Source organism: Cupressus sempervirens, chromosome 3 (assembly GCF_028749045.1).
Source record: "Cupressus sempervirens isolate cs-2001-9-10 chromosome 3, ASM2874904v1, whole genome shotgun sequence".
NCBI lineage: Eukaryota > Viridiplantae > Streptophyta > Pinopsida > Cupressales > Cupressaceae > Cupressus > Cupressus sempervirens.
The window spans coordinates 146504946-146649124 of record NC_143120.1 but is presented as its reverse complement, the minus strand read 5'-3'; the positions used below and the strand labels follow the sequence as shown (position 1 = coordinate 146649124).

Here is a 144179-nt window from a genome sequence, read left to right as displayed (position 1 = left end):
TTTGGTATGGGGTGGCCGTGGATGATGGACACTCTTTGTGGCTAGAACAAAGATGTTAATAGGGTTTGCCTACCCATATAGAGCCAATGGCACTAATGACTTAATGCCAAGATTAGTGATTTCAAAGTTACGCTATAATACACCTATGAACTGAGGCGCACTACAAGTTTTGGTGTCGAGCAAGATCACTATGCCAAATCCAAATGGAATATGATCTCTCAAAAATGAGATAGGTTATTTTAGGCCTCACCATGACTATATTTTAGCATTCAATATTTCATCAATAGCCCTCATGAGCTCTGAGTTATGACCCTCAAAAGATCGGCCTTAACACACACTTAGAGCACCTTGGGGACTCTTCGGTACGAGGTGGTTGTGGATAATGGAGGCTCTTCATGACCAAAACAAGTGTTTCACTAGGGTTCACCTACTCATCTAGAGCTAATGGCACTGATGAATTGGCCAAGATTAGTGATTTAAAAGTTATGCTATGATGTACCTATGAATTGAGGCACACTGAGAGTTTTGGCATTGAGTGAGATTGTTGTACCGAATCTAAATGGATTGTGATCTCTAAAAAATTATATAGGTTATTTTAGGCCTCACCATGACCATCTTGTAGCATTTAATATTTCATTGATAGCCCCCACGAGCTTCGAGTTAGAACCTCAGAAGATCGACCTTGACACACACTTAGAGCACCTTGGAGACTCTTCGGTATGGGGTGGCCACAGACAATGGAGGCTCTACATGGATAGAAAAAGGGTGTCATTAGGGTTCACCTACCCATACAAAGCTAATGGAATTGACAATTTGATACCAAGATTAGCGGTTTAAAAGTTACATTGTGATGCACCTATGAATTGAGGCACATTGCAAGTTTTTGCATTAAGCAAGATCACTATGCCGAATCCAAATGGAATGTGATATCTCAAAAATGAGATAGGTTATTTTAGGCCTCACCATGACCATCTTGTAGCATTTTATGTTTCATCAATTCCCCCATGAGCTTTGAGTTAAGATCCTTGAAAGATTGACCCTGACATGCACTTAGAGCACCTTGGAGACTCTTTGGTACAAGGTGGCAGATGCTCTTTGCAACCGAAACAAGGGTGTCACTAGGGTTAGTATTAAGTAAAAACATTTTTTTTACCTCTCTCAAGTTTGTGGCATTGGGCATAATGCAAGTTTGGTGTTAGAATTTATTAAAATCATCATTTTATAGGTCCCTCCACATAAATTGCATTAAGTAAAATCATCTCTGTTTCTTACATTAAATCAACAAGTTTATATTTACAATATCTCAAGTGTTTCATCATTATTACATCAATACACAACTACCAAAAATCATAGTTTCAAAAATAGAATAGATTTTTCTTCATTCAATTCTTTATTTAGTTTTTTATCTTCATGCATGGCTACTCTTCATGATGTATATACATTCAAATATCATAAAAAATATTAGTAACTTATTGTATTAAACAAGATAATCATTGGTTCACCAATTCATTATCAACAGAATAACATAAGAAGTAAATATAACTAGTCGAGTGTTCTAGTAGGGTCCTCTCTCTATTTTAGGGTCTTCAGTAGGGCTTCCTGATCAACATTAGTAATAGTAAAAATCTCTTTTACTTTTGGTCTTCCTTGATGCTTCAACAACTTTACATTTATTTCTATGATAAGATGTGAATATATGAGAATTATTTTGTTCTTCTAATAGTCTTTGAATGCAAGAATTCCATTCCTTCTAAGCATGTATGTCTATAGCCATGTTCCAGTGACAACCGCTAAACCATTAGGATATGTGAATCCATCATCATATTTGATCAGCAGTGCAAGCTTTTTTTTTTTCTCTTACACAATGTGCTAACTAATAATTTAATTTCTCATCATTCCCCTATGGTGCAACCAATGCAAAGACATGCTCTGGCTGAAGAAGGTCTGATAGATGGTTATGCTCAAGTGAACTTTCCAAATCATCATTTCTAATAGTGGTTATGATAAAAAATGGAGTAAGATAATGTGGAGCCCATGTTTCCACCCACTCACTCAAATCACAATGATCCCAATCACACTAAAAACAACTAGTACAAAAGCAAGTTAGCTATCATGTCCAAATGGTCCATGTATTAGAATTAGAGCTTCAGAATGAATGCATTTTTTATGAGTCTTTCACTATAGCATAATTTGATCTATCACCTATGGACCCTTCCTTAACCAACCAAAAGAACCTGCATACTATTGAATCAAGAGTCTTCCTCTATGATAATATTGAGCTACACCAATCAATCTCTACTCTTAAAATGTTCAATTTCTCCTTAACTAGAGCTCTCTTCACACATGCCCTTGATGCATCATGTTCCCCTTTCCCATGGTCAGACTAAAAAAAACTCCAAATATGAGGCACCCCCTCTCTATGTGCATCCTACATAACCAATAAAATATGTGAGCATTCTTAAATTGACCTATACAATTATCTAACCAAATGATATGTCTATCCATCGCAATTGCATGCTCCTATAAGAAATCAAAATAATTCTTGAAATAGTGTTGCACAAACTCATGAGAGTGAGATCTATCATCACTCATACAAAAATAGTACTCTCTAATAAGCTTCTGATTATCTTCTACACTATTAGGGGCATGTCTATATTTTATGATGACAAAAATAGCAATATAAATGGAGTTTTAATATTGATATTGTGTCTCTTTCTGAGGCTGCAATGTGTAGTTCTTAGCAAAGTCAACAACTAATATGATAGTGCCAATGGGAAAAGTCTTCTTACACATTCTAAATTATTGATCCAAGTACTGAGACTTGTGACTGTATTATATACTTGCAGAAAATATTTTTCTTGAAATATATAATAAAACTAGCCACACTAGTTTTCTTTACAACTAATTCACATCTAGAGCCCTCACCCCAACTCTCCAATGTGTATTTCACCATTTCATATATCATTTTTTTACTATCATCTTCCCAAGATCTTGTTTACACTTTTCATGGAAACATGTGTCAAACTGGATAAGCCACCACATTCTAAACACTTCTCATTTAAGCAAGCATTTCTATAAAAGAAATAACCATCAACTCTATGGCATAAAAATTGATTTAGAAAGTCTCCTGATGATTTTGGAAGACCACTAGCATCACAACTCTCTGATGCAAAGTAGAATGGATGGAGGATAATAGTTCATGGTAAATAGAAAATTTGACATGATATTTGCAACAACATGTATTTCAAATTTTAAGTGGTACGCAATAAAATGACTTCAAAAATTCAAAAGCCCTTTATGATATATGAAATCTTGGATGACTCTCTCTAAAATTTTTGAACAACATAGTTTGACTTACTTCCAAATAATGTTTAAGATGTGGTGTGTAGTCTCTAATGCCAATTCTCAACTTTAACATATCTTTAGCATTGGGTGATACTCTTGAGCTAGAGTGTCAAAATTATGTAATTTCTTTATTCACATCATCAAATAGCTTCTTATCAAAATGTGGAAATCTTCCACCAAAATCCCATGTTTCATTTTGAAGAGGGTCATCAATTCTTTCGTCTACTAGGTGCTCTTCTCAAAGTAGTACAATTTAGGTTGAATTCAATATAGGTTTGTCTCATATATCTACCATTTCTCAAATGATGACTTACCAAAGAGGTTGTGATAACTCTTTCAGTAGCTCTCTTATCCTTCTTCCTACTATTTTTCCCAATGCTATTAAGAGAATTGAAAAGATTCTTCACAATAATGCCATTTATTTCTATTTTTTTATTGACATGCATCTTGAATTTGGAAAGCATAGGTCTCATCTTTTGCATCTTTAATAAATGCATAAAAAATTGGCATTACTCCTCCAATGTCTTGTTGTTAAAAAATATCTTATATAGTCTTGAAGCCCATAACCGAATGGTTCTTTTTAATTTTTTTCCTTCCAAATTGGTAATAACCAATTCATCAATTTCAATTATCCATTTTGGTGTTCTAGAACCTTCATGTCAATTATAATTAAGAGATATGTAAAATTCCAATGCATTGTCATTTTTGACATGGTCAATCATGCAATTTACATTATGAACTAGTAGCATTTCATTCTCCAAATTTTCATTCTCTAAGTCTTCAATCTCGTCTTTATCATTATCAATTGGTACATTTTCATTCCCCAACTGTACATATTCATTATTTGATTCTATGATTTCATCTTCGATCAATACATCATCAACTTGACTCACATTTAACATACCTTGTCTCTTCCTTGGGTAATTTAGCTTGTCCATTTCCCTATATGTTGCAATGTCTTCATCCAATACCTTCCTTTTGCATTTAGCCTTTTGATGAATACTACTCCCCATTCATAAAACAATATCAAACACTTAATCATATATTATAGAAACTATTTCAATCGTATGGGCCTCAAAAAATTAGTTTTCTACAAATCCATGAAAATGGCCCACAAAAAATGTGATTGCCAGGTCTATAATAATAAGGAATATGTTGGAAAAAGCATGCTAGTTTTATAGGTAATCGATCTCATATCGAGTATCCAATTTCAAATCGGATACCTGATATGAGATCAGGTATTTGAAATGGATGCCAAAATTTTTAAAGGAGGTGAACCAATTTTGGACGGATGTGAACAAATATGATTATTATAAATTATATTATTATGATTTTGTCTATTATTATTAAATATAATATACTAATATATATTATTAATGTTATTATTACTATTATGACCTATAAATATAATATATTAATATGTATATATATATATATACATATATATATATATATATATATATATGTATACATATATACATACATATATATATGTATATATGTATATATGTATATATATATATATATATGTATATATATATATATATATATATATATATATATGATTATTATTTTATATTATTGTGATTTTACTATTATTATTAAATATAACAAAATAATATATGTTATTATTATTATTATGATTTTTACTATAATTATTAACTATAATATAGTAATATATATATTATTGTTACTATTAGTATTATGACCTATAAATATAATATATTAATATATATGATTATTATATTATATTTTTATATTTTTAATATTATTATTAGATATAATATTGTTAGAGTAAATAATTAATAATTATTTATTTATTCTATTTACTTAAGCTTACTTAGGTAAATGCATTTCATTTATTAGTTGTAGTCTAGGAGTTAGTTATAAGTTGTTGACAATACAGGAGTTTGTTCTCTCCTAAGTCATACTTATCCTCTCACTTTGTTCAAGGACTTTCCACCTCATGTGGATGTATGCTTAGTTGTCACACTTATCTCCTAGTGTCTTCTAGCTTGTTTTAGGAGATTCCTTGAGCTCTTTATATTCGAGCTCCCTCATTGTAACAACAACTAACATCTCATTCTTGCATATTGTAAATACATATTTTCTTGTGTTTGCATATTTTCTCTCTCCTGTTCATTTAGATTTTTTCCCTTGCCCTATGCTCTTCCTTCCTTGGCTTCCCTTTGAAAAATTTTTGCATGCAGGTGATCTTGGGCATCTTGAAAGTTGGATTTCATCAACTCCAACATTGTATCAGAGCCTTCCTACTGCTGCTCCATTGAAAAATTTTTGAAGCCATGATTTGAAGTCACAAACCCTAGTTTGTTTGTGCATTTTTCTTCAAATCAGGGGGACAAAAAATTTTTGGAGCACATTGGGCCCAAATGGACACTGCCATTGGATCCAAAAGGCCATTTTCAGCCAAGATCCATATAGAATTCATCGATTTTGGAGATAGGGCTCTGGGAGGCAATTTTTTTTTTGTTTGAGGGGCTTTCTATATGGTGGTATGGACACACAGTAGTTTTTTAAAAAAAAATTAAAATTACAACTGTGCCATCGTGGCACTGCCTAGCGGCCACCATGGGGCCACCAGCCTGCCTCCTGTGCTCCGCCATAGATAGCAACCCCGCCTCCTGTATTTAGTCCCTCGCGGTGCCACCCTATATCTCAGCTTCATCAGTGAGCTCTGCCTCCTCCACTAAATCACTTTCAGTGTCGCGCTTTGTTCTGGCTCTCTGATAGCAGTCTTTGTTAGTGGTTTTAATCGGCACACCACCTCCACCTAGAGCTCTACCCATCCAGTGAGCAGTGCCAACATGACATTTCTGCACAATTAGCTAACTGACCCAGCCACCTACTCAGTGGCCACATCATCATTTTGTAGCCAGTTTATGACTGACATGTGGTAGGTCTACCACCTAGCACTTTGCCACATGGCCCCTGCCACATCACCCGCTTGCCACGTGGCATCCTTTTTCCTATGATGGTCATTTAGCCGTCAATTTTAAGCTCATTATTTTTTGATGTCAGCATGACATTAGCCCTACATCATCATCCCTGTTGCACCTCTCCAAGGTCAGTTTTGGACCTACTTGCAGTTTTTTGGCCATAACTTGAGCATACGGAGGTATTTTTCTGATCCAAAAGAAGCACTGAAAAGCTAGTTTTGAGATGAAAATATTGGTGTAGGTATTTTTAAGTTTTGATGTATTTTTATAGCCCATTTTTTAGTTGAAGTTTGAAGTTGTGTTTTTGACTCTGGCAAGCTTATCTTTTGAATCCCATGTCAGGTTTTTGAAAACATTATACTTTTGGAAAGCTAATTCTGTCATCTTTTCAGAAATGTAGTCTTTTCCCTTAGTTTTTGACCAATGCTCTTTCTATCATTATTTTGGCATTTTTGGTTCATGGTGGATATTTTGGGTGTTTTAGGTCTGAGGATCATTTTCGTACCATGGTTTTTTTTTTTTTTGGGTTGTACTATGTTTTGTTGCAGCTTGTTTTTAGTTGTAATCAGTGTAGCTATCATTTTGAAGCACTTTTATGTATCACACTAAGATAAAGTGCCACTCTTGCATTCTGGGGGTCATGAGTGTTGTTTTGAGACAATTGTTCTTGCACTATTTTCATAAAGCAACATGGAGGGATAGTAGTTGCCATGTTTGTGTTGTCTTCCTTTGTCAAGTGAGTGTCCCTTTCACGACATTAGCCCATGCAGAGTCAGTTTGACTGTGCCTTTATGGGTGTTTGTACCTCTTCATCTTTCTCATTATTCTTGGTTTGTCTACAGGAGACTTTGGTCCACCTTCTCAGTTGCATGTCATCTCACCCCATCTACATTAAGGGGGGGTTATGATGTTGTTCTAATGCATCCTTGGTTCGATGGTTTGGTAGTGTGAACTATGTATTTAGTGGTTGATCCTATATACAAGGTGATTGTAGTGGCTGGCTACCTATGCATTTTGGTGAGATGGATCATCTACCATATAGACACACTCAGTTCATGCCTTCTTCTTCCATGGAGGTTCTTCAAACTAGTAGTTTCTTCTTGATGGTAGAGTTTTTTGCGACTTCTTCTTGCTTCAGTGATGCTCTTCATGATCACTCCTTGTTCTTGTTTTAGGGGACATTCCCCTAGTTGGAAACTTTTTCAGTTCTTCACTAGGTTCTTACCTCTTTTGGGGGGAGGGTTTTTCCCATGTGGTTTTCTCTCTTTCCCCATTTATAGAGGTTGCATCTCTTTGCATTGTTCATGGGTACCTAGCATGGCCTTGTTGTCGAGACCCATTCTGAATTTCTTAGTTTTGTGAGCTTAAGGCATTTCCCTATATTGCACTTAAGGGGGAGTGTCAGAGTAAATAATTAATTAATAAATATTTATTCTATTTACTTAAGCTTACTTAGGTAAATGCATTTCATTTATTAGTTGTAGCCTAGGAGTTAGTTATAAGATGTTGACAATACAAGAGTTTGTTCTCTCCTAAGTCATACTTATCCTCTCACTTTGTTCAAGGACTTTCCACCTGATGTGGATGTATGCTTATTGTCACACTTATCTCGTAGCATCTTCTAGCTTTTTCTAGGACATTCCTTGAGCTCTTTATATTCAAGCTCCCTCATTATAACAATAACTAACATCTCATTCTTGCATATTGTAAATACATATTTTCTTGTGTTTGCATATTTTCTCTCTCATGTCCATTTTGGATTTTTTTCTTGCTCTATGCTCTTCCTTCCTTGGCTTCCCTTTGACAAATTTTTGCATGCAGGTGATCTTGGGCATCTTCGGAGTTGGATTTTATCAACTCTAAAAAAATAGTAATTTCATGACAACATATGTCCCTAGGGGCCCTAGGACCCCTAGGGAATGATTTGGTTGGTTTTGATACATCAAAAGGGGTCATAGGTTAATCCATGAGCCCTAGGGACTGATTTGGTTGCTTCCAATGCATCAACAGGAGTCATAGGTTAACTTATGGTCCCTTTCCATGCATTTAATGAAAACATATGTCCCTAGGGGCCCTGAGACCCCTGGGGACCAATTTGGTTAGTTCTAATGCATCAAAAAGGGGTCACAAGTTAACCTATGACCCCTTTCAATGCATTTCATGACAACATATGTCCTTAGGGGCCTTAGGGCCCCCAGGGACCCTTTTGTTTGGTTAAAATGTGTCAAAAGGGGTCATAGGTTAACCTATGACCCCTTTTGATGCATTTCATGACAACATATGTCCCTAGCAGCCCTAGGGTCCCGTAGGAACTAATTTGGTTGGTTCAAATGCATCAAAAGGGGTAATAGGATAACCTATGACCCCTTTCGATGCATTTCATGACAACATATGTCCCTAGGGGACTTGGGGATCCATTTGGTTGGTTCAAATGTGTCAAAATCTTTCCACGCATTTCATGACAACATATGTCCCTAGGGGCCCTAGGACCCGTAGGGATTGATTTGGTTGGTTTTAATGCATTGAAAGGGATCATAGGTTAACTTATGACCCCTTTTGACACATTTCATGACAACATATGTCCCTAGGGTCACTAGGACCCATAGGGACCAATTTGGTTGATTCCAATGCATTGAAAGGTGTCATAGGTTAATCTATGACCCCTTTCAACCCCATTTGGTTGGTTCACATGACACGAAAGGGGTTTTAAGGCATTTCATGACAACATATGTCCCTAGGGTCCCTAGGACCCGTAGGGACCAATTTGGTTGATTCCAATGCATTGAAAGGGGTCATAGGTTAATCTATGACCCCTTTCAACCCCATTTGGTTGGTTCAAATGACACAAAAGGGGTCATAGGTTAACCAACGACTCCTTTCAACACATTTCAAAACAACATATGTCCCTAGGTGCCTTAGGGCCCCTAAAGATCAATTTGGTTGGTTCTAATGCATCGAAAGAGGTCATAGGTTAACCTATGACCCCTTTCAATGCATTTCACTACAACATATGTCCCTAAGGGTCCTATGACCCCTAGGGACCAATTTGGTTGGTACCAATGCATCAAAAGGGAATGCATTTCATGACCCTTTCATGGCATTTCATGACAAGATATGTCTCTAGGGGACCTAAAACCCCTAGTGAATGGTTTGGTATGTTCGAATGTGTCTAAAGGAGTCATAGGTTAACCTATGACCCCTTTTGATGCATTTCATGGAGACATATGTCCCTAGGGGACCTCGAACCCCAAAGGATAGATTTGGTTAGTTCTAATGCATCAAAAGTGGTCATAGGTTCAATGCATTTCATGACAACATATATCCCTAAGAGCCCTAGGGTCCCTAGGGTCCAATTTGGTTGGTTACAATGTATTGAAAGGGGTCATAGGTCAATAGATTTCATGACAACATATGTTCCTAGGGGTCCTAGGACCCTTAGGGACTGATTTGGTTGGTTACAATATGTTGAAAGGGGTCATAGGTTAAACTATGACACCTTTCAACACATTTCATCACAACATATGTCTTTAGGGGCCCTAGGGCCCATAGGGACCAGTTTTGGTTGGTTTCAATGCATCAAAAGGGGTCATAGGTTAACTTAGTACCCCTTTCAATGTATTTCATGACAACATATGTCCCTAGGGGCCCTAGGACCCCTAGGGACCGATTTGGTTGGTTTTATTGCATCCACAGGGATCATAGCTTAACTTATGAACCATTTCAATGCATTTTATGATAAAATATGTCCCTAGGGTCCCTAGGGCCCTTAGGAACCCATTTTGTTGGTTTCAATGTGTCGAAAGGGGTCATAGGTTAACCTATGACTCTTTATGATGTATTTCATGACAACATATGTCCCTAGGCACCATGGGGCCCCTAGAGACCCATTTGGTTGGTTCAAGTGTGTCAAAAGGGGTCATAGCTTAACTTATGACCTCTTTTGACAATTTTTATGATGACATATGTTGCTAGGTGCCCTAAGGACCCTAGGGACCCTTTTGGATGGTTTAAATGTGTTGAAAGGGGTCATAGGTTAGCCTATGACCCCTTTTGACACATTTGATAACAACATATGTCCCTAGGGGCCTTAAAAACCCTAAAGACCAATTTTCTTGGTTACAATGCATCAAAAGGGGTCACAGGTTAACCTATGACCCATATTGATGCATTTCATGACAACATATGTCCATAGGTTCCCTAGGGTTGGTTCAAATGCATCGAAAGAACCTATGACCATTTTCAATGCATTTCATGACAACATATGTCCCTAGCGGCCCTAGGATCCCTAGGTGGGGCTCATTTGGTTGCTTCTAATGCATCAAAAGAGGTCATAGGTTATCCTATGACCACTTTCGATGCATTTCATGATAACATGGACCCATTTGGTTGTTGAAATAAATCAAAAGGGGTCATAGGTTAACCTATTACCCATTTCAATGCATTTCATTACAACATATGTCCCTAAGGGGCCTAGGACCCCTAAGGACTCATTTGGTTGGTTGCAATTCATTGAAAGGTGATGCATTTCATGACAACATATGTCCCTATGGGCAAAAGGTCCCCTAGGAACCTATTTGATTGGTTCAAATGATTTGAAAAGGGTCATAGGTTAATCTATGACCCCTTTCGATGCATTTCATGACAACATATGTCCCTAGCGGTCCTAGGGCCTATAGGGACCAGTTTGGTTGGTTCAAATGTGTTGAAAGGGGTCATAGGTTCCCTTTGATGCATTACCCATCTAGTTGGTTCAAATGTATTAAAAGGGGAAATAGGTTAACCTATGACCAATTTCAACTCATTTCAGGACAACCTCTATCCCTAGGGGCCCTAGGGCCCCTAGGGACCAATTTGGTTTGTTCTAATGCATTGAAAGGGCTCATAGGTTAATCTATGACCCCTTTCAATACATTTATTGACAACATATGTCTTTAGGGGCTCTAAGGTCCTTAGGGACCCATTTTATTGGTTCCAATACATTGAAAGGGTTCATAGGTTAACCTCTAACCCTTTTTGATGCATTTCATGACAACATATGTCTCTAGAGGCCCTATGGCCCCTAGGACCGATTTGGTTGTTTCAAATGACTTGAAAGGGGTCATAAGTTAAATGACCTCATTTAATGCATTTCAAGACAACATATGTCCCTAGGGGCCCTCGAGAACTATTTGGTTGATTCTAATGCATCGAAAAGGTTCATAGGTTAACCTACAACCCTTTTTGATACATTTCATGACAACATATGTCCTTAGGGGGCCCTAGGATCCCTATGGACTGATTGGGTTGGTTCCAATGCATCAAAAGGGAGCATAGGTTAACCTATGACCCCTTTCAATGCATTTTATGACAACATATGTCGCTAAGGGCCCTAGGCCCCTAGGGACCAATTTGGTTGGTTCCAATGTATTTCATGACAACATATGTTCCTAGGGGCCCTAGGACCCCTAGGGACCAATTTGGTTGGTTCAAATGTGTCGAAAGGGGTCATAGGTTATGTATTTCATGACAACATATGTCCCTAGTGGCCCTAGAACTATTAGGGACCCATTTGGTTGGTTCCAATGCATCAAAAAGTGTCATTGGTTAACCTATGACCCCTTTTGACACATTTCATGACAACATATGTCCCTAGAGGCCCTATGGCCCCTAGAGGCATATTTGGTTGGTTTCAATGCATCGAAACCTATGACCCCTTTTGATGCATTTCATGACAATATTATATTTAGTAAAAATAGCATAATACTATATATTTTAATATAATAATAATATATTACTAGACTATATAACAATAATAATCATATATATTACTATATTATATTTAATAATAATAACCATATATTTTACTATATATAATAATAATAATCATATAATATTAGTATACTATATTTAGTTATAATAATAATTATATATAATTTCTATATTATATTTAATAATATTCATAAATATTACTATATCTAAAAATAATAACAATATAATATTACTATATATAATCATTATCATATGTAATAATAATAATAAAGCCCACACTTCCCAAATTTTCGTTTTCCTCTAATATGGGTTATTTCCCTCTAAAATTTCCAATATGGGTGGTTTCCCTCCCAAATTTCATAATTGAAAAATTCAAAGTTTTTGGATACCCAATTTCAAATCAGATACTTTATATGAAATCAGATACCCAATTAGGCTTGGTATTTACCAAACCTCTTTGGTCAACTCAAAAAATGTGTTTGAGAAAGGTTTCAGTGACATTCAAACTTCGAGTAGCAATTTGACAATGTTATTTTCATTGAAATTCAATGAAACAAAAAAGGTTTTTTGTAACACTCTCAAGATTCCATCAATATAATTGCTGTCAAATTCTGAGTTCAATACGTATTTATTAGTTAATTTTTAATGAAGATGATTGTAAAGTGTTGATTGACATACTAATTAAAAAATAGCTATAACTTTCAAACAGTATAATGTTTTTGAAATCCAAAAGTTGCCTCACATTCTATGCTTCACCTTGTATAAGGAAAAATAAATAAAATTAATTTGGTAAAGTTTTTAATTAGTTAAGGTGGTCATACATGAGAGTTTTTAATTCTAGAAAAGTTATAGTAGAAAATTCATATTTAATTATTTATTTAGAATAAAAATATCCAAAACATGCATCACATCCAAGCATGAGTCTAATTTTTATATCTATAATTATATTAAAAATTATTATCATTTGATTTTGATTAAGATGGTCAGACATACACCTACTTTTTATTTTTGCTCTAAAATTTTTGTAGTATTGCATTAAAAATAATCTTTTGACCAATCAATTTTTTTTCTCCGGATAAGGCCTAGTAGTTGACATAACCACTTTAAAATTATGTGTCAAGTTGACATAACCCTAATTTGCTAACTTTTCACTGCCATTTAGGGCCATAGTTTGGTTGATCATGATCCTGCACATACCCTCCTACAAAAGTACATACAAATGTTTGAATTTGTCTACTCATAAAATCATAGAAAGTGCACATGTGAGAGTTGACGAGTTTACAAAAAAGAGTGAAGAACAAAGCAACAAAGAGCTTGAGGATTACAAAATATTTATTTACTATGAACCTAATACCTTGCCAAATCTATCTAGAAGAAAGGAGGATTCACCTCCCAACTCCCCAAAATCTCCAATTGTCATGGTCTAAAGGACCCAAGTCAGAGGCTATCGAGCTAGTATGAACCAAGTCTAATAGACTTGGGTCACAGACATTGGGACATTAGCTTGATATTGAAGTTCATGAAGAAATTAGTGAAACCCATTCCAAATCCAAACAACATTTGTTAGTAAAATATGTCAGAATGCATCATGCATCCAATCAAATCATTGGAGACAAATCAAATGGAACAATGACAAGAAGAAAAATGAAATTTACATGCTTACTTGCTGAATTTAAACCTAAAAATGTTAAAGATGTATTGAATAATGGAATTTGGATTGAAGTAATGAATGAAGAAATAGAAAAATTTGAGAAGAACAAAACTTGGACTCTTGTTCCTATACCCAAGGATAAAAATGTAATTGGCACAATGTGGGTATTTAGAAAGAAGTTGAATAAAGATGGAAAAGTTTCTAGAAACAAAAAAAGGTTAGTATGTAAATGCTATTCTCAAGAAGAAGGTATTGATTATGGTGAATTTTTTTTTCCTAATGCAAGATTAGATGGTGTTAGAACTTTACTATCATATGCATCTCATAGAGGATTTGAAGTTTATCAAATGGATGTAAAATCTACATTCTTGAATGGAATTCTCGATGAGGAAATCTACATTGAACAGCCTAAAGGTTTTGGAGACCCTAGAAAAAAGGACATGGTCTAGAAATTACAAAAGGCATTATATGGTCTCAAGAAAGCTCCCAGAGCTCAGTATGAAAGACTTCATAACTATTTGGTATAGATTGGTTTTCAAAGAACAAATGATATTAGTAGTCTGTAGATCAAAAATGGACTAGATAAAAAGATTGTGTCAGCAGAAATGTTTGTTGATGATACTTTATTCATAGGAAATGTTGACTTGTGCAAGGCATTTTTAGATGAAATGAGTAAAGAATTTGAGATATCTATGTTTGGTGAGATATAATTCTTTGTCGGATTATAGATTCAATAGAGGAAAGATGGTATCTACATTACTCAATCTAAATATATCAAGGAGATACTAAAGAAATTTGGAATGGAATATTCAAGACCAACTAGAACCCCTATGTCTACTCGATATAAGCTTTCCAAAAATGACGATTCCAAAGACATAGATTGGACCATGTATAGATCAATGATTGGGAAATTATAGTATGTTGTACACACAAGGCCTGATATTGTGGCAAGATTCTCAGTAAATCTCAAATAAAATCACATGATGGTAGTTAGAAGAATCATGGGATATCTAAAAGGTATTGAAGAATATTGTTTATGGACAAAATAGGAGGCAATTTGGATTTAAAAAAATTCATAGATGCTGACTTGACAAGAAGTATTAATGATAGAAAAAGCACTAGTGGTGGATTATTCTTTCTTAGTAAAATAAAAGTCTCTTGGACAAGCAAGAAACAAAATTGTATCTCTCAATCCACAACATAGGCAGAATATGTGGCAGCAATAGTCAATTATTCTAATATTGTTTTCATTCAAACAACTAAGTCTAGGTATGAAGATAGAGATCAAGGATCTAGTCGTTATATACTGTGATAATACCAGTGCAATCAATATATCAAAGAATCTAATGATGCTTACCAAAACAAAGCACATCGCTATAAAACATCATTTCTTGCGAGAATTGGTACAAGATAAAGAAGTCAGATTAGAATATGTAAATACAAAAGAACAAATTGTAGACATATTCACAAATCCATTACCTAAGGATGAATTTATGTATCTAAGAGTAAGCTAGGGGTCATTCCCCTATCTATAGCTCACTAAATGAAGTTTAGTGATGCATTAACTAGAGCATGTTGAAGATCAATAAGTTGGTGTAGTATTGACAAGGGCATATTGAAAATGAATTTGTACTTGAATTACATTGATATTAACCAACTATTATCTTTGGCATGAGTTTTCAAAGAGGAAGAAGTTTTCTATCATACCTCTTAGAAAGAGTTGTCAAAGAGGGAGAATGAACTTAGTAGAAGTTCCAGCAGATAGAAGTTTTCTTACAAAGGGAGAAAGTGAAGGCAAAGTGAGTTCACACTAATAGAGGGAGTTCTCATTAATGAGAATTATAATGAAAATAAGGAATTGTACCTTACTTTGTTCTTGATCTAAAATTTCATTATGTTATGATATGTAATGTTGTGTTGCCATCAATGCCAAAGAGGTAGATTTTTCAAATAGTTGATTAATTGTGTATTGTTTTTGATGTTACACAAAATGTCATATCATTTTCAATTAGTATATACTGAGCTCACTCAGGCATTGAAGATAGTTTTATGTTGGTACCAAGCATTCCATAGTTGGCTTAGTTTAGAAGGTGCTATCTACTAAGTTCACTCAGGTGCCAAAGGAAAGTTTGTGGAAGATGAGTGTTAATCGAGCTCACTAGGTTAATGAAGGAAATGTTGGATGGAACTAGTGCTAACTGAGCTCACTTAGTTACCAAAGCAACTATGTGAATATGTCATGTTGACCAAGTTCACTTGGTGAACATGGGAAAATAGTTTTTGAGTTAATGTCTACCAAGCAGGGTCAGGTAATGAAGGATTTTCTTGTTTTGGCTTATTGAATTCAACTAATTTATCTTTTGGTTCTAGCCAATTGAGAAGATGAATACTAATTATTCTAAGTTTTATTTTAGATGACTTGACAATATGAAATATATAAATATAAGGTCAAGTTTAGAATTAGAAGTGTGTGAATGCATGGAAGATAATTGAAGATTTAATGATGCTAAGAGGAAGCGAATCAGAAGGATAAGTAGACTATCCTTGAGAAGCTAAATATATATATTCAATCAAAAAGGATCAATCATATACGCTAGAATTGAGATTTTTAATCAGAAAATTCAGTTGCATACAAATCATTTCATGTCATTGTTACTCTCTAATCATTTTAGTAGTGGTTTAAATCTATTAACAAAGTTAGCTTAACAACTATTTGTAAATCCTCTAATAAGGTGGCATTTCTATTGAAGTGTCTAAAGACCTCTAACAAGGCCACTCCTAATAGGGTGATTAAATCCTCTAATAGGGTCACACCTAATATTTTATTTTTTAACCTTTAACATGGTTGTCTTCGAAAATGGCTCACTTTAGAAGAGTCAAAATTAGTAACTAGTTGCAATTCGTGGTTTTTCCCAAATTGGGTTTCCACATTAAATCGTGATGTCAAATGTGTTCATACTATTTATTTTATATGTTTGCAACTAAGATAAATTAATAAGTAATCACATATAACATCTTAAGATCTTCATGATAAGTATTTGCTAAGCATATTTAATATTTACTGAGCATTAGTAGAATTCAGTTTTTAGAGATTATTTTGTATTGACATCTAAGGGATCTAGGATTTATTTTTCTAGTAACTAATTCAACCTTTTCCTCTTAGTTACTCCTCTTATATTTCCAATAGTTGGTATTAGAGCTCTTGATGTTTGTAGAGATGGTTTCAAGGACCTAAGATAAAGATCAGTTGCCTTACAGAAGATTGATTCCCAAGTTGAGTAGAGACAACTTTGAGGCATGACAAGGACTTATGAGATTACATCAAGCAACTATCAATGATTTACATTGTAAGTATCTTGATACCAAATACAAGACTCCTATAACATTATTAGTTGAAGATATTTCTAAAAAGAACAATCATAACATCATAATGATTGATATTGCATCTGCTCTTAGTTATATTGAATTTGATGAAGTAAAAGACTACAGAATAGCTCATGCAATGTGGATCAAACTAAAAGACATTTATAAAGGAGATGAGAATGTAAGAAGAGTTAAAGTAGAAAGTCTCAAAGGTCAATTTGATTAGATGAAAATAAGAGAAGATAAAAAAAATTGCAAAATATGTGGAAATAATCAAAGCAAGTGTGAGTGTAGTCAAAGCATCTAGAGGAGAAATTGATGACAAAATAGTTAATGCAATCATATTTCCACAATCCATAGTAGTTATCACTTAGTTTTTGGATTAGATTGTGTAACGATTTTTGCCATCAACATTTTGGTAGATCCCATATATATATATAATTACTTGTTATACTTATCATTTTTTAATATTCACTTATATATACATTTTATATATAGGTTTATATTGTATATTAATTTTAGTTATATGTAATTGTTTTAGATATATACATCTGTATGACACATATATGCCTATATTACATATATATAATGATTACTTATATATATGAAATATAGACACACACACACACATATGTAATATGTATATTACATATACATAGATAAATATATATCATATATGTGTATTTTTTGTATTGCATATTAATTTCTTATATATAGTAAAATTTTATTATAATATATATATATATATATATGTAACATGTCTAGCACACATATATAGATTATATATCATAAATATGTACATATTAGATGTGTGTGTGTGTGTGTGTGTGTGTGTGTGTGTGTGTGTGTGTTTGTGTAATATTCTATAGTTTTATATGTTATATTTATATACTTATAATATATATAGGTTATTTATATTCTTTTTCACCTTTTTAATCTATTTGCTTACTTCAGCAAGATCTAGATTGGTTCTTGGTTTTTTGTTTTTTCTCTCCTTTTTAGCCTTACCTTCACCTTTTTACTTGCTTTGTGAGTTGTGTTTTGGTTTAGTCACTCACCCCAATTGTTTCTATTTTATTTTTATTTTTATTTTTAGGTTTTTATTGTTTCTCTTGCCTTGGGTTCATGCAATCCCTTCCCCCTGGTCTCCTTTATATGGTGAGTCTTTGCTAAATCTATAACTTACACTATTTTACATCTCTTGCTCTTTCATCCTAATGATGGATCACATAGTGTGATTTGAAATCTTGATGACAAAAATCATTACACAATCTAATCCAAAAACTAAGTAATAACTGAAAAAATAGTTGTAAGAAAGGTACTCAAAACCCTTTTTCCTATTTCTACAATTAGATTATATGCTATACAAGAGATGAGATATGGTCCAAATAGAAATATAACTTTGGATGCTCTAGTTGGAAGATTAACAACTTTTTAGTTGGATAACTATAATAACTATGTTCCTAGTTTCAAAGGTATTGATTCTACATTTGAAGCCAAACTCTCACTCTAGAAAAAGAACAAGATATCAAAGACCAATCAATCAAGAAGTCAAGAAGAAAAAGGAGAAATTTTTGACAGTGATCTTGAAGTTGTTGAAGCCATACTTGCAAGGGAATATTCCAAATCAAGAGGAAAGTAAAAGGGTAAGATTCCTCTAATCTATTTTTCTTGTGAAGAAATTGGTCACATTGCTGCTAGGTGCCCAAATAGAGAAAACAAGGATGAGAAGAAAAGTAATAAGTACAAATGCAAGAAGGAATTCAAATAAAAATAATAAGTACAAAATCAAGAAGGAATTCATGAACTACAAGGACTACAAGGACAACGATAAGAAATCTTGTTTTATGGCTAAAGATTCTGATAATGTTCAGTGAAGATGAAATGGTATATATTGCTATAAAAGATGAATCTGATGATGGAGATATGATGGTACTTATCTTTCATGTTGGCAAAAATGATACTTGGATTATTTATAGTGGTTGCTCACATCATATGATTGGAGATAAAACAAAATTTGAGCGTATGGAATATTATGATGGTGGTAGTGTGAGATTTGGAAATTATGAACCTTGTTGCATAAAAGGAAAAGGATGTATTTCATTAACCAATGAACTTATACATGGTAATTATTATTAGGTTGAAGGACTAAAACATAATCCACTAGGTGTGGTATAGTTGAACAACATTGGAATCAAGGTAGAATCTATGAATGGGAAGGCCAAACTATTGGATGGAAAGGAAAATTTGGTTGGATCTGGAAAACAAACAAAAGGTAACCTATTTTATTTTGATCTTAGTAAAAGTTCATATTTTATTGCTCAAGTAGAAGAAAGTTGGTTGTAGAATAAAAGATTATTTCATGTAATTTTTTTTAATCTGGTTAAGATAAACAAACATAGAAGAGTATGAAGTATTCCTAGCTTGAGGAAACTTGATATTGGTCTATGCAAAATTTGGGTAAGATGGGAAAGACTAGTTTCAAAAGTAAGAACTATCATTCTGGAGAAGTATTAGAGATTGTGTATAAAGAATTATGTGGACCTATTGGAGTAGAGAGTTATAGAAGAGAAGAACTTTTCATTCTTTGTTGATGATTATTCTAGAATGATGAGTGTAATGTGTCTAAAAGAAAAATTAGAAGCTTTTCAAAAATTCAAGTGGTATTTGGCAAAAGTAGAAAAAAAAACTTGAAATAAGTTGAAATGTTCAAGATCAGAGAGAGGTGGTGAATTCATATCCAATGAATTAAATGAATTTTGCATTGGAGAAGGAATCAAAATTCAAGTATTAGCCCTTGATACATCTTAGCAGAATGGTATAGCTAAAAGAAGAAATAGATCCATCATGGATTGTGTAATAACAATTATGATAGAAAAGAATGTTGCATTCAAATAATGGTATCAACACTACACTATATACATTGAACAAAGTTTAGCTAAATAATGGCTCAAATGAAACCCCTTATGAACTATGGTATGGCTACAAATCTAATGTAAGTTATTTGAATGTATTTAGCAGCAAATGTTATATCTAGAAAAAATCTAGAAAAGAAAAATTTGATGTCAAAGGTGATGATGGCATGTTCTTAGGATACTCATGTAGAAGTAAAGCATACAAATGTTTGAATTTTTCTACTTGTAAAATCATAGAAAATGCACATGTGAGAATTGATGAGTTCACAAAAAAGAGTGAAGAAGAAAGCAACAAAGAGCTAAAGGATTATAAAAGATTTTTTACTATAAACTTGATACCCTACCAAATTTATCTAGAAGAAAGGAGGATTAACCTCTTGAGTCCCCAAAATCTCCAATAATTACCAAGTTGTAGACAGTGCAACCCAAGTCATAGGTTGAAGTACTTGAGTCAGAGGCTACCGAGCTAGTACAAACCAAGTCTGATGGACCCGAGTCATATACAATGGGCCCTAAGCTTGATATTGAAGTTTGTGAAGAAATCAATGAAACTCATTGCAAATGTAAAGAAAATGTGTTAGCAAAATATGTTAGAAGGCATCATGCACCTAATCAGATCATTGGAGACAAGTCATATGGAATAATGAAAAGAAGCAAATTGAAAGGTGCATGCTTACTTGCTTAATTTGAACCTAGAAATGTTAATGATGCATTGAATAATGAAAGTTGGATTGAATAAATGAATGAAGAAATAGAACAGATAGAGAAAAAAAAACTTGGACTCTTGTTCCTAGACCCAGGGATAAAAATGTAATTGGTACAATGTGGTTATTTAGAAACAAGTTGAATGAAGATGGAAAAGTTTCTAGAAACAAAGCAAGGTTAGCATGTAAAGGATATCCTCAAGAAGAAGGTATTCATTATGGTGAAATTTTTTCTCCTATTACAATATTAGAAGGTGTTAGAACTTTATGAGCTAATGCATCTCATTGAGTATTTAAATTTTATCAAATAGATGTAAAATCTGCATTCTTGAATGGAATTCTTGGTGAGGAAGTCTACATTGAACAGCCTAAATGTTTTGTAGATCCTACTAAAAAGGACATGGTTTGCAGATTACATAAGGCATTATATGGTGTCAAGCAAGCTCCCAGAGCTTGGTATGAAAGACCTCATAATTATTTGGTACAGAGTCACTTTCAAAGAACAAATGATAATGGTATTCTGTATATCAAAGATGGACTAGACAAAAAGAGTGTGATGGTAGAAATATTCATTGATAATACTTTATTCACTAGAAATGTTGACTTGTGGAAGGCATTTTTACAAGAAATGAGTAAAGAATTTGAGATGTCTATGTTTGGTGAGATAAAATTCTTTGTTGGATTGGAGATTCAATAGAAGAAGGATGGTATTTGCATTACTCAATCTAAATATATCAAAGAGATTCTATAGAAATTTGGAATAGAAGATTCAAGACTAGTTGGAACCCCTATGTTTAGTGGATATAAAATTTCCAAAAATGATGATTCCAAAGAGGTAGATTAGACCACATATAGATAAATGATTGTAAAATTTTAGTATGTAGTACACACAAGGTCTGATATTGCATTAGTAGTTGGTATGGTGCCAAGATTCTTAGCAAATCCCAAAGAAAATCACATGATGGCAGGTAAAAGAATCATGAGATGTCTAAAAGGTAATAAAGAATATGGTTTATGGTACAAAATAGTAGGTAATTTATATTTAAAAATATTCACAAATGCTAGGTGGGTAGGAAGTATTGATGATAGAAAAATCACTAGTGGTGAAGCATTCTTTCTTGGTAAAAGACTAGTGTCTTGGACAAGCAAGTAACATAATTGTATCTCTCAGTCCACAGCAAAGACAAAATATGTGCCAATAGTAGTTAATTTTTCTAATATTGTTTGTTTCAAAAAATTGAGGGTAGGTATGGGGACAGAGATCAATGATCCAATAGTTATATATTGTGATAACACTAGTGCAATCAATATATCAAAGAATCCAATGATGCATACCAAAAAAAAGTACATTGCTATATCATTTCTTTAGAGAATTTGTACAAGATAAAGAAGTCAGATTAGAATATGTAAATGCAAAAGAAAAAAATGCAAATTCACCAAGCCACTACCTAAGGATGCATTTCTGTATCTAAGAGGTGAGCTAGGGGTTATTCCCCTATCTAAAGCTCAATTAATTAATTTTAGTGATGCATAAACTAGAGCATGTTGAAGATCAATTAATTGTTGGAGTATTGATAAGGGAATATTGCAATGAATCAATACTTGAGGTACATTGATATTAACTAATTATTGTCTTTGGCATGAGATTTTTTGAGCAAAGTTGCTAAAGAGAGTGGAAGTCAAGGTGACCAAATTTCTCATGCCATAAGTTGTTTGGATTGGAGTGAGTTAACATGGTATTAGCAGGTCCATTTGCAGTAACTTCAGTCAGCCAAGGCCGCTACATACTCACATTTGTTGATGACTTTTATAGATTTACTTGGGTCTTCTTCCTTCATCATAAGAATGAATTAGTTCACAAGCTTCAAGAATTTAAGACTCATGTTGAACACAAGTCAAGGAAAGCCATCAAAGTATTAATAGTGGACAATGAGAACAGATATGTTGACAGAAGACTTAAGAACTTTTACAGAATTGAGGGGATTGATCTATAGAACTCACCAGCATTTAGTCCACACAAGATAGATGTTACAACAATGAGGATTAGGACTCTCAAGACCATGGCAAGTTGCATGATAAAGGCCAAGTCTCTCGATCCTACACTTGAAGTTGAAGCCATTAGTAGTACTAATCACATACTTAACAGATCTCCTCATCCAACCTTAGATGGCAAGACTCCTTTTGAGGCATGGTGCAGCAGAAAATTAGTTGTGAGTCACCTTAGAGTCTTCGGTTGTCTAGCATGGGCAAACCTTTCTTCCAGGAGTTGCAAGGCACCGACACCTAGGCCTTGTACCTTTATCTGTTATGAAGACAATGTGAAGGATTACAGACTTATGGATCCAGAGACTCATAAGATTTTTGTGGAGAAGGATGTTCACTTTGAGGAAAGTTCTCCCAGCTTGTCCTCTACTCCTCTCCACACTTCATACATAGTGGAAACTGATAGTGACACCAAGGATAGTGCTTCAACAGGTTCAGACACGTGGAGTTCTATCGACAGTTCCAGTGAGAGGTCACATCAATCTAGTCCATGTGCTTATATTGCCATAGTGAAATGTCCATCACATCTTGTTACATCTTGTCTTCTAGCTCCAGCTTTAGTTGACTTGGGAGACAGACTTGAGGACTTACATCTTCTCATTGATGATGATTCTTCTATAGTTGTTGTGAGGGCTCACTCTGACCCTCATGTCCATTCTCTACATGATCAATCTTTTGAGGTTGGTGTGGTTGTAGATCCTTATGAAAAACAATTAGTGGATGTCTCTTTGTCAGTAGAGGAGACAGATGGTTCGGTGGAATAGGTTTAGTAGACATCCTTTCCAAATCTGCATTCATTCTTTTCAGCACAGTTGGAAGGGGTGAACTTTAGTATCAGTATAGGGATACTTGAGTAGGTTTTAGGGCCAGCACACATCTTTAGGATAGTAGCCTTTCCATTGTTTCTTCCTAAGGGGAGGAACACCATTCTACATTCTTGGACTAGCTTCTTCATTGGAGCAGCTTTCACTTGCTAGTATTCTTCTTTTGGGGGGGGAGCCTATTTAGTCTCTCTTCCTTCTCTTATTCTCTTTTGTATATACTGGATGTATGTCATAATGGGGGGGAATTGATTACTCCATCCATTGATGCATCCTCTTTCATCTCTCTTTTTGGGGGAGGGTTTTTCCCTTGAGGTTTTCCCTCTTTCCCCACTTTATGGGAGATTGCATTTCATTATGTACATGGGTACCTTACATGGCCTAGTAGTCAAGACTCATTATTCATCTTCATCCTAGTTCGTAAGCTTAAGCACATTCCCCTAACTTGCACTTAAGGGGGGGTGTTGGTGTAAATGTGTACTTTACTATTTACACTTACTTAAGTTTACTTAGGTTAATGCATTATTTAATTATATTGCATTATTTTATTATTTTTTATTTGTGAGACACTTAGGAGTTTGTACACCTTGTGAGTTGTCATGTTGACAACATAGGAGTACACAACTCTATTTGAGCATATGGTGTCTACAACACTATTTTGCGTGTCCCCCCTTGTAGACTTATCCTCTCATCACCACACTTACTTTTGTGCTTAATGGAGGATAATCCATATCTGGTGGACATGTGTTTGGTTGTATGACACTTCATGGTGCTAACTTCTATGCATTCCAGAAGCTCTCTTGAGGCCTTTATATTTAGGCACTCCTAGTGTACTCATGTACCAAGTTATTGAAAATAATAAAATAATGCACTAACTTAAGTTAACTTAAGTAAAGTGTAAATAGTAAATACCTATTTACACCAACACCTCCCCTTAAGTGCAACTTAGGGGAATGCACTTAAGCTCACAAATGCATAATGGGTCTCAGCTACTAGGCCATGATAGGTACTCATGTACAAAAGAAATGCTAAAATGATGCAATGCAACCTCTCATAAAGCGGAGAAAGAGGGAAAACCTCAAGGGAAAAACCCTCCTCCAAAGAAAGAGATAAGTACAATAGAGAAAGAGAGAGAGAGAAGAAGACCTCATAAGAGAAAAAAATCCCTCCCAAAAGAAGAAGAAGAGAGAAGTCAAGGGACTCCCCTTTCTGCAACATCCCGCACCCCCAAGAGATCTCATAAATAATTATACTTGATCTCGGTAAAGGGTTTGGTGAAAATATTAGTGACCTGCTCTACTATAGGATAGTACTGAAGTGCAATGATCTGCTCACATATAAGCTCTCTGATATAGTGCATGTGAACCTCAATGTGCTTTGTCCACTGATGTTGAATAGGATGCTTAGAGATTTCAATGGCACTTTGATTGTCAGAATGAAGAACTGTTGGCTTAGGTAGATTGAATCCAAACTCATCCAGGATATGCTGTAACCAAAGAGCCTCTATAGCTACATTGATAACCCCTTGATACTTAGCCTCTGTGGAAGAAAGAACAATATTGTTTTGCTTCTTACTTTGCCAACAACTAGGGTTGGAACCAAGGTGAAATGTGTACCCTGAAGTAGACTTCCAAGAATCTAAGTTTACTGCATAGTCCGAATTTGTGTATCCAATCAACTGAAGCCCTGTACCTACTACATAATGAATCCCATGTGTATGTGTACCCTTGATATAGTGCAAAATGCATTTGGCAGCCTTCCAATGAAGCTCATGAGGTTATTGCATAAAGCATGAAACCATACCAACTGCAAAGGCAGTATCAGGGCATGTGTGTGTCAAGTAGATAAGGCTCCCAACTAACTATCTATATAATGTCACATCAACAAGTGGAGTTGTGCACTTAGCCTCTAGCTTGACACCTGATAGGAAGGGAGTAGGAGTAAGTTTATAGTCACTCATGTGAAACCGTGAAAGCAAGTCAAGAGCATACTTGGGCTGTGAAAGTGAAATCCTAGCTTAAGACTGTATGATCTCAATGCCAAGGAAGTAATGTAGCAGACCCAAGTCTGTCATGGCAAATCTATCTTGAAGAGAGGTCTTGAAACTAGCTATGATGGATGTAGTGCTCCCTATAATGATCAAGTCATCGACATAAAGCACTAAGATCAAGTGAGAGTCATCTTGTTGAAGAATGTAAACATTCGAATCAGAATGACATCTTGTGAAACTTGTTGAGAGGAGAAATGAATCCATTTTGGAATACCAAGCCTGAGGAGCCTGCTTTAAACCATAAATAGACTTCTTTAATCTACAAACCATAGTAGAATCCTGTATGAACCCCTGTGGCTGCTCCATATAAATTTCCTCATTAAGGTCACGATTCAAAAATGTGCTCTTAAGATGCATCTGGTGTACAACCCATCCTTGAGCTACAACAATTGCTAGTGTTAGGCAAATGGAGTTTATTTTGACAACTGGTGCAAAAGTCTCTGTATAGTCAATACCTGGAACTTGCGAGAAACCTTTAGCAATGAGTCTAGCCTTATGTTTATCAATACTTCCATCTGCTGTAAATTTGGTTTGATAGATCCACTTGCATTGAATCACTTTTCTTCCCTTAGGAAGGGGAACTAAGTCCCATGTGTTCTTTTTCATCAAAGAATTGTATTCTTCCTCCATAGTTGTATCCCATTGTAGAATCCCTGATGCTTCCTTAAAAGACAGTGGATCTGAAGCAATGGCTATGTATGCATGTGGAAATGACTTGTTCTGTGACCTTGTTCTTCTAGTATCAAAAGGATATCCCACCAATGAACCTGATGCATCAAGGGTCTATTGTACCCAATGAGGTTTAGTGGAAGAAGATGAAGGAATGTCCTCAACTATTTGTTGACCCTGCGAGGGTGGTGTCCTACGAGTTAAGGTTAGAGGAATTTCATCTTCTGAGTCACTTTCATCACTATGATCACTATCCACATAGGAGGAAGAAGGAGGAGTTGAAGAAGCCAAACTTGGGCATGTCTCTTCAAAGTGAAAACTCCTCTCATAGAAGATTTCATGAGTCTCTGGATCCATTAATTTATATGCCTTGAGATGATCAGGATATCCAACAAATATGCATGGTTTGCTTTGTGGTTCTAATGCCTTTCGCTTTTGTGGAGGTATCCTAGCCCATGCTGGAGAACCAAAAACTTTGAAGTGCTTAACACTTGGTTTCCTTCCACACCATGCCTCAAAAGGTGTTATTCCATCTAAGGCCTTATGTAGACTTTGGTTTTGAATGTAGTTGGCACAGCACATGGCTTCAGCCCAAAACACTTGATCGAGAGACTTGTGTTGAAGCATGCAAGTAGTCATTTCTTTAAGTGTTCTATTCTTTCTTTCAGCTACACCATTTTTCTATGTCGCGTATGCAACTGAATGTTGAAGATCTATCCCCTCATGTGTACAATAGTCTATAAGTTTGGAATTGACATATTCTTTGCCATTATCTGTCCTTAGTATCTTGATGGCTTTCCCAAATTTCTTTTCAACTTGAGATTTGAATGTGATAAAGTTGTCAAAGACTTCACTCTTATGACCAAGAAAAAAGACCCAAGTGTACCTTGAAAAATCATCAATAAATGTGAGAACATAGCGGGCCTTACCAAAAGAAGGTATTGGAAAGGGGCCAACTACATCACTATGTACCAATTCTAGAATAGTAGTTGCTTTCCAAGACTTCCCCTTGTCATATTTTTCTTTCGGATGTTTACCTGCTTCACAACCTGGACATACTCCCTCTGAAAATTGGACTTGAGGTAGACCAATGAACATTTCCTTGCTGCTTAATTACTGAAGGTAGTGATAATTAAGGTGTCCAAATCTATCATGTCATAGTTTACTTTGAGTGCTTGAATGAGTCAACAAGGCAAGAGACGTGGACTTAGGCACTATATGTGAGAAAGAATAAAGTCTTGTCTCATGGTTTGCCTTTCCAATCACCACCATTGAATCATCTTTGAGATTTTTTATCACTACTATGTCGGGGAGGAACTCTACTTTATTGCCACATCCATAGTGAGTGATTTGATAGATGGAGAGATGGTGCTAAGGCTAGGAATATGAAGTACATCCTTGAAGATGTCATTCTCTAACTCAACATTCCCTTTACCTTCTACTTTAATTTGAGTATCATTTCCCACATAGATGTAAGGTACATTTGAAGTTTTTAAAGAGGAAAAGTGCTTCCTTGAAGCCCCCATGTGATGAGATGCTCCAAAATCTAGAACCCATTCTTTCGGATTGTTTGTACTTGCAACTAATGCTTGGCCCTTGCCCTTTGAAGTGGATGAAGAACCTTTGTCTTTGTATGCATTAGGAACATCAATTTTGTGTTTCCTCATAATGTTTACCAATTCATCAATTTTCTTATCTTTGCACTCATGTTCTTCGTGTCCATTCTTCTTACAATAGGAACATGTTTTCTTCTCCTTCTTGTTAGAATTGTTCCCCTTTTTATTGTTCTTTGAAGAAGATTTTCCTTGTTGTGAAGAAAAATTTTGAGTAGAAGAAGATTGACTTGTGGAAGATTGTTGTTTTGAGGAGGACTGTTGTGTGTCATCTAGTTGCTTGGCCTTCCAATGCTTCTGCTTCTTGTTTGAGTTTTTGCCACTTGAATTACCTTGATTTGCTACAAAGGCTTTATTTTTGGAATATTTGAGAATTCCCATACCCACTAGATTGTCATGTTCAAGGATCAACATTTCTGAGAATTTCTCAAATGAAGGCTTAATATAGGCACTACCCATTGTTAATTTGTGTGTATTAAAGCTAGAAACAAAATGAGCATATTTAGATGGAAGATGAGTCATGATGTGTTTGATCATCTTTCCATCTTTAATGGGTTCTCCACAATCATTTAGCTGTGCCCTATACATTTCTACTTGGGTAAGATAGTCTTTAATTGTGTCAAAATTTCTAGGATCCAACTTGAGAAGTTTATCCTCTATTGTATAAGCCATGTCTTCATCTACTATCCCATATAAAGCTTCTAGTTTAGCCCAAACCTCTATTGGATCTGTAAGCTTCCTGATGTGAAAATTGACAGGATCAAAGATATTTTTCAACAAGGTTCCTAGGGCCATCTCTTGTTTGGATTCCCAATCTTCTTTACGAGCTTCATCAACATTAGCAGGAGGTTTCTTGGCTACACCCCTGACATAACGCCATAAACCTTTTTCTACCAATGGCTCTTTAATATTTTCTTTCCAAGTAGAATAATTATGTGGAGTTAACTTTGAAAAAGAACCCATGATGCAAGAACTCAAGATAAAGGAGACACAGTACACACACCCCCTTTTCACTCAATCAATTAATCCCTCCCAAATAAATGATTTTTGCACTTTATATATAGTGCGATTACAATGGGCCACTTGCCAAAATGGACAAAGTGGGCTTTCTGATTTGACTGATTACAACCTCTGTATAGAGTACAAATCTGGACTATTATAATATAGCTCAAAATTACAGCAATTGTGAAGCATTACAATGCAAAACAAGACCTATTTTTGGAAGTGATACTTTTGTCCAAATAAGAATACAATCTAACTACAGATCTAAAAACTAGATGAAAAAATATACACTTTCAAAAAAAATAAAACCTGAAAAGGAGTCCAGATGAGCCCGTACGATGCGTTTGAAGTTGCAAAAAGTAGGATTAGACAAGTATAGTCATGAAAAACTGTGATTTCTAACCAATCCGAGCACCAAAACCAGAAACAAACTGCACCACTAAAAAATTCAAGAAATTTTACCCAAAATTAAAAAAATTTGCACCTGATTTGGAGTCCATATGACCAAGTTATGGTTGTTTGAAATCGAGCTCCAAAATCAAAATTGCAAATGAAGAGGGGTCTTCAGAGGAAAACACTGTGTTAAATTTGACATCCAAATGGCCATTGTAGCAGTTCAAAAATGCCCTGGAATGATGGTTAGATGACTGCCAATTTTATGCTTAGGAAATTGTGATGTCAGCGAAAACTCAGCTTCTGATGATGTCACCGCTGACATGGTAGTACAAAATTTTATGAAAATTTGATGTGGCTGACAACTGGAAACTTACATCAGCATTGATCTGGCTCCACGTGACAGGAGTTTGAGCTAGTGTATTGCTGACTGTGCAGGCTACGTGGTGCTGACTGTGTCAGTCGTGGTAGACAGCAGGTCGACGTTGAGGAATCAGTGATCATTGTGTGGCATGATCTCTCTATGATGCATGCCACTATGCTTAGGAGGGTAGGAGTTTTTATCACCATTGAAGTCCCAATGTTCGTTGCCAGGATCGGCAGTAGTGATGCTAAGTTGTGTATTTTCAATGCCAGAGAAGGATGAAAGTCCGCTGGTGTTCTCAAAATTTGTTCCACATTAGTGGGGGAGTAATGCCAGCTGGTGTATAAATATAATAACCCGCGATAATTTTCACAAACACAAGCATCATCGAAACCTGGGAAATGGAATGAGGCAGCCAGTGTGTCCATAGAGCTAACCAGTATTAGGTAGTTCGTGCCTAGAAATAAGATGGTTTGTGGGTTTAATTAGCTCACACTGGAAATAATATAAACCCTGCTAAATATAATAACAATTTCCTCCACCAAAATAATAGAGGGCCAAACTGGGGTGTCACTGCCTGGTTTGGCAAAATAATTTTCGCTGCTGGACTATATATAAAAAAAATTTTGAAAATGAAATTCAAAAAATGCCCAAAAATTACAAAGATGAAATTAATGCAGATTTGAACAAGAATTAATCAGATCAAATAAAAAATCATACCCAATTGCAAATTAGTGCCTTTGAGTGCCAGTTTGCAAAAAAAAATTTCCTTGCGATCAACTTTCACCTAACATAGGTGAATTTATAGTCAATCTTCACCAAATCTTAACTCTAGATGCAATGGCAAGGTTCGCTTCAGCTCTAGACGCTCCCAATTTTAGATGATGCTCCGAATCTAAATCGGGTCCCTTAAAGAGATGAAGCAACAAGGTCTCCAAAGGCTATGTGATGAGTATCTCCCTTAGCTCTAATACCATGTAAGAATCTGTGTTAGGGCAGAATTTCCCCAAGACCAAGGAACTCAAAACACAAGCACAAATTAGACCAGAGTATGATTAGAATAATTGTATAGTATTCAATTCTATGTACAAGTACACTAGGAGTGCCTCAATATAAAGGCCTTTGAGATGCATCTAGAATGCCTTGGAATCAACACGAAGTCCAACAACTAGGTACATGTCTACTAGATATGGGTTATCCTCCATTATGCATGAAAGTAAGTGCGATGATGAGAGGATAAGCCTAAAAAGGTGAAATAGGCACATCAGTGTTGTAGACAGCATGTGCTAAATTAGGAGTGTGAAAAATTGTGTTGTCTACATGACAACTCAGTGAATGATGCAAACTCCTATGGTGTAGATAGCATGTGCATAATTAGAGTTGTGTACTTCTATGTTGTCTACATGACAATTGTAGAAGATGCACAAACTCCTAATTGTCTCATAAACAGAAATAATAAAATAATGCAAAATAATAAAATAATGCACTAACCTAAGTTAACTTAAGTAAAGTGTAAATAGTAAATACCTATTTACACCAACAATGTCAAAGAGAGAAATTTTTTTTCATATCTCTTAAAAAGACTTGTCAAAGAGGGAGAATGAATTTGGTAGAAGTTCTAGAAAACATAAGTTTTCTTCTAGAGGGAGAAACCAAAGGTAGAAAGAGTTCATACTAATAAAGGGAGTTCTCATGGATGAGAGTCAAAATGAAACTAAGGAAATGTTCCTTACTTTATTCTTGATCCAAAGTTTCACTGTGTTATGACATGTTGTGTTGCCATCAATGTCAAAGAGGGAGATTTTTGAAACAATTAATTAATTGTGTATCATCTTTGATGTTACAAAAAATGTCATATCATTTTCATTCAGTATATACTGAGCTCACTTGGGCATTAAAGACAATTTTCTATGGATACCGAGTGTTCCAAAGTTGGTTTAGTTTAGAAGGTAATATCTACTTATTTCACTCAGGTACCAAAGAAAACTCTGTGGAAGATGAGTGTTAACTGAGCTCACTCGGTTGATGAAAGAAATTTTTTATGGAACCAATGTTAATTGAGCTCACTTGGTTACCAAATGAACTATGAGACTATACAATGTTGACTGAGTTCACTTGCTTAACATGGGAAAATTGTTTTTGAGTTAGTGTGTATTGAGAAGGTTTGACTAATGAAGGATTTTCTTGTTTTGGCATATTGAGTTTAATTGATTTATATGTTGGTTCTATCCAACTGAGAAGATGCATATTAACTATTCTAAGTTGTATTTTAGTCAACTTGACAATATGAAAGATGTAAATATAAGGTCAAGTTGAGGATTAGAAGTGTGTGAACCCATCGAAGATAATTGAAGATTTAATGATGCTAAGAGGAAGCAAATTAGAAGGATAAGAAGAATATCCTTGAGAAGCTAAAAAGATATATTCAATAAATAAGAATCAATCATATAAGTTGGAATTGAGATCTATAATTAGTAAATTCTATTGCATCCAAATTAGGCCATGTTATTGTTACTCTCTAACCATTCTAGCAGTGATCTAAGTCTCTTAACAGAGCTAGCTTAATAGCTATTTGTAACTCCTCTAACAAGGTGACATTTCTATTGACGTGTCTAAAGACCTCTAACAAGGCCACTCCTAACAAGGTGATTAAATCCTTTAATAGGGTCACACCTAATAGTATGTTTTCTAACCTTGAATAGGGTTGGCTCCTAATAGGGCTCACTTCAGAAGAGTGCAAATATGTAAGTATTTGCAATTGGTGGTTTTTCCTAAATTGGGCTTCCATGTTAAATCTTGTTGTTGAATGTGTTCATGTTATTTCTTTTATATGTTTTCAACTAAGATAAAGTAATAAGCAATCACATATAACATCTTGAGTTTTTCATGATAAGTATTTGCCAAGAAAATTCAATATTAACTTAGTTTCAATATTTTAGTGTGTTTATCAAACATCAGCAAAAATTAATTTTTAGAGATTATTTTATACTAACATCTAAGGGATCTAAGATTTATTTTTGTAGTAAATGATTCACCCCCCCACCCCGCCACAGTTACTCCTCTTATATTTCCAATAGTTTACTAATAGGAATTATAGTTTTTTTTTTAATATTTGGCTACAAGGAATCTAATCCAAATTTATTAATTTCTTTGAGGTTGAAGAGAAATGAACTTGCAATCCCATGTCATATATATTAATTATAATCGTGCCATTTGAAGCCCTTATAGAAGGGATTCTAATGATTTCTTTAGGCCCTAATTTTATCTTAGATAAGGATAATTCAATTAAATCCAAATTAGGTTTATATAATTAAAAATAAATAAGATGGATTTTTTTCCTAATACAACACTTTTATAAAAAAAAATTGTCAAGGGCATTAAGGCTCCTTAGTTATCTAGAAGCTTCATTGACCTTCAACCATAGAATCTAATTTTATTAATTAAAGAAATGACATTCTCCCTCTATTATTGCTAATTTTTGCATAATCTAAATAATCCAATTGTCCTTCAATTTGGTCTATAGCTGTTAGGTCTTTTTGATTAGCTAAATTGATCAAATATTCCATAGAATAGTTTTTTCCTCTTAATAAAATCATTTATTTTACTTGAAATTTATTTTGTCAATGGAAGGGAAAGAGATGAAAACTAGGGCCAAAGGCACGCCTAATAATCAACCAACCTTCTTGAGTTAACACAATATAAAAAACTGACAAAAGGACAACACCAAAAAGGAGAGAGACCCAAAAACCTTTCATTGATTCATCAATTTTTACATGCCTAGCTATGAGGCCTTCTAAGTTACAACAAATACAAAGATTAAAATGCATAGGAAAATAACCTCCACGATGTAAGTTTTGTCATCTATTTTCTAGATTTTACATCCCACTCTTATTCCTCCTAAACTAACTTCTAAACCTAAACTAAGACCCTTTATTTATACTTGCCAGAATGGCTTACAAATGATTCTAGATCATTATATTGATAAGGACAACCACATAATGGTCTATATGCATCCCAATTATTTATCCAATACATTAAATCATGGCCCCAAATTTAATACACAAGTCAGCTCACAAATGAGAACCAAACAGACAACTTGGTGAAAGACATCACAAACAACAACAATAACAAAGGTCACTAATGAAATCGATGAATAGAAAACATAAACACTTGGTCAAAGAATAACCTGAGCCAATCAAAAAATAAAGGTGGAATAACATATATTGATCCATTCAACAATGAAATCACTAAGCAAGTCCACAAGTATAAGTGAGCACATTTCTATCATGCAGGATAGCGATGCAACCCAAGATGCTCATGCATTAGTCAACTGAGGTTGAAAAGAAATAATTCTCCTGAATTATGAGTGGGTCACAACCTAAGTTGAATCCAACTCATATTGAGAAATCAATGTAACACATTAAATTAATCTATCCTTCTACTTTACCAAATACTCAAAGTAATCATTTCCCCTTGTACTCTTATTGACTCTTTTATCCAAAATATACTCTATCTCATTAGTATAGATCTTAGGATAATCACTCAGTACTATAAGCACATTATCAAATTCCTTATACTTGTAAAAGATGAGTAAAATTGAATATAGGAGATATATCCATGTCATTATGTAACTCAACTTCATAAGAATTACCACTATCAAACTTCCTTAAGATTATATAATGACCAAATTTCATCATCTTTAACTTACTATTTGTGCCAAAAGGAAATATACCCTTCTCTAGATGAACCATTACCTTGTGACCAACTTTAAAACTCATATTTCTCCTTGAGTTATCTACAACCTCCTTGAAATTTTGATTACTCTGTTCTAACTTATGTTTCAATTTCTTATGCCAAGACTTCATGAATTTGGAAAATTTTATCACCTATAGCAGTTTTCTTTTGTTCTCAAACAATATCCCTCAAGTCTGACATAGCTCTAGGCTACCTTTCTAGTACTTATGTTCATAGAATCATTATATGGAAAATATTCATGTGCAAACACTTAATCTTAGTTACTTAGTTTATCCACAACTACACATCTCCACAAAGTACCCAAGCTTCTGTGCACAACCTCTATTTGTCTATCACTTTGCAGATAAAATGTAGAACTAAATATCAACTCAATATCCAACTTTTTGTCCAAAGTCTTCCAAAAATTAAAAAAAAAACTTATTGTCTCTATCATAAATAATACTCCTTATTCATCCACACAATCTAATAACCTCTTCAAAGAAAATCTTAGTAAAATGCTTTGTGTCAAATGTCTTCTTACATGGTATGAAATGTGTCATCTTAGAAAATATATCAACAACAATAAAGACAAAATTGTTTCCTCTTGTAGTCCTTGGGAAGCTAAGGACAAAACCCATATCGATGTCACTCCAATGTTTCTTAGGTACTAAATTAGGTGTATATAATCTAGTATTTTGACTTACTCCTTTTTCAAATTGATAGATTCTACAACTCATTATAGACTTCTTAACATCCTTATACAACTAAGGCCAATAGTACTTCTCCTTAAGAAAGCTCAAAGTCTTATCCACACCAAAATTTCCAGACAATCCACCAGTATGATTCTCCTTGGGACTCTCATAGATCCTCTTATTATACACAACTAAACTCTTTTAAGCAACATGTTTATCCCTAAGTCATATTGTCTATTAGTGTTAGATGCTAAGTCATTAAAAAGGCAAGATTATTAGGTCTTTACTATGAAAAAGTCATCCTATATAGGTCGAGCTAACTATTGAAGAATTCTAAATATTCCAAGTCATGAGATAAGAATTAATTATTGTTGAGTGAGCTAATGGTCTTTGCATGCTCCAGTGATAATAGTTGATGCTGAGTGAGAAAAATGCTTAATTATTTAGTGCATATCAAGCATAGTTCAGGTTGAGGGACAACATAATGAAATAGTTTATGTGGTGCATCGTGTTGTCTATTAGTGTCCAAAGACTTAGTCATTTACTAGGAAAGGATAAATAGTCATCACTTTGAATGATTCATCTAGTAAAGGTCAAGCATAACAAAGGACTTGTTTATTTTGCATTACATGCTAACCAAGGTAGTGATGGTTGCTCAACACCCTAGTTAAGACTGACCATAAATGCAAGCCAAGTTATTTTAGTGGAGACTAAGTAAATTGGGAAGATAGTATTTGCTGAGTAAACAAAGAAAATATGTATATAGAAGTCAAGTGCCAATATGAATGACAAAGATGATAGAGTGTTAGCATATTCAAATGTTGAGAAGTTTAGCTTTATCATATGAGTTCGTAATTGTACAAAAAAAATTGTAAACCATTATGGCCAACTTCGATATGGGATTAAATATTTGTAGAGACAAATTATGCATCATCACATAAGAGAATGATCACAAGGTATACAAACCAACCAATCAAAAAAATAGTAATAAATGGAAAAAGATGATGAATTGAAAACCATTGAATGAGATCTAGAACTTTCAAAAAAATCTATTAAAGGTGGATTATAACCCTAGAATAAAAATTGCTCAGAATTAAGCCGGCATATTATTTTAAATTATATATTTTAAGTAATTATGGTCTCTTATCAATTGTAAGGATTCTTCCATTTTTAATTTTCCATTCAATTTTCTAATGAGAATGTAGACGGAGTGACCTTTAAACTTCCATGAAGATCTATAAAGAGAACCAAGTTGAATTCAAGATAAGATTGATATGGACATACATCTTGTTTGCTGAGATTGCAAATTTGTACCAAATATTGTATATGGAGTTTATGGGCATACATCTCAACCATAGGATTTCTCACTTCCTATGGAGTTCATGAGCATAAATCTCATTTATAGGATAGGGCAACTTTTATGAACTTAGACATATAGATCATCCACAAGTTTGTCCAAAAATTGATCTGAATCTTAGATATACATCTCACTTATGAAATTCTCCATTATTGTAATAATTTTTAGTATTATGAATGAAGAGAAGTTTCTATATGGTTTATTATGTGTTTAGAATACCACTATTTCTTTCTTTTGGTATTGTCATCTAAATTGACAAAATGATTCAGATTAGTGGTATCAGAGCCAGGTTTAGGTTCCTCTTCTAGCTATAGTTTTCAAAATTGGTTTCCTCCTCCATCTCATAGGCTTCTTTGCATATGGCTATAACCAATTTCTAAAGTATTGTTGTCAATTCCAATTGCTATTGAACTCTTAGATTTGAAGATTTTTTTGCAACTTCCATAAGACAATACATCCACTAGTCCAATATTCCTATGAGAGAAAATGTGCCTCCAAGAACAACACAAAGATGTGTAATATGAGTGGAACCATGTTTGTCCTCCTTGGTGGTTATAGTCATTGGAGAAAGATCATGTAAAATCTATACAACTAGAAAGGACCTTTCATACTCCTTTGTTGGAACATAGTACTCTATCATATAAAATTGATTGGTTGTTAAAACTTCCCAAGATAGATAATTGTATTCGGTAGGTACAACCTTCACATAATATTTAAAATTCTCACTGGTATCTTGAAGAATGTGGGCAATTCCATCTAGAGGATTGTGTATTCCAGGGTATTTTTGACTAAAAGAAAGATAATGAGCAATGTGATTGACATTAATATGTGTGTCATCCCCAAATATCTACTAAGCAATCATAATATTCAAGCCATGCACTGAAATATAGAAGTTTCAAGCAACCCTCTGAACATTCAAAATACCAAAAGCCTAACATCCTTCACTACTAACTAGTGGATGCTTGACATATTTTACCATTTTCTTAAGATCATTTCCAAATCTATGTAAGTGTTAACTATCCTTGTGATGATCAATTACACCACTGTGATCATGGGACGTATGCTCTTTTTCTACAAGATCAAATATGTATTCATATCCAACTAGGAAGGAGAAAGAGCCCTCCTACAGACTTAAGTGTGTTGTTCTTGGGGTGTGGCAATGAGCATTGGATCACTGTAATGGATCCTCCTAAGGAGTTTTTCCAAGCTCCCAAGGATGGATAGATATAGCATTATATTAAATGTATGGCTACTATGTTTGGAAGTGAAGAGGATTCTATAAAGGCTATGTATAGTATTTGTTTTGATCGATTTTATGGATTTGGATGTCAAGTCTCAAAGGATGTAGCAAAACAACTTAGGGACACACTTGGACTCTGGCATTGATAAATAAAAAAGGTATGGTACTATTGTTGTTGGAAATCAAAGAGGAGGATGAGAATCTCACCAATTTTGATATCTCATATTACTTCAAGCTAAAATATGGAAACTATGGAGAAGTGAGCGAGGAAGAACTTGTGTTATGTTGTCACAAATGGTGGAGCTACCCAAAAGTAGAGGCTTAGTAAATCTTATTTAGAAGTACATGATAGTGAGGATCAAGCATTTTTGTGCTTAATGCTATTTGACTTAGAGGATATGAACTTGTGGATTTTGTTTTTAGAGATGGAGGGAAGGCAATATCAATTTTTGGAACAAAGTATAATGACACAAAATTTTAGAAGGCAATTTGTGGAATTAAAAATAATGTGCTTACATACTATAACATGATTGTATACATTTTGAAAGGTATATGGAAAGGAAAAATTGATATAATGCATAAAAATCACTTTCAAGCAGGTTGGTAGAATCATTATGGAATGCACATCATTTCAAAGGTGATAAGAAAATGGGGCCCATTCCCTCATAAGAGCAAATGAATGATAAAAATTAAACTAACACATTATTTTAAATTATATATTTTAATTAATTATGGTCTCTTATCAATTGTAATGACTTATCAAATTTTATTTGTCCATTCAATTTCTAATGAGAATGTAGATGGAGTGGCTTTTAAACTTCCATGAAGATCTATAAAAAGGACCAAGATGAATTTGAGATAAGAATGATATGGACATAATCTTGTTTGCTAAGATTGCCAATTTGTACCAGATCTTGTATATGGAGTTTGTGGACATATATCTCAACTACTAGATTTCCCACCTCCTATGGAGTTCATGGGCACACATATCATTTAAGGGATAGGCCAACTTTTATGAACTTGGACATACAACTCATCAACGAGCTTTTTTCATAAATTGATTTGAATCTCAGGTATACATCTCACTTACGAGATTCTCCATAATTGTACATAATTTTGAGTTTTATGAATGAATATAAGTTTTTGTATGGCTTATTATTTGTTTACAATAACACTATTTCTTTCTTTTTGTATTTTCCTCTAAATTTACAAAATGATTCAGATCAAATATGTGTGTGTGTGTGCATGTGAAACTTATAGAGGAGAATGTGTGTGTAAACAAATGCACAAGTGAAAGAATAAAACAAGGAAACAATAGAGAAAGAAAAGTTAAGTATGGAATCATTTAGATAAGGGAAATCAAAGTAGTAAAGGAATAAAAGGAGATATTATATTGAGAGATAAGATCATACATTGTATAGAGGAGATCCAAAATTATTTTGTAGAGAAAACTGAGGATTGGATACTAAATCAATTCTAAATTAGGGAAAATCTCTTAACCAAGTGATCCTAATAGATCTATGTAAATATACTAATAGAGTCCTTACTTAATTGTAAGTGTGAAATCCTTTAATAGGGTAGGACTTAATACTCTCAAAGGATTTTATAGAGAAAACCCCTCACAGGGTAAATCATATATCATTATCAAACATTGTAAGCCTAACATGTTAACTTTATTGTTGTAATAGTGAAGATTTGTAGATTTCATTCCCACCCCAGTTTTACCTTCACATTGAAGTGTATTTGGGTTCCTAAATCATTTGTGTTATGAAAATTTCTTGGATGTGAAATGTTTCATTTACTATATAGCATTGCAATTTTAATGTTAGATTTAAGATATGAGATGAATTAAGTGTGAATTTGGTAATTTGGTTTTATGAGTCAAACTTGAAGATCTTGATTCCCTCCCCACCCCACCCGCCCACTTCTTAGTATCTTATCTCTCAATAATCCTCCCAAACTATTGGTATTAGAGCCTAGTTATCTTGAAAAAGTATAACAACTTAAGAGAAGCAGATCATGGAGATGGAGGAATAAATATTGGGAAACAATCATTGAGAACTAGATGATTGAAATCCATATCATATTGCAACAACTTGAAGGTGAAAAAGAAGAGTTATAAAAAGAGATAGAAATTCAGAAAAATGATACTCAATAAAAGGATGTAGATACATAAGGACTAGTTGATAATGGAGAGACTAGTGTTAAAAGTGAAGTAGTAACATAACTAGTTGAAAAGAATGGTTCCCTAAGAAAAGAGGTAAAAGAACTCAAGATAGAACAGTAAACTCAAGTAGTATTACTATGTGAAGTAATAGAACAAAAGAAGAAAGATGGAGAAGACAAAATTATGGTTGAAAAAGACAAAAGATAGATGGTAATCATAATACTTGAAGAGAGATCTTTTGAAGTAGAAAAGCTTACAAACAATTAGTTGGACATAATAAATCAATTGGTAGATTCTACTCAGGAAGAAAACATAAAATACATGGAGATCATAAACCTAAGGTCATAAAATGAGCAACTAAGAAATGAGTTAAGGCATGAAAAGGGCCTAATCAAAAGAAAGAACAAACCAAGTGAAGTTATCAAACACTTTGAAGAATTGATGAGATCACCTAGAAAAAATACCTTTGGATTGGGATACAAAAAACACTTTTCATCTATTGAAAAAGGAGAATCATTACAAAGAGGAGAAAAAAAGAATGCTAAATCCAAAGGAAAATGTACATTTCATCATTGCGGTAAACTTAAACACACAACAAACATTTGCAAACACAAGAGTGGTATGAAAACTTCTAAACGTAAGTCTATTAGTAATTGTTCTAAATGCAAGAAGATAGGACATCAAGCACATGAATTCAAATAAAAGAAAAATGATTCCTTCACTACATTTCAAGGAACTACTATAATAATAAAAAATATGGACATAGAGATCATGAGTGTAGATTAAAGATAAAATCAAATTAGACACTTTAGAAACACACACAAGCACCGTGAAAAGACAATTATTACAATTAGAATTAAAATAGATGGTATAGTTGTCACTATTGTGGAGAATATGGTCACATCCTAGAAAATTTCATCAAGACACATTTTAGAGGAAATTAAAAGAACTAGTTCAATGGAGAAATAGTATGTTTTAGTTGTCTCAAAGCTATACATATCAATAAAAATTGTAGAATGATAGCACAAACACAAAATAATGGAAAATAAAAAGTTAAAGGAAAGAATAAATGGATAGAGATAATGAGAGCTAGAAGCAATGGAGAAAGAAAAGCCAAGATCACCCAATATAATAGATCAGGTGATCACACCACATCCAAATAAATAAAGAAGGTATGTAGGAATTTAATATTTAATGATATATTTTACATTATTTCCTAACATAAGATGTGCTAAAATTTCATATCTACATAAAAAAAGATGCATCAAGGACAAATCCATATATCATTTTCAAATTTCAGTATACATTTTTATTTGCCAATAAATTTTAGAACTCCCAAGTGATTCAAATGAAATCAAGGTGATTCCAACAATGAATAAAGAAAATCAAACTAGAGCATTGAAAAATTTGTTCACATTAGTAAGTGTTAGTTTTTTGGTGCTGAGTAAATTGTTTTTTGAAGATATCATAGAATAGTTTATCTTTTAAAAACCCTAATCAAAATGGCATCATCAAGTAGTGAAATTTTGAAGGACAACAATGCTCATATTGTGAGGGATGACCAGTGTTCTCCCCAAAACTTTAGGGGTAGTATAATTGTTGAGAATATTGATGATGCTATTGGTTCCCTATTGTCAATTCCACCCAAAGTTTTATCTATTTAGGATGCAAGATCATGTTACCTATGCAAGGTAGGAGATATTGGAGACTTTGAAATAAAAGTAGATTATGAGAAGTTGTGTGACAATGGGGTCTTGAAAGATGAGAAAAAAGTAGTTAATGAGAAAATGACTTACCTGTGTCGTAGGGTTCCCTAAGGTTTTCAAGGTTGAATGGATAATGGTCATGACCAGTCACATCCAAAACATGAAGGTATGGTTTGAATTTGGACCTATCAAGATAAAAAAGGCTATAATACATTAAGTAATTAGTTACCCTACCTTGGATAGACCCAAAAGCATAAGGAGTGCAACAAATAATAAAATTGAAAATTTGACCAAAGAAAAGCGGAATAGTAGACAAATGTCAATTAATGGGATAGAAGATCTTGTAATTGAATTTTTCATTCATGTGATTGCACACAAGTTTTTCCAATCTAGCCAATTGAACAACATTCCATGGATTACATTAGATTTGAAGATTGTCAATAAGGATCATACTCATGACCTTGTCGAGCTACAATTGCAACAACTATTACAAAGCCTAGAGGTAATTAGGAAAGAAAAGAATATATCATGTAAGTTAAAATCTTTGCTACTAGATTCATATTTCTCTATGCACATAATTTATTTCCTATAATTGGAATAGTATCATGGGATAGGAACCAACTTGTTATTGAGTAATTAAATGAGTTGAATTATATCTTGGGAGACAATTTTGAAGCTATAATGGATAACTATTTTGAAGAGTTCAAAAATAAAATAAAAAATAGAATGAGAACACCTAAGTCAATTATTGAAGAGTATTATGATGAAGTATGTATTGTACTAGACATAGGTTTTGTATATGTTTAGGCAGTGATACTAAAAACTACATGGTTAAGGCTGTTGCCTTATGAAGTTAATCTTAATGAGATAACAACATTAGTAACTACACTTTTGATCATGGATGTTGATGCAAATGCCAAGAAATTTGGCACATATGAAACAATAATGGAAAAGTTAAATGTAGAATCCAACACTCCTAAGGCCAAGAAGAAAATAAAATGAAAGATTGGTGAGGAAAAGAAGAATCAAGAAGGGGAAGGACTAGGACAACCTGTTGTAGATGAGGAAGGAAAAGGAAAAGAATTGGCTATTTTTGAGCCGAAGGCAAAAAGAAGAGAAAGGTAATAATTGTTGATCCTAAGGTTAAATCTGATCTTAGTACAAATGTGAAGAAATTTGTCACACCTCAAAAGCCAAAAGTGAAAATCTTAATAAGATCAAAGACATTTTAGCCCACATTTGTAAAGACTGAAGGAAACCCATCAAAGAAAAGACTAGCCATCTCACCAAAAAAATGTACACAAGAGAGGCTAAGGATAAAATTGATCATTACACAGGAGGAGGAAGATGACAAAGAGATCGAGTTGGATAAACCAAGAAAATTACAAATTATAAAGAGATTCCCTGTAATGACTATAGATCAGGTATGTGAGAAAATTAGAGAATGAGGAAATTTTGCAAGTTTTAAAGATATTAATTATGATTCTTTGAGTAATGACGATCAAGTTAAGCTTGAATAATCTATGATCACTATGATGATTAACTTTAGACATACACCCTTGGAATTGGGAGATGGATTCCTAACATCTTTGTACAAATAGATAGATACCAAATGAAAGTGGGCACTATCTAGAGAGAAGCAAACAATAGATATTACATTGGCACAAGCTATGCCAAATTTGGGGAAGACACATATGTCTATAGCCCTTAAATATTCAGTAAAGAAGTTTATGCCAAGAGATAGGGCACACAAAATTTTGAAGAATAAATCTCATGAAGTTGAGTAGGATAGCATCAAGGTAGGGAAAGAGGTATATGGAGTGATTACTCCAATAGTAGAAGCCAAAGAAGGAAAAGATGAATTGAATTTGAGCATGCATATAATGAAGAGGTTACTAAATTAATAGAAGAGATTAAGAAACTAGTACATAAATATGAACAAAAGGAGGTTGTTACTATCAAAGAAATATTTGAAAAACCTTCATAGAACCTAAATGTTCTCACTAAGGAAGACACGAAAAGTTTCATGATAGACACAAATCAACCTTGTGCAAATCTAGTTTTATTACAAGTGGTCGATTATCCAAAGATTGAGACTAAAAAGACTAATACCACAAAAGTTGCATCAATATACAAGTGCCAAGAAATAGGGCAAGGAAAAAATTTTGTTTACATAATTAAATTGTATTCTTATCCTTCAAGAAGAAGAGAGGAAAGGAGAGGATGATAGAAAAATAGGTAACACCAAAGGAGAAAGAGGCTTCCCTAGCTCTTGTACAGTTTTTGAGTGAAAAGCCTGTAATATGATTGGAGAGGTCACTTGAATAGAAGGTGATACCTACTCAGGAGAGGTAGCAACAAGCAATGAGATGAAGTGAGAAGGTGAAATAATTGTAACTTTTACTACTTAGTGAGACAACCCCTAGATCTCAGATATTGACTCAAATAGATGATTTTGATGATGAGTTAGTAAGTCTAGATGAGGTAATCACTTTACCCATGTATGAATTGATAATGTGACACTTGAACAGATGTAGGAATCACAAACCTTTTTGAGCCATAAGGAAAAATAAGAACAACTAAGGATAGAGAAAAAGAAGAAACATGTACTACACACTATAGGAGACATTTTTTTGGATGTATTTGGCATAACTAACTTAGATGGTCAATATTCAATTTTGGATCAATTAGTAAATATAGTCAATTAAATTCAGGTAGAGGATATAAAGACTAATGATAAGCTAATGTTAGTAGTTTGAAAGAAGGTTTGAACATAATGTATTGGTGAAAATATCTCAAGAACTTGTACATAAACAAGAAAAGATTTCCAAATTATTTTTTAAGTTAGAGTTTTTTTTAAGACCATTCATTCATTTTATATGAAGTTGAGTGATTCCAAGGTTTTTATACTTGAAAATCAATGTTCCATTGATTTATTGAACTTATATATGGAGCAAGTGCTAGTTCATTGGGAAATAATGCCAGTTTAAGGAACTAGTTAGCATAGGTTAACCAAGCTCATGGTTAGGGATAGTGAAAACAAAAATAAGTTGATCTTAATTTAATTTCAATTACTACCCCATTTGGAAATAATCTGTAAAGAAGTATCTATTGTAGAGGATATTTTGAAGAAAGATACACATTTTGCACATATTGAAGGTTTTATTGATCTAGTTTTCGAGCCAAAAATATAGTTTCAAGTTTTGGAGAAGATAAAGGAATAGTGGAATAAAGGCTATGTAGACATTCTGGCAAGCCATAAACACTTTTTGACAAGCATCACCTAACCCTAGAAGTCCCAAGCCATCCAAAAAAAATAAAAATGGGGAAAATGAGAAGAAAGGGGAAACATAAATGGGAATAAAAGTAGAAGTCAAAGACATCAGATATTACATATTTAGACAATAATCTTTGGGGGAGTACTTTTGAGTGCAATGATTATGCATGAAAAAGTGCTTTTTCCAATAATGGAAAACGGGGATATTATTGAACTCTAAGCCTATGTTGTTTATTAATCTCCAAACACTTAGTCATTTACTTGGCAAGGAGGAATGATCATTACTATGAAAAAGTTATCTAATAAAGGACAAGCATAACAAAGGACTCGTTTATTTTTCATTATGTTTCAAATAAGATAGTGATTATAGAGCACCCTAATTGACTTTGAGCATATATGCATGCTGAGTTATTTTGATGGAGAACGAGTACATTTGGACGACAATATTTACCAAGTAAATAGAGAACATATATATATATATATATATATATATATATATATATATATATATATATATATATATATATATATATATATATATATATATATATATATATATATATATATATATATATATATATATATATATATATATATATATATATAAGATGGATTCTAACCCTAGATTCAACATATTTGTGAACAAATGCACAAGTGAAAGAAGTGAACAAGGAAAAAATATAGAAAGAAGGGTTAAATTTAGAATTAGTTCAGAGAAGGGGAATCAAAGAAGTGAAGGATTAAAAGGAGATATCATATTGAGATATCATATTAGACATTATAGTAAGGAGATCTAGAATTGAGTTGCAAACAAAACTAAGGATCAAGTACTGGATCAATTTTGGATCAAGAAAAATCTCTTAACCAACTAATCCTAACATGTCTATGTAAACCTCCTAATAGTATCCTTACTTAATTTTAAGTGTGAAATCCTTTAATAGGGTAGAACTTAACAATCTTAAATCTTTTAATAGTGATGATGCCTCACAAGGTAGAACATATATTATGATCAAACATTATAACCCTAACAAGTTAAATTTATTGTTGCAATAGTAAAGATTTGTGGGTTTCATCCCCACCCCAATTTTACCTTCACATCAAAGTGTTTAGGGGTTACCAAACCAATTCAGTTATGAATCTTTCATGGATCTAATGTTTTTTTATTTACTATTTAGCATTATAGTTCTAATGTTAGATCTAAGATATGAGATGAATTAGGTGTGAATTCAGTAATATGGTTGAGGTAAAGTTTAAGATTGCAATTTACCACCCCTTAATATCATGTTACCCAATAATCCTCGAAAAAAAAATATAATATGTGTTTTAGGGTTTAAATCTCTTAACATAGTATCTTTAATAGGCTTATATAAATATTCTAACAGAGTACTCACTTCATTTTGATGTAAAAATGCTTTAAGAAATGTAGAACCTAGCAGTTCTTTTAATCTTTTATAGAGCATACACTTCACAAGGAAGATCATCAAAAGTGATCAAATTAGTGCAGCCTTAACTTGTGACAGGTAAAATAAGGGCTTCAAATTGATGAGCAATTTTGGGGTTTCATCTAACCTAGAAATAACTTGAGTGTTAAATTTGGGACTCATAAGCTTTTAAAGAATATTGAGGTTGTTTCACAAGGGATGAATATAGTGGTTTGATACTTGATGAATGCTTCCTATTGAAATTCCTAAACCTCTGATACAAATGGAAAAAATCTTTCGTAAAATGAAACCACACTTTTCATAGGAAAGGAAATCACACTACTTGAAATGAAATGAAATAACACTTGCATGAAATTAAATCACACTTTGCATAGGAAAGGAAATCACACTATTTGAAATGAAATGAAATCACACTAGAACCTTTATCTTTGTTGATTAAAATTATAATGCTATAATACCCAAACCATAAGATTCTAACTACAAAATCAAATTACTCATTCAAAATATTGATATTGAGAACCAATATGATTTTATTCCAGAATTAGGAGGATTTAGATTTCTACAGGGAGTAATATTATGACAAGAAGTTCTTATAATTGTTTAATGAATTAGAAATAATACAAAGTCCTAATTGTAGTAGGAAGTTCTATAGAAATGTTTAATAGAAAGACCATGTGTAAATAGGAAACCTCAACCATAGAAATCACAAGAAGTTCAGAGAGTTCACAAAAAAAAGATGGTTGCTGAGATAATAAAAGATCTTAGAATCTAAAATTTAAGATTTGCAATGATTATGTATTCAGTCTGAATGCAACTCCTCAATTCCTCCTTATCTAAAAAATAGCACAGATCACACTAATTTACTATGAACAAAATAAACCATAATCAAATCACACAAAACAAAATTATAAAAGAACAATCTCATTGAGCTTTCCCAAGAAAGGGCTCTACCTCTAGTCTACTGGTGAGAGGAAAATTGACACATCACTGTGACCATGCTTCCCAAACCAAATGAGGTAATCATGTGCACATAATTTTAACAAAGTTTTCTTTTAATTCAAAATCACATATACTTATACATACATATCTATATCATCATTTTGTCTTCCATAGATCAATTCATCTCTATAAAATGTTTAGAGATGCTAATAATAAATATACATCAAAATTATAATCATAGGTAGCTAATGAAACAATAAAGTTTATTTTGGCTACAAGCCATTAATCTAAAACAATATGTTATTTTAAAAACAAGTCTTTGGCCTTAACTCTCATATGCCTTTTAAACCATTGAAAACTTAGAATAGTTAACAAAAATGTGTAGTAAATGCCAAGAGTCGATCACTAGGCCTTTCCTCTTGATGGTTCCACTCCTTATCCTCCACGTTCAGTTCTTGTAGCATCACATATATCCAAATTGCTATCAATTTCTATATGTTGGTAGACTTTTCAGTAATTACTTTCTATCTTACATTTTATCAATATACTTTAATCTCTACTAATTGTTTGCATAAATTAGAGCAGGATGACACAAAGTTGGATGAAAATATGAATAAAAAATATATGCAAAGACATGCAAATGTGCACCCATAAACATGGACAACTTTATTGCTGCAATAGTAAATATTTTGTGGGTGTCATCCCCACCATAGTTTTACCTTCACCTTGGAGGGTTTCTAAATTACCAAATATGTGTGTTAATGTGTTATGTGCTTATGATTTTGCATTTCATAAACTTAGAAGGTAGATATGGTATTATGTTGATGTGAATGGTTACATTGATATGAGATAAATGTTTAATTGAGATTTTATGTGGTGATATCAAATATGTTTCATGTTTGAAATAAGAAAAGTTTTATAGATCTTGATTCACCCCTCCCCCCCACCTCATCTCAATATCACATTTTCCCTATTAGATTTCTAACAATTGGTATCAAAGCAATATACTCTTGGTGGAAGTCTAACCACTTGGGAGTTAGAGATATTGAATATGAAAGCCTACAAAATGGGAAATATCATTAAGAACTAGAAGATTGATGTTCACCTTACATATGAAAAATTCAAGGCCACAAAAGATACATGAAGGAAATCCTTGAAAAGAAGGAAAGAAATGAAAATTCAACAATTTGACACCCAATACAAAGAAGAGACTATTGAAGAATTATTTGATGAAGGAAATTATAGGGAATCAAATGCAAAAATAGTAGATCTATTTGATAGAAACAATACCTTGAATGAGGAAGTAAGACTATGTGAGGTAATTGAACTAAAGAAAAAAAATGAGGAAGATAAAGAAAATCTAAAGATTGAGAAAGAAATAGATGATGAAGATAGGAGATAGTCAGTTACAAGACTTGATGAAAGATCATAGAAGTACATAAGTGAACCCATTATTAGTTTGATATTCTCAATCAATTGCTAAGTGAAAATCATGAGATTGCAAGGAAATAATTAGATATTGCAAATCAAAAATCTAAGAATGATAGATTGGTGAATGAGTGGCAAGTTGAAAAGGATTTTTTGAGAGGTTGAATAAAACTAATTTAAGGCTATGATAGTTTTGAATGAACAAATGAATGCACCAAGGAGACCTCATGGCACCTCTAGAATAGGCTATGTTGAATTCCTATCAGGTGTCAAACAAGGAGAATCATCAAAGAAAGGATAATAAAGGAATGTAGTTACAAAGCCAAAGAAAAAGAAACCTAAATGTTACCACTATGGAAAACTAGGTCATACAAAAAAAATTTGTAGGAGCCAAATTGGTGAGTCAAAAATTAGACCTAAACTTAATAGATATTTATTCACTCTATAATAAACAAGCTCATCAAGCATATGGGTTTATATCAAAAGTCAATAAGGAACTAGCAACATTGAGCTTTGAAGGTTACTATTATACATGTCAAAAGTATGGTCATAATTCACAAGATTGAAGATCTAAGGCCAAGAATAGTTGGACACCTAAAATTCAAGGTAATATCATAAATTGGGATTACAGTACTTGGGTTAAATGTCAATATTGTGAAAAGTATGGACACATTGTAGAAAATTGTGCTCCAATACACTTTGGAGGTAGATCTAGTAACTGGAGGAACTTTGGTCCCATATGTTTCAATTGTCAAAAGATTGGTTATCTAAGGAAGGATTATATGAACTAAGTGCCAGTAAAAATTTTGAGGTAAACAATGGAAAGGAAATGGTCAATGCTGAAGAAGTAAGGAGTGAAATAAATAAAACAAAGGGAAATAAGTTAGATGAATGCTATACTAAAAATAGATAAGTTAGGATCACCAAATCTAATAGATTAGGTAATTCCCCCACCTCAAACTAAACAACAAGGTATGTATGGAACTATGTTTCAAATTGATATATATCATACATTAGTTCCTACTACTACATGAATTTAAGTCCAAATTAGTATGATTGAAGAAGTATAAGGATAGATGTTAATGTTTGAGTGAAGATGAATTGTTGTACCAAGTTGAAAATTTGGTAGAAGATCGAGTGCTAGTATTGTCTATCAGTATGAACTGAGCCATGATATTTATTGAGTGAAGTTAAAGGATGTGTGTTTGTTGAGTTTCCTTGATTAAGTAGAGATAGTTGTTATACACTCGACATACACCTCATAAATCATAATGATCATTTAATGGAGACTCAATTTGATAGTAAGGATATGTTTAGTGGATTTTGAAGTTTATTTCAACTCACTAGGCTTTTAAATTTACATAGTGAAGAATTCTTGCAATTTATAGAGCAATTTGTGTGAATTTTTGAAGATATTCTAATGTGTGTCATCAACTTGATTGGTAAGTTCTACAAGGTTGTTATTTGAGCCAAGTAGTGTAGTTGTTTGAGACTGAAACCCTAAATTGTGAAGATGGAATCATCTACATTTACTAGTGAGAAGAAAGAGGTATTGAGAGATAACAATACACATATTGTTCATAATGTTGCACACCCTCTACCAATGTTTAGAGCCTATCTAGTTATTGTGTTGATAGGAGATTCATTAAGAGTGTTGTCTATAATTCCACCTAGAGTGATCATGGTACATGATATCATATCATGTTATATGTGAAAAATTGAATAGATATGTGGTTTCAAGCTAAGAAATACCTATGATAAGTTGTCTAATAGTGGGAGATTGAGAGATGAGAACACAGTCATGATTGAGAAATGGTTAACTCTTTCCCTAGAATTTATAAATGTATTCAAATTTGAATGGATAAAGATTGTGTTGAGACAAATACATGACATGAAATTATGGTTTGAGAATGGACTAGTCAAGATGACAAAGTCTATTATTCATCTCATGAATGGATACCCTATTTTGGATAGAGTGAAGACCATTTGATGTAAAGAAAGGAATGTGATTGAAAACCTCAGGAAGGAAAAATAGAATGGCTGAGGTATGTCAATCAATACTATAGAGGATCTTGTGTTCAAGCTTATAGTTTGGGTTATTGCTCACAAGTTTTATCAGTTGAGCTGACTAAACAATGTGTCATGTGTAGTTGTTGATATGAGCTAAACATTGATCGAGAAGGACTATAATTTTGATTTGGCTAAGTTGGAATTGATCCAACTAGAATAGAACATAGGATCAATAAGGAAGGAAAATAATACATCTTGTGATTTTAGTTGTCTTATTATACAAATATTGTTTTATGTATAGAACTTGTTTCCTAATATTGGAGATGTAGTTTGGGATAAGAAGAGACTAGTCATTGAGAAAAAAAAAAGAGTACATCAATCAAATAAGTAAAAATTTTGAAACCATAATGGATGGTTATTTTGAGGACTTCAAACAAAAGATGAAGAGAAGATTTATAATACCTGATTCAATCATGGACAAATACCATGATCACATGTTTTTTCTTGTTGATACAGATTATACATATGTTTAGGCTATAATACCTAGAGTGGCATGATTAAGAACTCTACATTATGAGGTAAATATTGATGAAATATCAACTAACATCATGATACTATTAGCTAAAGAGATTGATAAGATTATTTGACCCTTCAGAACAAATAAGATAGCTAAAATATTTTAAAAAAATTGCAAACTAAGGTCCCCAAGATGGACAAGAAAATAAAGATGATGATCCAAGATTTGGAAGGGAAACATGGAGACACAGTACTGTAGATAACTAAAGGTAAAGGAGAAGGTTTCAACAATGATGAAGGTGATGAAGGAAAAAGGAAAGAACTAGTTGTTTCCAATCCTAAGGAAATCAACATAAAAGATTTTTTTTTTGTTGAGCCTAAGCTAAAGAAAAGCTTGAAGAAAATGGTAGTCAAGCACACAACCACACCACAAGGGGTCACAAGGAAAATTCATAGTAAGTCTAATTGATACATCTACTTTTACTATTGATACCAGTGTTCAAGTGCTAGGAGAGGCAAAATATGTTTTTATTCTTGTGTAGAAGAGAGGGCCATAAAATGGAGGAAGACATGAGAAAAATGTTTCTAGCAAGGGTACCCAAGTAGAGTATAAGGAGAAAGAGAACCAAAATTCTCAAGTAGAGAAATCTACTAGTGAAAGTGACAAGCCAAATTTCTTAGGACCTTAGATTGAGGGTGAAATGGAGACACTAGTGAATTCGAGTTCAACTTATGAACTCACATTGACCAAGGTGCATAAACAAGATGTCAAAGGAACATATGAAAATTTTTAGAGAGTGAGTATGGAGCTCCAAATTTAAACCTTGCAAGTATTTGTGTTGAGATCTAGCATTCCAAGTAAAATGACTAAGAGGATGAAAGCCCAATCTCTTATTTTATTTCAAGCTAAGCATGTTATGCTTGAAGAATACATTGTTATACCAGATTAGGAGAAGTCAAGTTTGACTAAGGAGGAAATGAAAATTTTGAGTGAATTATTTTAATGAAAAGAAAAATAAGTCAAGCTAAAGAGTGAGTTCCAGTAGAAGAAACCACAAAAATAGGTTTTATATGATATAAAAGATATTTCTTAATTTTTTTTATAGGTAGTTTGGATGAGATTTTTTTGGAGTTGTTGAGGAGTTGATTAAAATTATAGAGAACAAAAAATGACCATAATGTGGATTCCAATGAAAAAATAATGCAATGGTCAGAGAAGTTTGAAAGTAGAGTGATGGAAAAGGTAGCAACAAATATAGTTGTAAGATAGGTCAAGCCGTCTAAACTTGTGACCAATTTGGAACAAGTTTAAAACAATGTAAATATAATGTTTAGAAAATTGCATGATAGATCAACTTACACATAAGATCCTAGAGAGAGGATAGATATGCTAGAAACTATCTGAAGTATAGTACAAGTACACTATCCATAGATGCAAGTTCTAGTGATTCCCATTTATCTAAGGTTGATTTTAAAGAGGCAAGGCTTATGAAGTTGAAAACTGAATATAGAAGGATTAGAGGAAAAATAATCTCTATAAAAGCCATGATGACACCTCACCTTGAGTTTGTGCATTTTCATTTTAAGAATGCAAAGGAATTAGTCCATGTTGATCCAAATTTGTCATAGATTGATATTCTAGTGGATCTTGCAATAAAATTGGAGCGTTATTGAATCCATACAAACTAATTGGGATAATAATTTGAGTAGTATTTTCCAAATTCAAAAACCTTTTTGGATATGTTTGGTTTGACATCCCAACCCTAGTAGACATAATTGACACAAATGAGGGGGAAATGAGAAGAGATAAAGAGAATATGATGGTAGAAAAGGAGGATAGATTGGGGATTTGCAATTTTTGAAACTTTGAAGTCTTGAACATGTATATACCAAGTGCAAAGTGAGACAATATAGGGTAGATTGAGCTAAGGTATGGAATTGTATTTTATTTTTATAATGTTTTTTTTTAATTCATGAAAAAGTATATTTTCCACTAATATCAAAGGGGATATTGTTAATCCTAAGTCATTTTGTCTATTAGTGTCAAACACATAGTCATTCACAAGTCATGAATATTTAGTCTTTACTATGAGTGAGTTATCCTATATAGGCCAAGATAACTATTAATACTTGTAAATATTTTCAGTCATGGGAAAAGCAATAGTTACTTCTAAGCAAACTAATGGTCACTCAATACTCTAGTGATTTTTGAGCTTGTTAGGGATAATAGTATAAATCGAGTGACAAAGAGCCCAAGTTATTTAGTCCATGTTGAACATAGTTCAGGCCATGGGACAACATGAAAAATAATTTATGTGAAGTGCTAGTGTGATATGTAGAAGTTGATGAAAGCCAACATCATAGCTCGCCAAGATCACCTACATGCAAATAACTTATCGAAGGGAAACCAAAGAAGGAAGAGGTGGACCTTGGAAAAACACTAAATGAACTAAGAGAGAAGATTACAAACAATGAAAATGTATTGCTATACAATATGCCTTGAAAATGAGTTATGAATTGAGAAATACAATGAGAGAGCCTAAATATAAAGGCCTTAAGAAAACTTGTAGAACAAGCTGGAAAGTGCTAAAAGATAAGGTTGATAACTAAGCATGCATCCACAAAAGGTGGAATATCCTCAATCAAGGTGAGAGGATAAGTATGACTAGATGGGAACAAACTCCCATGTTGTCAATAATTCATCAACTAAAACTATTAAATAAATGCATTAACCTATGTAAACTTAAGTAAAAGAATAAATAATTAATAAATAATTATTTACTCTAACAACCCCCCTTAAGTGCAACTTAGGGGAATGCACTTAAGCTCACAAAAGCTAAGATGACATGTAGAATGGATCTTGACAACAAGACCATGTTAGGTACCCATGTATAATGTAAATAAATGCAACCTCTAAAAATGGGGAAAGAGAGAAAAGCTCATGGAAAAACCCTCCCCCCAAAAGAGGTAAGAAAACCTAGTGAAGGACTGAAGAAGCCTTCAACTAGAGGAATTTCTCGTAAAACAGGGATAAAAAGTGATCATGAAGAACATCACTGAAGCATGAAGAAGTCACAAATTCTATCATAAAAAAGAAACTACTGATCTAAAAAACCTCCATGGAAGAAGAAGGCATGAACTAAGTGTGTCTATATGGTAGATGATCCGTCTCACTGAAATGCATAGGTAGCCAGCCACTGCAATCACATAGTATATAGGATCAAATATTGAATACATAGCTCACACTATCAAACCATCAAACCAAGGAAGCATTGGAGCAATAGAATAATGCCCCCTTAATGCAAATAGGGTGAGATCATAGGCAACTAAGAAATTGGACCAAAATCCTCTGCATAAAGAACCAAGAATAATGCGAGAGTTGAAGAGGTACAAAAACCTATAAAGACATAGTCACCAAGCCTACATGGGGAAAAAAGGTAGAGGGCACAAAAGTGGCAAACAACTATCCCCCCATGGTGCTTTATAAAATAGTGTGAGTACAACTATCTCAAAAAAATGTTCATAAACCTAAAATGCAAGAGAGGCACTTTATCTTAGTCTATTTTCATAAAGATGCTTACAAATGATAGCTACAATGATCAAAAAGGGAAAAAAGCTAATACAAAGCCCAAAACAAAAGATCCCATTCCATGAAAATGATCCTCGAACTTGGAACACCCAAGATATCCACCATAGAGCAAAAATACCAAAAAAAATGATAGAAAGAGCATGGGGTAGAATCTGAAAGAAATGATAACATTTCTAAAAAGATGATAAAATTAGCTTTCCAAAAATATAACATTTTCAAAAAATAGAGATGGGATGCAAAAGATATGCTTATCAGAGTGGAAAATAGAACTTCAAACTTTGACTGCAAAAATGAGCCATAAAACTACATCAAAACTACAAAATACCTATACCAATGTCTCTGTCTCATAACTAATTTTTTGGTGCTTCTTTTGGATTGAAAAAATACCTCAACATGCTCATGTTATGGCCAAAAAATTGTGACTAGGTCAAAAAAGGACTTGGAGTACTTGCAGGGTTGCTAATGCAAGCTGACATCATGCTCATGTCAGTAATTCATGCCATTAACAATAATTCATGCCATTAATATTGATGGTCTATTGGCTGTTGCAACAAATATGAGGCCATGTGGCATGCTACATGGTAGTGCCACATGGATGCCACATGGCAAGATGTTGATGTGTTTGAGTGATGTGGCAGGGGCCATGTAGTAGATGCTAACGTGGCACCCATACCATGTGGTACCCAAAAAATACCACGTAAGTAGGAGCTATGGTTGGGAAGAGTGGAGTGAAGGAATCCTAGTAGAGGTGGTGTTGTCTAGGCAATGTGTTTGGTGTAGGTAGTGGAGACTATGGGCACCACCGGGAGGGTCGTGGGTCGGCCGAGCAGCAGTGGTTGCAGAGTCGTGACTATGCAGCAGTTGCCTTGTGGGTGCACTATAGGTATCTGCAACATCTAAGTTGAGTTTGGGTGGCATAGTGGTGGTACTGAGGTGGTGCAAAAGTGGCTGCTTGGTGCTGTAATTTTTTTAAGTAAAAAATGCAATTAATTCATCTGTACAGGTCTATACAACACCCAAACTAAAAACATTTTGCCTCCTAGAGCTCTTGTCACCAAAATGGACAAATTTTATATGGATCCTAAATGTAATGGGCCTTTTAAACTCAATGCTAGCATCCATCTAGGTGCAAAGTGCTCCAAAAAAATGCTCTTCCCCTCGATTGAAGAAAAATGCACAAACAAACAAAAATCCTTCAACCAAGAAGTAGTAGGAGACTCTAATACCATGTAGAAGTTGATGAAAGCCAACTTCACAGCTCACCAAGATCACTTGCATGAAAATAACCTATTGATGGGAAACTAAAGAACTAAGAGGTAGAGCTTGGAAAAACACTAAACTTATTGAGAGAGAAGATTGCAAACAATGAAAATGTATTGCTATACAATATGCCTAGAAAATGAGTTATGAGTTGAGAAATACAATGAGAGAGCCCAAATATAAAGTCCTCAAGAAAGCTTGTAGAATAAGCTAGAAAGTGCTAGAAGATAAGGTTGACAACTAAGCATACATCCAAAAAAGGTGGAATATCCTCGATCAAGGTGAGAGGATAAGTATGACTAGATCAGAACAAACTCCCGTGTTGTCAAAAACTCATCAACTAAAACTATTAAATAAATGTATTAACCTAAGTAAACTTAAGCAAAAGAATAAATAATTATTTACTTTAACATGATATATGTGTTTAAAGGAAGATCACTAATCCCTAGGTAAGGTAATCCACCAATCAAAAAAATGTAAGGACTAAGTAGAAAAAGGATTTATTCTAGATTGTTGATTTGGACCTAAAAGGTTCACCGAAACATCTATTTAAGTAAGGCCTATTATCTAGTTCATAGTGCATGATTTTATGGGTGCATATTTGTGAAGATTTTGATTTCATGTAGAGTTTTGGAGGTGAATGAGAGTCTAGAGACTGAGCAGTGCAGTGAAGTATTTTGAGTAGAGACATCTATGAGATATATCATAGTAAGTTGATATTTTATTGCATAGAAGAGATATGTTACCAAGCATTGAAGTTCTAACCAAAGGATCAAGTACTAAAAATTCTAATAATTTTTTATGGTTTAAATATCTTAACATAGTAGCTTTAATAGACTTATCTAAATCTCCTAATAGAGTACACAATTCATTGTGATGTAAAAATCTTATAACCAAGCTAGAACCTAGAAGTTGTTTTAGCCTTTAATAGGGTAGGCAATTCACATGGTACATCATCAGAAGTGATCAAATAATTTTAGTCTTAATAGAAACAATTTTATTATTGTAGTAGTGAATATTTTCTAGGTGTCATCCCCACCACAGTTTTATCTTCACCTTGGAGGGTTTCTGCATTACCAAATATGTGTGTTAATGTGTTGTGTGTTTATGCTTTTACATTCATTTAGTTAGAAGGTAGATATGATATTATTTTGATGTGAGTGGTTATATTGATATGAGATGAATGTTCAATTGATATTTTATATGTGGTTATACAAAATATGTTTCATGTTTGAAATAAGAAAAATTTATAGATCCCAATTCACCTCCCCCTCTTAGTATCACACTTTTCCTATTAGATACCCAAAATAACATACCTTATTGAATGAAATAATCTTAATACCTACTCAATTTATATAATAGATTTGATTCTATGAACTCTCTCTTGGGCTCAAAAAAATAAGGATTGGTATCATTAAAATCCTTCATCTCATAAAAACCAAGAATGCCAACCTTCACCTTAGTCAACAAGATCTTCTTCTGATCAATGCATTTTCAACTCAATTAGATGCTCCACTCATATGCTTGATCACAAATTTAAATTTACACAAGTACTCAACCCACTTTATATGTCTCTGGTTCAACTTATGTTGACTTCTCCACTATTGTAAAGCCTTATGATCAGTGTACAAGAAAAAATTCTTAGGGAGAAAATAATCTCTCCACTTCTTGCAATCTTGAAAAATAGCATAAAACTTTTGATCATACAAAAACTAATTTATTTTTGCATTATTCAAATTCTCACTAATGAAAGAAACAGGTTTATCATTCTGACTCAACATAGCTCCAATTGCATTACCACTTGCATCACATTCAAATACTTTATTAAAATCAAAAAAATCTAACATGGGTAATTGAGAAACCATTTGTTTCAAAGTCTCAAAATTCTTATCAGCTCCATCTATCTATTGGAAATGATTGAAATGATCATAAGATAAGTTGTTGGAAAAATATATGGAACTAGTAAAGAATGTCCTCAATCATTGTTTTGTCATTGATGTCAAACTTGCTACTTGCAAGAATGACAATTGCTTTAGTGATCCAAATACTATCAATTAGTTGATTGTCAAGGTGGAGGGAATCAATAAGATGTAACTAGAACACCTAGAGAAAGGTTGAAGTTATGATGTTGTAATGAAGTACAAGGATCAGCTAAGCCATTGATGAAAAAGTGTATTTGATGACATACTATAAGATAGAAAGAATGGGCATGCTGAAACATATCAAAGATTTAAGGTTTTAGCTAAGTCTTTTCTAAAGCTCAACTAAGTTCATTAGAGAGAAGGAGCTGAGCAAGCTAGTAAGAGCTGAGAAAATTCCTAGTTAATGCCGAGTAAACTTCAGATACTGAGTAAACTTTAGATGTTGAGTAGACTTCAAATGTCGAGTGACATAGAGTTTATCAAGTGCCAAGCAGAACCAAGTGCCGAGCAGGTATAGGTGCCAAGTAACATAGAGGTGCCGAGCACCAGTAATTCAATAATGCCAAGTTGTTGCATTATTTTGGAAATTGAAGATTCACCAGATCTAAGCCGACAAGGTTGTTATCTAAAAATTTGTGAATTAAAAGGAAGATAAGAATGATGAGTTGGTGGCACAGAACACCATGTAGAATGTATTTTTAGGATACAACTGGTGATGTTTCTAGAAGAGAACAAGATATGAGGTAGATACATTGTATCCTACCTAATCCATTTTGAAACCCTAAAATTGAAGAGGGAGAATTAAGTGGCAAAGGAAAATCAGACTTCTATTTAAGAAGACATAAGTTAATGAAAAAAATGAGGAGAGAGAGAGGTGGTCAAGCATAAAAGCATGAAGTGCTGAAGAATGTGCTAAGGAGAAGAAAGCATAGGAACTCTGTTTGGATAGATGACCACAAGGATGATTGCATTGGTAGAATGAGTAAGAAGACTCAAGGAGATGAAGCTTGAGAGGGAGACAAGAAGTCAGAGCTGGAGTGATTGAAGCCAAGCATAAGGATTGAACTGAAAGTGTGATCTGAAATCTGCAAAGTATGTTGTAAGTTATATCAGATCAAAAGACCATTATCGTTACTTTCTAGCAATTGTAACAGTAATTTTAAATCCTATGGACTTAGGTTGGTTTAATAGCCATAAGATAAATCCTTTAACAGGGTGACATTCCAAGTGAATGTTCTAAAGACCTTTAACCAAGCCCATTCCTAACAGTTTGGTGAAATCCTCTAACAAGGTCACATTTAACAGTGTGTTGTAAGCCTTTAATAGGGTAGGCTTTTAACAGGGCATCACTTCAGAAGAGTGAGAATCAAGTAGCATGTTACTGGTGGTTTTTCTCAAATTGGGTTTCCACGTAAATCATTGTGTCATGTGTTGATTTTGAATGTTTTATCTTTGCATATTGATTTACTGTAATTTGCTTATATGATTGATTTAAGTTTAGATGGATGAAAAGTGTATGGATTCATTAAAAGTAGTAAAAAGGTATTAATGGGGCATTTGGACCTTGAATAACTGATTCACCCCCCCTCTCAGTTATTCTAAAGAATTCTAACAATTGGTATCAGAGCCTGACTGCTGATTTAGTTTAAAATGGACTACAAGCAGGAAAGATCAAAATGCCAAAGAGAGAAGTTCCCAAGCTCAACAAAGACAACTTTGTTGCATGGCAAAGCTTGATGAAGCTACATCTTGGATCCATAGGAGATTATACCCAAAATTTAATTATCACTAAACATGTAGATCCAACAGGTGCTCCTACTGTAGAAGACATGAAAAATAAGCAAGAACACAATCAGACAATGCTGGAAATTTCCTTTGCACTCACCTATGCTGAATTTGATGATATCAAAGGATGTGACACTGAATTCAAAATGTGGAAAGCCCTATCAAACATCTATGGAGGAGATTAGAATGTACAAAGAGCAAAAAGAGAAAGTCTCAGAGGAAAGTTTGATGACATGAAAATGGAAGAAAATGAGAATGTTGCTCAGTATGGTGCAAGAATAAAGGAAGTGGTAAGTGCAATAAGATGCTTGAATGGTCAATTGGATGAAGATATTGTTAATAGTAAGTTCTTAAGAACCTTGCTCCCTATCTAGGCTATTAGAGTATCAGCAATATAAGAGCTAAGATGTATACTAGGAAATAATCTAAGTTTTGAAGGTATAATAGGTAGACTCACTGCATTTGAGTTATCTAAATTTGACAACTACAAACTTGAAAATGTTGAATTTTCTTTTAAGGCCAAGTTATCATTGAAAGATGCCAAACAGGTGAAATCAAAGAAAGAAAGAAAAATGAAGTATGTATCTAGTGATAGTAGCACTGATGAGGAAGATGTGAAACAATTGGAAGCATTGCTCGCTAGAAGATTTCATAGGGGCAAAGGAAAATTCAAAGGTAAGATGCCTATCATTTGTTTCAATTGAAATGAAGTAGGTCATATTGCTGCAAGGTGTCCACAGAAAAAGGATTCCAAGGAAGGCAACAAATACAAGAACAAAAGAGATGATGACAAGAGAGATTACAAAGAAAAAGGTAAGAAGTGTTATATTGTTGAAGAAAATTCTGATGACAATGATGATGAATTTGTTTATGTAGCCATGAAGGACCAATCTAATGAAGAAGAGACCACAGCACTGGTAACATGTATAAACAAGAATGACAAATGGATCATAGACAGTGGATGCTCACATCACATGACAGGAGACAAAAGTAAGTTTGTTAACTTTACTCAGTATGATGGAAATAGTGTTAATTTGGCAATGATGCTCCATGTCAAATCAAAGGAAAAGGTTCCATTAAGCTCACAGAACAAATTTCATTTGACAATGCATACTATGTTGAAGGATTATACTATAATTTACTGAGTGTCTCACAATTAGGCAATATAGGTTGCAAAGTGGAATTTGGAAGGAAAACTACAAAAATCTATGATACTGATGGTAAACTGATAGGAAAAGAAGATCAAACAAAGAGTATTTTTTTTTACCTTGATATGGATGATGTTTCTTGTTTATTTGCAAAATTTGATGATGAATGGTTATGGCATAGAAGATTATGTCATGTCAACTTTGACAATCTAGTCAACATTAGTAAAATGAAAAAAGTCAGAGGTTTACCAAAATTGAAGAACCTTATAATATCATGCGCAAACAATGTCAACTAGGAAAGATGACAAAGTCAAGTTTCAAAAGCAAAAACTATACATCTAAAGAGATACTTGAGTTAGTTCACACTGACTTATGTGGTCCAATGGAAATACAAAGCTATAGAGGAGATAAATACATAATGCTATTTGTTGATGACTATTCCAGGATGATTACTATTATGTTCTTAAAACAAAAATTTAATGCTTTTCAAATGTTTAAGTGGTATGTGGCTAGAGTTAAAAAAGAAATTGGAAAAAACTTGAAATGCCTAAGATTAAATAGAGGTGGTGAATTTACATCAAATGAATTTGAGATATTCTGTAATGACAAAAGAATCAAAAGAAAAATGTCAGCTCCTAAAACTCCCCCACAGAATGAAATTGCTGAAAGAAGAAATAGATCTATGATTGACTATGCCAGAACATTAATGATGGAAAAGACTGTTGCTCTAAAATACTGGAGAGAAGCTGTAAGTATAGTTGTTCATACACTGAACTGAGTACAAGTCAAGAAAGGTACAAATACAACACCTTTTGAATTATGGTATGGTTACTCACCGAATGTAAAACATTTCAAAGTGTTTGGTTGCAAATGTTTTATCCTTAAAGATGTTAGAAATGGAAAATTTGATGCAAAAAGTGATGAAGGTATATTTCTTGGTTACTCCACTAGAAGTAAGGCATATAAATGTTTGAATATTAACACTAACAAAATTGTGGAAAGTGCAAATGTAAATTTTGATGAGCACACAGAAGTCCAAGCTGAAATACCAAAGAAAATTGAAGAGTACAAAACCTTTGTGTATTCTTATGAAGGAATGACTATTGATGAGGATGATGTTAATCAAATTGAAAATCAACAAGTATCAGTGTCAGCCGAGTCTCAACCAGTGAATGTTGAGTTGCATTCAGAAGCTGAGTTGTAGAATGAAGAAAATGCACAATCTAATTTTAAAAATAGTACACATGATGAAGAACAACTTTACAACAAAGTACATAGTGATCCTGAATCCAAAAGATCAAAAATGGAAACAAGGATAGAGCCAAGATTATCCAAATATGTAAAAAGACATCACCCTGCTGAACAAATAATTGGTGACAAAGATGCAAGACCAATGACAAGGAATAGACTAAGACATGAATCATGTCTAATCAACAAATCTGAACCCAAGACAGTATATGGTGCATTAAAAGATGATGACTAGTATAAAGCTATGGAAGAAGAAATTGATCAAATAAGAAAAAACAAAACCTAGAGTTTGGTTCCCAGACCAACTAACAAGAATGTGATTGGCACCAAATGGGTATTCAGAAACAAACTAGATGAGAATGGTGAGATTACCAGAAACAAAGCTAGACTAGTATGTAAGGGTTATGCTCAAGAAGAAGGAATAGACTATGGAAAAACATTCACTCTTGTTGCTAGAATGGAAGGAGTAAGAACTTTACTTGCATACACTGCCTACAAAGATTTTAAAGTCTATCAGATGGATGTAAAATCTTCTTTTTTAAATGGTATACTAGAAGAAGAAGTTTACATTCAACAACTAGAAGGATTTGTTGATGAAAACAATAGGGATATGGTGTGTAAGTTACATAAAGCACTCTATGGTTTGAAACAAGCACCTAGAGCATGGTATGAGAGACTTCACAAGTATCTAGTGCAAATTGTATTTGAAAGAACTGATGATAACAACAACATGTACATCAAAGAAAAAGAAGGTAACGACATTATTGTATTTGAAATCTTTTTGGATGACATAGTGTTTGGTGGTAAGGAAGTACTTTGCAAAGGCTTTGCTGACAAAATGAAACATGAATTTGAGATGTCTATGTTTGAAGAAATCAAATTTTTTGTTGGATTGCAAGTACATCAACTCAAACATGGGATATTTATTACACAATCAAAATACATCAAAGAAATTCTTAAAAGTGTTTGGATTGGAGGAATCCAAACTAGTCAGCACACCAATGGCAACAAGAAATAAGCTATCCAAAAATGATGAGTCAGCTAAAGTCAATCAAACAATGTACAGATCTATGATTGGAAAACTACAATATGTTGTACATTGTAGACCAGACATAGCATTAGCAGTTGGAATAGTGGCTAGGTTCTCTGCTAATCCTAAAGAAAATCATCTCATAGTAGTAAAAATAATAATGAGATATCTCAAAGGAACTGATGACTTTGGTTTATACTACAAAAAGAATGGAAAATTTGAGCTCAATGCATATATAGATGCAAACTACGGAGGAAACATTGATGATAGAAAAAGCACAAGTGGAGGTGCATTATTTATAGGCAAAAGGCTAGTCACCTGGACTAGAAAGAAACAAACATGTACATCCCAGTCCACTGCAGAGTCAGAATATGTGGCAGCTACAGTCAATTGCACAAACATTGTATGGGTCACACATCTATTGAATGGAATGAAAGAAGAAGAAACAAAACTTGTGATATTGTATTGTGATAATACAAGTGCTATAAACATATCCAAAAATCCGATGATGCATGCAAAAACCAAGCATATTGCAATCAAGTATCATTATGTCAGAGAATTGGTAGAAGACAAACAAGTAAAGTTGGAATACATTCACACAAAGGAACAAACTGCAGATATCTTCACCAAACCATTGCCCAAGGATGCCTATGAATATCTTAGAGGAAAGTTGGGGGTAATACCCCTAACTCAAGTAGTTTAAGGAAACAAGGAAGTTTCCCTACATCAACAGGAATAAATCATTGAAATATTAACAGGTTGATGCAAAGGATGACATCAGGAGTAGAAACTCCAAATCAGTCACAAGCATGGTGACTGAGGGAGAAAAACAACAAGAAACCAAAGCTTATATTTTGCATGATAAAGATGCTACATATTTGGCATTTATGTCAAAGAGGGAGAAATATGTAGAAATTTGATCAATACAAAGAAAGAGGGAGAATATATATGAAAGAGGGAGATATATGAGATCAGTAGTAAAAATGCAGCAAGACAATGTATACAATCTTGGGGGTAACTAAGTTGATTAATTGATCAGTTTGGTTTGCCATCAATGCCAAAGAGGGAGATTGTTGAAAATGATTGAAATGATCATAAGATAAGTTGTTGGAAAAATATATGGAACTAGTAAAGAATGTCCTCAATCATTGTTTTGTCATTGATGTCAAACTTGCTACTTGCAGGAATGACAATTGCTTTAGTGATCCAAATACTATCAATTAGTTGATTGTCAAGGTGGAGGCAATCAAGAAGATGTAACTAGAACACCTAGAGAAAGGTTGAAGTTATGATGTTGTAATGAAGTACAAGGATCAGCTAAGCCATTGATGAAAAAGTGTATTTGATGACATACTATAAGATACAAAGAATGGGCACACTAAAACATATCAAATATTTAAGGTTTTAGCTAAGTCTTTTGTAAAGCTCAACTAATTTCATTAGAGAGAAGGAGCCGAGAAAGCTAGTAAGAGATGAGAAAATTCCTAGTTAATGCCGAGTAAACTTCAGATGCCAAGTGACATAGAGTTTATCAAGTACCGAGCAGAACCAAGTGCCGAGAAAGTCCAGATGCTGAGTGACATAGAGTTTATCAAGTGCCGAGCAGAACCAAGTGCCGAGCAGGTCCAAGTGCCAAGCAGGTCCAAGTGCCGAGTAACACAAAGGTGTCGAGCACCAGTAATTCAATAATGCCGAGTTGCTGCATTATTTTGGAAATCAAAGATTCGCCAAATCTAAGCTGACAAGGTTGTTATCTAGAAATTTGTGAATTAAAAGAAAGATAAGAATGATGAGTTGGTGGCATAGAACACCATGTAGAACATTTTGTTAGGATACAACTGGCAAAGTTTCTAGAAGAGAACAAGATTTGGGGTAGATACATTGTATCCTACCTAATCCTTTTTGAAACCCTAAAATTGAATAGGGAGAATTGAGTGGCAAAGGAAAATTAGACTTCTATTTAAGAAGACATAAGTTAATGAAAAAAATGAGGAGAGAGAGAGGTGATCAAGCATAAAAGCATGAAGTGCTAAAGAATGTGCTAAGGAGAACAAAGCACAAGAACTCTGTTTGGATAGATGACCACAAGGATGATTGCATTGGTAGAATGAAGAAGAAGACTCAAGGAGACAAAGCTTGAGAGGGAGACAAGATGTCAGAGCTGGAGTGATTGAAGCCAAGCATAAGGATTGAACTGAAAGTGTGATCTAAAATTTGCAAAGTATGTTTTAAGTTATATCAGATCAAAAGACCATTATCGTTACTTTCTAGCAATTGTAACAGTAAGTTTAAATCCTATGGACTTAGTCTGGTTTAATAGTCATAAGATAAATCCTTTAATAGGGTGACATTCCAAGTGAATTTTCTAAAGACCTTTAACCAGGCCCATTCCTAACAATTTGGTGAAATCCTCTAACAAGGTCACATTTAACAGTGTGTTGTAAGCCTTTAACAGGGCATCACTTCAGAAGAGTGAGAATCAAGTAGCATGTTACTGGTGGTTTTTCCCAAATTGGATTTCCAAGTAAATCATTGTGTCATGTGTTGATCTTGAATGTTTTATCTTTGCATATGGATTTACTGTAATTTGCTTATATGATTGATTTAAGTTTGGATGGATGAAAAGTGTATGGATTCATTAAAAGTAGTAAAAAGGTATTAATGGGGCATTTGGACCTTGAATAACTGATTCACCCCCCTCTCAGTTATTCTAAAGAAATATAACACTATCAACTTAAAAAATATTTTTTATCTCCTTGCATTTTTTCACTCATACCATTACAAACAAAATTGAAATTCTTAATGAAATTTCTATAGAAACTAGCTAAACCATGAAACGATCTTACCTACTTCATTGCAATTGAGACATATGATGGGAAGTTTACCCTTGAATTTACCTTTACCACTATGAAATCTACTGGCCAGTAGTGCTTCTAACTGGTCCACATCTTCCTCATGTGTGCTGCTATCACTAGATGCATGTTTTCCTTTTCTTCTTCTTTTTCTTGATGTGTCCTCCTCAATATTTTTTATTGTCATTTTGGCCTTGAAAGTAGATTCAAGGTTCTTAAGTTTGTAGTTGTCAAAATTGGATAGCTCAAATGCAGTTAGTCTTCCAACTATTCCTTCAAAAGTTAGTGTGTTTCCTTGTACACACCTTTGCTCTTGAATGGCTGAAACTCTTATAGCATAGATAGGAAGCAGAGTTCTCAAGTTTTTTTGATGGATGTTTCTTCTTCTAGTTGACCACCTAGACTCCTTATTGCACTCACCATTTCTTTTATTCTTGCAGAATAATGAGTAGCATTCTCACCTTCCTCCATCTTTATGTCATCAAACTTTCCTCTTAGACTTTCTCTTTTTCTCTTTGGATATTCTGATCTCCTCCATAGATTTTTTATAGAGTTTTTTTCATCTTGAATGCAGTGTCATGGTCTTTGACATCATCATATTTAGCATAGCTAAGTGCAAAGGCAATCTCCAACATTGCTTGATTATGTTCCTTTTTTTTTTTTAAGTCATCTGTAGTAAGGGGTCTTCTTGGAGTTACATGCTCTATTCCAATGGAAGTTTGTACATAGTCACCTATTGATCGAAGGTGCAATTTCATAAAACTCTACAATGCAGAAAAATTTTCTTTGTTAAGCTTGGGAACTTCTCTCTTAGACATCTTGATCTTCCTGCTTCTAGTACCTTGAAACTAAATTAGCAGACTGCTCTGATACCAATTGTTAGAATTTCTTTAGAATAATTGAGAAGGGGTCGGGGGGTGTGAATTAGTTACTCAAGGTCTAGATGTCCTATTCAAACTTTTCTCTTGATAGAGTGAACTAATCCAAGCATTCATTCTTCCAAACTTTATCTTGTCAAATTAGCAAGTTACTATAAATTAGCATGCAAGTAGGACACACAAGAAATCAACACATAACACAGTGATTTATGTGGAAACCCAATTTGGGAAAAACCATCGGTAACATGCTACTCAATTCTCACCCTTCTAAAGTGATTCCCTATTAAAGACTTACAACACACACTATTAAATGTGACCTTGTTAGAGGATTTAACTACCTTGTTACAAGTGGGCCTGGTAAAAGGACTTTAAAAAATTCACTTGGAATGCCACCCTATTAAAGGATTTGCAAATGGCTATTAGGCCAACCTAAGTCCATAGGATTTTCAGATCTAATACAATTGCTAGAGAGTATTAAAAAATCTTGAGCTGATTTCAACATACAACTTATCTTGCAAATTTCATATCACTTCTTAGCTCATATCCTTGTTTGGCCTTCTATCTCAACAACTCTTAACTGCTTGTCTTTTCTTTCAAGCTTTGTCTTTTTGAGTCTTTGTACTCAATGTACTAATGCAATCATCTCTTCATGGCCACTCTTATGAGAAGAGCCTCTGTGCTCTTCCTTCTCCTAGATGTGTCCTTATTGACACCCTTTCAATCATTTCATAGATTTTTGGCACTTCTGTAGCAATAGGATCAGCAACACTCTGCTTCTTGATCTATGACTTCTTAAATAGAAGTCTTGGAGTTCCTTTTCTAGCTTGATTCTTCCATTTTTTAATTTCAATTCGCATGGATTAGGTAGGATACATTGTATCTAGTCCATATTCTATTTCCTCTAAAAACTTCTTAAATAATTCATTAGAATTCACCCAAAAAATGGTTCACATAAGATTCTATGCCAACAACTCATCATCCTTATCTTCCAACTTATTCACAAAATTCAATGCAACCACTATGTCAGCTTAGATTTTGAAAATCTTCATCATTTGAAATAATACAAAATCTCGACACTATTGAAATACTGGTGCTCGGTACATACTGTGTTACTCGGCATTAGCTATGTTCTTCCTGATGCTTGGCACTTGAAGATTACTCAGTACATACTAAAAATTTTCTGATGCTTGGCAGCTAATCTTTACTCGGCACTTGAGGATCACTAGGCATCAACTAAGAATTTTGTTACTTGGCTTCAACTAACTTTCTCGACACATATTGATGACCAAAGTTAAAGCTTTATAGTCAACCTTGTTACAACTTCTTCCTCCAATTTATCTAAGTGTGACCAACCTCTATATCTTTGAGTTTTTCATCAATACATTACTTGACCATTGTCTTGACTGATTCTTGCATTTCATTACAATATCATAACTCAACCTTTCCTTTAGGTGCTCTTATTACATCTTGTTGATCAAATCCTTGTCATCAATCAACTAAGTGATAGTTTATGAATCTTGTAAGCGAATATCATCCCTACATATAACAGGTTTGACATCAATGGCAAAAAAATGATTGAAAATAATCTTTTACAAAAATCTCCCTCTTTGATCTTCAACAACAATGAGCTTTTCAATAATATTTCCAACATTTCCAGTGACAATAACCTAAGAAAAAAAAATTTTGAGTGAGAGAGATTCGATCTTACACTAAAATTTTCATTAGAGGGTATTCAATATCTTCATTTTCTACTAGGGTTTTGAGAGGTGAAGTAGACATCACAAAGAATTTTTGGAAGAAGTTGAAAATGGAAACCACAATGTAGCACCTACAGGTAGCACCGATGAGCTAAAATGCTTGTAGAGCTTTCAAAGTCTTAGGATATTATTGTTTTTGATTGCACGACAATAGTTATTGTCATCACTGATGTGATTCTTTAAAAATGCATAAATTTTTTGTCTAAAGGTTTTCATCCTACCATTATGTTAGAGGCCTTTCACAAGGCCTCTAAGAAGATTGTCAAGGTTTTACCTACCATGGTTATTCCTATCAAATTGACTCAACCATGACTATTTGGTGAAAAGTACAAGCATTTCTTTGAACAATAAGGTTGTTAGCTAGTATTCTACCTTATTGGCCCCGCTTGTTATTGATGTCATCTTGAATGTCATTGACCCTACAAACTTGACATTGTGGATTTGAGGGATATCACATTTTTGTAAAATATGGGTGGGATTGTTGATGATATAGAGATGGTTAAGGCTTTGGTGTTTGATGATAAGGAAAGCCATATAGCTGGAGCCCCCACTAGGATTGAGAATGCAAATATTGGCATAATACAATTCTAGATTTCACCTCCCAAGATGGAAATTGAGAAAAAAGTTATGGTATTTGATTATACAATTATGTATAAGGATTTTGGAGGAGAGGAATTATATTTTGGGTATGATAAAGAATACCAAATCCATTGGATGCAATGTGTTATTGATCTAGAAGAATATTCTAAAAGATGTTGTCATTGATCTTTCGTTACATTAGCTATCCAAGGCAAAGATTTTGGTGCTCAAAGATGTGGAAAGGGGTTAAATTGAGTTCATTACCAAGACACTAAATTTTTTAGCCATTGCTAATATTGAACACTTTAGGGAGGAGAAGATGGTCCATGCTAATTTAGTTGAAGAAGTTTTGACTAGTGATATTGACATGGAATGGGTTGTTTGAAACTTATATGCATTTTTTAGAAAATCCCATATCCCCAGTCAATCACACAATCTTTCACAAAAAATGGATGTATTTAATAATTTAAATTAATTATTTTGACAACATTGTTGGTCTTTATTTACTAAATTTATTCTTATCATGTGTATTATCTACACTTTTCATTATGTATTATCTTTTAAACAAAATAATAAATCATTCATTGCCAAACCATTGTGGAGCTCAAGGTGACAACAATTTGAAAAATGTAAATTGATAATTTCTTCACAAAAATAGAATCCAATGTCATATAAATGCACTAACCATGAGATCAATTTGGCACCACTTGCCACAAATGCATTACAAAATATTCAATGCAACTTGTCCTAGCTCTTTATTTTATTCCTATGTAGAACTTTATAGAAATTTATTCACATAACATGATAGAGAAATGAAGAAAAAAATTTGAAGTAAATAGTGCATGTCAATCTCTCCCTATTATTTATCTAAAATTTATTGAATTCCATAATAATGAGATGGAAAAAATTTGTCATATAAATAGAATAATGATAACTCTGCATAAATGTAGTTAATTTCACAAACCATTAAATAAAAGATATTCCCATTAACTCAAAAGTCAAGTTTAAGTAAAGAGTAGAAAATGATGAATTATTTGCACTTTCATATATCTTATCTATCCTTTAAAAAAGAAAGATATAATAGGAGTAGTACTTGGCTATTCACAAGATATAACAAACATATGCTACTACGTAAAAATATTAGAAAAAATAAGACAACTATAAAGACAAGGAATGACAAAAAAAGGATTAAGCACACAAGAATTCTTTTGAATAAGAGAATAAATAATTGTCATCCATTACAATTAGTATGATGTTGACTCCTTCACTATGAATAGATACAAGTGAAAAGAACTAAGGGATTATAATAAATTTGAACATGTATGTGACTAAGCATAAAACATAGCACCTATCAAGTTGGAAATATAAGATGAACTAAATTGAAGATAGTAATGGTATATGCTAAGAAGGAATTTAAAATTGGTATGAAAAAGGACTCTAAGGGAGCCATGCAAGAAAGAGTATTGATGTAGGAGCATCTAGAGGTATAAGGGCAATCTTGTGTCAACCAAAAAAAATGTACTTAGACTTAGTTTCTGTTTCATGTGTTTTCATTTCTGGATACCCATTTGGATCAAATAAAGGTTCCAACTCTCATAGTTCCACTATCAGTGTTCTAGGATAGAGTATTTGAACACCTTGGGATACATGTAAATGTTGGAAAAATAGAAGTATGCAATTGAGCCATCATTTTGGTGAACTAGAAGGTGTAAATTGGTCAGAAGATTGTAATTGTAATCTAGAGCATTCCAGAAAAAGAATCAGGTTGAAAGGCCCCATGGTTTGAAAGTTATTGCAATTTTTTGGTTTTTGGAGACCTCCTAAGAACACTTCAAAGTCAGGTTAGGGGCATTAAATGACCTCGAATAGGGCCAAAAACTGCGGGACAAGAAAAGCTCCTCCATAGGGCTATAGAGCACTTTGAGAGATTTTTGAAAATGTAAACGGTTCATCAATTGGAGCTACAGTTCAAAAGTTATGCCTCTTGGAAGTTCGGTTACCATTTCTGAATTCTTCTAATTTTGTGCCAACTTCTAATGCAACTTCTAGAGCCTTCTATTTGGTCGGTGGATGGCAACTAGCACTTTCTAGAATGTATTCCTAATCCTTAACCCTTTAGGGTCTATTTAAGAACATTTTTGGCATTGTAAAAGGCAGTTCGGAGTGGAGTTTGAGAGGAGGTACTAAAAGGAGAAATCATCTCTAGACTTATACTATTGTAAGCCCTTAGGGCATGTTTTGAAGTCTATTTTCTCTATACTAAATGTAATAGCATAATTACACAATTAATACAATTTTCCCTTTCCTATTGTGTCCATTCTGTGCTTGGGTCATGTCTCCATCAAGTATCCAAGTCAGCATGTGAATGATAATTTGAGAGAGCATTTTGTACTCTAGTCAACACATCAACATCATAGTTGTTATGTCTCCAAGATAGCTAAAGACAAATATAAAAACAAATAAACTATACATACTAATAGGGTACACAAAAGATCTATTGTTGGAGCAATATTAGAATCAACTATAATGAAGTTATAATGGGATAAGGAATATATAAACAAAAGCAACAATAAAAATCTAGATCAACTATGTCAGCAATAAGTCACAATAAGCATATATAATCAATTAAAATGTATTGGATATACAATCCCTTCTCATCATCACCCTCAAAATAGGATAGAGAGGAATTGTCAAGATCTTAACTGTATTTAGAGGAAGAACAGTAAAGAAAAGGAAGAAAGTTATAATGCACCTTAGAAAACAAAAGGGAAACAATCAGTTATATACAAAGAATTGTGTAATGTGTGAAATGGAGTTGCTACTATTGTTAACAAATTGTAATGTCAAAGAACATGAGGTTGTTGAGATTAGATTGGGAAACTAGTTGTTAAATTTGGTCAAAGTTTAGAATTGTTGACCTCAATATGATTAAATGGTTCTCATTATCAGATGCCACACACATTTATATAATAAATTATTAGAGATTATTTTATTGTTTTTAGTAGATGGGTGGATAAATATAAATAAATAAATAACTATGACTTACCATTAAATGTGACAATATTTTTCTTTTATTAATGCCAACAACCAACAAAATGAAATATCTGTTGATCTCAGGTTGGTTTTGACAAGTGAGTGTCAACACACTTAAGAAATTTACTAAGTTCATATTGAGCTAGTAGCATATGCTAAGTATAATATGTATAGATGCTGAGTTGCAATGACTGCCAAGCAAATAGTAAGTGCCGAGAAAATAGATAGAGTCGAGCAAGTTCAAGTGCCAAGTGAATGATAGATGCCGAGCAAGTTCATGTGTCGAGTAAATAATAGATGCTGAGCAAGTTTGAGTATTGAGCTAGAAAGAATTATAGTATTTGTCAAGCATTAGTATGATCAAGTGTTGAGTAACACAGAATTAGCCTAGTTTTTTGTGATGGCACAAACAATTTTGTAAACCATTTTTGAGCTGACATATCGATAGGTCTCAAAGCTTTGAAGATAAGATCGAATCTATTTGGATTCCCTATGCAATCTACATGCAACTTATTAGGAAAATGGAGGGAATTGAGTTGGAAAATTGGATGAATCTCAATCATATATTCATACCTAACCCTAACTCACCAAAGTCTTTTTAAAGAGAGACAAAGCCCCATAATTATGTATATGTGAGAAAGAATGCATGTGAGGAGGTGATGCTAGCAAAAATTTGAAGGAAGTGAAAGGGATGAATTGATTAGGTTGAAGGTGACTTAGAAGAAGGATTGAATTGTAGAATCAGTTAGCAGAATAGAAGATCAACATTGTAGCAATTTCATATTAGATCAGAGAGGATCGAGATGAACTAAATTGGGATCTAAAATCAGCAATACTAGATTGTAAGCGTATTAGATCAAACATTCCACTATACTTTCTAACAACTATATTAGTAGGATGAAATCCTTGTATCAAGGTTGATTTAATAGTCATAAAGAAATCCTTTAATAGGGTGAAATTCCAAGTGAATGTTCTAAAGTCCTTTAGCTAGGCACACTTCTAATAGGGGGTTAAAATTGTTTAATAGGGTAGGATCTAACAATCCTTTGTAAGCCTTTAATAGGGCAAGCCTTTTATAGGGTAGATCATAAGAATGGTCAAATCATGTAACCTTAACATGTGAAATTTATTGTTGTAGTAGTGAAAAATTGAGGGTGTCATCTCCACCACAATTTTACCTTCTCTTTGGAGGGTTTTTGGGTAATCATATCTGGTGTCAAGTGTTTATGTGGATGCATTTATTTTACATGTTATTTCAATATGTTTATGCATGCATTGTTTTAAAGTTGAAAGTTTAATAGGTTAGAGTTTAGTACTTCTGATTTACCTCCCCCTCTTAGAAGTATAAATTTCCTATTTGTATTTCCAACAATTGGTATCAAAGCTAAGTTCTCATCAATAGAAGATTTACAGCTTGGAGAAAAGATCTTGAGATGGACGTTTACAAGTAGGAAAAAACCATTTAGAATCAAGAGATTGAGATACATCTCTTATTACAAAAACTAAATGAAGCTAGAGATTCCTTAAGAAGTTCGCTAAAGAGAAGGAAAGAGATTTCTATATCAGAGAATGACACCAAAAAAAAAGAGATTGACACCACAAAGTTATTTGCTGATGGTAACTCCTTTGAATTTGATGCAAAAATTTTAGATCTCATGGACAAGAATAGAGCACAAGATGAGGAAATCAGAAATCTCAAGTTGGAGCAAGAATCACAAGCAATACTACTATGTGAGGTGACTGCGCAAAAGAAGAAAGCTATAGAAGACAAGGCCATGACTGAAGAGGATAAGAGAATTTTGTCAAATAGATTGGAAAAAAAGTTAGCAGAGCTATCTAGGATCTCAAACATGCAATTAGACACCCTAAGCCAAATGATGAATGCACATCATGAGTTAAATGTCAAGGACATTGAGATAACTACATTAAAGTTTCAAAATGAATAATTGCAGAATGACTTGAAAAGAGAGAAGGAGTTTGTTAAAAGCTTCAAAAAGCCAAATGAAGCCATCAAGTACTTTGAGAAACTACTAAAATCCCCTAGATCTAGTAAAGACACATCAAGATTGGGCTACACATGCACTAAAGAAGGAGAAACATCCAAAGCTGCAGAGGAAAGAAATAATAAAGGTAAGAACTCTAAACCTACTTGTCATCATTGTAGAAAGAAAGGAAACATAACTAACATTTGGAGGAACAAGAATGCTAGTTAGAATGCCAAGCCAAAGAGCATGACACATTGTTACAAGTGCAACAAACAAGGTTATCAAGCACATGAATGAAGAACCAAAACTATGCATGCACCAAGATTTGAATGACATTGCTATAATTGTCTAAAGTTTGGACACAAAGCCTTTGAATGTAGACCCAAGCCTACATGGTCATCAAACAAGGGAAGAAACCATGAAAATTCCTATAATTGGGATTACAATACAAGATATAGCTATCATTATTGTCAAGAGTATGGACACATCCCTTTGAATTTCATAAGAACACATTTTAGTGGAAGTTAAAATAAGTGGTTGAGTCAAAATACATGCTTTAGTTGTTTGAAGACTGGTCATATTAGCAAGTGTTTTCCAACAAGGAAAAAGGCACCTAACTCAAAGTCAAATAAGAGAAAAGGCAAGGTATATGTGGAGCACATTAGAGGAGAGATGAATAAGACATGCAAGAAAAAATATGGATGCATCACATCAAATGAAGGGATCACTTCACTTGACGGGTTGAGTGGTCACACTTCATCAAACTAAGCAAAAAGGAGGTATGTGGGACTAATATTTAAATGTTTCATTATACATCAGTTCCAAGATAGGTTAGTGTTGAAAAGGATAAAATAGCATGAATAAAGATGCAAGTTAAAAAGGAAAAGCCAAGGAAAAACTTTAATATTTTCATCTTACTATCAGTGTGAAAAGTTCACTTCAATTGCCGAGTAGAATTCCAATGTGTGCCAAGTTGTTAGCCAAAGCTAGTTGAAGTTGAGTTAGTAGTGTTTACCAAGTAAAAGGAAATTCCTATTGAAGTTGAGTAAGGGTAATTTTAATGGATGTTGAGTAATGGAAAATCAATGTAAGTTGAGTAAACCAAAAATTCTGTGGAAGTTGAGTTTACAGTTGTATATGCACCATGCATTAAATGCTACATTTTGAAATGGTATAAGGAAAATTTATGCTCATTTTTCATCATTAAAAACATAGAGCAAGAGAAATCAAAGTGAAGAAGTGATTGGTGACCAAAGATTGAAGAATTTAATAGATTTCAATAGAGATCAAGCATTGTTTCATTGATTTAAAAGGTATTCCTCATTAGCCAAGTTATGCAGTTACAAAGTTTAATATATTTTGAAACCCTAGCTTGCAAAATGGCCTCTAGCTCTAGAAATCCTAATGATAAAGAACCTTTTGAGGTTTAGTTGGTTAGTAATGAGGTCAATCGACTAGATTTTAGGCATGTTCCTAAAGTTGCATATAAGAATGACCCGACAGGGGCATTGTCAATCATTCCACCTATGGTTGTAATGATCTAAGGCATAATGAAATGCTATAATTACAAAGTTGGAGCAATAGGAGACATGAAAATTTGATAGGCATATTACAAACTATGCGAGAATGGAGTGTTGAAGGAAGAATTCCAAATCATTGAGAGGAAGGGCTTAACCTATGCCCTAGATTTCCCTACCATCTTTAAGACTGAATGGATATGAATTGTGTTAAGCAAAATCTATGATGGATTTTTATGGTTAGAATAAGGACCCATCAAGTTGTTAAAAAGGATTGTGCATAGGGTTATAGGATTTCCAACCCTAGAATGGCCCAAAAGTCTAAGGAGTTATTCTAACGAAGCCATTGAGAGGAATACAGTGGCAAAGTGGAACAAAAGGGGCATGACCATAGATACCATCAAAGATCCAGTTCTAGAATTTTTTGTAAGGGTCATATCACACAAATTCTATCAGTCAAGCTAACTAAATAGTGTACCATGCATTGTAGTTGATTTAGGGTACAAATTTGTGAAGAAAGATCATACTTATGATCTAGAAAAGGCACAACTACAACAAATCAATGAGAATTTATGAGAAATAAGGAGATCAAAAAGTACTCAATGTAAATTTGGTTCCATATAGATATGTATATTTTTTTATGTTCAAAATGCATTTCCCTTTTATGTTCAAAATGCATTTCCCTCTTTTGTTAAGGTAGGTTGGAAGACCAATAGGTCTGTGGCAATACAAATTAATGAGTGCATAGAGCAGATGGGAGACAATTTTAAGTCTCTAATGACTAGTTATTTTGATGATTTCAAGAAAACCATGAAACAAAGATTGAGAATCCTAGTTTTCCTGGTGGAGAAGTATTATAATGACATTTTTTTCCTAGTAGATATTGACTACATATTTATCTACATCGTAGTACCTAGAGTAAGATGGTTAAGGCCTTTGGGGTATGAGATTAACATAGATGAAGAATTTGTAGCTATCACTACATTACTTGCAGAGGACATTCATAAGTCAACAAAGATCTTTGGAAACTATGATGTTCTGAAATCAAAGGTAGAAATGTAGTTGAAAACTGCCTCAACTCTAAAGAAGAAGGATAAATTGGTCAAGAAGATGAAAGAAAAATTTAGTGAAGGATCAAAAGTTGATAATGAAGATGATGATGAAGAACAAGAACAAGAACAAGAACAAGTTCAAGAACCTCTTGCCCTAACACAAGGAATGGGTGAAGATGAAGAAGAAGGTGTAGAGGAGGAACAAGCAAAGGAAGCACCAATAGTACAAGAGCCAAATAAGAGAAAGGCTTAGAAATAGCCTGCAACTTATCTCAAGGGCAAAAGTATTGCTAAACCAAGCCCTACCAAGCCTACTACTCCAACCACAAGAGAAACTACAAGGGCCACAACCCAAAAGGAAAAAAGAGCAAACAAAAGAGAAGAAGAAGTCTATTGAGGAAATAGGTTCAGTGTAGTAGAAGATAAGAAGAAAATATGTTGCACAACCTAAATTTGATGATGAGAGGACTGAGTCAGATGACAACAGCCAGTTCAGAGTGGTAAGTCATCCACCCATGTCCAATATTGATAACATTTGTGATAGTATTAGGGATAATGTAGACTTAATTAGTTTAAAATGCATTGAATTCAATAAATTAAGTAGAGAAGAAAAAAATAAGGTGGAAGAATTAGTGTATACCATGATGGAAAAATTCAAGAATACTCCACTTTATTTGACACTACTATGTCTAAGGATGTATATTCCATAGTTGAGAATAAATGGCATTTTGCCTAAACATGGAAAAGGAAATAAGGGAATCCACATTGGCATAAGTGATGCTAGAATTATCAAAAGGCTAAATAAAAAAAGAAAACAAGAAACATGGAAACAAGTTTGCATCAAAATATAGAGCCTTCAACATTCCTCAAAATAAGATTGAAGATGTTGTCAAGAAGTCTACTCAAATGTCAAAATTGATATATGGGCTAACTACTATTAAGGAAGGAGAGGAAGATCCCTTTGAGTGAAGAAATAATGAAGAAGAGGAAGAGAATGACAAAGAAGGATAAGTTGAGAAAGAAAAGGAAAGCAACACAGTGGAGGAGGGAACACAAAAAGGAGATGATATGGCAACTGTTGAGGATCAACAAATAGATCAGAGTGTGCAAGAGACACAATTGTAACCACTAAGTCCTCCACATGAAAAAAAAACACCTATAGAGACAATCAAAGTAAAGGATGTTCCCAACAACTTAGTTTAGAACATCAACCCACTCACTGTAGAGGATCTAAAGAAGATCCTTGACCAATCAACTTTAAAGGAAAAGTTGTGTGACAATCTAGTATTGGTCAATATAGATGAGTTTCAAAAAGCACTAGCTAACCTAACTAGGGGCAAGGTGGCTACACAAGAAGCATCCTCTTCCATCCCTACATCTACTAGTAGACAACCTCAAGAGCAAGCATCAAAAGAAACATTAGCTAAGATTGATACCACAGTCAAGGTTGTCATGACTGAGCGACATAATAAGATTGTAGAGGAGCCAACAAAGGAACAACCAAGATAGATAGAGGTATCTATTCCTGCTACACAGGCACAAGGTGCACCACAAATAATAGTAATTGATCAAGGATGATCACAAGAGGAGAAGGAAATTCCAAAGGAAAAGGAGCACGAAGCGATTCAAACATTGGTAAATTTACCAACTACTAGAACTCCTACAAATTTCCTTTAGAAGTCAATCACTAAAGCAATGCCACTCCAAATTTTAGCACCAAGCTCGAGCTCCATGAAGGTTGCAAGGGTACTTCACTATAAAGACCCAACATTGGATGAATAAATTTTCATACCTAAGTATGATTACGCAACCATGAACATTGAACAAATCAATGAGGTGCATGAGGCATTAGAAAAGAAAAAGAACCAAGAGATACTGAAGAAAGAGTGTAAAAAAGGCAACTATTACATGAGATAAAAGATATCTTTCTAGATGCATTCAACTTGCAAACACTTGATGCAACCAAACCCATATTGGAACAATTGTTAGAAATTTTTGAGCAGGTGATCAATAAAGACTAGGAAACTAATGCAAAACTCATGGAATGGTCTGGAAGAAAATTTCAAGGAAAGGTAAATGAGAAAATATCTAGTTGCATAGCACTATCAAAATTGGAATTCACTACTAAGATAGAAAAAGTGAAGAAGGTACTTGAGAATATATTCTCATTGTACACTAAATTGTGTGACCCTGCACTTTTCGTACAAGAAATGAGCAACAACATTATGAGTCTAGAGAGAAACTTGAAAGTATCTACTATGCAGTTACCAAAAAACCCAGGTCAAAGTGAAAAGCACTTTCATTTCATGCTTTACACATAGAAGGAACTAGTTGTATTGAGAGAAAAAGAGGATAATACAACAAGCAAGATAGTTCAAATTCAAGCCTCCTTGACCCCACACATGGAAATTCCACAGAAAGAACTAGCCTATGCTGAGATAGTACTCAAGAAAGATCCTAATCTTTCAACACTTAATGGCTTAGTTCACCGTGTAGTTGAGACAACCATCCAAATCAAATCACTAGATGTTGCCATAGACAACTGGGATGTTGCTCTCAAAATTGTAATGAAATTAAATAAGAACTTCTTGGATAAACACACACTTAGTGTATAAACCTTTTGACATCAGTCTCAAAAAGGGGGAGAAATATTATTTTAAGGGGAAGAAATATCTATTGAAGGGGAGACATGTGAAAGGGGAGACATGTTAAAGGGGGAGTTACAAAGAAAGGGGGAGAGAAAATAGTAGGAAACGGGGCATAATAGAACACATTAGATAAAGAGTATTAGAATTCCAAATGAAGATAAAGAGTATCGACAGAGGCAAATCAATCTATTCAAAGAGATTTTGGATACAGAAAAGACACATTAACTCAGGGGGAGTTATAAAATTTTGAGGTATATAGTTCTTTACAAAATTTTGAACAATTTTGAAGTTTTGTATATATGCCAAATTGGATGTACATTATACTCGAGGAGATTATTTTCATCATGTATAGTTAAGTGTTTTTTCCACTTGTGTCAAAGAAGGACATTGTTGATCTCAGATTGTTTTTGACAATTGAGTGTCAACAGACTTAAGAAATTTACTAAGTTCATACTAAGTTAGTAACATATGCCGAGCCTAATATGTATAGATGCCGAGTTGCAATGAGTGTCGAGCAAATAGAAAGTGCTGAGAAAATAGACAAAGCCAAGGAAGTTCAAGTGGCAAGTGAACACTAGATGTCAAGCAAGTTCAAGTGCTAAGTGAAAAATAGATGCCAAGAAAGTTTGAGTGCTAAGCCAGACAGAATTATAGTGTGTGCCAAGCATCAGTATTATCAAGTGTTGAGTAACACAGAATTGGCCTACTTATTTTTGATGGCACAAACAACTATGTAAACTATTTTAAAGCTGACATATGGATAGATCTTGGATCTTTGAAGATAAGATCAAATCTATTTAGATTCCCTATACGATCTACATGCAATCAAATAGAAAAATGGATGGAATTGAGTGGGAAAATTGGATAATCTCAATCGTAGATTCATACCTAACCCTAAGCAACCAAAGTCTTTTTAAATAGAGTCAAAGCCCCAAAATTATATATGTGTGAGAGAGAATGCATGTGAGGAGGTGATGCTAGCAAACATTTGAAAGAAGTGAAAGGGGTAAATTGTTCAGGTTGAAGGTGACCTAGAAGAAGGACGAAATTGTAGAATTAGTTAGCAGAATAGAGGATCAAGGTTGCAACAATTTCATATCAGATCAGAGAGGATTGAGATGAACTGAATTGGGATCTAAAATTATGAATACCAAATTGTCAGTGTATCAGATTAAACATTCTACTATACTTTCTAACAACTATATTAGAAGGATAAAATCCTTGTATCAAGGGTAATTTAATAGTCATAGTGAAATCCTTTAACAGGTTGACATTCCAAGTGAATGTTCTAAAGTCCTTTAGCTAGGCACACTTCTAATAGGGTGTAAAATCTTTTAACAAGGTAGTATCTAACAATCCTTTGTAAGCCTTTAATAGGGTAGGCCTTTCATAGGGAAGATCATGAGAATGGTCAAATCATGTAACCTTAATAGGTGAACTTTATTAATATAGTAGTGAAGAATTGTGGGTGTCATCCCCACCCCAATTTTACCTTATCATTGGAGGGTTTCTGGGTAATCATATCTAGTGTCAAGTGTTTATGTGGATGCATTTACTTTACATGTTATTTCAATATGTTTATGCATGCATTGTTTTAAATTTGAATGTTTGATTAGTTAGAGTTTAGTACTTCTTATTCACCCCTCCTCTCAAAAGTATACATTTCCCATTTGCATTTCCAACAATATTTGCACTATAGTTTCCCAAAATTCAAGAAATATTTAGGAAAAAATCAATAACATGTGAAATAAGGTATTTAAACATGCCTCAATCAATTACAATTTAACTTTGGATCACCTACATGATTAGTTTGGAATTTTTTCTCACCAAAAATCATAAAATATAAGAACAATTGTGTCAAAAAAAATGTTAAAAGATGATTATTGTGAACAATCATTTTTTTAGTTCTTTTGGCACAATCATTCTTAAAAAAAATTCCCTCAATCTCCAACTGGTCAATATGTGTTATAAAAAATTATTCTTTGACTATGAGTGAGGAAAAAGAGAAATATCAAACTTGAAAAAGATGTACATAAATGCAATTAATTTTTAAACTTTAGTTTTATAAATTTATAAAGAGAATCATATAATTATAAAAAAGTATTGTGGTTTTTACTATTTGAAAATTATAGTTACAAGTGATAAATGTATATACCTTTGAATCAGAGAACACAAATAATGGAAATGGAGTATTTTTGAAGATGCAAGCTCAATTACCCCCCCATGTGGATGGCATTATTAAGTAGAGAATAGTTACAAACATCCATGTATGCATGCATATATACATACATACATACATCGTTAAGTGCTACCTAACTATGTCCAAGTTTTCTATGCACTGGAGGCATACTCCACCTACAAGGTTACCTACATACTTGTATACACAGGATCAAGACCATTGAACTACCCCTATTCTAACAAATACGTAGTTATGCTTTCTAATTTTGTTGATGTAATTGTATTTCTATAACCACTAGTGAGCATTACTCACCTAATAGAACTCTTCGCCATCATATACCCACTTGGGAGAATCATATAGTTTTCTATAATTGCAATCCTATAATACCCTAGTGTACCTTTGTGTTCTATTTTGCATTTAATGTAAGGTTAATCAATATATGTCCTAACTTATATAGTTATGTTTAAAAGCATGTGATAATAATCAATTGATCAAAATACCCTAGTCAAGTTAATGCTAGCTAGGAACAACTCATTTTTTTGTTTTTTGTACCTAATTTGATGATAGTTCTAGAGGAATTTTTAATCAACCTAGCTAATTAGCAACTACACCAATTGAACTAGGTTATGGATTGTCAAGATTAGCATATGATGAGTGAGTTTTATTATTTTATTATTTGAATTCTAGAATATGTATGCAACTCAAACAATTTTTCTATTGTACTAATATGTAATAAGAAACTTAAAAAAGACCTCTTTGTATATATAAAGACTACAAGTTTTAGATTTTTTCATATGTTGCATTATACATTTTCTTTTCAATTTATTAAGTTATAAGAGTGTTTCAAGGTTGGGAAGCACTTCATAATCCTTTGCATGATTTAGAGGTAATATCATTGTAGTAGTGAGAATAACTTCAGTGAAGAGTTAAGTGTAAGGAGTTATTGTTGGAATTCTTTAGAATAATTGTGGGGGAGGGGTGTGAATTAGTTATCCAAACTCTAGATGTATAAATAAAAATTTTCATAGATTAATGAATCCATAAAGCATTTATCATTATGCACACATACATGCAATCACTTAAAAACTTGTAAGTTACTGTCAAATCAATTTGCAGAAATGTAAACATGAAACATAATAGATTCAAAAATACACTTTACAAAATGATTTATGTGGAAACCCAATTTGGAAAAAACCACTAGTAACATGCTACTCTTTTTCACTCTTCTGAAGTGATGTCCTATGAAAGGCCAACCCTGTTAAAGGTTACAATACACACTGCTAAATGTGATCTTGTTAAAGGATTTCAATCACCATGTTAGGAGTGAGCCTTTTTAGAGGACTTTAGACCATTCACTTGGAATGTCACCTAGTTAAAGAATTTAACAAATGATTGTTAGGTCAACCTTAATCCAAAGGATTTACCCTAGAATGATACAATTATTAGAGAGTGACAATAAGCCTTTATCTAATAACAACTTACAACTCCATTTGTAGATTATAGATCTCTATTTCAGTCCTCCATTTTGCTTACTGTTCACACATTTCAATCCTAATAACTTGTTCACCCTTCAAGCATTTATACCCTTAAGCCTTATTTCTTAACATGACAATGCAAACTCTTAACTTAGGTCACTTGATGAAGCAATTTCATTTCACTCCTTGTCTCCCTTACGTTCTCACACATGAAAACCCTTGCTTCTGACCACCCATCCCTATAAATAGGAAATTAAGATCTTTTGTTGTTCATTCTCCATTGTCCAATTTAGGGTTAGGATAGATTAGGTAGGATTCAATGAATCTACCCCTAATTCCATATCACTTCTAGAATCTTTTCTTTCAATCCTCTTTGATTTCACCTGAAAATGGTATACCATGAATTCTGTGCCACTACCTCATCAATCTTATCTTCCACATAGTTCACATAATCCAAGAAAATAAACTTATTAGCTCAAATCCATTGAATTTGTGATCTTTCTAATAATGCTAACATTTGGCATTAACTTCTTCTAATGCTTGACAAATACAATGTTGCTTGATAGCCACTAAAAAATTATGCAGCATGAACTAAAGTTTAATAGTGCTTGACATCAACTAAGATTTACGTGGCATCCATTGTTTTGCTCGGCTTGCACTAAAATGATCTTTTACTCAGCCCTAACTAATTTTTTGCTCAGCTTGCATTGACTTTTCTTGGCACCTACTCTCCATTCGGTCAACCTTGGCAGATAAACTTAGTTTAACTTGTTCTTCAAAACTTTCTTATTGTAGTCAACCTTTGCAACCTTAAGAAGATTATTAATGCACTATGATATCATTGTCTTAGCTAATTCTTGTACTCCTTTGTATAGCATAACTCAACTTTTCCTCTAGGTGCTTTTGTTACATATTTTTGATCAAATCCTCTTCATCCATCAAACAAGTGATAGTACTTAAATCATATAAGAAATTGTCTTACCAAAAAAAAGTGAGCTTGACATCAGTCAAATAATAATGATTAAAACACATTTATAATACTTGGATCAATCTATTTTCAATAGTCTCCCTGTAGTGCCTGCCCCTAGGACGCATTTTTGCTATCATGGTCAGACTATGTTAGACTACTTTTATGTTGATGGTTAGCAGCATTGTTTTGAGACTATTAGATATGTGCTATGGATTCAGTTGATATGTGATGAGATTACTTGGACTTTATATTTCATGTATGCATGATGATCATTACATTGCTTTCAGTTATTGATGATGATTAGTTAGATGGTTTATTATCATATGTGTTTTCTTATGGATACTTACCCCATACTTGCATATGTATTGTGTGCGTGTTTGTTCTTATGTATGGCGTGTCTGATGTGGTTAAGGAAGGGAGTCATAGTCACCTGCTAGTCAGGATCTACACGATGCACCACTTCTTGTCATTGCCTGTTTAGTTTAGTATATATTGTGCTTGTACATGCATGGTTTTTATGCAGGTTGCAGGTACCAGGTATCGACTTCCCTAAATTGCCAGGATGAGCGTACCCTATCACATTATCTCAATGATAAGAGAGGGGAGATAATTCTCAAGTCCAAATCCCAACCCTTTAAGCCATTTGTTCTAATTGAAAAATTAGGACAAGTATCTAAGTTGAGTACCCTCTGAATATGTTGGATAACGTAATTCATGATATAAACCCTTGGTTTGATTTTATATGTATTTTGGCTATGATGGGTTTCATATTTTTACCTTGTGAGTCTTTGGTGTATTTTCTATTAACTAAGCCTAATTAAAAGATTTAATTAATGGTTTAATTTAATAGAAAATTAATATGGTATTTTAATATTTATTTAATTTAATTTAATTAATTAAATTAAATAATTAAATTTGAAGATAAAAGTTATAAGTTTAAATTTTGAATGTGACAATATTTATTTTAATAATAATATATTTCGAGTTCATTTTTAAATAAATGACTAAATAATAATATTATTAAAGCTAATAAATATTTTAGAAATTAAGTTTTGAAAATGAAATTTAAAAGTAAAAAATATATTAAAATTATTAAAAGATTCTAGATTTCATGTGATTAAAATATAAATATATTTACTTTTAAATAAGTGGAATTATTAAAGTCAGTGCATGAGATTTAATAAATAAATAAATAAAATTGGAAAGAGTAAATTAAATATTATATTAATTATTGTGCATTATTTTAATATTTGATCACATAGGAGTTTGTAAATTCTTGAGAGTTGTCATGTAGACAACATGGGAGTTTGCACTCTAAGTATGCACTAGTTGTCTACACTTAGGAGTTAGCATTTTATTTGAGCACATGGTGTCTAAAACCTTATGACTCATCTAAAAGGTTGGAGAAGACTTATGCTTGGTTGTCATGCTTATCTTCTAGTTGTTTCTAGAGACATTCTAGATGCATCTTAGAGGCCTTTAAATAGAGGCTCTCCTAGTGTGTTTGATCAAGCTTAAATGGAAGCTTCAAAGCTTACATGCATTTGAGAAGCTCATATGTTTCTACATGCTCATATGTTTCAATATGCTCATATGCTTCGTCTAGCACTTCTAATCATGTGGAAATTTCGGTTGGCTTAGATCTTGGAGGAATTGCGTATGAGAAGAAGGAAGGGACTTTCTATGGACTTCTGAGGCATGAAAAATTAGCATCAGTGTCTAGGTGCACTCGTGATAATCACATATTCTATTTGCACTATTTCTCTTTCTGTCTTCATCGTGTCTGTTATATGTGTCTGAAACTTCTCTATGATTAAATTTGTAATTTGAAATTGGAATCTAAATATGTATTTATTTGGTTGCAAAAGAAATCAATACAAAACTCATTAGAAAACCCTAGCTTCAATTCAAGAAAGAAATTAGATGTGAATCAGGTTTGGGTTCGAATTTATATTGTGAAATTAGATAGACAAGATTTGAAATTAAAATAGAAATTTTAAGTTGAAAATTTGAATGGTTAGATGTAATATTTCTATCAAATTATATTTTTAGATGCGTACAAACAAACCTATTAGATGGATGAATGGGTAAATTTAGAGAACAATTACCTTTTAGGAGAAATTCTTAATTCATCACAAACTGCCCTGTCGCTGCCCATTGGATAGACCTGAACTTAGTCATTTATAACTTTTTATCATGATCGAATTTATTTGATCACTCCAGTCAGAAGTGGCACAACTTGGCCCTCTCCAACATATTTCAATTTCAGCTCAATCCAATGGTTCATTAGAAAGATATGGCCCTCGTACTGGGACTATTTTATTCAAGGATAGATATTTCTCCATTTTCCATAACCAAGAGTTATTTATGCTTAAACTTCACAAAAATAATATATCAAAGCATGGAATGAATAAAAGATATTATTGCAATCTTCGCTTAGTAGAATCTTATTTTTATGCATTACTTTTATATGATTTAATAACTAATCTAATTTAATTAAGATTAGTTAATAGTAGAAGAAGTATAATTAATCTATTTATCAACCAACATAGGAGGTATTTAGTTGAGATATTAATATTGGGGATTTATTATAATTTTTTATTATTAAAGTAATAATTTGAACATTGATGGAATGATACATAGTGGACTCTTAATGAACGAAACTATTATTAGCTGATAATCATGTAGTTATTGACATAGCTACTAGTTAATTTAATCGTAGAATTAATTAGATTTAATAGATAATAGATTTTTAATTGTTTTATCAAGGGAATATTAGTATTCATTGAAAGAATGATGAATGTGGTCATTATAGATTTATTAATAAGATTCCCAATATAGCTTGTTATTAAATATGAACAAGTTATTATTATTGAACTATGAATATGAATATTTGTGTACTAGATTATAGTTGGCTTTTAACTTACAAAATTATAGTTAGTTGTTAGTCAACTGATATTAATGGAATGTTGCCATGGATATGTAATTATTAATTAAATTAATTATATTTAATTAGATTTAATTAATAATTAAGTTATGGAATAAAGTTTTTAATTGATATGTTAATATCGATCCTTCTAGCAAAGTTGTAAATTATCTACATCAAAGTTGATAAGTCTTACTCTAATGACTTGAATTATGACCTTAGATGTTTTAATGGTGAAACTTAGTAATATTGAATTGAAAACTATTAGAATGATAAAAGTCAAGGAATTGTGTATCTAGGTTAATTGATTGATTTAATTGATCATTTTAATAAAATTATAATCTTCTTATTGGAAGATTGATAATTGGCTCTCTTATAATGTAATGAATAATGATCCCTGATCTATGTTGAAAAGAGAAGTAACATTAAGAAGAGTTAATAAATTAGAATATGGATCATAGTTAAATAAAGAGAACAAGATGATTAAGGGTCAATGATGATCAGATTAATGAATAAAGTATTTACCCTTAAGTTATTCTTAGAATATTATTTTCAAATAATGGAAGGATAATACTATCGGAGAAACAAACGGGTTGACTTGTAGGTCAAATGATGAAACTTAGACACTTGAAGTATATTGGTAAATAGAAACTGGAAACCCCTACACTTAACTCATCTATGTGATATTAGTAAACCAAAACATGTGTTTGCATTGTGTATTCTATATGCTTCTTGTTTTGGGTTTTGGGTTGACTAGTGTTGACCAGTCCTAGGTTGTGACCAGAGGCTCAGGGGTTATGAGATGTGATAGCATGTTGATCTTATTTGGTCTTGATCTTTATAAACCCAACCATGGTTATGTGATGGAATGCTCTATGAGATGTTTGTAATTACTGATTGTTATAGTTGAGATTCTTATGAATGAGACACTTGAGCTAATCATTTTTGAGTCATCGATTAGTTATCCTTGGATTATTTTTTAGTCACCATGATGGGACTGAAGTGTTGATTTATTTCTTGATGATGTCATGTTGTGACATGTTTGACTCAACCATTTTGGAGTCTTTGATTAGTATGATTTTGAGATATTCGTGGTTGCTTGTTGAGAACCAATGGATATTGTAATTTATTTTGAGATATATTTTGGTTATTAAGAACCAATGGATACTTATGATTATCAATGACACCTTCAGTTGCCAATAGAGAGCTGTTGTGGTCACTATTTTCTATGGATGCTTTTCAGATGCTCATGGAGATTTGGTGATTCTTATTGTGGATATTTGATACTTCTATTGTGGATATTTGATGATTCTTTTTATGGATTATCTTTTGGATTTTCTTTCCAGCCACTTGTATAGGACTGGGGTGATTTTATGATTCCATGAGCTTAGGGTAGGTAATCTACTTGTAGTGTCGGGAAGTGGCTTGCAATGGGGGTCGGGGCCCTAAGTGGTTGCCAGGGTAACTCATTGTAAGTTTGGTTAATAAGTGATAACATTTACACACTAAATGGGGATTAAATGAACCTAAAAAGATAATTGTTTTGGTTCTTGCCCATGCCTTGAGTGCTTGTACAAACTAGGATGGAAGTAGAGAGAACACATGGTTGCGACCTTGCATTCCATAGTATGCCTCGTCAATATGAGAGAATACTAGTGGCCACATGAGATCAGTATGGACCCATGGAGTTTAGCTAACTGCTAGGGTAACTTGTACGTGATAAATGTGATGACACTTTCTCGCTTGCAGAGTAGGTTTCCTACATATCTTTGTGTGCCTCTAGGAAGTAGATATCAATTTTGTGTGATGGAACCTTTGAGTTAGTATACTTTTAGGATTCCTAGACTTAAAGAGATTTATGCTATGTTTTTTGGATAGTCTGTATGGGACTTGAGATTATCTCCTCAGCACGGTGGGAGTCAACCACTTAGGTTCCACGTGGTCGGGTGGTAGTGTATTTCCACTCTTATCATTTGAGATCCGTCAAAGACACCATGGATGGAGCATTCTTGGTTGGTATTTATCTTCATTCTGTTCCTGGATCATTATGATAGATGATATACCCTATGATGGATGTGTTTACTAGAATGTTGCTTATATTGATGATTTGCATATGTTAGTTGATGTTATCTTTACTTTGTATGTTAGTAGGATATTTTAGGAGTGACATTCCTACTATGATAATACCAATGATCTCTTTGGTGCTTTGGAATGTTATACATGGAGGGATGGCTAGGATCCACGATGGTCTAATGATGCTATTTACAATTGGGAGGAACCATGCACTTAGTTATTTATGTTTTTGATTTATGGTTATCTTTTATGATGGATGTTTATATCTTTATGATGATGATGTATCATGTATTGTTTATGGTTTCATTTACTTTAATTGCATCATGGATTAATATTGGATGATGATGTACTTTATTTACATGGATGTTTATTCTTTCAAGCTTTTCATACCTTGTAACATGTACAGTGGATGATTGAGCAATCTAAAATGTAATTACAAAAAGGACACTTGCATATTGTTTAAGAACATTGGATGTATCCTTGTTATTTCATAAGGATGTGATGTTAGATAGATAGTTAATTTAGATGTGATACAACGTTAAGGGATCTTTAAAGAATGTAATCTGTTATGTTATGTTATGTTTACTTTTAGTTGGATGTTACTATTTCTTTCGTTACTATGTATAAGTTGTGAATGGTTTATATTTTATGTTTTAAAGAAAATAAAATTGTTTGGTAAACTTAGTGAAATTCTTTGGATCCCTTGGCGGGGCATTACACTCCTTGTTTCAATAGTTACTACCCTAAACATTGAAGAAACATTCAATCGAATGTCAAAGAAGTTATTTAAACATTCCTCAACAAGTTATGATTTAATTTTAGATCACCTACCTGGTTAGTTTGGAATTTTGTTCTCACCAAAATAATAAAATGTAAAAACAACTATGCCAAAAAGAATGTAAACAAATGATTGTCATGCACAATCATTTTTCAGCTCTTTTGGCACAATCATTCTTACAATTTTTTGGCTCAATCTCCAACTGGTCAATATGTGTTTTGAAAAATTATTCTTGGACAAGATGTACATAAATTCCATTAATTTTTTAACTTCAATTTTATAAAATTACAAAGAGAACCATAGAATTATAAGAAACTATTATGGTTTGTACTATTTGAAAATTATAGTTACAAGTGATAAAGTTATATACATATATGCATACATATATACATACATACATATATATATATATACATACATATACATACATACATACATATAAGTTGTAAAAATTGACAAAAAGTTTTCATGCAATAAATATTGTTGCTAAGCAACTTTTTTTTGCAAGTTTTTAAGGTCAATAGTAAGAATTTTTTTTTCATCAAACAAATAAGAATGAATATGCAAGGTCAAGAGATATATCCTATAAATGAATTTTCTTAAACCTAGGAAAGGGTTGGAGTTGATATGTATGGATATCTCATGTGCATCACTATCAACTTGAGTATGAACTTGGTTTTAGTCATAAATTCATTAAATTATTTTTTTCTACATCATCTACTATTGTGTTCATAAATGGCATGTCTTCTAATTTCTTCAAAGCTTCATGTAGTATCAAAAAAGGGAACACCATTTCTCCTATATATTTTTTATATCATGGTGGAACCTTTGGGTAGATGTATTGAAAGATTTTTTCAAGATGGAAAGATTTAAGGTCTCTAACATTTTTCTAATTTTTCTCCTCATTCCTAGAAGAAATTTTTTCATGACACTATTGTGATGCAAATGGATTTTGTCAAAGAGGAAAAAAATTAAGATTTCTCTTTCTTCCTATACTTAATTCTATGGACCAACTTATCAATTCGACCAAAAGTTCCCTTTTCTTTATCAATAATCCATAAGAGAGACAAAAAGAATATATAAAATCCTTGATGGTAAGATTGATTTTTTTTCCTTTTTACTATCTTGGTCTCTCATTAGGGATCAAGCCTTTTAATTCTTTCTAGAATTCCTTTATTGACAAAATTAATAGTAAGTTCACAGGTTAGAAGGGAGCCCTCTTAAGTCAAGCTAGGAAAATCCAACTTTTGAAGTATATTCACCAAAATATGCATGTGTATGCATTAAGCCTTTTCTCTATTCTTGCTAAGTATGCTAATATAACTAAAAAATTTAGGGGAAGTTTCTGAGGATGGACATAGAGGAGAAGGTTCATTTTTATTCATGTCTTTAGGAAATGCCTACAAACTAAATAAAAAGGGATGTATTGAAATCAAAACCATTAGAATGATTAATATATTTCTTTTCTCTAAAAAAATTTAGAGAATAATTGAATAGGAAAAAGAATGGAACTCTCTAATTAAGAAAAAGTATGTCTTTGCAGCTCCTAAACTTGAGGATTACCTCTATTTAGATATTTGGATTAATGGTTACCAATTCTAGAATAGTATCCATAAAGATAAGAACATGTTAAGAAAGGGAAAAGATGTAATCCTTGTAATGGAAGGAGGATTGGGCCTAGGGATGACAGTTGGATTATGGATAATCTAATTTTTGAAGATCTTATCTTCTTCCAGCATGCAGAAAAATGAAAGAATTTACTAGGGATTAAAGTTAGAAACTACTAGAGAAGAAATGAATGAATTATAATTAAGGATGTGAATCTTTCTATTCCTCCTATTAACTAAAATCCAAATTCCTATTTTACTAGACCGATTCTTAGTGATAATATGTTCTATAATCACAATTTTAATGGAAGGTTGCTCAAGTATCAATTAAAGTTGGTCAAAGGCCCTGAGGGATATTAAAATATCATGCAAGGTCACAAATGAATTAAACATGTAAATTTTGAGCATTTTGGACCTATATATGGTGTCAAATAGGCATGAGTTAGAAAAAGAGGCAAAATGTCAAAAATGTGTAAAAAATGTAAAGTCAGAAAAATGTTGCTATCATTATTTTTTGCAAAATGATAGTTTGTAGAAAATGGAAGGTCAACCATATTGGATTAACTCTTTGATGATTAAAGGCTATTTAAGAAGAATGAGAAGTGTCTTGCATCAAACAAGATGATTGACATATTTTACAAATTGATCTAGTAGATCTTACTTTAGGAGTTGTTTAAAGTAATCAAAGAGATGGAGCTACAAATCAATCACAAGCTAGGTGAGTGAGAGAGAAATTGAAACTATTCATATCTCCATATTAAGATGAAAATTATTTAGCATTGTTGTCAAAGAGGGAGAAATCCTAAAGGGAGAAAAGTAGAAATAAAGGGAGAAAAATAAAACAATCCAGAAAGGGCAAAAGAAGATACAAAAGAAACATTGAATACCTAGTCAGAGGGAGATAATGTTGAAGAAGATATTAGAAGAGATCTAGAGGGAGTCATCAGGATGATTTGATTAATTGTCTATTTATCATAATAGATTTTTGTAACCTATACAGAATACAAACGTTACTAATAGATGGAGAGATTTCAATACAAGGAATTATTTTCATTTTGGTATTTTGTTGCTTCTACTAGTTTATTTTATTTTTTTCCATCAATGCCAAAGAGGGAGATTGTTGAAAATAGATTGATATAAGTATGAATATGTATTTCAATCATTGTTTTGTCATTAATGTCAAATTTGCTACTTTCTGGTAAGACAATTACTTAGATGATTTGAGTACTATCATTTGTTTGATTGATGAAGAGGAATTGATTAAACAAGGTAGCATTAGCACCTAAAGGAAAGCTTGAGTAGGTGCCAAGAAAAGTTAGTGTAAGCTGAGTAGAAAAATAGTTGGAGCCAAGAAAAGTCAAATTATAGTGTATTCCAAGTGATATAGTGTAATCTGAGTAATGTTTAGTTGATGCCAAGCCCTAATAAACTTTAGTTTGTGACAAGTTTTTTGATAGTGGATGTCAAGAAATACAATACATGCCAAGCATGAGAAGCAAGTTAATGTCAAGGTGTCATCATTATGGGAATGATCATGATTTTAGTGAATCTAAGCTAACAAGTTTGATTACTTGGATTTTGTGAATCATGTGGAAGATAAGCTTGATGAGCTAGTGGTATAGAATTCAAGATGAATCATTTTTAGGTGAATTTAAAGAGGATTGGAAGAGAAGTTTCTAGAATGGAATAAAATGAAAAGATGGGTAGATTCATTGAAAAATGCCAAATCCAACCTAATTCTAAAATTGATGATGGAGGATGAATGAAAAAAGATCCTAATTTATATTTATAGAGATAGTTGGTCAAAAGAAAAGGTTGTCATGTGTAAGAACCTAAGGAAGACAAGGATTCTAGGGTATTTCTTCATTCAGTGACCTAAGAGAAGAGACTACTATTAGCAATAAAATCAAGAGGGCTTAAGGTTATGGATGATTAAAGGGTGAAAATGCTTTCGAGTAAAAGCACAAACCTATGTCACCTTTTATAAAGAAACATGATATCAAAATGTGACAGTTCAACATTAATGACAAAAAAAAAATGGTATTTGCATTTAAAATATGAAGATGATGTAAACTGATGAAATGTGTAGAATTGTATGAATTTTATGCCTATAATTTTAATTATTTTTTTGACTAAGAATTTATTCATTTTATTTTATTTTGAAGTCCCTTTTTTAACTGTAAAAAATATAGGATGTAGTTCCCGTCAAACAAGTATGTGCAAATCATCTTTTTTTGTTATAAATTGAAAATATTTTATAGATGACATGTATAGCTAGTGCACAAAAAAAGAAATAATTATTTTTGATGTATATTTTCTTTGTTATCAGTACTCAAGTTCGACCTTGTAAGAATCCAATAGTTTTTTCCTCTGGTCAAAACTTCCCTATCAAATCTATACCTTCTTGAAAAAAATTACATATTCGTGAAGAGGATTCTCTCCTCTAGTGATAAACATTTTACTTTTATTTTTTTGATATGATTTACTATTTTTTTTTCATTTTTTGAGAGAGCATCTTCTCAAATGTTGAAATATCGACTTATAATATTTTTAGATTATAACATATTATAACTAATCAAAACACTCAAAAATTTATATAATGATGATATTGAATCTGAAATCTATAAAAGGGTATTTTTAGTTTTTTTTTTAATTGAGTTTTGATAGAGAAATGAGATTTGACCAAAACAGGTTTTTGTATCACAAACGGTGACATAGATCTATGCTTCTACCCTTTCAGAGCTTAAGTGTGTAAAATCCAAGTAGAATGGAGGACTAAAAATAGAGATTTGTAATCTATAAGCATGTTGCAAGTTGTTATCAGATCAAGCCTTATTGTTTCTTTCTAATTATTTTACCAATCTAGGATACATCCTTTGAATAGAGGTTGACCTAATAGTCATTTGTAAATACTTTAACTAGGTGACATTCCAAGTGAATGATCTAGAGTCCTCTAACAAGGATCAATCCTAACAGGGTGATTGAAATCCTCTAACCATGTCACATTTAATAGTGTGAATTGTAACCTTTAATAGGGTTGGCCTTTCACAGGGCATCACTTTAGAAGAATGAGAATTGGTAGCATATTACTGGTGGTATTTTCCAAATTGGGTTTCCACATTAAATTATTGTGTCAAATGTGTTATTTTTTATTAAGAAAAATAGATTTTACAGGGTTCTTGAAACTTGAGAGTTTTTACATAATATTTGAAATATTAATTTTAAATAAAGTCCAGACCCTATGCATCTACCTATAAAAAGCCATAACAAAAGATAGTCTTGCGGCCAATAAACAAAAGCCAAATACTCTAAACTTAAGAAAGGACAAAGCAAAAAAAAGACCTCTAGCAATTATTTCTCAATATCTGGATCCTGCAATTTTTTTGCTTCCTCGTTGGCACTCTGGATCTATACATGTTGTACAGGTTGTTTGATCCTAATTCTAGAGATGTCTTATTTTGGTGAGATGTTTAATTTGATGAGCATTATCCTTAGATGAAGCCACCATCACCAACTTCTCCCTCACTAGCCAGTACTTCCTCTACTCCTCCAGAGGATTATGCATCCTCTAAGGAATATCTTGAAATTGATCCCCCTTCACCACCTCCACATGTTTCTTTGTGAGTGCCCAAGTGGGCTCATGATAATGTTGATGCAACAGGACCTATGGTAGGTAATCCAAAAAATTATCATTGCACTCATTCTCATACTTCTAGTATTGGCCTCCTATGTCATACCATTTTAGATGACCCACAAAGTTTTTCATAGGCAATAGGACACTTAAAGTGGGATAGGGCTATGGATGAGGAGTACTCTTTTTTGATGAAGAACTAGCCATGGTTCTATTGATAGGTGCAAGGCATGTCTTGTTGCAAAGGACATTTCAAAGGTTGATGGTATTGATTACTCTAAAACCTTTTCTCCTATTGCCAATATGAATTCTATTTGCCTTGTACTCTCTCTTGAAACTTCACATGGATGGACAATTTTACAAATACAAATAAAGAGTGTCTTTTTGCATGGAGACCTTCATGAGGAGATCTATATGGAGTAGCCTCATAGTTTTTTACAAGATTCTTCATTGGTATGTAGAATTTCAAGGTCTTTATACGTTCTCAAATAGGCCCCTTGGGCTTGGTATGAGAAGATAGATTCCTTCTTGCTTGCTTCACAAATTCACTCAATGTCATTCTGATCCTACAGTTTACATTTAGTGTCATGGAGTTGACTTATTGATACTTGTTATTTATGTAGATGATCTCATCAATACAAGTAGCTCACCCTCCATGATACGATGTGTTCATCAAGCCTTGAGAGAGAAATTTGAGATGATAGACCTTGGGCTTTTGCACTATTTTTTGGGTCTATAGGTTGTTTAATCTTCAGATGGGATAGTCATACTCTAGCAGAAGTATGGTCTTGATATGCTTCAAAGAATTAATATGCTTGATTTCAAGCCTACTCCCACACCTCTTCAATTGGGTCTTGTTTTAATTACCACTTGCACTACTTTTATAGTGGATTCCACTTTATATAGATAGCTTGTGGGTAGTTTGTTGTACCTGACACACACATGTCTTGATATTTCCTTTGTAGTTGGACTTGTCTCTCAATTCTCACATAATCCATATGAGAGTCATTAGAAATATTCCAAAGTTATCTTGAGGTAGATTCAAGGTACTACATTTTATGGAATTCACTAAACATCAGGGGATCCTCACATTGTTGGTTACACAAACTTAGATTGGGCTAGTGATATTGATGATTGCAAGTCTACTTCTAGATGTTTCTTTTTATCTTGGTTTTAGTCCTATCACATGGTATTGAAAGAAACAACATGCTCACATTATCATCTATAGAGGCATAGCACATGGAAGCTATGCTAGCTAGTCATGAGGGTTTCTGGCTTCAATGGTTGATGCAAAGTTTGGGTTTCCTCCTGATAGTCCCACCAAACTGTGGTGTGACAATTGGAGTGCTATACACATTTTTTGAAACCCAACTGAGCATCAACAAACCAAGCACATTGAGTTTCACATCCACTTCATCAAGCATCTGATTTAGGATGATGCTCTGAGCTTGGAGTACATTCCCACTACTGAGAAGGTTGTAGACATCTTCATTAAACCTTTTGCATTCTCAAGTATCTTCACTTGTTTTCTATGCTTGGGGTGAAGGAAGTAGTCCTTAGGGGGTCTCAGTGATGAGTCCTTCCTTCCTTATTTTCTTGCTATCTCTTTCTAGAGTAGGGCTTTTCCCTCTAGGTTTTCTCCATGTCTCTATTTCATAGAGATTTGGTTATGATTGGGTACCTCATCAGGCCTTGTTGTCAAGACCCAAATTTTCTTTCAGCATTGCATTGAATCTACTATGTTTCATGCTTATATTTTTGCAAATTTGATTAGATAGTAACCTACAAAGTTTAAGTGATTGTATGATTTAATGGATGCATACATGATGAAAATAATTCATAGATATGGGCTCACTAAATTGTGAAAAGTTTTATTTTTATATCTAGACCTTGGATAACTTATTCAACACCCCCCCACCTCTTAGTTATTCTAAAGATTTCTAAATATTGGTATTAAATTCATCTACTTAAGAGGACTAGTTTTAAGGTACTAGAAACAAAAATATCAATATGTCAAAAAGAGAGGTACCCAAGCTTAATAGAGATAAATTTCCTACATGGAAAATTTTGATGAAGTTACACCTAGGAGGTCTTGGAGATCATGTACAATCTACCATTGTTAATGAGAATGTTGACCCTATTGGAGCACTAACTGTTGATGATATGAAGGATTGAGACAGTGCAAAGAAAATGTGGGATGCTCTACACACCATCTATGGAGGTGATACAAATGTTCTAATAGCCAAACCTGAAAGTCTTAGAGGTAAGTTCAATGATATGAGAATTCAAGAAGGTAGGAATGTTTCTCAATATTGCTCTAGAATAATGGATATTGTTAATACAATAAGGGGATCTACTAGTAAGATAGATGATGAGGCTATACTAAAAAAAAATTTGAGAACATTGTTGCACATCTATGTTATTAGAGTTATTGCAATGGAATAACTAAGATGTATACTAGGTTCTAATCCAACTCTTGAAGGTATGACAAGTAGGCTCACTTCTTTTAAGCTATCTACTTTTGATATTTTCAAATTTTACAATGTTGGATATGCTTTCAAATCCAAGTTTTCATTGAAGCAATCTAATGAGGAGAATAAGAAAAAGGTAAAATATGTGTCTAGCAATAGTGACACAGATGAGGAAGATGTAGAACAACTTGAAGAACAAGTATTAAGGATATTTCATAGAGGAAAAGGAAGACACAAAGGTTAGTTACATATCATATGTTTCAATTGCAATGAGGTTCATCATATTGCTGCTAGATGTCTAGAGAAGAAGAATCACAAAGGTGGAGACAAGTACAAAAGTAGAAGAGACAAAGACATCAAAGAATACAAAGACAAAGGCAAGAAGTCTTTCTACATTGCTAAAGAGGAAACTAAAGATGGATCTAATGATCATGATGATGAATTGGTTTATGTTGCAATGAAGGATGATTCTGATGAGGATGAGGCAACTACACCGGTGTCTTATGTGAACAAGACTAATAGATGGAACATTGATAGTGGGTGTTCATATCACATGACTGGAGATAAAATCAAGTTCATTACCTTGAATTATTATGATAGAAATAGTGTAAGGACTATTTGATAAAAGGAAAAGGTTATATCAAACTCATAGAAAATAGTTTTTGTGACAATGCTTATTATGTTGAAGGACTTAAAATATAATTTGTTGAGTGTGTCACAACTAAATAGTTTAGGTTGTAAGGTTGAGTTTGAGAACAAGATTGCTAAGATATATGATATTGATGGAAAACTAAAGGTTGCTACTTGTTTAGTTATAGAATTTAATGATGTGTGGTTATGAAACAAGAGGTTATGTTATGTTAGTTTTGATAACTTTTCTAGTATCAATAACATGAGAAGAGTCATAGGTTTGCCTAAGTTGAAGAAACTTGACAATATAATTTGCAAAAAGTGTCAGTTAGGAAAAATGACAAAGTCAAGTTTTAAGGGTAAAACTCATACCTCTAAAGGAATATTAGATATTTTTCATACTGACTTGTATGGACCAATTAATGTGCAAAGATATATAGGAGATGTTAGCGCTCAAAATTGTAGCCCTAATTTTGACCACCATTGAAAAAATATGCCCTAAACTGCCTTTTATGCATATGTGGTTAGTTGTCAGTTTGAGGCCTAGATGGTGTTTAAGTGGCTTAACACCTTCCATTTGACATGTGCATGTGATCCACAATGTTATTTTGCCATCCCGAATCATTCTGTGAAGTTCCATTTTGAGCTAGTGTCAAAATTTGCAATTCTGCCTAAGTGTCAAAGAGTAACCAGAGGCCCAGTTTGCATTTGAATATCTTTTACCCAGGAATGTGTCATAACTAGCCACTTTGGGAGTGTTTAATTTCCATAAAAAAGAATCTATGTTTCAGTTTTCAAGTCATTTCAAATTTTTTTGACTAGGTTTCGAACCCCCCTAAGTTGGTCATTTACTGTTTTGTGCATTCGTGTAGTTGTTCACAATTTTGGGAAGCCCTATTCGACCAATGATATCTTTGACCCAGTTCACCCAAATGAAGAAATTCTTTTTGCATTGTGTTCCAGGGTTCAAGCACTTCATATGTTCAAATTTTGAGGTCATGACGAATCCATTTGATCAATTTTCTAACATGATAAAAAACCCAATTTGCATTGTTTTGTTACAGCTAAGGTATCCAGATTGATTCGCATCCTTGTTCAGCATGTTATAACTTTGATCCTATGATTGGTAAGCCTAAGTGGATTGTACCATTGTGTTGTGTCTTGAAAATCCTTGAAGTATGCCAGTTCTTAAGTCATGACGAATCCTTCTGCATACTTTCACATGTCTATACATTTGCCAAAAAATTACTGTTTGACACATTTCTCAGTTAAAATTTCCAAATGCCTATTTTCGAAAATTCGCCAAATGTACCCTGTGATTCATCATGAGTCCAAAACATGGAATTACATTCTCCTCATGAAAAAGAACCTATATCCAGGTTTTTAGAAGCATAAGTGATCAATAACCACAATTTATAATGTCGAACCCAAGCCCAGTTTATGTTTTTTAACATTGTTTGCCTGCAAGGTAAGTAAAGTATGGATGTTTGGAAATTAAAATATTTTGACTGGAAGTTCGTCATGGGCTAAGAATTTGTAGTATGATAGAGTTTGTAGGATTGAACACTCGTGCAAATTTTTGTGGTATGGTTACTTGATTGAATTAGTTTTTGAGGCCAGCTGGCGGGCCTCCAGATACAAATTCATAGTTTGTAGACAAGAAGTAATACTCAATTTAATAATCAAAATAGATATGTGAGATGTTAAAGAACATGTGAAAGTGTTTTGAAGCCTCTAATATCCTCAGACATCATCTTCTTTTCTTCATAGGTGAGCATCAATGAATGGCTCGAAAAAGATTACAAGCTAGTATAAAAAATTAAATCCCTATGCTCTATATTGAGGATTGTCGTATCATTTGCAAAAAAATTGGAAATTCTATCGAAGGTTATAAGCTAACATAGGAGAAACTTATATTATATTCCAATATAATATAAGGATAATGGCTCATAATTATACTCTCATAAGAATTATGTCCCAGGTGAACATAAATCTCTAAGTTAAAGTTGATTGGTGTTGTACGAAATTTTTTTTTATGATATCCTTTGAACTTAGAATTTGAAATAAATGAGTGTATGATAAAGTGGAGAGTAAGAGGTACCTGTTTAGTCATGTGGCTAAGATAAGATGTAGAGTTTTATACAGGAGAGCCCATGGCAGAGCAGGCAATAAGTAGTAAAGGAATGGCATTGAAAGGAGCAGTCAGCACATGAGATAGTAGCCAATGGAAGAAGTCATAGGCATGATAAAGAAGAGCCCAAGCACATGAATAGAGCAGTTTGATATTCCTGATCACTCAGTTTTTTGGGGCAAAATTGAGATTTAAAAAAAAAAACCTTGGACTAAACATTTATATTTCCATTTTTTGAAGAACAAATAAGCATCACTTTTTAAGATCACTTGCATTTCAATGGATGCTTTTTGAGCAATCTCTTACAGACCATTATGATTTTCTCATGCAATTTGATTTCTAAGATGTATTAATTAAAGAAGCAGAGTTCTCCACAGTCGAAAGAAAACGGTGCCATTTTGACTCCTGTTACTTTAAAAAAAATATTTTGGCAGGTTTGGATACGGGTGCATGATTCTAAAAATATGTTCATATGCTAAAACTATTGAAGATCAACTTCACATTTTTATGGGTTACGTGAAACACAAGTTGTGCTCTAGTTTCTCCATTTTGTTGTCACGTCCTAGCTATTCAGCGTTGGAGGGCAGCAAGTAATGGAAGTGTCGGATGATCTCCCCTAGCTAGAAACGTTGTACAAGGGAGGGAGCACCTACAGGAGTGATTCACATTTTTTCACTAGCATTAAGAAGCTTTCCACAATATTTGGTGTTTGCAATAGTTTTAAAAGGGTAAAGGAAGTAGCACACAGGGGAGCTTCTTCAACATTTTTTTAAAAAAAGAATAAGGAAGCCAATTCCAATCACAGCCAAACCACAGAAGAGAGCAAGACAATGGCCATGCATAACTTGGAGATGCTTATTCAAGAAAAATTTGCAAGTTTTATAGAGAAAGCCACCATTCATTGCAAGGAAAGAGTCCACGATTTTTTGGAGTTCAAGCCATGCAAGTCAAAGATGTCGCGCCACACCACAGAGACCCTACATTTTAAAAGAGACTCCCAAGCCATTAAATCCCACATTGGCTGTGCAAATAAGTTTTTAATAGTTCAAACAGAAATGAACACAATAGACCTTGTGAATTGAAGGCAGAGACTTTTGAGAAGTCGCAGGTCAAAGGGTGGGGCCTGTGGTCGGATTAATGATGTCAAATTTGAATCCCTTGCAAAATTTTAAACCGGAGTACAAGCACGCTGACATGGCACCAAAAGATGGAGGTTGCACGAGATTGTGCCAGTTGGCGAATCGAGCGGCCCTCGCTATCTCACCAAGCGGAAGATGCACAGGAGTTAGCATGGCAAGATAGTGACGCTGACATGGCGGGGATGAGTTAGTGATGAGAAAATTTCAAACCAATCGTAGGGTGCCATGTGGCACAAATTCCAAGACATGCTATGATGTGGCAGACAAATTTCTAGAATGCACCAGATCGTGCCACATGGCAGATATGACGATTCTCGCAACGTCGCTAAGGTGAACTTGCTCACTGATTAATATAGCGAAGTAGCGAGTGTGACATGGAATCCACGTAGCGTGCTGATGTGGCAGATGATGCAGACCATGTGGGCCAATCAAATGTAGACACGTGGTAGCTGGTCAAAGTCAGTTTGACCCCGGATTCAAAGGGCAGGAAAAATTTGTGGAAAATAAAAAATAAGTTTTTATTTACTTTTCTGGGCAGTGGGTATGCACGTTCAAATTTTTTTTAAAGAGAAACATATTCTAAAGTTTATACTTTAAAATTTTTCAAATTTTATAAAAAATTAAATGTGCAGACATGAGTTTCTAGCAGAGGACTCATTTTCAAAATGACTTTCAGGAGGTTTCCAAGAGGCTAGATAGGCAATGTTATATATCGCCAAAATTGGGAGAAGACGAACTTTCCGATTCTGGAGTTAGTTCTTTCAAAGGTAGCAGTCAGTTTGAGCTACACAAGGTTTTCTATCAAGTACCTAAATTGCAACCATATTCAAACCAAGAAGTTTAGTTTTGATTTTTTGTCAAGATAATGAACTGAATATCAGTAGAAGGCAATGGAAATGTAGTTAGGGTCAAATTTTTTCAGATTTACTCAGTTAAAACTCATCTTTACTAGCATTTTCATGGGGCAATCAGATATTTTGGTGATTCAAAAAGCTTTCATCATTAAGCAGAGATATTTTGCAAATTAGTTACAATGTAATGATGAAACAAAAGATTAGATGAGATGAAAGAAGAAAGAGGTTACTCAGTTGCACAGGATTGAATTTCAAGTGGACACTTGTCATCTTCAGAACATATCTGGGAATTCTTTCTCTTCTATATCTTTCTTTCTTTCTTCCATTGAAGGGGTTCCAATTTTTTGGGGAAGTTCCAATTCTTTGGAGAAAATTTGCACATTACTGTGATACCAAGGTCTTGGATCCAGTTCTAGTTGCATTCCCATGACTGTACACCATTTTCCTTCAGCAATTTCTTCTCATGTGAACAACAGTAGTGTAAACTTAATACAGATAGTTCTAATACATTAGGTTGTTTCATGTTTTAATTTCATGCATTTCATTGTATTTTTTCAAGGAAATGAATACATATGAGCAAGCATTTCATTAGTTTCATTCTGGTTCTCATCTCTTGTCTCAGTAATCTGTAGTCTTATGTGGTCCTAGAATGAAGAGCTGAGATCAATTTGCTTCCCCTTAAGGTTGTATGTCTGATATATTTTGTTGTTAGAACAAAGTGCCAAGTAAATGCTTAATGTGTTTGACAGGGTTACTGGTTATGTTGAGAAGGATATTTTGTGACAATGAGATCTGAGTGAACATTGATGTCTGAATCACAAGGTGATTAGATAGATCTGATGTCTGGGTATATAGAATATGTCCTGATGTCATAGATGTATGTTTTGGATTCATGAAATTGCCCAATGGATTAGGCACTGATCAGTTACAGGATTATTAGGTTTTGTTGCATGCTTGAGGATTTGTTGAACATCAACATCAATAATCAATGTTTTTCCCTTTCATGTTGAAGAGCTATAATAGAATTCCCTCACTCAGCTTATGAGATTCCTAGATCTTCATTTAGCTATTGTATATTGATGTTATTTCATGAGTTATCAGGAGATTTAAGGGTTTTATCTGCTTCATAATAGATTCAGTGTATGCTTTGACAACTGGTACCATATAAAGAATCTGTAGGTCCACCTGCCTAGGTTTTGCAGAGCCTGAAGAAGAAGAAGGGTCATACCTTATAGTTGGCCTAGTGTCTGAATGGATGTGTTGATAATGGGAGTTAGCTGCCCCTAGATGTATCAGTTTCTCATTGGGATAATTAGAAACAGGTAACGTTTTCAAACACCAACAGGAGATAGGTACATTATGCTATTTGTTGATGATTATTCTAGAATGAACACAGTTATGTTTCTAAAATAGATATCTAATGCTTTCCAAATGTTTAAGGGGTACTTAAAAGGAGTTGAGAAGGAAACAGGTAAAAGTTTGAAATGTTTAAGATTTGACAGAGGAGGAAAATTTCACATGAAATGAATTTGAAATGTTTTATAATGACAAAGGAATGAAAAGATAGACATCTTCTCCACAAAACAGAACTATTGAAAGGAGGAACAAATCTATAATGGACAGTACTAGGACACTCATGATGGAGAAATTTTTTTCTTTAAAATATTGGAGAGAAGTTGTAAGTATATTTTTCTATACCATGAACCATGTGCAATTCAAGAAAGGTACCCATTCAACACGTTTTGAACTATGGTATGGATACTCACCAAATGTAAAATATTTTAAGGTATTTGGAAGCAAGTGTTATATTCTCAAGGATTCGAGGAATGGTAAATTAGATGTAAAAAGTGAAGATGGCATATTCCTTGGTTATTCTACAAGAAGTAAAGCTTATAAGTGTTTAAATACTAACGCTAAAAATGTCTTGGATAGTGCTAATGTGAAATTTGATGAATATATAGAAGTACATGATGCTAAACCTATGAAGGAACTATAGGAATATAGATCATTTGTATATTTTTATGAAGGTATGCCTGCTAAAGAAGATGTTGTAAATCAAGTTTCAAATCAACAGCAAGTTTCAGTGACTATCGAGTCACATACTATGAATGTCAAGTTGAAATTAGGAACCAAGCTACATTCAGGTTCCAAGTTATAGAATGAAGTTGAGGCACATTTTGATTCCAATATTAGTGTACATGAAAGAGATGTTGAACTATCTGATAGAGATGTACATAGTGATTTAGAAGTTAAGAGACCAAATGAGGAAAATAGAGGAGAACCAAGGCTATCGATGTGCATTAAGGGACATCACCCTACAACACAAATCATTGGAGATCAAGATGCTAGACCAATGAGAAGGAAAATTTTGAAAAATGATACATGTTTTCTTAGCATGCATGAACCTAAAATAGTGAAAGATGACTTAGAAGATGTGGATTAGAGTTAACCCATGAAAGAAGAGATTGAAAAAATTGAGAAAAATAAGACATGGACTCTAGTTCCTAGACCAAAAGATAAAAATGTGATTGACACCAAGTGGGTGTATAGGCATAAGTTAGATAAAAATGTTCAAGTCACAAGGAACAAGGCAATATTAGTTTGTAAAGGATATGCACAAGAAAAAGAGATAGACTATGGAAAAACAATCGCTATTGTTGCAAGATTGGAAGGAGTAAGAAATTTTATTTCTTATTCTGCTTACAAAGGTTTCAATGTTTATCAAATGGATGTCAAGTTTGCATTTTTGAATGGTATATTGGAGGAAGAGGTTTATATAGAACAACTAGAAGGATTTGTTAATGATAACAAAAAAAAAATAGTATGTAGACTACACAAAGCTTTATATGGTTTGAAGAAAGAACCAAGAGCGTGGTATGAAAGGATTCATAATTATCTTGTGAAGATTGGATTTTCAAGAGGATTGGTGATAACATTAATCTATACTTGAAGATAGAGAAAGACAAATGTATTTTACTATCTAATTTATTTTTTGATGATATCATATTTGGAGGTCAAGATACTTTATGTAAGGCTTTTGAAAATGAAATGAAGAAAGAATTTGAGATGCCTATGTATGAAGAGATCAAGTTCTTGTGGGTTTGCAAGTACATTAGATAAAATATTGTATATACATCACTCAATCAAAATATATAAAGGAGATACCAAAAACTTTTGGATTAGAAGATTCTAGGCTAGTAAGCACACCTATGGTGACAAGACATAAGTTGTCAAAGAATGATGCTTTAAATAAGGTGAATCAAACATTGTACATTTTTATGATTGGAAAATTATAATATGTTGTACACAATAGACCTGATATTGCATTATCTCTTAGGAAAAGTACAAGAATCTCTACTAATCCTAGGGAGAATCATTTGATGATTATTAAGTGAATAATGAGATATCTAAAAGGAACATAAGACTATGGTCTCTACTATAAGAGAAATGAGAAATTTTAATTGATAGCATACATTGATGTTGATTACGTTGGAAATATTGATGACACAAAGAACACTAGTGAAGGAGCAGTTTTCTTAGGAAAAAAGGCTGGTTACATGGACTAGAAAGAAAGAAAAGTGCATATCTCAATCTACTATTGAAGTTGAATATGTTGGTGTTGTAGTAAATTATACAAACATTGTATGGATCAAACAACTACTCAAAGGTCTGAAAGAGAAAATCACTAAACCTATGCCACTTTATTATGATAATACAAGTGCTATAAATATATCAAAGAATCATGTGATGTATACAAAGACTAAATACATTGCAATCAAGTATCATTACTTGAGAGAGTTAGTTAAAGATAAAGAGGTGAAGATCGAATATGTTAACACAAAATAGAAAATAGCTGATACCTTCACACAAAAATAACCAAGGATGCTCATGAGGATCGAAGAGGTAAGCTAGGGGTGATACCCCTATCAGAGGCTATTTAAGAAGCATGAGAAGTGCCCTGCACCAAACAAGATGATTAACATATGTTACAAATTGATGCAGTGGATCTTACTTTAGAAACTACCTAAAGTAATCAAAGAGTTGGAGCTACAAATCAATCACAAGCTAGGTGACCAAGGATGAAACTAAAACAATTCATATCTACATATTAAGATGACAAGACTTTGACATTGTTTTCAAAGAGGGAAAAATCCTAAAGGGAGAAAAGGAGAAATAAAGGGAGAAAAATAGAACAATCCAGAAGGGGAGAAAGAAGATATAGAATAAACATGGAATCCCTAGTCAGAGGGAGATAATGCCAAGGGAGATATAAGAAGTGATCTAGAGGGGGTCATAAGGATGAATTTATTGTTTGTCTATTGATCAGAATAAAATTCTATAACCTACATGAAAGGATCGTATGTGCAGGATCATGGTGTGCCAAAAAGTGGCGATCTAAAAAAATTGTAGTTTTGAAATACCTCAAACCATTTCAAAATCCATTCCAACTTTTTTCCCACCCACCCTGATACTAAATGAAAAAAATTAATATCTTTATAAGGTCTACTATATCTTTTGATACCAAACCTATATGGTCAACTTTAAAAACATCCTAAAAATGTGCTTTTGACTTGTTTTTATGTGATTTTTACTTCAAAAATGTAGCTAATGACATATTTTTCACCAAAATTTGATGAAATGAAAAGGGCTTCCTAAGAATGTTCTTATCTTCCCATAAATGTAAGGTTTTTCAAATTATGAGTTTAGTAAGTAATTATTACTTAGTTTCTAATGGAGTTACGTATAATGTGCTAATTGACACACTACTTGAAAAACAACTATAACTTTTAAATGGTACAACATTTTTTAAATCCAAAAGATGCATCATATTCCATGTTTCTTCTACTATAAGCAAAAAAAAGGAAAAATTGAATTTTGTAGAGTTTTGAATTAGTTAAGGTGGTTAGACACGAGAGATTTTTTATTCCAAAAATACTAAAGTCAAAAATTTATTATTTATTATTTATTTAGAATAAAAATACCCAAAAATATGTGTCACAAATGATCTGATTAGGATCTAGGACTATTACAGAGGAATGCTTAACATTATTTCATAAAGTAAAATTTCAAAGCGTTAGTTAGCAAATTAACACAACTTAAATGTTGAAATGAAAAAAGCATAAAAAGGTAATGACTGAAAGAAAGAGAGTAGAGAGACATAAGGCAAAACACAATTGATAACGGAGTTCATCCGCAAGTCAGACTACATCTCCGAGTCCTGCTCCAATAGAGGGACCAATCCGATTTGCTCCAAAATCAATTACAAGTGTTCAAGATCTTCTCTTCAAGCACAATTACAACATTACTCTCCAATGTGCAGGAATAATCATCAAGTCTCCAAAATCATAATCTCCTTCTCATCACCTGGATGCCTTTCCAAAGCCTACTACCCCCATTTTATACATCAAATTTAACCAAAAATGGGCTAAAACAATTAACTAACAAAATCCCCCATTTTGGTTACATATTTCGAATTTACCCCTTTTACCATTATTTGGATATGATTTGACACCAAAATTAAGGGTTTGTTTTCAACAAATACCCCTAATTAAATAAGCTTGGGCGGATTTGTTATGAATAGATATCAACTCTTTCCTTAATATTACATATGCCATAAATAGCCCATTGGTTGGCCTTAGTTTTAGGAGGCCAATGGTTAGGAGTTCAACTCCCATTATCTCATTCCTTTAATTCGAATTAAATAGCTATTTTAATTCAAATTTGAATGTTTTCCCTCTCTTTATGATTTCGTGATGTCATGTTGATGTCATCAAAATCCATACTTTTACTGAAATTTGAAACCATCATAACTTTTATATCCGATCTCCATTCTTGATGAAACGAACGCCATTGGAAAGCTTTTGACGAGCTCTTTCATTTGGAATCCATTGTCAAATACTTTTGAGATGATTATTTTTTCACCCTTGTACGACCTTTGGTCCCAGTTTGACCAGTCATAATTTTTGCACTTGAACTCCAATTTTGATCGTTCAAGTTATGTTGGAGTCAAAATTGTGAACACTTGTAATGATGTTGATTCTTGGAGCATTGGGGACATTTTACTTTTCAGTAATTTTCATCCCCTGGATCAAGCCTCCCCACTGAAGAGCTTTCGGACCTCCAAAAGTTTGGATTACTCAGAAAGAAGGTGAGGGTATAGTTCCCTCACTTTACCAATCTCCATCCATCTTGCCTTGCTTGGATGCATCCCCTTCAATCCCACTCGGAGGTATTCAACTGGTCCTCTTCATGAAGTTCTGACATTCCTGTCAAGGATGACATCTTGTGGCAATTCTGACATGTACTCTGGTGAAAGGTCATCAACTGATGGAACCTGAACACTAACGTCTTCATCCAAGATCATTGGAGGCTCATACAACTTCAGATTCTCAACATTGACAACTGAGTAAATTTGCATGTATGGAGGAAGATTAAGGCGGAAAGCATTGGTACCAATCTTCTCTAAGATTTCAAAAGGACCATACCTGATAGGCTTGAGCTTCCTTCCTTCGCCTTGCATTCTTTCCTTGCTGATATGTAACCAAACTCTGTCACCAACTTGGAATTGGTGATCAATACGATGCTTATCATGGCAAGCCTTGTATTTTGCTTGGCTCTGCCCCAACTGTGCTTCTACTGCCTGATGGATTGCTTGGACCTTTTGGATGAACTTTAAAGCCTTTTCTACATCATGGCATCCATCTACAACATCGTTCTTCCCAAAAGCAAAATCCATTGGTGTCTTAGGCAAGTAACTGAAGCAAGTCTCAAAAGGAGACCTCTTTGTAGAAGAGTGTGTCGCATGGTTGTAAGCATGCTGCACATAGTGAATACTTTCATCCCACAACTTAGGATGCTTGCTGCAATAACCTCTAAGTAGATGCACAACTGTCCTATTCACTACCTCTGTTTGTCCATCAGTTTGTGGATGGAAGGCTGTACTCTTCTTCAGCTTAGTGTCCATGAGTCCCCACAAAGATGACCAAAATTCCCCTAAGAATCGAGAATCTCGATTTGATACAATAGAAGTGGGTAACCCAAAATGAACCCATACATTTTGAAAGTACAAATGAGTAGTCAGTTCAGCAGTAACTTGCTTTTTACAAGGCATTAAAATACACATTTTTCTGAATCGATCAACTACTACATACAAATAATCATGACCCTTCCTAGACATAGGTAAACGTCCCACAAAGTCCATAGACACACTTTCCCATGGACGGGATGGTACAGGTAGTGGTGTGTACAAACCCAATTTCCTATTACTTGGTTTGCTGGTTACACACATTACACATCCTTTTATATACTTAGTGATAGTTTCCTGCATACGAGGCCAATAACAATATTTCTGCAATTGAGCTAATGTCTTACTTACCCTGAAATGTCCAGCAATCAAAGAGGTGTGTGCTTCACGGATTACATGTGCCTGCTCATCTTTAGGAATGTATAGTTTTCCCAAGTGGTACAACAAATTATCCTATACATAGTAATCTTTCTCTTCTACATGTTTACCTTGGATTAAAGCTGCATAGATATCCTTAAAGTTCACATCATTAGTATATTGTTCCTAAAAACTTTCATGAGCCATAGAACTATTTTGAAGGATTATCAAAGAATTTTGAATAGGAGGTCTAGACAGCATATTTGCTACTTTGTTATGGGAACCCTTCTTATACTTAATTACCAAATGAAACTGTTGTAGAAAACCCATCCACCTAAAGTGCCTACTTTGTTGCAACTTAGATTGTGAGTGCAAATATTGTAGTGGCTAGTGATCGGTGTGGATTATAGTTTCTTTTCCCATTAAGATATGTTTCCATTTTTTAACACTCTGAACTAAAGCATAAAGTTCTTTATCATATGTAGGATAGTTACTTACTGCTCCTGAAAAATTTTCAGAGTGGTAGCAGACTGGTTTACCTCCTTGCATGAGTACAGCTCCCATGGCAAACCCGCTTGCATCTGTCTCAATCTCAAATGGTTGATGTAGATCAGGTAGAGATAACACTGGTGCAATGCTCAACTTTTCCTTTAAAGTGTCAAAAGCCTTTTGTTGTGGACCTCCCCACTGAAAAGTTTCCTTAGTACTAGTTAATGCATGCAACGGTGATGCAATGAAAGAGAAATTTGCAATGAACTTCCTCCAGTACTGAACTGCACCTAAGAAACTCCTAATTTCTGTAACTGTACTTGGCTTAGGCCATTTTACAATACATTCAACCTTCGCAGGGTCTACTTTCAATTGACCATTCCCTACGACATAGCCTAAGTACACTAAAGATGTCTTTGCAAATTCACATTTTGACATCTTTAAATAGAGTTTTTCTTTTCTCAGTATATCAAATACTTTCTTTACATGAATTACATGATCATCCCAAGACTTACTGAATACAAGAATGTCATCTAAATAGACTATGACAAAATCATCAATAAAGGGACGAAAGACATCATTCATGACTCTCATGAATGTAGCTGGTGCATTACAAAGCCCAAATGGCATAACCAACCACTCATAAAGTCCCTATTTTGTCTTAAAAGCAGTTTTCCAAATATCACTTTCTGCAATTCTTATTTGATGATATCCACTACGTAAGTCTAGCTTAGTGAAATAAATTGCATGTTTCAACTGATCAAGTAAATCATCGATTCTAGGAAGAGGGTACCTATTCTTTACCATTATCTTGTTCAGAGCCTTGTAGTCAATACACATTCTCCAAGTCCCATCTTTCTTTGGAACCAACACAATAGGAGAACCACAAGGAGAAGTACTAGGACGGATAACTCCTTTCTCGACCAACTCTTGAACTTGCTTCTTGATTTCTTCATTCTGCAACACTGATAAGCGGTACATGCCAATATTAGGAAGTGGTGCATCTTGCTGCAATTGGATCTCATGTTGTATCTCTCTCTTAGGAGGCAATCCTTTTGGTTCCTGAAACAAGTCATCGTAAGTGGAAACAACTTTGACTATTTCAGCCTTATATTTCGGATCACATCCCTTAAATGCCTTAGATGTTTCATCTTCTTTGGCTTTTACAATCATCAACACGAAATTCTTACTAGAGTTGACTAACCTTTTCATTTGACCAGCATTGACTAATGCCAGATTAGTCTTAACCTTATGTGCCCGTACAATGTATTCAATCTTGTCTTTAAACAAATGATATTTATTTTCCCCCCTATAAAAGATAGCTTGACGATCAAACAAATAGGGACTCCCAAGTACAAGACCACATATATCTAAAAGGACTACATCAGATTCTACCTCATCTACAAAGTTTGCAGTGATAGCAAATTTTAACTTGCATTGTTTAGTTACCTGTAACTGTGCATCATCGCAAACCCATCCAAGAGGGTATGGTTTTGGATGAGGTGTTTTAGTCAAGTTAAGCTTTTTAACAACTTCCTCAGATATCAAATTAACTTGGGAACCCGTATCGAATAATGTATCAACCTTATTATGCTTGATAACAACTCGAATGTGAAATAATTCATTCCTTTGCTTATCATTCTTAGGAGAAGATTCTTTACTTGTACTTTCACTTATGCTAGAAGAACTTGGAGCTGATGAAAGAGATATACCTTTTCCTTTACCTTGAATCCCGGTAGCAACAATCTTTGTCTCATCTCTGGAGTCAGATCCAAGATCTTGTTGAGTTATAGCAGCAGTCTTTTGTTTACCTTTGTTTCCACCATATTGCTTTGGCCTCTTTTCAGGATGCAGCTTCCAGCACTTAGAATCATCATGCCCTTCTTTCTTGCAATGTGAGCATGTGGGTTTCTCACCCTCTTTCTTTACTGTTGCTGTCTTTTTACCCTTTCCTTTTCCTTTTGACTTTTCCTTAGACTTAGATGGTTTTTTATCAAACTTATCAATGAAAGTGCCCTTACCCCTTGATTCTAAATGTGTTTCTTGGACACATACTTCATCCAAATTACAAGGATTTAGGACGAGAATAGAATGCCTTAGGTAAGAATGAAGACCACCTATATACTTGAGTAAAGTGTCTTGGGTATATAATGGGACATTTAATGAAATAGCCTTTTTACGAAATTCATGGGTGTAATCCTGGACAGACTGACCTTTCCCTTGCCTAAAATGTTGCCAGTTCATCATTAACTGTTGCATATGGCCTAGGGGGTAGAATTGCTTCTTTAAAGCAGTAACAAATTCTGACCAAGACAAATTAAACTTACCATGTTGTGAAGTTTCATCCCGAGACCTACTCTCCCACCAAGTTAAGGCTACACCACCTAACCGAAGAGTGGCTAACTGAATTCTATCAACATCATCTACAAGGTTTTGAACTCTACAGTAGACTTCTACTTGCTGAATCCAATCATCTAGTTTCTCGGCATTTAACTCCCCACAATATTTTGGCAAGTCAAATTTTACATCCAACTTGATTCGAGGCTTATGTCCACCCTTAAAAATATTAGAAGACTCAGAACGGGTAGAAGAAAGAGAAGAGGGGGAAGAAGGAGAAGAGGGAGAAGAAGGAGAAGATGGAGGTGTCTTTGGCGGATCACGATCAGCACCTTTCTTTTTCCCTTTATCCTTTCGAGCTGCACGTCTTCTCATCTTCTCTTCTCTTTCTTGTACCAAAACTTCTACCATTGTCTGCAAACTCTGAAGAGTCTTCTGGATACTTCTGTCTTCTAAACCTTGTCCACCACCTTCATCTGCCATTTGTGATGATGGTTTAGTCATTCGTTTTCCAATCTCAGGATTATATTCCTCGAGCTTTCCTTTGCCCTTCTGAATCCTGGATCTTCTTAGCATTCAAATCTGCAATACTAGTCCAACAGAAGCTCTGATACCAAATTTGATCTGATTAGGATCTAGGACTATTACAGAGGAATGCTTAACATTATTTCATAAAGTAAAATTTCAAAGCGTTAATTAGCAAATTAACACAACTTAAATGTTGAAATGAACAAAGCATAAAAAGGTAATGACTGAAAGAAAGAGAGTAGAGAGACATAAGGCAAAACACGATTGATAACGGAGTTCATCCGCGGGTCGGACTACATCTCCGGGTCCTGCTCCAATAGAGGGACCAATCCGATTTGCTCCAAAATCAATTACAAGTGTTCAAGATCTTCCCTTCAAGCACAATTACAGCATTACTCTCTAATGTGCAGGAATAATCTTTAAGTCTCCAAAATCATAATCTCCTTCTCATCACCTGGATGCCTTTCCAAAGCCTACTACCCCCATTTTATACATCAAATTTAGCCAAAAATGGGCTAAAACAATTAACTAACAAAATCCCCCATTTTGGTTACATATTTCGAATTTACCCCTTTTACCATTATTTGGATATGATTTGACACCAAAATTAAGGGTTTGTTTTCAACAAATACCCCTAATTAAATAAGCTTGGGCGGATTTGTTATGAATAGATATCAACTCTTCCCTTAATATTACATATGTCGTAAATAGCCCATTGGTTGGCCTTAATTTTAGGAGGCCAATGGTTAGGAGTTCAACTCCCATTATCTCATTCTTTTAATTCGAATTAAATAGCTATTTTAATTCAAATTTGAATGTTTTCCCTCTCTTTATGATTTCGTGATGTCATGTTGATGTCATCAAAATCCATACTTTTACTGGAATTTGAAACCATCATAACTTTTATATCCGATCTCCATTCTTGATGAAACGAACGCCATTGGAAAGCTTTTGACGAGCTCTTTCATTTGGAATCCATTGTCAAATACTTTTGAGATGATTATTTTTTCACCCTTTTACGACCTTTGGTCCCAGTTTGACCAGTCATAATTTTTGCACTTGAACTCCAATTTTGATCGTTCAAGTTATGTTGGAGTCAAAATTGTGAACACTTGTAATGATGTTGATTCTTGGAGCATTGGGGACATTTTACTTTTCAGTAATTTTCATCCCCTGGATCAACAAAGATCTATTTTCCAAAGTTACAATGAGGCTTAGATCATAGGAGTATATGTAGCCCCAGTTTCATCAAGCTAATCCAAATTGCCAAACTTTTTTTATTTAGATGTCTCTACTTTACCTTGCCATATGCTTCACAAGATAGGTATCTAGCCTATCAAGCCTTGGTGTAAGGACTAGATGTGGTATCCATGTACTTCTCTTTCCAATTACAACCCCAAGATGGGATACCTTTGGCTTGTGCTTCACCTTCCTATGGTTGAGACTCTGAACCTGTGTTGGCACATCTAGTCTTCATACTAGAATTGGAGATACAAGTTTGATACTATTTGGAATACCATTATTGAGCTGGAGATTGCACACTTTTCCTAGTATGTCCTCTTCCATTAATTTCCTCTGGGTCCTAGGCTCAAGCCATTAAGTTTTTGTAACCTTCATTGTCCTTTTTGTGGGCAACCAAAGTTGTTCCTACATATCTTCTAGTTCTATTGTAGAGCTCAATAGTATTAGCTCAGAATACATGACTTTTCCAAGCCTTTAAGGCTTGAGCCCTTCCTCTTGGCATATGGTTTTGCTAGGTGATTCCACCATAATCTGTTTCAAATATACCCAAATTTGGCATGCTTTTAAGATGGATATTCTTTTCACTCTTTGGAAGGATATGGATGTGGTTTTATACATTCACAACTTTCTTGATATAAATATATCTATGTATAGTAAAGCTTGCATATGTAATAATTTGGGATGATGAAAATTCAAGTACAAGACAACAATGTGTCTCTTGAGGTGGCTTGCATATAGGAGCTCCTCAATTGTAGGGGATATACACCTTGTATGATTGTATGGGTGCCATTGGATTTTTCTTCAATAGATCATACTCAACCTCATGGTTTCTACTAGGGTCATAGCTCCTCACCTCATCGCTCACAAATGTTACATTCATGTGTTCTTTTCCACTCTCCTAGAAATGGTTGTGATGTCTATCGATGCCACTTTTCCTCTCCATTGTGGGGTTCTAGTTGGTCCCTCATTGATCCTTCTACTACTCATGTTGCATCTAGTTGGCTTGTTATTGGTTTTGACCCAAAATGATCATTCACATGACTAGATTTGGTGATTTTTCCTCCTAGAATGAAGGGAGAAAAAGAAAAAAGAGAAAGATGCTACTATTTATGATGGTTAGCCTCCTTGTGAGCCACTCTCCAACCCCGCTAATGTATGGGGTTCTCATGATTGTCAAGATCCACCTCCCTCATCTAGCACTGCTTTATCCACCCAAGGGCAATTAATGTGGTTTTCTTAATGAATAGTTAATTGATTTCCAAGTCTTCCATGTGAAATCTCATAGGGTAGTCTTATATCCTATGACTCTTTTTTTGCAAATATGTAACTTTAATATTTAATTAATAGAGAACCTAAAATATTCATAAAAAATCCTCTAAGTGATCTTTTGTCTCATTACTCCTTCGAAAAGGAAAAACTTGAATATATTGATTTGAGGTATATGATTATAGCATTATCCATCTAGTAGTTTGGATTATCATTCTACATTTTGTTGGTTTTCAAGACTAAGAGGTGATACTATATGTGGCTCCACATACCTCCACAATGATATTTTGTTTGGTAAAGAGTTTTGAGGGACTATCAAATATAAAGGATGACATGAAATATGTTAGTCTAGATTTGCTCATCTAAAGTAAATAAGTGATGAAAATATTTATGGGACTCTAGGTAAGATGTCAATCAAGTACTTGAGAGTGTGATGTCATCCCACACATTTTAGCTAACCAATAAAGATTAATTCAAGTATTAGAGGGACTAAGAGAAAAGGAAGGAAGATAAAGACCTTACATTACCTCAAGGTATTAAATGGGTTAGTTGGAAAAATTGACACCATAGATTTCTTTGGTTGTTGTTGGAATCTAGTACATTCATTATGCTCCTATTTTCCATTAGATTCCATCATTTTTTAGAACATGTAATAGCTTTAGTAGGTTAAATTTAATCATTTTCTTGCATGTCAACCTAAATATTTGTTGGTTATAAATGTCAAATCAATATCTATAGAGCTTCAAATTTTAGAGAAAAGAATGACCTTGTCGAAGTTATCATTGTTAGTTGGATGGGATGTGGATTTCATGAGAAATAAAAGGTTTGAAGTTTGAGTATGATTAAGAAATGGTTCAATGATTTGCTTGATTTCTAATTGATTAGTCAGTTTGGGTAAAATGATTTGTCTTGATTTAATCATTTGTGTTATACGAATCCCAAAGAGCATGTGACATAGCTTGAGCTGTAAAATTATGTTCAACAGTTTGCTAATGGTAAAAGTAGACCTGGCCAAAAAAGATAATGCTGCATTGATCAAAATAGAGCTAACAATTAGCATGGACAAATAATAAGATTTTAATATTAATTTTTCTACCATGAACTTCAGAAACCCTAGAACAAATTTATATACAATATATTTTAAATGTTACCTTAAATTTTATGAAATTATCATACAAAGCTAAAATATAAATAAAAACCATATCATTTCACTTTAATTTTTACATAATAATATAGCAATAGTGATAACTTTCTGACTATTACTAACAACATACCCCACTGTATGCAGCCCTACTTCCTTCTCTTTTACCCAATCCAAAAAATAATTAACATGCATATTTTATGATCATGTGAGAGATGAGAGGTTGTTTAATTCAGTTATAACTAAACTGCTATTTGACAATTTGTGAGAGACATTTATAAAGATTATGAAAGTATACAAATTGTGGAGCAACGGAGAAGTTTGATCTGTTGACTTGTGAGAATGCATACGTTTGCAAGCTTTTGACATTTTACATGTAATTCAAAATACATGAGCTTAATTGGAATATTAAAACCATAGAGTTGCGTGCCTATTGTTTTCACAACAGAAAAATTTGCTGGTTCGTCGGATGCTTTTATAAAAATAAATGACACACACATCATTAAAGGAGTCAATAGGAGAAAATAATAAAATTTCAGTCGTGTAATTTGATAAAATACTAAATCCATTGTCATCAATGAGATAGCGTTATAATTCACATTTTATGTAGATTCATTATTTTGATCACATGTTATAAAGTACTCGTATACTTTTATTGATGGACAAAGAGCTAGTATTAAATTTTGAATAGTTGAAGTCAGATGAAAACTCATTTTATTTTTAATATTAATTGGCAATAAAACAATGTAGTTTAACCGAATCTAGGGGAATAGGGAATATTGAATAGTTTAGGTCAACTAAAAATAATTATATTTATCCCTAAGAGGCAATGGGAGCAACAAATTCCAGTAAGGGAAAAAATTGATGATAATTACAAACATTTTAATTACATATTAAATTAGCTAAAATAATAGGAAGCCAAATGCAATAAAAGGGCTGCAATAATAGGGTTCGAAAAAATAGGACCCAAAAAAGGGTCCAAATAAGTTTTTAAAACATTTCAAATATGTTTTTTTTTTTCTTTTATTAAATATATTTTTGCATGATACCTTTTACTTTTTTTTATTGTATGAGGTAGAGGAATTTGAAACAAATTTGTGGAATGTCAAGAGACATCTATTGGAGGATATGAAGAGCCTCTCATAAGTTATAAAATAGAGTCTCCTACTTTCATTGTCATTTTTGTGTTTTTGGAGGGAGGAAGAGGTGGAGAGTTTTAGAGGAGGAGATTGAAGTTTTTGAAGACGAGATGATTTGAGATTTTGAAGAGGAATGTATAGAAGTTTTGAAGTTATTTGCAAGTGAGATTTGTATTTTTTTTTAAATTTGTAATTTAATTTTGCATTTAGATTTAGATTTACTTTAAAATTAGATGTAATATTCTACTTTGATTTAGATTTCATTTAGACTTAGGATTTTATATTCAAAATGTTATAAATTGTGAATCTTGTGTTTTGCATTTCAGAAAGGCAAACTCTCCAAGGCCGATGTCAATGGCAATGTCAAAGGTGTTGAATGTGGTAAGGTATATAATAATGTTGGTGGACATGCATGGGTTTGGATACATTAGTTATTGGCTCCTTGGTGACGAGCATCAATTATGGCTATATGAGAAATTTGTATAAACACATTTACAAATCTTGACATTTCTCTTTAGTTTGGACTGAAATTTTAGTTGTTAGATCAAACTTAAGGTGACAAGTTATTAAATAAATAAGATATGAATTAATGAGAAATTACCTTAAGTTTCTTGACATTCTTTCATTGCACAAATAATGAGTTTTGATGTTTGCTGATTTATGTTTTTTCTTCTATAAGAATACCAACATCCATAAATTTATAAGTATATTAGACTAGGTAAAAATATATTTTTTGTTATTTGAAATGATTGATTCCTTGTTTAATTTACAAGTCTAATTAGATTACTTCCTCTCATTCTATTTACAATGCACTTTCATCAAAGTTTTGTAGAAAAAGAGAAAGACTTGCCAAAGAATTGTACATTCATTTTTTTTATAATTTAAATACAATTAAAAAAGATGTAAAACTTAGTATACTTAAAATATTTTTAATGACTAGAATGTAAATTATCTAGAAAGGTTATACTAGAATTAATTAATTTAACTATTTTAAATCTATTTTAAATTTTTTTTTTTTTTTTTACTATTCTATTAATTTTTTTGTTTTTCAAAAAAAAAATTGATTTGCATACAATAGAATTAGAAAGGGGTTGTTCATATCTATATTCTTATCTAGAATTAAATATTAACTTTGTTATTGTTGAAACATTTACAATTTAAAAAATTGAATTTATTTTAATCTAAAATTTGAATAGGATTATTTAACTTTCTTTTTATTTAATAGTTTTAACTAAAAAACAATAAAAAAAGTTTCTAAAATTTGTAAAAAGATAATAGAAAGATTCTAATGTGTAAAAACAATATAGAAAGATCTTAATATGTAAAAAAGTATGAAAGATTCTATTAAGATTTAGATACTAAAAAGGTATAGAAAGATTTTAATATGTTAAATAGTATAAAAATATTTTATTAAAATTTAGTTATTTTTAATAATTGGATTTTTTTTTAAAGATAGTTTGATTAATAAAAATATTGTTTAAACATGTTTTTTTTAATAAATCTATATCTATTTATAAAACTGTAAATAATAATAAAAAGAATACAAATATTTATCTAATTTATTAGACATTACAATTCACCTTTAATTAAGTCCGAGAGAGAAAAAGAGAAGTTGCAAATTGTTGAGATGGGGGAGGGGGAAGAATGAAAGAGATATAGGGGGCATATATCTAAGATAGAAAGATATATAGATAGATAATTAGGAGGACATATATAAAGAGGGGGAGAGGGAGGGTAATTAGGGATATCTATGTATGTATGTATGTGTATATATATGTATATACATACACACATGCACGTGCGCGTGCACACACACACACACACACACACACACAAAGAGAGCGAGAGAGAAATTAGAGGGCATATATAGAGAGAGATGAAAGGGATTGGAGGGAGAGAGATAATGGTAAAATGAGAGAGGTGAGAGACTAAGAGGGTGATTAGGGACATAACTTAGAGAGTCTAAAAAGTATGAAAGATTCTATTAAGATTTAGATACTAAAAAGGTATAGAAAGATTTTAATATGTTAAAAGTATAAAAAGAATTTATTAAAATTTAGTTATTATTAATTATTGGATTTTTTTTAAAGATAGTTTGATCAATAAAAATATTGTTCAAACATTTTTTTAAAATAAATCTTATCTATTTATAAAACTATTAATGTTTCTATTTTGTATTTAACAATTGTAAATAATAATAAAAAGAATACAAATATTTATCTAATTTATTAGATATTACAGTTCACCTTTAATTAAGTTTGAGAGAGAAAAAGAGAAGTTGCAAATCGTTGAGATGGGGGAGGGGAAAGAATGATAGAGATTCGGGGGGCATATATCTAAGATAGAAATATATATAGATAGATAATTAGAAGGACATATATAAAGAGGGGGAGAGTGAGGGTAGTTAGGGATATATATATATATATATATATATATATATATATAGAGAGAGAGAGAGAGAGAGAGAGAGAGATCCTATTATATCTGTAGTAGAAAGATAAATTAGAGATAGGGGTAGAGAGGGTGATTAGGGGGCATATATATAGAGATAGGTAATGGATAGTAGAGGGAGGGAGATAATGAGAGAGAGATGAGAAACAGAGGGGGGCAAGGGATCCTATTATATTTTCAATATAAAGAGAACTTAGAGATACAAGTATATATATATATATATATATATATATATATATATATATAGAGAGAGAGAGAGAGAGAGAGATTAGGGGGTATATATAGAGAGAGGTAATGGATAGCGGAGTGAGGGAGATAATGAGAGAGAGATGAGGGAATGGAAGGTATGAGAGAGAGAGGGAGAACAATGATTAAAGGAAATCTCTAGAGAGAGTAGGAAGGGATAGGAGAAGGAGCGGGTACATTATAAAAATATATAATAATATGTGTCACAATATCCCTAATCATGTGCATTTTTATAGAACTAACCCAAATAAAAAATTAACCTAATAGTTACCATAACACCAACTTAAAGTATAATAATGGTACTAACGTCTATTTGGATAGAAGTAATAACCCCAAAATGACCTTAATCACAACAATAACACAAACCTTAACTAAATATCTAATCCTAATCTCAACTCTAACTCTAACTCTGACTAAAGTTGTAACCCTAACCCTAACCCTAATATTAACCCTAATTATAACACTAACCCTAACTCTAAAAATAACTATATCTCTAGCCCTAATTCTAATTCTAATTCTAACCCTAACCCTAACCTTAATTCTAAACCTAAACCTAATCCTAACACTAACCCTAATTCTAGCTCTAATTCTACCCCTAACCCTAACCCTATATATAACCCTTACTCTAACCCTAATTCTACCTCCTAATCCTAACTAAATCTCTAATTCTAACCCTAACCCTAACTATAATCCAAACTCTAACTTGAACTCTATTTCTAACTCTAACCGTAACCCTAACTCTAACTCTATCTCTAACTCTAACTCTAACTCTAACTCTAATTATAACCCTAGTCCTAACAATAATGCTAACCCTAGCTCTTACCATAACCCTTATCCTAACCATATCCTTAACCCTAATTTTAGTCATTATGCTAACCCTAACTCTAATCCTAACCTTAACCCTAACCTTAACTCTAACTCTAACCCTAACCCTAACCTTAACTCTAACCCTAACCATAACTTATACTCCTGACTGTAACATTTAATGTAACAATATCCTTAAAATTAAAACAAATTAAAGTTATGCAAGTTAAACAACATATATAGAATTTAAATTTAAAATATTGAAGAATAATTTTGAAGTAACTTTATACAACTATAATTAAAAATTATTTACTAATTTAATGTATCTCTATAAAACTACAATTTTATAGTAAAATTATAAAACTATATTTAAAAATAAATAAATAATTTGATACTAACTTTATCAGAAATAATTTTTTTTTTAAAAGTCCTTATATATATAGAAATTACAATTAAAAATAAAAATATTATCATCCATACTTTTAAAATTAAAATACTATATTGCTTGCTCCTAACCATAACCATCTAGATTTCTTTAAAAATGTCTTCCATGGTGTGTGAGGACTACTACTAGCTTATATATACCTATATATATAATATGCCAAGAGTCATCCTTCTCGAGGCACTTATTTTATTCAAATCCTAACCCACACAAAAAAAACTATAGGATTTGAATTAAAATAGGTGCCTTGAGAAGGATGACTCTTGACATATTATATATATATATATATATATATATATATATATATATATATATATATATATATATATATATATATATATATAAGTTAGTTCATAATATTTTTATATTATAGTTAAGAGAAGTTTAATTTAATTTAATTAAGATTAATATAGTGATGTTCATATAGCTGATCATTCTTGACTTCCTTGTAGATTATTTTACTTTATTCTAAATTTCAATTGAGACAAAACGAAGTATGTGTAAAGTAAATTACAAAAAATTGAGAGTATTTTGTCATTGCGCTATTGTCTAACCATGTACTAGAGTTCTTTTTACTTTCTTATTCCTCTTTTAGCTTCTAACTTATGGCTTTCACCTCCACCTCTACCCACCTAAAATGAAACTTTACATAAATTCATATGGCATGCCACTTCTAGCATCCTTTCCTCCTCAAACCACACTTTCCTTATTCTCACAAGTAGTTTCATTTCAAGTTGCTAAATTGATATTCTCTTCCACCATCTAGATTTTAGACAAAACTTTTAATTTGAAAAAGAAAACTTTAATTCAAAATTTATTAGTAAAAACAAAATATGATATTGAGAAAATATAGAATAGTAATTGTTGTCACAAGAGTTTGCGTCCTTGCTTGAAGTTTGACCTAAAGGCAACCTTGTGAAACATGAAAATAAATTCCAAGTTGTGGGACTTGAATAATGAGATTGAGTCTCTAGAGAAGCTCAGCTTCCTTACTATTAGGGTGCACCTGATTACTTCTTTAGAGGAAAATGGAGATGGAAATGCATGGAAATCAAACTACCTAATCTAATCTAAAGGGTTCATACACCAAAATAGTATGTTCAGTCATATCTCTACCTAGAAAAAACATAGTTTATCAATATAGTCTTAAAGTACATAGATTCAATCCTTTCTTAACTCAACAACCATATATAGATCAGAAACCAAAAGAATGCTATAAGGAAGTAGCTTCACTCCATATCATTTTAAACGAAAAATAGATACAACATACAGTTGAAGAATGGAGGCAATACATCAACATAAGACAAGAAGATGTTGCACAATATATTAATGAAGAAAGAGGTACAGTAGAGAAGTATATTCATCCAAAGGAAAAAGGAAATCATAGTAATAGAGCATATAATATAAGTGATATAGAATTAGATAAAATATTGACCCTTGAAAGGGTTACAAAATTTACTTTTATAGCTCAAGCATATTTGAGAAAAATTCTATCAAAAGCCAAAACTCAACTACTACATTCAAGTCACAAAGAACAATAATTACAGATTTGGGAAAGATTTGATCGGGTGCATATCCATATGCAGGAGATCTGATTTTTATGTGCAAATCTAGCCTTGAAAAGATAGAAATGGTGGCCATGACCACTCTAGTTGGGTACATGGGTAAACAAGGTGGCAAAAGGAGGAAATATTCATTCATCAAGCATGGAGAACAATCAAAATAGTAGTTACAAGTAATCAAGGACTTGTTCATCATTAAAGAGCTGCTTGATTCCATGTTCACGATGATGCAAAATCAGCTATGTCATCTTTCAATAGAAAACATCTATCAACTCACCATGTGGTCCTATACTATGTAAGCATTCATCTACCTTTCCTAGCCTATCTAACTATTTTTTTGACCTGTGCTTGCTCTTGTTCATGACTTCACAACTTATTTTCTTTATTAATTTTTTTGGTCATGTGAAACCACAACTACTTCATTTTTTGTTTGATCATTGCCTCACCACTTGAAAACACTTTAGCACCCTAATTGAAGTGACCTTACAATGACCATGAAACTGATTGCTCCCTATCTTCACAACTACTAGGACTTAAAATCCCTCTAACCATGTGATGATGTGATACCTTTATCTTTAACTATGTCACCCCATTAGAACTATCAAATGCAAAACATGTTTGGAACATGTGATGTTGTGCCAATGGCTAACTTGACTATTTTAACCCTATATTGCAACTTCACAACCTTGAAGATCTTTAATGCTTATTGATTTGTTACATTGTGATAGAAACTAAACTGACTACTACATGTCATCCCGACCTCACAACAATATTCTTTCATTGACCATGTTGACCTATGAAGACCACTTTAACTATTTGATCACTCTACTACAACCCTAACTCTTAACCCATCTTTTAACCCTTATAAGTTGCGACAATAGGCTTTTGCCACCTTAACTCTAGGTAACCTTAAGTATGTGCAAAAATGTGAAAGCATTGAATTTGACTGTAGGTGTTTGACTTAACAACTTTGCAACTTGAAGCTTTAGAGATTTCAATGGAATGATATCAGTTGAATTTATCTCCTTTTATTCAATGAACAAGTTATTCAAAATAGATTGTGTGACTATCTTCTAACCCTTGTGACAATGTGATAAAGAGAACTCAAATGCTCCTAGTCCCACTATGATGTACACATCACTATGTCATTTTCCTGCATTGACTAAACTTCATGTAACTTTGAAAAGTGATAAAGTGACAAGTGTTGATCAATTAAGATCTGATGGTGTCCACATAACTAAACCTCTTTGTCATTGTCAATACCCATGACCCAATTAGACATTGCCATTTCGACAACTTGCTCTAACACATTCCTATTTTGCGGCCCGCGGCTGAGTCCAGTCCCACCAAGTCCACATGGAGAATGTTTTCTTTCCTAGTATAGTTAAAATTCAAGCATCTTTAAAAAGTGGGAAAATGTCAAGCATTGATCTAATGAGATTTGATAGTTGGTAAGATCGTAGGTCCTTGAGACATTCTTAAGCCAAAAATAGTTTTTGATGTTGTGACTAACTACTTTTGCTCCTTCGCAACATGAAATTGAATGCTAGCACTAACCACTATAAAGTCACACTAACTATGAACCTGACCATCTCACATCTTCATAGCTCATCTGATAGCTAAGCATTAAATTGGAGTGTTAGGGTGATGCAATTTTTGCATGATTGTAACTTGAAATATTCATATAGATCTAACATGCAATATGAAGAATTTAAAGACTTAGGGATATAAAATAAAGGAATAAGGTATTTATTTATCCTTATCATGTTTTCATGGAAATAAATGAATCACTCAAAGAACATGGTCATGGCTATCACCCTGGATTTTCATGAGATTGGCAACATTTGTAAAAAGGACAAAAATGACTAACAATAATCAATTACAAAGAGGGATGTAGTTGAATTTTTTAGAATGAACATCATTAATTGCACCATGTTAGTTTCATTTCATGTGCATGTAATTTTTTGAGTGTATAGTTAATGACCATTTCTTCTCTTTGCAACATAAGGAATGTTACTATTCTAGTGAGGATCCTTCTGATTATGAACCTAAGAATAGTGAGGATGAGATTTTATTTGTTTCTATCAAGATGAAAATCCTTTTAATGAAGGAAGGCCCTTGGTTTTACCTATGGAAAAAAAATAAGAATAGATTATAGATAGCGGATGTTCACATTACATGATAGGTAATAAAGATAATTTTAGGAAGCATAACAAATATTTTTGTGGTGTTGCCAAATTTGGAGACAATACGCCTTTTTTTAATTAAGGAAATAGGATCTATAACTCTTGATGGTAACACTAATATTGATGATGTATTTTTTTGATGGACTAAAGAATATCTATTATGTATGGGAAAGATTGTTTTTTAAATTAAAACTAGTCAAAATTGGGTGACCAACAACACAATTGCCATCCATGTTTAAAATAAAAAAATAATAGTAGAAGAGTTCAATAATCAACTATCTAACCACCTATAGCATATAGTAATCAAACTGTAAAAACTAATCCAGAAATATAGATGCCAACATTAATAAAATTTTCCATAGTCCAACTAATAACCATGCAAGGATTAAACATAAGAATAAAATTAACTAACAAAAAGTAATCAAAACAAAATGAGGCCAAGCCCTCATTTCTCCTTCTCCTCCTAGAAGGGTGGTTTTGAAAGTAGCACATCTAGCCAATCATTATCAAGGAACATGTATAGCTTCTACAAATTTTCTTCCTCAACCCACACTCTACCTTCCACCTTCTCCTTTTGTAACAACTAAAGTGTGGTCATTGCTCCATGCATCAATTTGATTGCAAAATCCACCAGCATGTTGAAACAAATGTCTAGTTCTGACACACTGCTCTTTACTTTCTCCTTCTCTACCGACAAGTTCTTAATCTTAGGTTCAACTGAAAAAAAATGTGGTTTTCCCCAAAGTGGAGGAAGGGGAGGGAGTCCTTGATAGGAAAGGGAATTTGGGGGTGACAGGAGGAGGAAGTGAATTGGGGGGAACAGCTTGGGGTAAATGGTGAGTAGGGGGCTTCTTATTTGTATTTCTAAGGGGTGAAGTGGTAGCCATAGAGGAGTTCTTAGTGATTCTTAGGGATTCCCTTTTCATATTCAAATCAACATTGTCTATACTAAAACTAGCTTAAACATGAGATATGTCTTTATCATGAGGGGCCTCCTCCATCCCTGGGGTGACTTATCAATTTCCTCCTCTTCATCTTCAATGTAACATATCTTCTTGGATTTTTTTTCTTCCTATATTTTTTTATGGTTCTCCTTACCTCCCTTTGACTTAGACTTAGCATCTACGTCCTCCAATTTTGTGTGTGTTTTAATCCTTTTTTTCTTGCCAGGGTTTGAGGCAAGCTTATGAGAGCATCTCCTACTCCCAATTAGATCCTTACCAATTTTTACCAAATGAACAACAAGCTCCATTATTTGGTTTAACTGAGCACAAAGTAAAGTGTGGGGGAGTTGGGCTTGGGGAAGGGGGGTCTTTAAGCATCAAGTCACTAGAGGAAGGGGAATCTTGGGAAATAGTGGATGAGTTGGGAATGTAGGTCTACATAACCACAAGGATTGTGTTAGGTTCTTGAGGTTAAATTAAAGAAATATTATGGGGATGACACATAGCATAGTAGAAATAATATAGCCAATAAATAAGACCTTGGTGAAGGATATTACAATTTTTTCCTTACCCTATACATTTAAACACATCCATAAAAGATGATTTTATATCATGAAGTAAAAAGAAAGGGAGGTACATTTCATTATTGTTACAAAAATAATTTAACAGGGGGAAATGGTAGTAGTAACTCACATTATTGTGACCCTCCATGGTGTGATCCTTCATAACAAGGAAACACATATTATTCCACAACCCTAGTAGGTTTTCACTATTGAAACCACCTCTCAACCGAACTAGCTCCCCATCTGCTTTAAATAATCTATTCATACTAGTTATGTCATCCATCTTAGTGACTCACTTCTATTTCCTTCCATCTAGAGAGATACTAGTTTCTTATGCAATCACTTCCTCATTAATTTAAAAATTAATGCCATTAATTGTAACTTTCCTTCCCTTTCAAGTGTTTTGATTAAGTAAAAACAGGTTTTGAAAGGACTCAAAACCTTTTTACAAAGGGAAAGAAAGATATAACAATGAGGATCAAAATGCAACTATGGAAAGCCACCTGGCAAAATAGAGGGACACACCAAAGTTCCCAACAAGAGGGAAAACAACCCAAGAAGTTACAGACCATCAAGATTTACATTTTGGTCTAGTCTTTTGAGAATGTAAAGACATATCAAATGAAGGAACAAAGGATTTTCCTTTTTTCCTTTGACTGATGTCCAACCATCCTCTACCTTCCCAATGTTGGGTGATGCGATGCGCTCCCCTACCCACAGGTGGTTAATTATGTGGTGTTCCGTGTTCACTAACAGTCATGGCTTTTTGGTGCAATGGAAAATGGGCCCTACAATTGGTATCAGAGCCTAGTTTTGGCCTGGTCATGGGTTCAAATCTCCTCGGTGCCTTCCCAACCTGCGTAAACACCTGGTATGCACGTCGAGGGGGAGATTTTTGGGTGATGCAACGCGCTCCCCTGCCCACAGGTGGTTAATTATGTGGTGTTCCGTGTTCACTAACAGTCATGGATTTTTGGTGCAACGACAAATGGGCCCTACACACAATAGCTTTCTACCAATCCCTTCTGACCCCCAAAAACCCCTCATCAACATGTTCTAGATAGAGTCAACAATAGAAAAAGGGACAACAACAACATTCTAATCCAAAGTCGTCAAAGGAACAATAGTGGAATCAATAGAGATAACAAAGGTGACAAGTTAGAAACAACATTCTAATTCAAAATCATTATGGGGACAACCTTTGAATCATCAAAAATAGCAACAGAATCCTTAGCCAAAGAGAGATCAAAATGTGAAGAGCTATCCGAACCATCCACCTCCTTAGAAACCTTATGAATCATATAGTGATCATCTGAAACCCCCAACCACCAAAAAGGTGATTTCTTCAATCTAGCCTTGTCAAAGGAGCAACTCATAGAAGGATGGCCAGTCTTATAGCATTTCTTGCATATGAAAGGAATACCCTCATAATCAAGTAGCTAAATCCAAGAACCACTTGGAGAAGCCAACTTCAAGATTTTTGGAAGCCCCTTGGAGGTATCCATCTCCACTAGGATGCAAGCATACATAGTCCTAAAGACATTGGAAGAAATCAAATCAACCAATATGAAATCCCCAAGAGCATCCCCTATAGCCTCCAAGACTAAATCCTGCTGAAAATGAAGGGAAAAATTCGGTAACCTCACCCAAAGAGGAATCTTATTAAAAGTTTTAGTAGTTAGATTAAATGCCAAAAACCAAGGTTTGGCCATTAGGGGAAACCTTTAGTCCCAAGGGAAACCATGACCCAGGATGGAATTACTATCATAAGAATTAGCAAATTTCACAATAAAAAAACCCCTTGCCACAATGTAAATCTACACTTCATCTGAAATGAGTGGTTCCCAAAATTTGGAAATCCAAGCATGCAAATCTGAAAGAGTGGGCCAAAAACCCCTAAAATGAAAAATAGAAACCATATTGGAGTAATCCACCACATATGAGTTGATCTCATCACCAACATCTTGTTCAAAATGAAGCGCAAGGGGATTACTAACCAAGATAGGCACAACTGAATGACTGAAAAAAGGAGCAACCGAATGGAGCCCCTTCATCACAGGATTAGAAATACCTAACTCATATGTGGCCACATCCACATAAGAGAGAGTAGATCAATCAGAAGAACCCTTTGTAGTAGGAACACAGGAACAAGACCAACCCTAGCCATAGCAGTCACCATAGGTGGAACCTTAGTCACAAAAATCACTGTAGGAGGAGTCTTAGTAACACCATGGGTAGGCATAGCCATTGTAGAAGTAGGAGTCTTAGTAGCACCATGGGCAGGCAAAGCCATCATAGAAGTAGGCATGGTAACCCCAGTAACCAATTGGGGAGAAATCATAGGATGAGTGGGAGAAATCATAGGAGTGGGAGCAGGAGTTTTCTTCATTGTGGGAGTTTTTTTCCCTTCCAAGTGTTTACCAGCTATAACAATACCATTTTTTTGAAACTGTCCATGGTCTGCATAAAATGAAACAACCCACCTTCCAGTATGTCAGCCACCATTTTTTCCCTATTGAAACCACCTCTCAAGAAAACTAGCTCCCCATCCACTTTGAAGAATTTGTTAATGCTAGTTTTGTCATGCACCTTAGTGATCCACTTCTATTTCCTTCTATCTAGAGAGATATCAGTAGCTTGTCAAGCACTTCCTCATTGATTTCAATTTTGATGTCATTAATTGTAACTTTCCTACCCTTCCAAGTGTTTACTAGCTACAGTGATACTATTTTTTTGAAACTATCCATGCCCGACATAAAAGGAAACAACCCACCTTCCATTATGTAAGTCCAGGTGCTTTCATTTTATCACTACTTTTCTTCAATCTTTGAGGGTTCGATCCTATCCCTCTCACCTCCCACATCAACTAGTAATGTAAGGTAGACTATGTTTCTTCCATCTTGAAAACTTTTAGTGGAACACAAAACAAGTTGTAAATGGTCTTGTAGGGGTTGTGCATAGTAAAATTAAATTTACCATTGAAACCATTAATTAACAAGTCCTTCCTAAAATTGCTCCACCTAAACAATTGTTTTGGCTTGCCTAAACAATAATTGCATGTATACAAGACTGCAACACATGAGAAAGATAAATGAAAAGAACCCCTTCATTAATGCATAAATTTTGGGAATCACTAAAATAATGACAAAGAGGCCTTCTTGATTCAGCATTAAAGTTTCATCACATATTGTAATTGAAGGTATAGTCCAAAATTGTGCCTAAATCCATTTGGGAATAATTCCATAAAAACTATAAATTGTAAAATAATGTCTAAGTTAGGTAACAAAACAATCAATAACATTACCCCTAGTATAGATTCCAAAAGCATTGTTAGGATAGTTTGTTCACATTTCCAACCACATCATTATGAATTTGATTACCTATAACTTCATTCTTAGTAAGAGTTTGAATTTCCATAGGCATGTGTACTAGTTGTCACACACACTATAATCTAGTCAGGTCCAACCCGAAGCCTAGTAGTTTGTTCGCTACCTTGTTTGTTTCCTAGTATGTGTGTTGAATAGTGAATTCCTTCATTTTTAAAAGGATAGGAAAAACATATGAAAACACACTTTTCATCTCTCAACTTGCCTTTGATCGCTGAATAAAAACATCAATGATAAGTTTAGAGTCTCTTTCCACCTAGATCATGTAACTTCCCAAATACACTATGAATTTGATACCCAATTAAAGTGCCAAGTCTTCTGCTATATTAGATGAGTTAGTTCAAAACTTTCTAGAGTAGGCCATAATAAATCTCCCCTCCTAATGGAAAATAATCCCTCCCACAAAAATCCTAATCATAGTGGCCCCATCAAAATTAAGTTTTAGTCAATCACTAGGAGGGAGTGCAAGGTTGTATTGGCATGGGCTAGGATTTTGGAGTTAATGAAATGATTATTAAATATGGGGAGCTTCAAATTAGCCATCGTCTGGAAATTCCAATAGGAGGTAGGTTTGTTAGGTTTCTTGCAAGTTGAAATAGAGAAGTTTTCACGCAACTATAATGATGCAAAACTAGTCAGAACCCTAAATGTAAAATTACATTCTAAGGAATAGGTTCAAACAAATCAAATCAATTTGAACCAATTAAATTATGATACATGAATATTAATTTCAAAATAAACATAAAAAAGTCATTATTCTTGAAATTAATTTAATATTGATAGGGGACCCCCTATCCATAAATGAATTTTTTATTTTTTATGGGTTCCAAAGATATCCTTAAAAAATTCTGAGTGGGATCTCCACTTTAGATTGTTTATTCTAAGTGGGATCTCCACTTTAGATTGTTTATTCTGAGTGGGATCTCCACTTCATATTTTTTATTTAGAGTGGGATCTCCACTCTGAATTGTTTATGCAAAGTGGGATCTACACTTTAGATTGTTTACTCTAGTAGGATCTCCACTCCAAATTAAATAATCAAACTTCAACCTCACCATGGTTCATCTAAACTCCACTCTAGGACCTTGCCAAAATCTATGAATCCAAGGCTTATTTGGAAAGGAAAAAGTGGAGAAGAAAGTAATGAAATTTTGTCAAATTACTAAGTCATTCATCTTCATACTTGCATTGCATTTACATGTTTCAATTCTAGAATACTTGCATATATCCTAACTTAATTGCTTATCTTATGCTTAGATTAACATGCATATCATCTAGAATAAATACATTGCAATTCATCTCCAATTTAATTCCTTTTTACTAGTAACAATCTATGGTTATTGGACTCTTGATTCTAAGAGCACATGGTCACCCTATTTAGTTAGAAGGTAATAGATCATCTTGTGTATGCATGTCAAATGGATGACCTCACGTTCATTTCAGTGTGATAACACACAAATAAGGATCATATTGAAGTGTGTGTGGATTGAGATGCCATATTTCATGCTTACATCTCTAGCACCCACCATGGGGCTCAAAAAATCAAATTTTCTAGCCTCATTCTATCAATTTTTCACATATTTTTGAGTTCTACCTATGCACTATAGTGGTTTGTTGTGTGAGAACATAGAATAGTCATACAAAGAAATAGATCCTTATGGGCTTCTTGGCATTTCCTAGTGCAACAAAATTCCTAGTTTGCACTTTCTCATGTGGTTAACCATACTTCTTCATGCAAGAAAATGCTCAATTTACACTTTCTCATGAGGTTCACTACACTTTCTCATGCCATATTTTGTGTTTTCTCTTGTGAGATCTGACACAAGTATATAAAAAACTTGCACTTTTTACTTTGATTTCATGATTTTTGTGTTCTAATCTCTATTTTGCAGAATTTATTTTATGATGTCTAACATGTGATGTAGCTTAACAGTGGTTTGTAGGACATTTGAAAAAGGCTTTGAAACAATGACTCTAACACTTTGATAGTAGGATAATTGTCGAAGATATTGATGCAGAAAATACTAGTGGTTTGATAGCAGGACACATGCCAAAGATAATTCAATGAAACATTGTTTCTTTTTAATGCTTTCAAAACATAGTTTAAAAGGGATTTTGAACTTCATAGGGCTCTCGATGAAGGAATATTGGATTATGCTCTTTACTACCTAGAAGTGATGCTCAAGAGTAAATTAGAAACCTAGATGCCTTTGGAAGAAGGTATCTAAGGGAGGCAATAAAGGTTGTAGTTATCCTAAATGAGCCTTAACAGACAACTTGGGATTGATAAGCTAGCTCAGTGATGAACGTGTTCTATGTGCTTTGGGTAAGGTGACAAGGTAGAGGAGTATGATCTTTTCCCTTTGGGAAAATTAGAAACTTTGACCCCTAAATCTGACCTCCAGTCCGAGTCAACCTTAGAAAACCTACCGAAGTGATCCAACCTCAAGGAATGACCCCAATGAGCACACACCTTTTTCTGATAATTCCACCTCACTATAATAAAGAAGGTTTGTTGAGAGAAAGACTCCAAAGCCATGTTAATTTCCTCTTCTTAATTTTGATATCATGTATCAAGAAGAGGCTCTGTATGGTGCACTGAGTGATGCCACTCCTAACCTTTCTAGTCAAGTGTGTGCACTTACAAATGCTAGTGTAGGCTACTAACCTCAACTTCATTCATGAAGCCACTAGGAGTTAATATAAATAGAAGCCTACTAAACACTTTTTTAGACAATTGCTACCTAATTCACCTCTAAAAGTGTCATAATCTTTGTCTGAGGATCAATCTTAGTGGATTACCCAGATCATCCAAAGAAATTACACTCACCATCTATACTCCACAATTATGTAAACATCCATGGGGTTTCTTTGAACTTGAGGTTCACTCATCCCTCAACATGTCTATTTTGTGAGATACTTAGTGTAAGCAAGGGTTTTGGTCACTAAGCCATTTTTGGTTATAGGGATAGAAAGTGCTTGTTATCAAGTCTTAAACTATCCAAATCATTTGAACAAAAGGTCAAGAATCCTATCATCCTTTCGAGTTTCTTTATCCTTAGTTGGATTGTTTATGATTACTAATTGTATCCCTTACATGGAAATCTAATTGATAACTATAAAACACTATCATACACCTATCGACAATTGGTCAAAATCATCATAAATCCCTTCAAGAAGTCAAAACTTGTCATCTTGGTTAAAAAAATTCTTGTTGTTCTATATAATCTTGCATGAGAAAATATAATTTCTACACTTTCTCATGTGGTTCACTATACATCCTCGCACAAGCAAATGCTTCTTCTACACTTTTTTGAGCCATTAACAAAACTTCCCTGCATGGCTCTTCCTAGATCCTCATGTGAGAATATACCTATTTGATCAAATTTTGTCAAAATCTTGCTTAGGATGCCCTACTCCATGCTTCCTTGCCTCGTTCATTAAGAATCCTCGTGCGAGATAACACATTGAAACATGTTATTATAAATCAATGCTTGTTGTTCTATACTTTCTTGTGAGGCTTTTTATGAATCCTCATGCGAGACCTTACCCAAAAATTGTCAAAATTGTTAAAACTAGTCTTCTAGAGATGTTTTCTTGCTTGGTTAACTGCATATACTCACCTCAGAGTCATTTCCTCATGCAAAACTATCAGATTTTGTCCAAAAATAGTGAGCTATTCTGAGCTTCCTCATTCAAATTCAGTCTAAATCTTTTATGTGGCTGTAAGCATTACACCATTCCTCTTTATGTAGTGGACTTATCTTCTAAAATTTTGTTGTCACTACTTGAAACATAGGAGATCAAAATGGGATACAAAAAATACATTCAATCTAATGTTCCTAATGAGGAAGAAGTGATGTTTATTGAAAATATGAAGAGACAAATTGAAACAATAAGTGCTCAACTTCAAATAATAAAAGAATAAGAAGACACATCATCGAGCACATTCTCCTTCCAAGGTTATTCTAGTTCCTTTAATGAAAATGAGCCATCAATTTCTTACATTGTTGAAACCAAATCCTTGGAAAAAAGTGCAACAATAACCAAGAAATATGAACATATCTTTGAAGAAAGACCTTCGGAACCTAAACCAAAGCATGATTTCACACCTTTGGGAATATCTTACGAATTAACCTTGGAATAAATTCCTAAAGAAAAACTCATTGCTTTACCCAAAGCCACTTTAGCAGGAGTTTCCTTTATGTGTAACTAATGTGCCTATCATAGACATAATCTACATAAAACTTTACATTGTAAAGAGCTGAAAAATAAGATCCAAGATCTATTTGATAATGGCATAATCTAAAAATCTGAACTCTTATTTACTAAAGATAGTACTCTCAAGAAGGATCAACATCATGAAACCAAGTCTCGTAATGGTTTAAATGTGATACTCATATCTACCACAATACCATCACCTCCTAAAGTATCTAAGCTTTCTCACATACATTCACCAAATAAAGAACTTACTATTCCTCCAATTGACTATGTGTATCCTCAAGGACTATCTTTAAAAGAAGCTCAAGACAAGAAATATTGTGTTGAAATTCTTTTCACTACCTTCATAGATCATATGTTTTCAGGCATTGCCATGCTTATGATGTCCATTCCAAGTAATTTTCCTCCTGAACCTCAAGAGCCTATTATGAAAACTCTAGAAATAGATTTGAATATAGATTTGGATATTCCCTCATCCTAAAAAGTAGTTTCATGTAAAGAGGACTATCTAATTGATGAAGAAACAAGTGTTGATCAAGACCAAGATTCCTTCATCCCCTTCCAAATCTTCCAAGATCTCATTTCTCCATCTCAAGAGCCAAATAGTCCTCCATCTCCCATGTCATGCACCTCCACTTGAAAGATCAAGATATTTCTTCCGCCATCCCTAAGGAGATTGTTATTAACAACAAAAGAGAAGGATACTTTTCCTATGCTACCTAAAATTTCTACATTCACTTCAAAATTATGCTCAAACTTTAAGTACTCCTATCAAAGCTGTTTTGCCTATAAAAGTTACTTGTGAGTCTATTTTTGGCCTTGGTCACATTGCTCACTCTAAAGATGTTGATATCCCTTCCCACTATCCATTCACATCCTTTAAATCTATCCTTGGTCGGTATCCATCTAAGCTCAAACCTTCAAGTCTTCCATCCATATTGGGACCTTATGTTCCTCTATATCCTACTGCCACTCTTAGCTCATTACCTACCTCTCCTACTCTACCTTAAGATCAAAAAATATACAAATCCTTGAACTCTTTGCATTCACCTTTCCATCTAAACTAGTCATATAGACCTTATTCATCCACAAGTCCCAAGTCTTTTGGAAGCAATTTGGATAATCAACTCAAACACAAGTGCATGAATCCATCTTTAAAGGTTTACTATGTCTCCTCTAATTGACATGTGAATGTTAAGAAGGAAAATACACAAAGGAGACCACAAAGGTTAACTATTCAAAGAGCTCAACCAAAGAAAGTATGGGTTCCTAAATTTGTTATTGAAGAAATGTGTTCCAAAGTATCTAATGAGAAATCAAAAGCTATATGGATTACCAAGTCTCTTTTTAAGGACTTGAATATTGAAAGCAAATAAAAGTTGACATTCAAGCTTCCAAAGGCTTCCACTCCATCTTTTTCCAAACATCTTCCTAAAAAGGCTTCAAAGACTTCCACTCCACCTTCCTCCAAAATTGCACTACTACCTCATATCTCTAAACCTTAAGTTATCTCATCCATATTTACTCAATCCTTCCACTACCCTTCAAGGTGTGTGTCTTTGTTGATCTTTCCAACTTTTGCACCTACCCTTCTACAATATTTTGAAGCCTACACTTCCCTATTATCCATCCTCCTCCTATCCACCCAAAACCAATGACCTTATCCTCCATCTATCTCTAATTTTGCTATCATCTCCCTTCCATTACCTTATCAACATGTTTGATCATACCTTGCTATGGCATTGGCCTATCATGACTTATCTTTCCTATAAGAGCATTGTCTAACTCGAAAACAAAGCTTGAGCTCTTTCTAAAATTTCTAAAATTAAAAAAAATAGAAAAAAAATGAAAAAGTGCCTTAGTGAATATCACTTCTTGTGGCACCTTGGTAGCAAAAATAAAACAAAAATAAATCTATCATATGGTGAAAACCACTTCTTGTGGCACCTTGGATAAATACCATGATGAAAACCTAGTAAACAAGCATCGTGTGTAATTCTTCCATCCATGCTATCATATTATGATCTTGCTTATCCCTCACATACTTATCTCATAACATCCATAATAAACTTTTCTATCATATTCAATTAACCCTTTGTTCTCGATCAATGAAAGAAAGAAGAAAACTTAATTCTTAGCAAACCCTTGACATGTCCATTCTCTAGGATTACTTACATATTTTGACATCAAGTCAATATCGTACATCAATGCCTTCCATGAAACCATGGTCTTATATTGGTATCTCCTATTCCCTAGCTTGGGTAATCTTATCGAGACTTTCCTTGAGGCTAACATTCAATACTCTACCTAGCATGGCCCGTTTACTTCTCCTTCATCTGCTTTCACATTCATCTATTTGATCATGCTTCTTACTAGATATTGGTGGCAAAGCCAATGTGATCCTTCTTGAGAGTTAGTAATCTCTAAAAATTATAAAAATTATAAAAATCTAAAAATCTAAAAATCTCTACAAAAAAATCCTAAAAATTGTAAAAAGCCCTAAAAAATCATTACCCTGGTAAAAGCTTTGCATTAGACACCTTGGTAGTACCAAAAATATCTCTTTTGCCACTTTTCCTACTTTCAGTGCTTTTTGTTCTACATCTTTCCTACTTTAGTGTGTTGGTCTTTCCTATACATAGGTTAATCCTTTGAAAACTCAAAAAACATTCATAAAACTTTCAAAATCTTGAAAACATCCATATATTCTTGAAATACCAAACATTGGAAAAATTATAAAAGATTCCTAAATAGTCATGATCTTTCCAACTGATGTTGTCCCATTAGGGGATAACCATGCAAGACACTGTTTAGATGAAAAATAAATCAATGATGCTCTTGGTTATATTCAACACTTTTCTTGAAATTCCAACAGATTGAATCTATTCTTGTCTTATGGGCATCACCTTATGGTTCATTGATAATCTCTCAAGGTTCTGTTACTAGTGGTTCTAACTATGTCTACCAATTGTTGCTTAATCTACTATTGAGGTTCTTCTCCATGAAGATCTCCTTTGTGTTAGTCACTAGTCATCCTGGCTATGTTTGTCTATTGTTTCCTAGTCTCTCTAACTTTAGTCACTAGTTCTACAACTATGTCTACCAATTGTTGTCATCTTCTTGAAGAGATTTCTTGTCCACTTTCTTTTGAATACCATCATATCATATCAATTAGCTAGAATTTGAACTAAAAAAAATAACACTATTTGAGCAATGCTAAACTTTTCTTTGCATGTGGGTTTTTTCTTTGTCATTTCCTCTTAAGAAACTCAAAGTCTCTTTTGACTAGAGAAGCAAGGATTGGGGGCATGATCATTTATTTTCTTACTACTTGTTGGTTTAGTCTCAATGATCTGAAGAATACATATAAAAGGAGTGTCTACTCTAAGAGCCTCTATCTCGTGTTGGATTGTCATATATACCTCAACTTATTTTATATGGACACTTTAGTGATGGTTGGTTCTTCTCCTTGATTATTGAGTGAATTCTATGTGCTATAGTAAAATCATGATGCTCATCCTATTAAGTGAGTGTATGGGTCATTGCATGCATGCTTATCATACTTCTATCTTAGGTTACGAATGTAAGGGTCATTGTGGATAGAATACTACTGATTACTTAGCACAAGAGGAATCTCCCATGTGTCTAACATGTTTTCATGCAAGAAACATTTTGGTCATACTAGCAAATTTCTACTCTGATGCTTATGTTCTCTTGCTATATTAAAAGGAATAAATGTTCTAGTCATTTTGGCTTCTCATGCCTCAAATGCTTACATTTAATCTTAACAAACTAGACACATGTTGTATTCATATTCATATGATTGCAATGTCAGTCTAAGTTGTAGGAAATGCATGGATCTAACTAGAAGCTTTGTGATGATAAAAATAGTATGGGTCCAATAATTAGTCCTAGGGTTTGCATTTAGCTTAGGTTGCATCTCATTATAGTTTGGCATTTGGATACAACATGAAATACTACACTTCCATCTTTCAACTCAAGAGGGTATTGATATCTTCAAATGTATCACATTTCATCTTGGCTAATTTGACTGCTCTGATCACATTTTTAGAACCAAAATAGAAATCTAACACACATAAACTACTCAAAAACACACTTTAAAATTTTGGGACCAATGCAGTGCATGCTTGTGCAATCATATTTCCTAATACTATGTGAATCTTGGCATATCACCAAAACAACATTTCTTCAACTTTTTCTAAAATTTCTAAAAAATTCAACTTTGGTCAATTGTGCTCAACTAAGACCTCCAAATCAATCTGAATCATCTTATTTCCAAGGTATCATCTTTTGACTTTGCTCCTGAAAGTGGGTAGGATGATTACATCATTGAATACTTACTGAATATCTCAAACATGGTTTTAAATCTGAACATAATGCCCTAATCACTTGGGGCATCTTTGTTCCCCTATCTACCACCAATGCTATCTATTTTATCAATTTTATAATAGTCATTGTCTTAATTTTATGGATTGGTATTTGAGTGTTCTACTTAGAATCTTAAGGATTAAACCTCATTCTGGGGATAATTCTACAACTTACAACATGACATTGTTATATATTTTCAAATCAATATTCAAGTGTTCTATCTAAATTCTTAAGAATTAAGCTTCATCTTGTAGATGATTTTGCAAATCTCATTCAAGAATTTCTTATCAAATAGGTATCAATGCATTCTAACCCTAAATCCTGAGGATTGATCCTCATTCTGGGGATAATTCTACAAATCAAATCTTTTCTCTATTGGGCTAGTATTCAAGTGTTCTATCCGGACTACAAAGGGTTAAGCTTCATCCTGAAGATAACCCTAAGAACCTCATCAATTGGTCTTAATATCTTCAAATCTAGAATTGATCTTAGTTCTTGCTTGACACTTCAAACTCATGACTATATTTGAATCAATGCACTACTTGCACATCAATTCAAAGAGTAGCAAATGTAATGATGCAAAATTGGTCACATCCCTAAATGAAAAATTGCATTCTAAGGAATAGCTTCAAATGAATCAAACCAATCAAATCAATTTGAACCCATTCAATTGTGGTACATGAAAATTAATTTCAGAATAAATATAAATGAGTCATTATTCTTGAAATCAATTTAATATTGACAAGGGAACCCCTATTCATAAATGAATATTTTATTCTTTATGGGCTCTAAGAATATCCTTATACAATTCTAAGTGGGATCTCCACTTCAAATTTTTTATTCTAAGTGGGATCCTCATTTTAGATTGTTTATTCTGAGTGGGATCTACACTTCAAATTATTTATTCTAAGTGGGATCTCCACTCTAACTTTTTTATGCAAAGTGGGATCTCCACTTTAGATTGTTTATTCTAGCAGGATCTCCACTTTGAATTAAATAATCAAACTTCAACCTCACCAAGGTTCATCTAAACTCCACACCAAAACCTTGCCAAAATCTATAAATGCAAGTCTCATTTGGAAAGAAATAAAGTAGAAGTAAGTGATGAAATTATATCAAATTACTAATTCATTCATCTTCATACTTACATTGCATTTTCATGTTTCAATTCTAGAATATTTGCATACATCCTAACTTAATTACTTATCTTATGCTTAGATTAAGATGCATATCATCTAGAGTAATTTCATTATAATTCATCTCCTACTTAAATCCTTCATACTAGTAATGGTCTATGGTTATTGGACTCTTGATTTTGAGAGCATGCAGTCACCTTGTCTAATTAGAAGGCAACAGATCGCATTGTGTATGCATGTTGAATGGATGACCATGTGTTCATTCTAGTGTAATAACACAAAAATAAGGATCATATTGAAGTGCATATGGATTGAGGTCATATTTCATGCTCATAGCAACTACTTAACAACTATGGTAATAATCCCTTCCAATTCCATATCTATCTCCAAAAAAATCCTATTGTCCCTTTACTTTCAAGGAATATGGTAAACATGTGGGGGTGACAATTTCCACAGTAGTTGAGTGAGATGGTGGGCTAACAAGATAAGTGAGGTGGCAAAAATTGATGAATGCTTCTCCCAAAGAGAAAAAAAAGGTTTAGTATTCTCGAGAGGGACACCTACATTTCTAAGACATGTATGGACAAGAGACAAAAAGGCTATCATATGAAATTTAAGGATAGAAAATACATAATCAAATATTGATAAAATAATATGATTGCATCAGGTACTAAGATAAGAGGTAATTTATTTCAATTAAACCCTGAGAAGTGAATTATTTTATTTTCAAGATATATGATAGTTGGCTATGGCATACAAGTTTTTGTCATCTATAAATTTTAATAACATTGTGAAGATCAATTACTAATATTGTTAGAGATTTTTCAAAGATAGTGAAGCCTACTAACATGTTCTATAAGGAATTTTTTGTGGGAAAATAAATAAGAAATGAATTTTAGATCAAGACTTATATGAATAAAGGAATATTTGATTTGGTATGTACAGATCTATCTAGTCCTACAAAGATAAGGCCATAGTATGGTGATAAATATTTCATATTCTTTTGGATATTCACTCAAGAATTATGTGGTTTATTTTTCTTAAAGAAAAATATCAAGCACTTGATAAGTTCATGATTTGCAAGATAAAAGTTTTGACATAAAGGTCAATTTGTCTATTAGTGACTCAACAATTAGCCAAATGGTTACATTGCTACTAAGTTCTACAGTTGAAACAGAGCTTATCATTTATTTTTTAGTGTTAACCGAGTGTTTTAGATACTCTCGATCCAAGGAGTTAGTTTGTAGTGTTTGCTAAGCTACACAATTTTTATCAAGCTTCATAAATAATGTATAGTGAAAATTGACTGTAGAAGAGGCTACCAAGTTATTCAATGAAAGTGAAGAAGATCATAGTGGTAACCAAGCTTTGCTATATTAACAAAGTTATACTATGTCTATCAAGCTCATAGTGTTAACAATGTGGATCTAGTGTTGACCAAGTAATGTAGTGTCAACCAAATGATTTAGCAACTACCAACTTTCACAATGTTCACCGAGTCACACAATGTTGAATGAGTTTGAGCTACTTGGAAGTGATTAGTATGGATTGAGCTTCAATTTCAACCAAGTGCCAACATTTTTTGAGCATTGACAATGCTTATCATGTATCAAAACATCACTAAGTTTGTCTTTAGAACCTATGTTATAGCAGTTGGGCCAAATTTGTGAATTATGATGAAATTGGTCATATAGCCAACTCTAATAAGTTATGATTTGGATTGGTATATATGTAATGAATTATATAATATTCAAAAATATATGTTAAGGGCATATGATGAGAAGGAGTGTGAATTAAAGTAAGCTACAAGCAGTATAAGGGAAAATAAAGATTTATCTATCACAGCCAGGTGATCATTATATGACATGGAATCTCAATTAGAAAATTAGAGTTACGGATCAAAGATCAGCCACTGGTTCATCCTAACAGGTGCATTAGTCAAATCCTTTAACAAGGTAGACTTAACAGTCTTTGCTAAATCTCCTAACTGAGTGCATACTTCATTGTATGTTTGTAAATTATTTAACAAGGTGGACCTCACAATCCTTATTGCTCCTAATAGGGAAGATCACTTCAAGTGGTCAATTATAAGCCTTAATAGGTTGACTTTATACTACAGTACTAAAGCTGGTGTGTATCATCCCCACCCCAATTTTACTTTCTAAATGGAAGGTTTCTAGGTCACCATATCTTGTGTCAAAGTGTTATGAATGTTTATTTTCTTTTATTCTTTCATACATACAATTAGATAATAATATTATACAAAGGATTAATTGTTGAAGTAAATGAAAAAAATTATTGGTTCCTAATTCACCCCTCCCCTCTTAGTAACCTTGCCTATCTTGTATTTCCAACAATTGGTATCAGAGCTCTAGTTTCTAACATCATAATTTTAACAACTTGAGATAAAGATCATAGGCAATGGAGGTATTCAAGCTAGATAAGGCTATTGACAATGAAAATTTGGATCTAGAATTGGCTATTCAAAAACTCAAGAAAGAAAAGGAACAACTCTATTAGTCATTGAGAAGAAGGAAAGATCTTCTAGTACAAATGAATGACAATCTCTACACTGAAGAAATAATTGAATGGATATGTCTAGAAAGAAATTCATATGAAACTAATGAAGCAATCCAAGACCAATTAGAAAAAAATTCCAAATTTCAAGAAGAAGTCAAGATATGTGTAGGATCATGGTGTGCCAAAAAGTGGTGATCTAAAAAATCTATAGTTCTGAAATATCTCAAACCATTTCAAAATCTATTTCAAATTTTTTGCCACCCACCGTGATACTGAATGAAAACAATTAATATATTTATAAGGTCTATTATATTTTTTGATACCAAACCTATATGGTCAACTTTTAAAACATCCTAAAAATGTGCTTTTGGCGTGTTTTTATGTGATATTTACTTCAAACATGTAGGTAATGACATTTTTTTCACCAAATTTTGATGAAATGAAAAGGGTTTCTTAAGAATGTTCTTATCTTTCCATAAATGTAAGGTTTGTGAAATTATGAGTTTAGTAAGTAATTATTACTTATTTTTTAATGGAGTTATGTATAAAGTGTTGACTGACACACTACTTGAAAAACAACTATAACTTTCAATGGAACAACATTTTTTAAATCCAAAAGATGCATCACATTCTATGTTTCTTCTACTATAAGGGAAAAAAATGAAAAATTAAATTTTACAGAGTTTTGAATTAGTTAAGGTGGTCAAACATGAGAGTTTTTTTATTCGAAAAATGCTAAAGTCAAAAATTAATTAATTATTATTTATTTAGAATAAAAATACCCAAAATTACATGTCACATCTAGGCATGAGTCTACTACTTATATCTAGAATATTATTTAAAAATATTATCATTTGATTTTGATCTATGTCTATGTCTACTTCTTATTTTTGTTCTAATTTTTTTGTAATATTACATTAAAATTCAAAATTTTGACCAATCAATTTTATTTTATTTTGAGATAAGTCCTAGTAGTTTAAAAACTAGATTCAATTTTCTAAAGATTCTTTTCTCTCAACTTTTTGATATAAAGTTAATAACAAGTAGAAAATTGCACGTCAAGTTGACATAACCCTAATTTTTTTTTTATTGCCACTTAAGGGCATAGTTTGGTTGACCATGATCTTGCACATACCCATCATAAAGCTGAAAAGAGAACAAGAAATCCAATCAGTCAAATTATATGAAGTCATGGAAGAAAAAGGAAAATCCAAGGAATAAATAGAAGAAAAGAGCAACAAAATATAACAACTATCTAAGATCAAATAATGAAAGATTGCAAAAAAATATCAACATTGAAAAGAAAACCTATGAAAAAAATGATAAAATCTAGGGAAAGCATGAATCAATTGAATTGAATAAAGTCAGTACAAACACAAATGAAAAGCTAGATTAGGATATATAGAAGAAGATGAATAATCTCATCAAGGAGCTCAAAAGAATAAAATGCCTACTTGCAATCATTGTGGTAAGATAAGTCATAAATCAAACAAATGTTGGAGGAATGGTAAAG

At 33.3% G+C, this 144179-nt stretch overlaps 1 pseudogene; it reads right to left on the bottom strand.

Moving 5' to 3' along the window:
- Positions 1 to 36824: 36824 nt before the first annotated feature.
- LOC149565177 (uncharacterized) lies at positions 36825 to 129403 on the bottom strand (annotated as a pseudogene).
- Between the last annotated feature and the right edge of the window lie 14776 nt (positions 129404 to 144179).